Source organism: Scomber scombrus, chromosome 11, assembly GCF_963691925.1.
Source record: "Scomber scombrus chromosome 11, fScoSco1.1, whole genome shotgun sequence".
NCBI classification, from domain to species: Eukaryota; Metazoa; Chordata; class Actinopteri; order Scombriformes; family Scombridae; genus Scomber; species Scomber scombrus.
Window position 1 is genome coordinate 1,156,464 of NC_084980.1, and position 144,179 is coordinate 1,300,642.

Below are 144,179 nucleotides of genomic sequence, written 5' to 3' on the forward strand. Positions count from 1 at the left end.
AAGGTTAATATAATACACAAGCTCTAGCTATAGCACCCAGCAGTTCCCTACATCACATAATCACACCTCCCGGCCCAATGTTGATGTTCACAGTTAAATTTGTAACATCCACTTTGAACTGGTAGTAAATTTGAGGATTTGAGTCTCTGTTGTGCGCTGTAACAAAATCTGTAAGTGTATGTTTAAAGAATAAACTAATCCCCCCTCACAGCTCCTTTAAGGTGGCCTCAGGCCCGTCCTTTCAGCTGGCTCACTGTAGAGCTTTCTGAGCTCTGTGTAGGGATGAATAGGGACCACAGTGTCTGGAACTGGCCGCCACTAGCCTGCCAATCAATTTGTTTAACTCCCCAGGCGAGGGCAGTGATTGGTGGACCCTGCATACACACTCCCTTCCTGCCAACAAAGCAGCCCATATGCCCTCCCAGCAGGGGCCAGCCCTGATATGGGGGCCAATGCATTTAGAGACCCAGTTATAGGAATTTGGAGCTAATAGGATGAAAGGACTACCATCAGTGAATTGAAGCACAGAGCAAATCAAGTGGAATGCACATTCAGTGTGTCACTCATCATCCAGCCTGTACCTCCATTCCTCATTCCCCACAGTCAGCCTGCACTGCTGACAGCCACTAAACACAGAGGCATGAAGGTTAATTTCATTTCAGCATAATAACATAAATTAAACAAGTCTAATGCTATTTTTATTGTTGTTCACAAGATTGATGGCCAAGCTAGGTTTTGTCAGCGAAGCACATCAAGGACTATGTGACAAGATTTTTGAAGAATAATACATAATGTAGTGTCTTACTGGTGATTGAGTTGGTGTTGGGTGGGTGCATGGTGGTCGTGTGGCCTTTGTGAACAATTTTAAAGTCCAGTTCTCTGTAAACACATTATACCTGTTAGAGAATAACTGCTGAAAACATGTCAAAAGACTTTATGGGCAGGCTTGACAGCATGGCCCCTCCCCACTATATGAACACACATACTCATGTTGCTATTTTATACTGGATAGTTTTTACAAACTTTCATTGGAGACAGCTCTTCAGAGGCCTCCGTTTATGGGTGGAGCAACAAGTGGCTTCAGTTTCAGCGCCAGTTGTTTGGCTGGTAGGACAGGTAGAGTCAATGGATGCAGTGCTGGCAGCGGCTGACACCAGCCCCTTCTAGAGACTTTGGCTTCAGCAGCGGCTGAGCAGCTGGGAAGTCCTCAGCCAGAGGGAGAGCATTCGCTGCACAGCACTTCACCAACAAGCACGGCATGAGAGGCAATTGCTCTGAAGGTGACGGCCACAATGAAGCTGCCAAGGACTTTTCAACAGAGAACTTAGTAACATTAAGTGCACCGAGCTCTACTGAAACATTTAACATAATGATAATTGGTGATTGATTGCTTGTTAACAAGTCATTTAATATTAAGATTAAATTAAGCTGTTTCTTTACTGAAAACAAGTACAAATGTACCTACAAAATATGTGCCGAATTAAACAGAGGCTCCTAGTTTTACTTGATTTTTTCATCCATATTGTTTGCCTTACACCTACAAACAAGGTCTATTTCAAATAGATTATTTTACAAATATTTATTGTTGCTTTACATGGACTTTAATTACCACATCAATTATCATAATAAAAGCCTAACAGTGAGTATTTTAATTATTATCTCTTGAGTTAAGTACAACACCAATTCACAGAGTGTTCCTTTAATTTACAACATTTCCAACAACTTAAAATGCAAACATGTAAATGAAATGGTTTTTCAGATCAGTAATAGATTTATGTTGTGCAAAAGGTTAAGAGCTGTGTTTAAAAAGGTTATGTGAATATATAAACTGGTCTAAATTTATTACAACTTGAGTTTAATTTTTTGTAGTTTGGAACCTCATTCATATTATTAAGAGAAAATGAAGGCAACCATTAAAGTAATTACTGCTATATAGTTGTAAACAGCTGTTCAATAAGGTATTATTATTAACATCTCAGGTGAGCTCACCTTCAGTTGAACTCAAAATTAAATTTGGAGTAAATTTGGATTAAGTGTTGGTTTGTTTCCAACCTTTTCTGATCATCTGACTGCTGGTGTTTCCTGACCTTTCACAATGAATTCATCTCAGCTATCATTTTTTAAATTATTCTTATTATTATCAATAGAGATGATGAACAAAACCACAATAATGAGACCCAGGTTGTAATAAACTGGAATGATTCCTAAAATGTGAAAACAAAAAATGTGCATGTGATGTTGTCCTGTGTACTACTGGACTAAATATTGTCCATATACTGCATACGTACAGTTAGGGTGAAACCTATTTTTCATGTTGTTGGTTGGTTTTGTAAATCCAGTAGATTCTATAGTATCAATATTTAATCTTTATATTTCATCCATTTAATTTGGATTAGAGTTCATGACACCCACAGCATTTCCAATTTCTAATTATGCCCCAGAGGGACATATTTCAAAGCTTCTAATTGGTTTTTAGAAGCTTTTTTTGGTCATATTTTTTGGATTAGTAAAATCAGGCCAATTACAATCTAACCTCCCAAACATATGAAACCTAATGGATCTGGGAGGATTTGTGGGGCAGATTTATCATCCAAAACCATCGCTTTTACATCTGTGGGCCATTAATGCCTGTGGCTCTCCCCTTAATCACAAAGCTGATTGTTTTCACACCCAACAAAACTATTTGGAAATAGTTGTTAATCTCCTTCCCCAGAGGAGTCTGTTTTGGTCAGACATAATCTGCAGAGTCTGATTGAGCTGCATAATCCCTGGATGAGGAAATGTCCAGCCCCCTGCACCCGGCCCCTCCAGCCTCTATTGGGTATCTCTGTTGGTGGCTGGAGATGTGACCCCTCCCTGTCTCCTGTGGCGTAGCTTCTCTACTGTATGAGTCTGCCCTGGGGGCTAAAACAATATGCTCCATTTTTTTTAATTAATCAAAATCTAAATCTGTTCCTCTGCGAGCAGATCTCCACAGTCTGACTGATGATCTGTAATGTGTGTTATGTGTGTTGAATAAATTGAAGGGTTTTCTCTGTTGATTGGTTATCTTCTTTCTTCTTCTCTTCTTTCTCTATTTTCATCTATACTTTCCTCTCGACTCTTTTCCCTACCTTGTTGCCGCTCTCCTTAGTCTTTGTTTCCTTCCACTTCTTTCCACGGTCAGCCCGTTTATCCCTTCCTCTTTTGCTTCCATCCTCCCTTTTTTTTTCCTCCTTCCTTCCATTCCACACTCACTTTCTTTCATCCTTCCTTCCTTCCTCCTTTCCTCCCTCCTTCCCTTCTTCCTTCTCCCCCCTCCCATTCTGACCCCCCTTGCACTCCCACCTCCTTCTTTCCTTCTCTCTGGCCTTTCCTTGTTCTTTGCATCAGGAGCTGATTCAGGGTCAGTGTTTTAAGTCCCGCCATCAGTTCTAGCAGTGAGCAGACTAAATACATAACTGACCCCAGAGAGGCGTCTGGAGCCTTACTGTGACAATGTGCAGCCGTTGAGATGCAGTGACGTGGAAGTGACTGACAGCTGGGCCGGTCGAGGAATGAATGGAGGATCAATGACACATATCAACAGACAACTCCTAGCTGTGGGAAGGGGGGTGGGGGGGTATTTTGGGGGTTGGTGTTGGTGAAAAGACAACAGTAGTGTTGTTATTAAGATGAATCTGTGAAATTGATATGTGTTGATTTACATGTAATATGGTTGTTTCATGTTGATAATAAATAAAATGCTTTAATAAAATAGCAGATAACAAAGAAAAAGGTTGATTTACAATATTTTTTTCTAGATATTAGCAGTATTAAAAATATTATAAATGTATAATTAATGTCTGGATTTAGTTAATTAATTAAAAGACCTGTCTATCAATGTGAGGCTGACAGCCTGTGTTTTTCCTGTTTTAAATTCTGGTGTGGTACTCTGTGTTAGAAACATGGATTGTCATTTAGGCAAAGCAAAGCAAAAATTATCATCTTTATGCTTCATGTTTCTTATCCGAGGCATACTAACATGAAGTTCCACAACTCCCTCTCCATTGACTGTGGTCCTTTTATACTAAGTAAACACTATTAACACATAGGCAAATTATCCCTTTATTGACTTGTGAGCTTCACACATGGGCATTCTGTGTCAGTCTCCTATTTATTTCTGTTCATTGAGCATTTTCTGTTCTTTGAGCACCCTCTGCTGGCAACATTCAGCTTCTGCTTTTTTTGTGTGTCTCAAACTACCAAAGATCTGACCCTATGAGAACATTTCATACAGCTCCCTTAATTAAGACTATCAGTCTTAGAGAGGTGCACAGCTGATTATTTTTTCATGAACTTTAATGTGACTGATAGTGTGCCTACTTAACCAGTAAGGAGACAGCAGATGTTCACTATTACAGTCCAGCCAGTATGAACAGGGAAAATAATTACAGACAGGAAACTGTTTCAGTGTTCATATGGACACCTAACTGCTGTTTTAAGACCTGAAAAACTGTGAACCCATCCTTTGATCTATGAAACATGCAGGACAGTATGTGGACAAAAAGACACTCAGTGATATAGCTAAAATTTGCTAGTGCCCCCCACGTACCCATAAAATAGTGCAAAGAGTTAAATGTCTGTTTTTGTCATTGTGCGTGTATGAGTGTGTTGTATGTGTGTTTTATTGCATGAATATGGTTGTGTTTGTTGTTGTTTTTGTGGTTGAAGGGCCAAGTTGTCAGGGTTAATATATGTTCAGACCACACTGGCTCAGAAACAATAGACCATCTGTGAATAAGAACAATGGTAATGCCACCACAGTTTAGACCGAGAGAGAGAGAGAGAGAGAGAGAGAGAGAGAGAGAGAGAGAGAGAGAGAGAGAGAGAGAGAGAGAGAGAGAGAGAGAGAGAGAGAGAGAGAGAGAGAGAGAGAGAGAGAGACAGAGAGGGAGAGAGAGAGAGAGAGAGAGAGAGAGAGACAGAGAGAGAGAGAGAGAGAGAGAGACAGAGAGAGAGAGAGAGAGAGAGAGAGAGAGAGAGAGAGAGAGAGAGAGAGAGAGAGAGAGAGAGAGAGAGCCTACTGCTTCCAGAACCAATTTACCTCTACAACAAAACCAGTTAAGACAAATTATTTATTACTTGTCAAAAAAATGAATAAGTTAAGCTGGCCCTTTGCTACAATTACAATTTAGTTTAGTGTAGTACAGTTTTTTCAATCAAATGTGTTTAGTTGTATCTTGAACACTTTATCATGAAGCATTACATAATTAAATGAGAGAATAGCATCCTTTTCAGTCAGTAATTGGAACTCTTCAACTTTTGGACTGAGGACTACAAGATAGATAGATAGATAGATAGATAGATAGATAGATAGATAGATAGATAGATAGATAGATAGATAGATAGATAGATAGATAGATAGATAGATAGATAGATAGATAGATAGATAGATAGATAGATAGATAGATAGATAGATAGATAGATAGATTCACATTAGTGTTTCAATTACACTCTGTATGTCTCCCTCTAGTGACCATAAGTACAACTGCACTGACCACTGGGACACTGACATTAAAATAATGCATGCCTAATAAAATGCCTTAAAAATATATATTTTGACATGAAAAAAGCAACAAAATTACTTGTAGCTGAAGATAAGCATAGCAAGCTTCATTGCATATATTATGTTTTATGAACATGGAAGATATATATACATAACGTGTTCGCCTGGAGCAGAGTATGGTGACATATAGAGACTATATGGAGGACTTTTACACGTGAGATCACTGTCTGTGTCCAATAAGCTTTTAATCATAACTGCAGTAATTACCTAACTTCTGCAAAGATCCCCTGTACAAATTATTTGATCCCAAACTTCTAACCTGTGTATTATAATAACATCATATAAAGCATCATAGATTTATTGTGTGGGATGTCTTTCAGTAAGGCCAATAGATACAAAACATATATGTTTCAGGTCTACTTGGGGATTTAGTTTCCTTTTTCACAATCTGACATTTGTGAAGTAACAAAGGGAAACAATATACAGAATGTGTCCAAATATAGATAATACATTCTATAAAATCATTACAGCTGTTTCTATTTTTGTATGTAAATCATCATGGAAAGCTGGAGAACACAGAACAAAGCTACCTGCTGAGGTGAAGAGGAATATCCTGAGATGTCTGTCAAAACACTGCATCCACACACACACACACACACACACACACACACACACACACACACACACACACACACACACACACACACACACACACACACACACACACACACACACACACACACACACACACACACACACACACACACACACAGTTTACAACACAGACTGTTCAGCTGTTCATTAACTGAGCAGTGAGAGACCAGTTCATCATTATAATAAATATAAATAAAAGTAAAGCCAAAAAATATATTATTTTATTTTTTCTGTAAATTATAATACTCAATATGATGGTAATGGAGAAGTTAATTAATGACATTAGTTAGTTATTTAGTTAGTTAGTTTCTAGCTGGCTGATAACATCATCTGTGGTAAATGTTGTTTAGTTGCATCCACACAAAGCCTCTCTGGACATCATCCAGAAATACATGACACAGTGACATGTTAAACTGAGGGAGAGGGGGAGCTGTATTTTGGACCAAATGGTGTGCCATATTGATGTCTGTTTAGACATTCTGTCCCAGGGCTGAAGGCTTTTATACAAATGAGAGTAATTGAATTAATCAGTGGTGAGGGATTTATTATGTGGCTGACATTCTGAGGGTTTTAAGGCGGACATATGGTTGGTTATCAGCACAGCTGGAGAACACAATGATGAGCATCATATAAGAATTATAAATACCCCAGTTTAATATACTGTAGAAATATTTTCTATAAAGTGTTTGCCAAAGACATGATATGATTTTAATTAGTGAAGTTTATACATAACTTAAATAAATAGAGAAAAGATAGATTAAGTCTGACATTCTATATGTTTTAGCCAGGCAGAATGTGTAAGTAATCATGCGCTTGGATTTGAAGTTTCACATTCCTGGTTGGGACAGCTGGCCAAGGCCTGCGAGAATCTGGCTTGTTTTTAGGATTGTTAGCACTGGGAGCTAACTCAGCAACAGTCTAGAGCAGTGGTCTCCAACCCTGCTCCTGGAGAGCTACTGCCCTGCATGTTTTAGGTATCTCCTCACTCTAACTCGTTATCAAGCAGCTGAGGCTCGTCAAAGGGCTTGATAACGAGTTGATTATTAGAATCAGGTGTGTTAGAGTGAGGTGATACCTAAAACATGCAGGGCAGTAGCTCTCCAGGAGCAGGGTTGGAGACCACTGGTCTAGAGTCTAGTGTCTCCCTGTTGTCTACATACAGCTTAAACCATACCAACACTGGGATCTAAATTGGAGCCCCTGTATGTAAGTGCTTGGGACCTCTCTGGCAGCAGATGTTAAAATCCATACTACAGCTGGTCGTTTATCTCTTAAACTTTTAGACACTTTTAACCTTGTACTGGTCTCCTTTTTATTTCTTCTCCCTCCTCCTCTTCCACCAAAGAGGAGTTTTTCGATTGATTGCCCCCTGCAAGGCAGACCTGGACTTTCATACATTTCTATACCATCACTGCATCATTCAGCAGGCTATATATGCAAAGGTTATGGGATGATCATGTCCTGACACCTGTTCTTTAAATGATCAACTCCATTAAAACATAAGCCAAAAAACCCAGGAGCTTGAAAGTGTTCCTGTGATCTCCCACACAAAGCAGGGGTCAAATACTACAGGTCTTTCTTTCCTTGCTGAATGGAATCAAGACTTTCATGTAATCAATGGAGGGGGATACTACTCTGTTGTCTGATGCTGGGTGTTTGAGGGCAGACTGAGTGACTTTGACACTTTGACCGATTACTTGATAGAGGTAGACACAGGTGAGATTACGGGGCAGGTGGCTGAACTTTTCAGTGTTTATTATGTGGAAATAAAGAATGTTATACACCTTCAAACTAACCTCCAGCTTAATTTCAACAACATTTCTGGAACCTGTTAGACCCAAAAATAAGAAAAAAGAAAAAAACAACCTTCACCAAGCAGCCCTGCAAATGTGTGTGTGATATTTGGCTCTAAAAACCTTTGAGAAGCAGCTTTTTCTGACATGAAAGTCATGAAATCTAAACACAGAACAACACAGGACAGATGAACATTTATACAACTCTATTAGACTGAATCTACGCCAATACAGTCCCAGCTTGACACTCAACCTCTGTTGTTGCGCCATTCATGTCATTAACCATGGAACGACTAAATGCATAGACCACATACAGATGATGTATTAAATATATTTATTTGTCTTTACGGAAATTCATAGTGCACCATTAGGCAATCATCAGATAAATACACATACAAAACAAACATCCACTACCCTACACTGGACATCCATAACCCCACAGTAAACATATATATAATATATATAACACTGCTACCAACACCAACAAACATCTGTTAAGGTGCTCCTCATAAAGTGCACTATCTCCGCACACAGATGTTCAATTATTAATTTCAGTGTTTATTCATCAGTAAAATACTGATCGGAACAAATGATCTGTTGAGCCCTGTTGGTTCGGAGGGATGGTACCCTTTACTGCCTGCCTGATAGTAACAGCTCGTATGCACTAAACAAGGGATGGAACTCCTTTTTAATAATTGCCTCATAGATCATCATCATGCAGTTTTCTTACTGGACTTCTTATCTTATTTAGTTTGTTTATGTTATTCACAGGCAATGAAAAAAAGCAGGCAATAGAACACAAGATTAAAATGCTCTCCACAAAGGATTATTAGAAGAGGACCAATATGTGTCTTTCCACCTTAAACTGTCTAAACACATAAAAAATAGACACTGCAACCCTGTCTTATAAATAGCATCCGTATTTGAATTCCATGACAGTTTAACGTCTATTATTGATCCCAGATATTTGTACACATCCACCTCCTCAATACTCTCCCCACCAGTCCTAAAGTCCAAAATGATTTCTTTAATTTTCATAGTGTTTAAATGTAGAAAGCTGGACATACACCAGCCAACACACTGATCTACCCAAGCTCGATAGCTGCTTTCATCATCATCATGAATCAAACCCATGATTGCCATTTCATCTGCAAATTTAACATGATCTTAATTAGTAACATGATCAGATTTGTTGCTTCTACATTCATTTGTATAGAGAGTAAATCAAACTGGGGTAAATGACAAGGTTTTTATTTGTGTAGTGTGACACAGTGACACTTGGGCAAATTAAATGAGGATAACAAAAAATAACTAGCAGCTAAAACCATGTTTTGTTTTCTGGGGCTTGAATGTGATAATAATTTAGGAGGTACATTGTCTGATCCTGACATGTTGAAATTGAGAAATACAATTGTCATGCTACTGATGTGACTTTAAGAGATTTTTGGTTCAACATATGGATATTGTGTATAAGGGTCAATGACGTATAAGGATTTGGAACAACTCAATTGTAGAATAATAAAAACCAGCATATCTAATGCAGTAGTTCAAACATTCAGAATGTTGTGTACCTGAAGATCCATATTATACATTTGAAATTAAGTGATTTTAGTGGGTTTTTCAAGATTAATTGGCACTGGCCTTTAAAAAGAGTCATGTGGTGCGACCACGATTCATCTTGAAATAAATTAATTTACTTAACACGCTTCACATCTTTTTTTACAAGTTTTCAGTAATATAAAGTGTTTGGAAACAAAGTATTTGCATTTTTTTTTAAATCTTTGTAAATGATGGTCTTTTATTTATATAAGATATTTCAAGATGAATCATGGTCGCACCAAATGACTTTTTTTTCAGGCCAGTGCCAATTAATCTTGAAAAACCCACTAAAATCACTTTCAAATTGTAATATGAATTGTCAGGTACACAACATTCTGAATGTTTGAACTACTGCATTAGATATGCTTGTTTTTATTATTTAAAATTGAGTTGTTGAAAATCCTTATACGTCATTGACCCATAAATGTGGTTATTTATAACATACACAAACAAGTGTATTCAGCTGGTTTGGTTGGAAAATCAGTTTGACTGTTTTGAATGTGTGAATAAATGTATATAGTAATGTAAGACATGAATAGTCCTCAGTCACTTAGATTTTCTCAAATTAACCCTTAAGAGGGAAAGAAACTGGAGACCCCTGCTTTAGGTGGTAGTCTGCACCTACACCTACAATGCTGGTGAAAACAATTCAAAAACACCCTGAATTCATACACCAGGACTAAAGTGCACAGTATGCAGGCTAAACAGGACAGCTGCAATTTTACTGACAAGGTTCAAAATTCAGTTGGAGCACATGAAAACTACTGGAATTAAGTGCAAGTTAAACTTTTTCTGTGATGTAGTTTAAAATCTTAAATTAACTTTATTCACAAACTGACCTCTCTTCTTAACCAGCAACTCAATAATATCTCAGAATCACAGATTCACCCCATTACTGATCGTGGTCACGCTCATGTGTCATTAATATGAAATGGAAACAGCTCATAACCCATCAACAGGGGGCGCTTTAACACAGCTCTACTCATTTGACAGTATTCAACAGTGACTCTCATCAACATCAACAGTTCTCCTCTGGGAGACAGGTGAGTCACTTCACAAGGAAAGAAAAGAGAAGCAACAATAAGCCAATTTGGAACAGAAAATGAAAACATAGAGGACATTTTAGTAAACCATATGAGGAATTACTGAAATAGATAAGTAAATGAGTTTAACTCTTCTTCACTTCATCTTTTATCACTGGTCCTGGCCTGTTGACAGTGCTTTGTCCTTTGTCTTGTCACAACTGTCTACTACTTTCTTGGCCTTTAATGACCCCAGCCTTTTCCCTCCCCTCTCACCCTGATAATCACACTGAGTTGCCACTTTGTTTCACTATTCAAATGGTGAAGAAATCTAAGATGTGGGCGGTGATTTAGAGGTCAGGAACAAAACCAGTAGAGAACCTGGTTCCTGTTTACATACTAACTGCAGTGTGACAGGAAGTGTTGATCTGTCTTGTTGTTGTACCTTCTTTGTTTCCTAGTCTTAATATGAAACTTACAGTTAGAAGTTAGAAATCATAGTTTAAAAGGGTTTCTTTTTTTTTATTATTGCTGTTCGACAATGATTTTGAGGCTGACAATGACAACTGAATGACAATGTTTAACAACTGTTCTTCTGCTTAACCAGAATTATTCTGTTGACACTGATTTATTGCAGCAATGAGCATTAAAATGTTGCCAGTAAATATTAAAAAGTGTTAATATAATTAATACAAACATAAAGAAAGCTGTAAACAAGTTTCAAAAACAGTACCAGTGAATGAACACTGGAGTTCATAGTGCATCACCTGTGGAATACACCAAACAGATCAAACAGACAGAAGTAGATGTGAAGTAAACAGGATATGCGTCAATGTCATAAAAACGTTGCTTCTCTGTAAAGGTGACAAATCAAATCAATGATTGCTGTTTGAGGTTTGAGGGAATGTGAGATTTTTTTTTTTTTAAACAAATCCTCCTCAGTGTTATTAATACTTTCTTTGGACATCTAAAAATAATAAACTTGTTTTGCAGTTAATAACATAACCCTTTATAAGGCACTCAATGAAACACAACATTTCAACCCTAAAGAGTTATTGTAGGATATTGCATTACTTTTTTCATTTTTATGTTGCAAATCAAGGACAATGAAGTTACCATATATGGTTCCTCAACAGTCTATATATAAAACATCCACATGGTTCTACAACCTCACAGAGGGGCATGGGGAAGCTATTTGGATGTTTACAGAAGTTACAGAATAGAGTTATTCGCCCGATAAAGGGTTATGGTGCACAAAAAATTTAAGATGGTGATGACTTAATAATTTTGACATATTAATCACATTTCTCAAAAGTGGAGTTTTTGATAAACTTCGGTTCTAGCCAATCAGAATTGACTTTCTCTACCTGGTGGACTAACAGCCACCTGTTGCCTGACAAGAGGTGTCCAATTCCTCAGCAAACACACCCATTCAAGTACCATTGATTTAACTGCAGGGTGTAACCATGTATGTACCATTATTGTTGCTGATAATGAAACAGATGCATGCCAGCAGCCTAACCCTGATTTAAAAATATATATATATATATATATGACCTTTAGCTGACATGTCTGAGGGCTCATCAAAACTAAACCAATTACATGAGGCCCACCTTTTACAGGATGTGTTTGAAAGGTGCTAAACACAGAATAGAATTTCATCACCACTAGTCCACTGTCAGTAACCACAGGAGAGAGGAAGTCCCGCTCACATTATGCTGGTTGTGCACATACAGTCTCAGTGGTATTACACACAGCTGAACACAAACACAGTGAACTTTAATTATAGTCTAACTTTATATGACACATTTTACTTGGCTGGAGCTCTGCTTTATTTTAAGCAGTCTCTACAGAGATACTGTTCAGTCACTGTCTCTCAGAGCTGGCATATCAGTCCTACTTACTACTAGTTGATTTTGATTAGGGAAGTAAAGCTGATACAGACATGATACAGTGAAGACTGAAATAAAAAAAGAATTCTTGGCTCTCCCAAAACATAGAGACTTCCTCTCTCCTGGTGACTGAACCAAACCAGACATAAAGTGAGGGTAATGCATTTTAAGTGGTCTTGTTTTGGAGACGGGCAACCTTCCACAGTTGCATCTCCTTTATGTCACTTGAATTTCATCTATTAAATGACAAAAATCAATTCTCACAAAATGAATGATCTGCTCTAATCAGTTTGAGTGACAGGAGAAATGATCAGAGGGGCAGAGTTCACGCCGCCATGATTAATACCGGGACTGAAGAATGGACAGAGTTGATGAGTGAAGGAGCAGTCAGTGAAGGAGTAGAGATGAACTGCAGCGTCTACATCATAAAAGGAGACCAAACCCTCCTCGTAACTCACATAAACCCCCATCCTCTGAGGCCTCGAGCTCAGGCTGAGTTTGACAGGAGGGCTGGTGAGAGCTAGGTAGTCGTTCCCATTCCTCAAACACACAGCCCAGTAGCCATTGGCTGGGCTCAGTGGGATTATTCCCTTCCTGCTGACTGACTCTTTGACCACTCCGAGAGTCCAGTCAGTTTTACCTGTAACCTGAACTTCGTAGTAAAACCGTCCTGAAGTGAAACTCTGCTGTGCTAAGACACTGACATAAAGAGAAAACCTCTCTGAGTTGTCTGACAGGTCCTTCCTCGTGTCGCCACACCACACTTGTTTCCCATCATTAGACAGCATGAGCCAGGGGTTAGCTGTGTCGGGTTCCAGAATCACATCCACTGCGTAATGCTGGACCCTCTTCAGCCTGGCCTCATGCAGCAGCCGCCTCTTCTCTGTGCTGAAAGTGTCCTCTAGCTGAGTCACAGCTTCCACCACAGTCCCCTCAAATGATGGTGGACGCCAGCTGAGCTCTGTCCAGGTCTTGCATGGTGGAGCTGTAGTTAGGGAAGTGAAGCTCTGGAGGAGGTGAAGGTGGTCTTGAGTGCATGAGAGCTGCTGCACCTCAGAAGTTCTCTTAACCAGTGCAGAGATTTCTTGTTCCAGTTCTTTAATGAAGCCGTTGGCTTGTTCCTCGCTTCTTTTTTGCCTGTCTTCGATCATCTCTATGAGTTCATTTAGGCCTCGCTCTGCGTTCTGCATTATGATTGTGTAGATCTGAACTCCATGTGCGATCTCGCTCTCTGCATCGTCCTTACTATGCATTTTTAAGCGTTCCAACTGCTGGATCTTCAGTCGCCTCTCCTGGATCATGTGCTGGATTTCAGCCTCTGCCTGCTGCAGCTCAGCCTTTTTTGCTTCATATTTGTCTTTCAAAGAAACAAAGTTGTGTGTCACATGGTCTGAAACAGTGCAGTGCGAGCACACACATGTCTGATCAGTGTTGCAGAAAAGCTCCAGAGGTTTTTTGTGCTTGGTGCACACTCTGCCCTCCATGTTCTCCATGGGATTAATCAGCTCATGTATTTTCAGGCTGTCAGCTGACAGGTGAGGATCCAGGTGAATCCCACAGTAGGAGGCCAAACATGTCAAGCAGGACTTTAGTGCCTTCAGTTTGGTTCCAGTGCAGACATCACAGGAGACTTCTCCTGGTTTGGCGATTTGTATCTCAGAGTCAATGCTGCTTTTCTTTCCGACCGACTGTTTGAACTCAGCCGCCATCTCTGATATAAAAGTGTTAACAGGCAGCTCAGGTCGTGCTTTAAAACTCTTTTTACACATGGGACACTGATACTTAACACTGTTAATGTTCCAGTGCTGAGTGATGCAGTTTTTACAGAAGTTGTGCCCACATGGTATAGTGACAGGAGCAGTGAACACATCCAGACAGATGCAACAGAGGAACTGCTCTTCAGACAGCATACAGCTTGTGGCTGACATGTTGGCCCACTGAGAACAAAAGTGAAAGCAAAAGTCAAACATACCTACATATTAAATATAAATGATTATGAAATTATATGTACATTGGATTACTGGTAAACTAGGTAGAATAATTGGATTTTTTACGACACTTCATTTGGAAATGTTATATGTATTAGTACATTTATATGTTAATAGTGGTTATTTAAAATGCAGTAAATGTATAGTAACTGTACCTGTATAGGTTGAACAGAGGTGAAAGGAGAACAGTCTGATGATCCTGATGAAGTTTTATTAATCCTCAGACAGAAACCCAGAGAGACCTGTGTCTGCTGCAGCCTGGTAGCTCTGAGGTACTCTGACTCATAACAACGGAAATGTTTTCTCCACCTCCAGTCATGCTCCGCCTCCCTTGTCATCCAAACTAGGTTTTTGTCTGTTTTCCTGCTTTGTGTTTGTTTTGCATGGTACATTACACTGTAAGGCAGGCCCTACACTGACTGGAATGCAGTGTGTAGATTGGGTGACACATAAGCCAAAACTCTCCATACAATCAATACAATCATATGATGACATCTAAAAAGACACACAACCTTCTTTCTTTATAACTTGACTAACTGTTATTCAGTGCTTATGAGGAAAAGGTGTTGCTTTTAAATGTACTTCATGAAATCCAATATGAGATTGAAAGAGAAACTAAGTTCTTTGTTTATGTGATAAAAGAAAGTGAAACTTAGTCCATACCAGAGCAGATGGTGCTGATAATGACGCTGGAAAGTACCTGAAAGGCCAATATGGAGGTAATAAATTGAAAGGCTAAATGACATGACATTAAACTCATGACCAGAAGAGACTGAAAATCATTCCCACAAATAAGTTAACAAATGAAAATGTTTTGTCTTTGTATCAAATTGCCATAAAACTCCAGATATCTGTTGTTCCACTTGACTCTTAATTCTGCACTCATTTAAGTTACATGTTAACTGAAATTAGTCCACATTGTCCTACAAAATATGTGCTGAATCAAACAGTGGCTCCTGTTTTATGTTTTTATCATCCAAACAGGGCCCATTTTAAATTGTATATTTTTTTAAGGGGGTTTGGCATGAGTGTTGTTGAGTTCAAAGGCTCAGACTGATGAGTTGGGGGTGCTGTTTCAGTTCCTACAGTGGGATCGCCCCCACAGTTTCACAACTCAGATTAGTGCTTGTTTTTTCCACAATTCTAAAACCTAATTTTCTAAACAGGGTGATGGTGGCAGGATGATGATAACACATTTTTCCGTTAACATTAAACATATCTATGTATGTTTAATGTATAATTTATGTATGCACTTCATGCCCAAGACAAATTTCCCCGACGGGACATTGAAGTATATCTTATCTTATCTTAGAGAGAGAGAGAGAGAGAGAGAGAGAGAGAGAGAGAGAGAGAGAGAGAGAGAGAGAGAGAGAGAGAGAGAGAGAGAGAGAGAGAGAGAGAGAGAGAGAGAGAGAGAGAGAGTAATAAAATGTAATCGTGCAATAACTTCATGCCGGTTAGCTTTCATAAATAAATAACCATCCAACACTCAACAGATCATTTACTTTGGAAATAGGCGCTCTTAGGTTCACTTTACTTATCTACATTTCTGTTTCATTCACTCACTCCATCAGATTAATGCAGCAGTTCATACAAAAGACAACAGGACAAAATTGAGTTGGTTCTTTGGTGTTGGCATTTCAGTGTGTTTGGGTTTGTGAGTTCAAATCAGATCATGAGAGTTTCCAGTGAAATTCAGCTCATTTCGGTGTATTAATATGAGTATATGTAGTGATATAGCTTTGTTAATAGGGGTTTCATATACCCGGGAATAATAGACATTTTTAAATCTTGTATGTTAAGCATATGTTGTTTTGACCACAAACGAAGCTCTACTAAATCAGTGAGGAACACATTTCATTTCCTGTAAATTCTTCAAAAATAAAAGCCTCTTGTTAATCAGTCATTAAAAGCTTTTAATTTGAAGCAGTAAAGAAGGGATATGTTGGGTTTGTGTCGATGGTAACTCTACATGTAAAGCTGGTCAAACAGAACAGAGTAGGTTCATCGATTCGGGAGGGAGGCTTTGAAAAGACAAGAGCTCAAATGGACTGTAAAGAGACACCGCTATTAGCTACTCTAATGGAGTCCAAACACAGACATTTAGAACTGGAAATGAGCATAATAGGTCCTCTTTAAATGTTCATTCACTGGTATAATGAGGCTGTGATAAGCAGCACACCATCAGTGTGACTTTATGTCACACTGCCAGTTTAGCACACTGCTGTGCAGGACTTTCACATGTAAATGAACATTGTTTACATGTAAGCTCTTGCCAAACGAGTTCACACAATGATGATTAAACCAGTGCTAATCAGTGGAATATAAATCTTTCTGTAGGTCACATAAGGAGATTTTAAATCTTAAGTCTGTGGCAACTTTCCCATACTGGCTAGATGTCAGGTGCCGTGCCAAGGTAGTTACCCCTGCCAGAATGTGTATCCCCTGGCCTCGGAGCGTGCACGTATTCAGCGAGGTGGAGTTGCATTACTATGCTTCAATTTCGTCTAAGACATGAAAAATAACAAGATGTGGGTTAATGCATCATTATGAAGGAATTATAGTGCCATAAATCCAAAGGAGAGCAGACCACAATTTGAACTTGTAAAAGGTGTAATTCAAAACTCGTGAAAGTGCATCTCACTCACAGTTTGCAATTGTAACTTCTGATCTACAAAACTGAAAAAAAAAACATTTGCGAGCGTAATTCACAGCTTGTGAAAGCGCATCTCAGGATTTGCACGTGTAACTTCTGATCTGCAAACTTGCACCCAATGATTTGCATTTGAACCTTCCCATTTGCGAGCTCAGTTGCGTCATCCTTCTCACGTGATTTTTGGCATGATTCTCGCAGATACCCGTCTGCGAGAATTAAGTTAACTGTCGCTAGAAATGTAAGCGGGGTTAAAAGTCGACTGTGATTGGTCGCTGGTTGTTTAAAATTGAAAGGAGACAATAGAGATTTCCCGCTGTTCCTGGAGGGAGAGCAGCTGACGCGGTATCATGCGGAGCAGATTATGACCAGTGGGACCAAATTATGAGGAGTTTCTTTCATGAAGCAATTTCAGTCATACTGACGGTGAAATTCATAGCCTTCATTCTGTGTAAAAATGTTTTTATAGAATTCATCATTCTCAAGTGTGGCCAGTCATGTCGGACATGGCCACATTTTCATTGCTGTTATTGTTCAACAATTGTGAACCAGGGATGTTATGTGATGGGATATGTCAACCTGCTTCTGTTTTCAACAAAAAATAAATAAGACTAAACGTCTGACTTTCATCAGTAGCTCTTTATTTGTAAAAGCACATTAAATTAGACTTAAATGCAAACTTCTCAATTAAAATGTGTGTGTATATGAATATGTATATGTATATAAATCATTAAAAGGGTTCATCGTTCTACTCCTCTCTTATCTCTCTTACCAAAAAGGCAGTAAACAAGGGTATTTAATATAGGCTTTATTTAGCTACACATATATACTATGAACTGTGCTTATCTTTGACCTGTTAAAATCTATTATTGCTTGTTTTTTTTCCAGCCTGTCCACCATATAATTCATCTCCCAGACAAATAGTCATTACTATACATTCAATAGTGCACTTGTACTAAAATTCTAGTCAACTAAAGTCAGTAATCATAAATCTGCAGCAGATTATATATATATATATATATATATATATATATACAGTAATATAAGTATAAAGGTAATATGAATATAAGTATAAAGATTAAAAATAGGGTATATAAATGTAACCAAAAACCCTAATATATAGTAAACTCTTACAATATTCTCTCTATATAACTGAATATTTAAATATGTAATGGTGCATGCCGGGAAAAATAAAAACGTCGTGATTGACAGGTTGATTGGTTCACAGGTTCAGGAGGGCGCCTCATGCCCCTCCTGATGCCCATATAAGTAGAATCCGTGTTTTTTAATTTTCCCAGCATGCACCGGAAATTTTCAAGATGGCGCTGCCCAGAACCGAAACACACACCATTCCAGTCTTAAACTCAAAAGTTATTCACTGACAACATATTTATGCCTCTGTAAGATGATATGGAGGCACTTTGTTACTAACAGGTACAGTTTTGGGTAATAATCTTAAAATGTCTTTTTCAGCTCTTGAAAAGGGAGACAGTAATGTTCCTGCTACACCTGACGATATCAACTAATACAGGAAGAACATTGCTGTGACTCCTCCTTGACACTGGTAAATAATATACCATCATATTTAGGTAATCCAAAGATTTGGCCTTAAATTTCCTGTAAAGAAAATGACAGTTATCATTATTACTCTAAAGTTAATTAAATAGTATGACAGTGTGAATGCATGATGAGAGAATAATCAGGTGTGCTCTTTTTCTCTTCTTTCTTTTTTAAAAACAGATTACCTGAGAGACACATGCCACTTCTATGGAGAAGAAGAGCATGAGTCAGACTGGAATTGGGTAACTAAATCACTTAAACTGCAATTAAGAAATATTAAATGAAATAAGTTGTTATTCAGAATTGTATTGTAGAGTTGTGTTAAATTCCTCTGTTTAACCAATGACTTTATTTTTATTTTAGCTCCACTTGAAATACTGTATATTTAAAAAAATAACATGAACAACACATCAATTACAATGTGCAGTTTCCTACTGAAATGTTATATTATTATTACATTATTATTACTGTATGTGTGATAGGTTGATTTTATAAAAAGTGTTGTGTTTGTTTGTATCAAATTCATAAGGCAGTGAAATAGTCATTAAAAACAGAAATAAAATCAGTCGCCAGAAAAAGTTAAAAGATAATTCATTTATAAATAGATAAGCTATAAATGTAAATATACTTTTCATATTTCATAAAGGGTTAAATACTCAAGTTATGTGAAAGAGGTTACAATGGTTAAAAACAAGGTTAAACAGTTGAATATACAAGATGAGTTGATCTGTGATCGACCTGTTGAACTCTTAATCAAGGTTGATTAGTTTTGCCTGCCGAGGTCAGTAGGGGGAGCTCTTGGCCACTCTGCTTCACTCCTGATGAAGCTGCCAGAGAGGAAGCCTTGTGTCTGTGTAGTTTGTTGATCTTTCCCCTTTTTCAGGGTGTAACATATGGATATTTTATTTTGATGTATCTTTTTACATATATTTCATTTTCCTTTCATGGTTTGAGCATTTTTCTATAAAACACATACAAAAAAGAAATTACAATCTAAAGTAATCTGCATCCCCCTGTAACTTCAGTTTGGAGAGAGGAATTGTTATTAAAGATGTTCTGAAATGCATACAGAACATAACACATGATTGTGCAGCAGAATTTGTAGATTTTGGAAGGGGGTACGATTTTTTGCACGAGATAAATAATCTGAAATATTCTGTATCCCACTGTAGCTTCAACTGGGAGAGGAGAAATGTGTCCAAATTCACAAATGTTACTAGAGATTCTGAAAAGCATACAACACAAAACAGGTGATGGTGGATCGACATTTGTACATTTTGGAGGAGGGTAATATTTTTGACAGGAGAAAATAATCTGTATCCCCATATAACTTCAGTTTGGAGAGGGGAAACGTCTTTTTCAACATAGTTAAGAGTGATCTGAATCAAAAAATGTCCACCGTGGTCTGACCAATGGATTCGTGTTATGAAAGGCATATGCAGTAGGCTGCATGTTTATCATGATGATTGTTATCTTCATTCTTTAACAAGGCGAAAATTCAATATTGCTGACAATGACAGATGGAGCTAATTGAGGCGAGCAATATTAAAATCATTACAGTGATCTTGATTGTACAGCACCTACTGAACGTGCATTTGTATAAACAAATTCCTCACAATAGGTTGAATAACACAATTACAAAAGTTGAGAAGGTATAAGTAGTACAATGTAAAACTGTCAATGGCAGAGAGAAGATACTGTATGACATAATAAGCACATTTTGATCAAATTGCATTTGTTATGTGGTTAACATGCCTAGAAGATACATGTAATGTACCTTTGTAATGTCTTACAGCCTATATTTAAAAAAATAATAATAATCTAATGTATAATCTTTTCAGGGGTGTCATTTGAATATTTTGGAGCAACTTCCACTGCACCAGGACCATATACCTCATCAGCTGACATGAAAGCTGCTGAGGGAACATGGTCAGAGACTTCAGGGACAACTCCTCCCTCCTCTGATGTGACTGCAGCTCCAGAGGTCATAACAGAGGTACCACAGCCTTCTACATCATCCACTGATGTTCTGTTTGTCACAACCACTCCATCCATTTGACACATTGTTTTGAAATGTGTTGTTAATTAATTTGTCCATTTCTAGTGTGTGTGTGTGTGTGTGTGTGTGTGTGTGTGTGTGTGTGTGTGTGTGTGTGTGTGTGTGTGTGTGTGTGTGTGTGTGTGTGTGTGTGTGTGTGTGTGTGTGTGTGTGTGTGTTCATTCAGTTATGAGCTTTGTGTGTGATTTGGTGCTGGGAGTGTTTTGGGGTAATCTTGTTTAGGGCCGGCCCTGTTCCTCAGTATGATGAATGCCCTATGGCCTCCCACCAGCTGGAGGTTGACACCCACCTTTACTCGTCCTCAGCAGTGGCCTCCTCTTCTTACCCCTGTTCTCCACTGAATCATTCTGCTCATCTGTTCACACTCTTTCCTCCTTGTCTTCATTTGGCGGTGGACTGTTAATGTTATCACTGAAGCTAGGTATGCTAACACCAGTAGTATTATTATTATTATTTGAGGCTTTAGGTGAAGCGAATTTTTCTGTCTTTAACTTCGATAAGTATTCTTCAAATGCTGCTCCGTTGTCTTCTGTCACATCTCATTATGTCAGTTAGTCAAAGCTGAGTCTCTTGTGCATGAGTGCACATGTGACTGTGACTGTGTGTGATATATTTAGGATTCCCTAAATACATGAGGTAATGTCATGTAGAACATATCAGCTGATCCACTTAATAATTGGATGATGTCATCCTAAGGAACATGTGTTGTTTTATTGATAGTGCTGCTGTCTGGCAGTGTAATTGCCCATCTTGGATGCTGTGTGTTTACCTCACTGTTCTACCACACCATCATGCTTCATCCAAATCCCTTTAAACTGACCCCCCCCCCTCCTCTCTCTCTCTTTCTCTCTCTTTCCATGTCCTGAGGTTACATACTGACTTTTCCATTGTCACACATTGTCTCTCTGCCATGGTCTTGCATACAGTGAGGAGGTAGCATTACTAAAAATAACACACACTATTCCAACCATTTAACATACAGCTTTGTATAAGCACTGACTGCTGGCCAAACAAGTGACTACTCATGTCCAGTGTGCTACTTTATTATATTCATTTTTGTTTCTAATCAAATTGCTTTGATTAACAAATAGTGATTCACTTTGCATGTACATTTGTGACCACTAGCCTCTGCTTCAAATCACTGCAAGCACGATGGAGAAATGTGTGAGTGTGTATCAGTCCCGCCTCCACATGCTCTGTATGAATGTTTGTGTGCTCAGCTGTGTTCTGCCCAGCAGACAGCCCTCTTTAGTATTTGACATATTAGCAAAATAATTAAAAACAGAACACATTAAGACTCACATTGATTGCACAGACAGAGGATGTCCTCATCAGACAGACTACTTTGGAAAACAGTGGTGGCATCAACTGAAATGAAAGCAAGTAAATCAGATCAAGACAAAAATAGAAATACTGGTACTATCCTGAATAAAAGTTGAACCGACTACAGAGCCAAATGAAGTCTAGTTGTAGGTGAGATAAAGTGCAGTTATGCAAGTCTCTTTATTACATAAGAGATTTAACCTTTGAATGAGTACATTAATAAAAGAGTGTGCAGTATGCTCTGTTTTAGCTTGGAGCATCCTTTAAGCAGATCAGACTCCTTATGAAGTCTGTGATCAAGGGAGTTAACAAGCAGTCGAGCCGTTTATTATCATAACATTTAAAATGACTGTATGTAATGAAGAGAAATGAAGTGTAATGAGAATTTTGACACAAATTATTGCTTTGATAGTTAACATGGGATCCAACAGCAGCGCAGACAGCTGTTTCCAGTGGGAAAAAAACCCCCTTATAAACCCACTGTACAATTGCCCAGTTAGCTTGTCAACTGAGTGGAGCATTTGTGGCTCTGGGGGTAGAGAGGGTCATCCACCAGCTCTCCCAGTCTGCATGTCAAAGGGTCTCCAAATTTGAACCGCCAAATTGCTCCTGAAGGCTGTGCCATCAGTGTGTGAATGGGTGAATGTGGCATGTAGTGTAACGCTATATAAATGCAGTCCATTTACCATTCAACAGCTAAATATATTTTTGTCAGGAGATGGTGGAGACCAAACCACAGCAAAAAGGACAGTAAGAGTGTGGACCCCAAATTAATGCTATTGTTGCTCTGTGTCTGCAGGACAGTCTGTTACAATCCCTGCATTGGTTAGTCTGCCTCTGTCCTCAGCCCAACACTATTCTTTATTCTTGCTGTTCTCTATCTGTCCACCAGATGTCCCCGGACTTTCCCTTTTGTTTTCACACCTACCCACTTGTTGCCAATTTGTCTGCACCTGCTGCCCATTCCCTCATCCGATGCCACACTCAAACCACTGACCATGCGATTATAAGGTATGCAGCATGAAATTATTATTAATTATGTGGTATCATTAGTTAGTCATTGGTTACTCCAACACTGCTGCCCAAGCATCAGAGAAAAGCTTTGCACTACTTTCAGGATGTCTGAACAACATTTGAACTATAGATGTGTGCCATTACTGATATCTTCATCTTCTATAGGCTGTATATAACCACTGCCCAAAGTTAAAGGACTGGTTCACTATTTTCCAAGTCTGTCTTAAAACAAACTGTCTTTTTGTTACTATACTTCCACCACAGCTCAACAGGGAAACACTAAGAAGGAATTTGATGGTAAAAAGACTGTAAATGTGTCAGATATCACTTGATATGACTAACTCACACTGATGAAGCTCAATAGAAGCTGATCATCTTTTAAATGACTGTGTGGACACACAGGATTTAGTCCTCCATCACTTCCATTGAAAGCACATTTGAAGAAGTTCTTTTAATAGTCAGCATGAACATTTCCTCCAGCTGTGAAGCCTGCTGAAGTCTCATATAAGCTTCACATCTACTAGCACATTTGGAGAAGATATTTTAATAGTCATGAACAGGAGGAACTATTACAGTGAGGAAAACATCTTTTAGTGTTCATATGAACATCTGACAGTTATAAGACAGACTTGAAAAATTAAAGGCTATTCATTTTCAGCCTGCAACCTAAATAATATGTGCATGTGACTATATAAAGAGAGAGAGAAAGAGAGAGCGTGCAGTAGAAAGATGGCAGTGACGATGGGTTTCCCATTGATAGCATGTGATTGAACGGGGTCAGTAAACCGTGACTGGAGCAGAGTTACCAGGGACAGAATTCAGATGATTTTCCACAACATGCTGAATATGACCTGACTCTGTGTATGTGAGGAGGGGGTGGTTAGTGATTCCCATCATTGGAAAAGGCAAGAGAGTTAGATAAGATACAACCTCATTTTTTTCTATCTCCACCCTACGCTAGAATAGTACAAAATGGTCGGTCTAAACCACAGTGTTCATTTTTGTAGACTGTCAGATCTAGAAAGTTGACTTTTTCTTTGGGTTTTTCCACTGTGAAACTGTGTATGTATTGTAAGATAGAATCAATGTAATCCACAAAATCCTTCAACTCATCAGTGGTTTTGGTGTAACAAATAGAATATCATCCATGTATCTTTTCCATAATGATATCTTGGAGAGGGATATGCTGTGAGCTGAATTATGAATGACATTACTACACACATGCTTACACCTCCCATGCTTACACCTTGCCTCTGCACATAATGAGCTGCATATTGGAAGCCATTTCAATCAGGAGAGACCAGAGATGAAGTAAAATATGTTTATTATGCAGATGATATTAATGATTAGGTATTGTCATAGTCTTTGGTGCTTGGACTCTGCAGGGAGAATTTTTGAATCGAAGGACGTAAGTCCTGAGCATCAGCATGATAGATCCCCCCATGGAGTCCAGACACTGGTGGTGGTGGCTGATGACTTCCATCAATCAATCTCAGGCCAAATCACAACGAGTCATCTTAATGCTTAAACTGATCGGACTGATGAAGTTGAAGTGTTGCATTGAGGAACCTGAAGACTGGGTGGTGATGGGGAGGTGGTGGGTTGTGCAAAACAGCATCAAGAGAGCACCTGAGCAGAGAGGGAGAACATTTAAATAGACAGCTGCAATATGATAGGCTGACAATGAAGGTGTGTCACCGTGCTATTGGTTAGACTTGACCAGGTGATGTGAACAGCTGATGTGTTAATTGATGCTCCAGAAATAACAGCAAGGAAAATAAGAGCTTTGACAGAGATCAGTATGAGCTGTAAGAAGGATCAGGATGACTAAAGAATGAGAAATAAAACTATGACGTGAACATACAAATAGGTGGTCTTCCTGTCTGAACTTCATTTCTACACTGTAAAAAAAATTACCGTTAAATAACAGTAAAGTACTGGCAGCTACAAACGCCAGCAATTGACTGTTATTTTTACAGTATCCCTACTGTAATCTAAAACAACAGTTAATTACTGTAAAACATATTACAGTACTGTACTGTATAGAATATAAGCTTTACAGTATAATACTGTTAGCTGTTTGCTGTTATTTTACAGTTGCTACTGTAATATCCTTAAACAGTTTATTACTGTAATATTTATTAAAACTGGTCCTGTACCGTAATGTGACCTTTACGGTATAACACTGTTAGAAGCTAATGATTCTAAAATGTTACATTTCAAAATAAAACCCCTGAAAATAGCTTTACAGAAATGGCTCATACAATAGATGGCTTTACAACACTAGGCATTTATTGAAACTAGTGGTAAACACATTAAATAACTGTTAAACTTAATGTAATTAAATACAGTCCATTAAAACACCATTCCTCATCCTGAATAGGTTCTCATTCTGCATGCCCTAGCACATGTAACCAAGAGATAACTGTATAATATTCCATTTTTACACTGCATCAAACACATTCAGTAGCTAAAAAAAATCAAGTAATACATTTCTTGTAAAATACTTCGTATAAGAACAATTAATCATGTCAAACAGGTTCTCAACAAACTGTATACAACCTGCTTACCAAACTCAATGTAACCTGCCTTCAGTATCCAGCTTTCATTAGTTATTGAACGCAAATGAAAGAAAAAACCTGGAAGTGCATAACTGAAATACACTGAAGTGAACAGAACTCAATTCTGAGACTTATTACCTTAAAATGACAACATGAACATCTGGTTACAGTGTGGGCTATTCCTTTGTAAAAGTGAGGTCCTGTGTGGAGATGTGTAGTGGGCTAAACAACGCCCCACTCTAAGTCCATGAGTTTTTTAGACGGGTGGCAACTTCATAGTTGCCGTCTTTTTTTTGACCGGCTTCTCCATTGTCTTGTACATCAGCTTTGTTGAAGTTGAACAGTACAGCGAGCCCTGTGATGAAGCTTGGTTGGATGTCTTCGCAGATGACATGACTTTCAATGCTGATCATCTAGCGTCCGAGTGTGGCTTTATCACTAGCAACTGATGCAGACAAAAATGATAATTAATGTCACAAAACAGTATCAAGTATGGTCATCAGGACCCTATCCAGGTATTTTAAGGTATCAACACACTTGATGAAATGACACTCAAAGACTATATCTTCCTTTTTTTTACTCTATTACATGAAGTATCATTTATTTCCACAAAAAAAACATTGATGAAAGAACTACAGCTACAAGAGACCACAACAAAACAGAGTAAGGGCTAGCGCATTTTGTGGCAGCGGCAGGTAGTCTCGGCACTTCCGGTGGCAACTCCAGCTGCCGGATGAGCTGCCGCAGACTGGCAGCTGCCAGGGAAACTGACGATATTGCCAGTCAGCTGCCAGCCCTGCCTCTGTTTTTACTAACTACCACGGCATGGTAGGTTTGTAGCCTATGTGTTTATAAACGTATGTGTAAAATATGTGTTTTGTCAGCGGTCAATATATATTAATAAATCTGTATATATATTAAACAAAGCTAGCGCCAGTACTGACGGTATTTCGGCAGCTGCCAGGGCAACTGCCACTGTTTTACCATATTAAAGCTATGCCCTTTAGGTTTTTTAATTTCCAATTCTTTTTCAGACCCTGATTAGTAGAACACGAGGAGGTCTAGGGCCACAACCCGCTACACCATCTAGATCTAGAAGTACATTAAGTGCAGAATGACAGGGTGTGATAGGCTTTAGTTTAGACCTTAAAGCTGTTATGAATAGTATCCTATTTACAGTTTGGAGTTTACAGCAGACACGCCTAAAGAAATTGGTCATCAACAGTGTAGTCTTACTCTCCAATTCCATACAGACCATTTCCAGTTAAATATACTGTCACAAGGTAGACTGTTTCCCTGTGACAGGATTTCATTGGCATATTCTAAGGAATCTCAGTTCAACAGCCAGGTTAGCTACTAATAGCATTACCAGTTGATAAAAACACATTTTGCTGTATTTTGCTCATACAAACATTGTAGCAACATGTCCACAGATAGAAGTTGGGCAGTGCTGTGTGTACAACTGATTTAATGACACACAAATAAGACACAAGTGTTAATAAACAGAAGATGACTACAACTTTCACACTGTTAATGCACGGAGCTACCAAATTGAATTTTGAGGTCTGGGCTGGTGGGCTATGTCTTTGACTTTCCAAGTTGGAGATCTGACTTAAGGGGACGTCGAAATTTCTGACTGGAAACACAGAAATTCAGACTTCAAGTACAACTGGAACGCACCAATAAAAGCATTCAGCTCAAAGCACCGCTCGCTGCAAGCTCAGCAACTGTATTGTCAACTTACTGATAGCTTGTTGAGTGTACTGCAGAGCTTTCAAAATTGAAAAATGTCAGAAAACAAAATGAGACTAGTAGAACACATCTTGATCCTTGCTGTTTGCAGCATTCTGTAAACCCCACAGCTGTCTTGTTGGTCAGCATTGCTGTAATCTGAAGAAAGAACCAGTCCTGTATCTACAATAACATGGTGTGTGTTGCTACTGTAGTTGGCCGTGTAATTAAGAGATATAGGCTCATACTGTACATTGATCTGATGAACTCTGTAGTTGAACTGTGGTCAGTTGGGTTTAGCAAGCCAATGTTGAAATCCACCTCAGACAAAACACAGTTTTTGTTGGAACAATGTTTTATTATATGGGAACAAAAGCCTTAAAGCATGTGGTTTAAAGGCCAGTTTGTTCAGCTCCTGCAGGCTCTCCTCACTTCAACATGTTACTGTGTAAAGTAGAACAGCTCAGGTTGTGTAGGGGTTTGATGTTTTGTTAAATTAGGAATTAGATCAGTGATTTGTATTTTTCTTTCTTTCTGTTTGAATAAGTAACTTTAGGTTGATGACCTATCCTAACCTGTCATCTGGGAGCCAATCAAAAGTGGTGTGTTCATGTTACATCACTTGCAGCATTGGCAGTTTGGCATAGTGGTTGTGCATTTGTCAGTGAGAGATCATTTCAGCAGTGTTGGGGAGTACACGTCATTTAATTACAAAATAAATGTAACTGTAATCTGTTACACTTACTGAGAAAAAAGTTGTCATTAAATTACATCTAAAGTCACACCTTTAAGATTTTGCTCAGGAGAGGTTTTCCTCATGTTTTAATATTTAACATGTTACTGAATACATATATTGCTGTTTTTAATTCTTTGAAATCAATATATTTTTTATATTTAGTAAATAAATCATGACGTGGGATTATTTGTAGCACACATGAACTTAAATGGTGTCACACTACCAATTAATCTCATGCCAGACTTTTGACTTTTTTCATCAAATAACTTTATTTTATATTCCAAAATCTACATGAACTAATGAATACATTTTCAAATGAAAGATAAATCTTCTTTATAAGAAATGATCTCTCTTATAAATCATGTCAGTATCCATGAAAACAGCTGAACTTAGATTTTGGTGTTTAATGGGAACATTTACCCTAACAGCTGGATTAGAACATTGGTTAGAACATTAGAAAAGTCATCAAAAAGTCATCAAATGTAATAAGTTACATTACTTTGATGAAGTCATTGAAATAGTTACATTACGTATTACATTTTAAATAGAGTAACTAGTAATCTGTAACCTGTTACATTTCCAAAGTAACCTTCACAACCCTGAATTTCAGTGGGATCATATTCATGTTTCAGTTTACTCATATCAGTTCAAAATGTCCCCAAACAAGAGATGATTCCATTTTTGAAAGAAAAAGTTCCACCAGATCATCAATACTTCACCTCTGTAAACTGTCACTTCAACCACTTCAACCCAGGTTCAGGTTTCACAGTCTTTTTATGATCATGGAAATGATATAAGCCTGTACATGCAAATGCAGCAGCCATGGCTCCATGTATTTGGATAGACATTTCAATCAAATATAACATCACTAGAATATTCTGCATGGCTGTTCCTACTGTGGGTGCTCCAAGCTCGTCATGTGATCAACAGGGATCATTCCACCAGATACATACTGTAGCTTGTTCAGACAATAGAAGAATCAGGACAATCCACATGTAAACAAGTAGAACACTGTAATTATAGATGTCAATACAAAAATTAAACTGCACATTTTGTGAACTTGGGTCATAGAGTTCCGAACTGAAGAAGGAATAACACCAAGTTTGTTTACTGGAAACTAGAATATTAAATAAGTTATTGCACTGTGAGAAGAATAAACAGAGGACTGAAATGAAGTAGAAAAAGTGTCAGGCTAAAAGCAGCAGAGTTGACAGTTTGTAGTGTAGGCTGGTGTGAATATTGAGACATCAAGATGGATTTAGCACGGTGTAAACTGACAACAGCAGATCCAACACGTGAATAGCAACACCGCCAGGCAAGGAGAGAGGTGGCAGGGAGGGATTAAAAGGGAAAAGATAAAACTGAAAGAGAGAGAGAGAGAGAGAGAGAGAGAGAGAGAGAGAGAGAGAGAGAGAGAGAGAGAGAGAGAGAGAGAGAGAGAGAGAGAGAGAGAGAGAGGAGAGAGAGAGAGAGAGAGAGAGAGAGAGAGAGAGAGAGAGAGAGAGAGAGAGAGAGAGAGAGAGAGAGAGAGAGAGAGAGAGAGAGAGAGAGAGAGAGAGAGAGAGAGAGAGAGAGAAGAGAGAGAGAAGGGAGACAGAGAGCGCTCCCAGAGGAGTTTCGGGCTCACAGAGAGAACACACTCTGACACAGAGGACAGCGAGAGAAGAGAGGAAAGAAGACTGATACTGTGAACTTGCTTCAAACTCTAGTTTTGCATACTGGCTTAAACACCGAGACGGTCCAGTGTCAGAGACAGCAGGGTCTGGAAGGACACGAAGAAGAACAACGAAGAAGGAAAAGAAGACAGCATCCTGTAACATGAGGGTAGATTAACAGAAGAAGGTAGAGGACCAGGAGACGAGACAGCCTGAGGAACATCCACACACAGAGAAGGAAGGACACAGAAGGAGAGGACAAACCTAATGACATAAACTCTTTATGTTCCAAAGAGAAAGAAAACAGTTGAATGAGGGAACCTGACAGACTCAGTATAAGTTCATCTTTAACTTCCTTCACCTGTGCATGAGAGGAGCAAGGAAGTGACATAAGAGGAGGAGACAAGAAAGACGGGTGGGAAAGAGACACGCAGAGAAGCAGAGAAAGAAGAAATTAAACATAAAAGGAAAAGAACTCAGTCCTATACAGAGGGATTGGGAAAGGAGGGACGCAGTCTAACCCTGGAGTATCTAACCAGTGCTCTGCTCACTCCAGCGGGGAAGATGTCCAAATCCTCACCCCGTCTTGGTCGACCTGGATCAGCAGGGTCCAAGAGCCCTAGCTTGAGGAAGGAGCCGCAGGGTAACCGTTCATGCATGCTGCGCATCGGAGAGAGGCTGATGAGGGCGGGCAGTGAGGGAAACCTGATCCAGAGACCTATACCAGCCCAGAGCCAGAGCCAGAGCCAGAGCCAGGCTTCCTCTGCTGGGTTAGGACAAGGACCAAATGGGAAAAGCCACCCTGTAGCCCTGGAGGACAAAGCCACTGGGCGTACAGGGAACAACTCCAGCAAAGGTAAACCGGAAGGTAAGATTCTACAAAGTAGTGTAACATGACGTGACATAATGTAACATATTATACAGCAAGAAGACCATAGGGAAAGACATGTCTGGTTCTCCCTTAGCTTTACAGCATCTCTGTCTATAACGATGAGTTGTCAGAGTTGTCTCGCTCCCATAGAAAGAGTTTGTTACAGTATCTAAATCACTCCCAGTTCCACAGAAGAGGAATGTTGTACTGAGATCAGAATGTTCTAGTGTCAGTGAGTATCTTACTGTAGTTGTATCAGGAAGGTTTGGACATGAACAAAACACTGAAGGTCAAATGCTGTTTTCAGCCAGCAGAAGGATGCTACAGTGTGACACATTTCTTAACTCAAAGTGTCTCAGCTCAGTGTGGATATTATTCATCGCATTAACCGCTAGAAAAATTGTACAAATGCACATGAAATTGCATCAGTAAAAAAGTGATTAGCTGTATACAGCAGAATGCCGTCATCAGCTCCATGAAACAGCAACATCTTACATGTTCATGACAAGCTGCTGGTGTGTGGATTTGAATATTTGTTCAAATTTGAATCATGATTTGAACTATTAATGCTGTATTCATGCAGTGTCAGCAGAATCAGAAAAGCCTCCAGTTATTCAAACGTGTGAATGTTGCGCTCATCACCAGCTCCATAATCACACAAGATAAATGGTCTCAATTATATATTTTTTATGATGTTTGTACATATTTGTAGAGGTTTGTTAACAAGTTAAATCAGATTCACATGAATAGTGTGAGGCTCCGCTACAATCAGCTGAATGGACTGTATTAGTGTCAATATGTGATTTTATTTAGATGTCAGTGATGGTGGGCTTTGCAGTCATTTTGCACACATCTATTGACACATAGAATGTAGTCCTGTGAGAAATCTGACTTGTAATTACATTCAGGAAGTTGACATTAACTCTGCTGCTCATTATTAGGGTCTGAATTATGACTTGAACCCTTCAGACATGTACTCGTACTGTGTGATGTAATGCTTGGTTTTGGTTTATTTTGTTAGACCCACAGTCTTTATTTCAAGCATGCCACATTTAACATACAAATACACACATTAGGAACACAGATATGATGTGATATCCACCTATAATGTATTTTACCATGTTAATAATTGCTTGTTCCAAATTGCAGTTAGAACAGGAGAAAGGGAGTTCATGTGTGTCCTTGCTGCTTAAAGTCTTGCATCAAGACTGGATTAGCTGCTGTCATGCAGAGTTCATGCATGAACTGTGAACCATCATAGTGTCAGTGTGTCACTTCTGCACTTCAGCACACTCTTTATTGTACTCTGATTAAATGTTTTTTTCCAGAAGCATTATCATATTATACATACAATACATGCATATAGAGACTGAATGACTTATCAACAAGCTAATACAATTAATTAAAAATAATATCCTAATTAAAATGTATATATTATCAGATTGTGTAAATTCTTGGATATGGAAATTGGTCAAATCCAGGAATCTAGGAAACATGTGTGATGCCTTCCAAACACAAAAATGACTGATATTTAACTATATCAAATCAAATATCACCAATTTCTGTTCATCAGTAATAGCTCAGTGTAAAGAATTTGGTAAAGTAAAGGCACGAACAATATAGTTTATATGATCATGGTCACATGTTCTGTGGTGAAAGGAAAGGAAACGGTTAGATACAGTAGGATTTACCTCACTGTTGTTCAGGGGGAATAATCCTGCTCTCCTTGATGCAGTCAGCTAATGTAGCTTCTTTCAGACACGTGCTTCCATGAGTCAAAGAGCCTAAAGTGTGTGTGTGTGTGTGTGTGTGGGTGTGTGAAAGAGAGCGAGTGAGTGTGTCTACAAACAGACTATAAATATACACTTTATAATAAGGCAACATGACTAAGTCATATGTTAATGCATTCATACATATACAACTGAGTGATTTAACTCATGCTTGAATGAATACATGACATGTCCTGAGGGTCAAAGCCAATAATGAGTAAGTGAATATATTAGGTGACAGTGACCTCAAATAAGGTGATGTATGTAAATACAGTGATCACGACATAATAAAAGTGTAAGAAGGCATTCATTAAATCTGATCTGAGCACAGCTGATAAGTACAAGTATGGCTGGGAGTGCTTAAAAATATATATCACGAAGATCAAGATCAAACTTTAAGATTTTAAAACATAAAATGGGGATGGATGATACTGACATTTTTGTTTATTGCCAAATTCTGAAATTCTAAAAAATGTCCTATCCAACAGCGCCATATATTTCTATCAGTGTTTATTTCAGCAGCAGGTGGATCCTAATCATTTCCTTGCATGATGATTCACATTCACAAGTAAATTGTAACTGTAATGTGTGAACAAAATACTTCAAATATTCTGAATCGTGAATTTTTGTAGTTATGATAATTATTCAAATAAGCTGTTTTTGACTCGTCATAGGAGCAAAAGAACAAGAGCAACTAATCAAATCAGTTCTATTTTGTGTCCCTGTGAGCCAGGCAAGCCACCAAATTCATTGCTGAGATCTGCTGATGCATTATTGCATTAGCTGTGTCTACACCTAAGCAAGACAAGGAACAGGAGCAGGCAGATAATCACAGAGTTTGGCACCAAACTTGTAGTTTAACTCTGATATTATATATATATAACTAAGCTTTGACCTGCGGCAAAGTCAGTAGGATTCATTATGTGGCAATTTGTTAAAGTTGTTGAAATATTTCAGTCTGGACTACAGTAATAGACTTATGGACAATGTTGCCAAGAGTAAGACATTAAAGTCATCATTCTAAACTGTCTGTTATAAAGGTCTATTAGATTTTCTGAGCTGCCTCCTGGTTCACTTCACTTACCAAAGTTATGCCTGCACCCAGTTTAATGTGTATATGGAGAAAAACAGCTATTTCTAGTGCATTTACTTTAGTTTTCTCTTCCAAATAAAAAATATCGATAAGGTTGTAGATGATTAATTTCCAGTGACATAAAAACGCTGCAGTTTCACATTACCCCTACTACACCAACCCCCTACCCACTGACATTTCAGCTGCCTGAGGATGGAGATCAGTGCTATGAGCTGCAACCAATTGGCATCACAGCGCATTTCAGTGATGAAGACTAAAAAAGTTCTCTTGTCAAGTCAAAAAGTATATCTGCTCCAGTCAGCTTACTCCTTTGTTCTGGGAAAGAGACCTCATTATTTTCATCCAGTGCAGGCCAGTGTTTGTCAGCAAGATGGAGAGAGATTAAGTGGCCCAGAAAGTGTCACAGATCTGAAACGTCATACTTTAATTCCAACTTTTGGCATCCAAAAGATACAGTGATGTTCCTCAGTTTGTGTGTTCCAAATTAGTTTTTGACATTTAGGAGGACATGACACTTATTTCTATTCACTCTGTGAGACTTGAGACCTTAAAACAAGTTTGTATGATGTATGATTCGCGTTATTAGCACTTGAAAAACTTACATGGTTAGAAGATCTGTAAAGCACTTAGAACGTCACCACAGTGTCGTGTAAATAAATCAATCAATCAATCTTTATTTGTATAGCACTAAATCACAACAAAGTCATCTCAAGGCACTTTACACATAGAGCAGGTTCTAAACCGAACTCTTCAGGTTTTAATTTTAAAGAGACCCAACATTCCCACATGAGCAGCAGTTAGTGACAATGGCAAGAAAAAACTCCCTTTTAACAGGAAGAAACCTCAGGCAGAACCAGGCTCAAAGTGGGAGAACATCTGCCTCGACCGGTTGGGGTAGAGAGGAGAGAGAGGAAGAATAGGAGAGAGAGAGAAGCACATTGAAAATCAACACTGAAGCTAGAAGGTCCGGGACTGGAATCTGTCATCCAGACGTCTACAGGCCCAGATTACCTGTGAGACGAGAAAGCACAGACAACTCTGGGGAAGAAGTGTAGGTTACTGAATGCATTAATAGTACATGAATGTTAATGGATATAGATGGATGGATAGAGAGAGAGAGGAGGAGAGAGGAGCTCAGTGCATCATGGGAGTGGGAGTCCCCCGGCAGTCTAAGCCTATAGCAGCATAAACTAGGAGCTGGTCCAGGACAAGCCTGGCCGGCCCTATACAAAATGGCTGATATTATTGCAATAACTTTAGGCCATATCACGATACACTATATATATATATATATATATATATCAATATTTCACAATCTCATTTAAACTACTGTAAACTACTAAAATACTAAACTACTAAATAAACTACAGTACTGCTATAATAAAATACTGTTATAATAGAGTTAAATAAAGTATTAATAGAGTTAAAGTTAAATAAAGTAGTTATAAAAGTGTGAAATAGTTTTATAATGAAATTAATCAAAGCATAACCATTTGGTCATTTTCTACATGGCATGTAGAACAAGCCGTGATACGTCAAGTACATTCATTATATTACCACCCCTAGCTTTGACCTAAAACCAAGTTTGAAAAAACTTGAACAGCAACAACCCCTCCTCCCTCCTATGTCCCACCCCGCACTCCCTTCCCCTCCGAGAACGCCCACTATATAAATAAATATATATATATATATAGTTTTCTTTTTCCCCATGGGAGCGGGTGGAGGTGGAAGCCGTGGCCCGCTTTTGTCAGTCATTGTCAGTCACTACTGGCTGTTTACGGCTATCTCCGTGGATCATGGATGTATTATAATGCCGTGGATCCACAACAGACTCTCTTCCGGGTGGGGGTGCGCACGATTACGTAATGCGGAAGGGGAAAACAGGCAGGTCGCTCGGCCAATCATATCATTCGGACCGAATGATATGATTGGCCAGAGTTTTCACAGAATATTATGAGAATGGAATAATGATTAGTTTCTATACCTGGTGGATCTCTCTTTACATTTAAGAGTTCCATTACCTTAATAATAGCATTTTAACCTAAACAAAACAATGTGTAAAAATGTAACAAAGGTAAAGGTAGCTTTAAGTGGTGTCTGACATGCCGATTGGACCAGTCCGGATCTGATAGTAATTAATGCTTTGCATTTCTTTTCCAACTCATACAGCTGTTACACATAGCTGCTCTTCTCAGAATGAATCCTGAGCTCCATCCTTCAGTAAGCTAAAAGTGTGTTTCCTCTGGAGAGTGTCTTCTGTCCCGTCAACTTTATATTTACAGTTTTCTGTTTTGTTGCCTAAATGTCCCTCTATATATCTATATATTTCCATATACTGATCTCAGCTTCTCAACTCAGTAAATTCAATTGATAATACTATCATCACACACAGGACATTCATTTCAGTGTTGTCATCATGTTTTGGGACACACAGGGCAGATTCCTGCAGACACCCTCTGCACCCTTACTTCCTGTGGCTATGCCCTCTGGCCTGGTGTAGGACCAAGCCTGATATCCTGAGACACACCACACAGTATGTGATATCAAATATTTGGCTAAGTTGAAACAAAATGATTGAAACACATCTGGTGGTTTTTAACTGTATACCGAGCCAATGTGACTGTGTGAACAGATTTTTGTCATCACAACATGACTAATAAAAGTACACTCTGGCAGAGCAGTGAGTATAAAGTATTCAGTCACATTTGCCCTGGTCAGTGGTTGCAGCTTTTTCTGTCCTGTCATACATTCCTGAGCGGGGAGTTGGAGTCCAGCAGTATTGTCCTGTCTAGTCCCTGAGGATTACAGCTTGCTGCTGATTAGTTACATCCCCTCTCGTATCATCACATTCCCCCTTTTGACTATAAAGTGAAGCTAATCTCTCCAAGCTCGCCACTTCAAAAGCTGGAGGGAAGAGCAGAGAGAGAGAGAGAGAGAGGGGGAGAGAAAAGGGAAAACGTGTGATGGCCAATAAACATGTGATTTTACAAACTTGGCATGCACAGATGAGTGGGCTTAGTGGAGAGAAAAAGAAGGAGCAACACAGCCCTAAAGCCACATCATTTTAAAATAAACACTGTCATGAAACATTCTGACATCTTTTCAAAATGAACATCATAAAAGTGTTTAATTGAACTGAACAGTCAGCTAAGCAGGATCTTTGTTATGAAAATGGAGCCATGTGGTCAAATTCCAACATTTGAGATGCGGTCAGTTTCTTTCCCTGATGTTTGGAAAGATGCTCCAGTCACTCCAAATAGATTCAACTGAGGAATGTGATAACTCTGATAAATGACTCCAATGTTAGTGGTAATTCTTAAGTCAGTTTTGGCATTGAAGTACTGTTACAGGTTTTTGATATTTTAATTGTTCAGCTGGTCAGATCGTCATGACCGCCACTTTTTAGCCAGGCCTACCTTGCACATGAGGTTTCCAACCAGCAAGGTTTTGCTGATGACTTTAATGTTTTTAGGCAGTCTTACTCTTGGCAACATTGTCCATAAGTCTACTACTGTAGTCCAGACTGAAATATTTCAACAACTATTTAACAGATTGCCACATAATGAATCCTACTAACTTTGCAGCAGGTAACAGTTTTATTTATACAGATATTTTTACAGTAACAATGTATGAGCTGACAGTATGTAGTGTGTTGGATGTGGCTCGTAGTGATGAACCTACAGAGAATTATCTGTGACTCTGCAGCTCTCTTCAGCTTTATGGAGCAAATTTCAGCCCAACCGAACATCTGAACATTATCATCAACTCGCCCACCTCATGTACACCAAAGCTTAGAGCAGCACTCAGCAGACTGCAGCTCCTGAGGACAAAATGCCCTGCAGCAGTGGATTAGCAGAAAGGACTGAAACAGCTCAGAGGCAAGAGGAAGCGCTGTGCACGGAAGCAGAAGATGGGTAAGCAGGTCGGACTGTTAGCCAAGCTAAAAGCTAACGCTAACAGTCCACCCATCACATCGCTCTTTCTGGTCAGCACTCGCTCACTGGATAACAAAATGGATGTGATCAGACTGAGACTGAGCATTCACTGGAAAATGAGGAACTGTTTTTCTCCTGATTGAAACTTGGCTTAAACAGTAATATGACAGATTCGGCGTTTCAACTCAACGTGTTGTTACTCTTCCATGCAGATCAATCAGCTGTTGAGGAAATCTCGAGGAGGGAGACTGTGCATATCATTATCTTTAATTATAAATAATTAGCTCTTAGATTTGTGACATAGGAAATCATGCCTGACTGAATCTGTGTTTTTGAGAACTGTATTAGTACACTGCAGTTCCAAAGCAGAAATGCTCAGTCATGGCTGGACTACTTATTTTGTTGCTTATATATCTTGCAGCATATGAACAACACTACATAGACATGTGACAAGGCTGAACACTTGATTTTCATTTGAGGGGGGTCTTTAGTCAAACAACTAATCCTCCAAATTACACAACCAAATATGCAGTTTGACTCCAGAATGACACATAGACACTTTTTTAAATATTCTGGCACCCCTATTGGCTGTAAGATTGACCTTTTACTACTACTACTACTCTCTGTATACCATCAAAAGAAATGGGTCTCCATATTCACTACGCTGGGTTTTGTAATGGATTTGATCAAACATAAGCATATCCTTCATTTATGCTCATAAAAACAGAGGAGTTGGCAGGTATGTGTGTACAGTGGTAGAGCTAAAGCTAAATCAGTCACTGCTGAGATGAGTCCTGCTCACCAGTTGCTCTGCTGCTGTGTTGCAGTCACACTGATCATTTGGACACATTTTACAGAACATATTTGTTTGTTTCCAGTTGGCTGTCACAGGTGTTAGTCAGACTTGCATATCATCAACAGGATATTCAGAGCATCACACATACAGTGGGGTTTCCACTGTTAACTCAAAGCACTGGTAGTTTTCAGCCCACTGGAACAGTTCACTGCTCTCTGTAGACTGAGAGCTACTCAAACAAGAATCAAGTAAAGGCACAGTAAAATACACTTTGATACACTTCTTCTTTATTGTGCTTTTATACTCACATATTTCATCATGGTGACTGGGGTTAAAGAAAATAAAATGTCCACTTAAAAGCAGAATTTAGTTTTGTCTTTTAATGTGTCTGTATTTACATCACATCAATGAATACAACACTGAACACTTTACTTAGAGGTTTGATCTACAGTCAGTGATTCCAAGAACAACTGCAGGCTACAGTACTGTGTGTGTGTGTGTGTGTGTGTGTGTGTGTGTGTGTGTGTGTGTGTGTGTGTGTGTGTGTGTGTGTGTGTGTGTGTGTGTGTGTGTGTGTGTGTGTGTGTGTGTGTGTGTGTGTGTGTGTGTGTGTGTGTGTTTAACAAGCAGAAATGATATATTCCCATGGCTGTCCTGTCTCTGTCCAGCTGTCCCTGCCAGGCTATGTGTTCTTGTCAAGACACACACACACACACACACACACACACACACAAGCCGAGCAGCACAGTCACAGTCACCAGGCAGTAACAGCATTTTCACAGTGAACACCAGCAGTAACACTTAGAGAGTCTCACACACACATCAACCTGAACCTTCCTTTCTCATTTTCACACACACACACACACACACACACACACACACACACACACACACACACACACACACACACACACACACACACACACACACACACACACACACACAACCTGACAGAAATGTCTCCTGCTCTGCTTCTAATATCTCCATGACAACGACCTGTGCCCTGGGTCACAATATAGTTTTCTAAGCTGTGGATGTTTCAGTTAATATTGTGCTATATACGCATACACAGAGGGGGAACTATTAAAGCTATTGTTAATGTTTCCTGATCATATTTTAGTCTAAAGTATATATATTATAGGTATTGTTTAATTTAAGTTTAACTTACATTGTGTCATAGTCAGCACTCTGCTGCTCTCTCTCTTCTCTAACATAAAGACTGTTTTCATTCACAGTACTTCATTCCAGTCTCTTCAGCTTTGTACCTGGCCTTTATGTTTTGTCCTAGACAGGAAGTTGTCACTTAATTTGTCAGCATTTTGTTTTACTGAGGATGGCAAGCATGTAGGGACATTCTTTTTATTTTTTTATTTTTTTAGATGCAACAATTGCAGGCAAATCATGCATTTTTCCATCTTGATAGCTTATCTGAACAACCCCCTCAATATTAAATGTTACTATCTTTATTCAGATTGTGAAAATATTTGTTCCATGATGGAGACATTCAGGTATATTTAGATTTTAGGGAGCGTTTGCTTGATTGATGTCTTGGTGTCTAGATGTCTCCAACTTAGTTGTGATTCTTGCTGTGTGTGTTTTCATGTCACAGTGTTGTGTTGAGTCATGTATATTTTCTCCTCTCTCTAGCTTCCTGTTCTTATTCCCTTAATAACCAGGTTACAATATGACTTTGTTGCTGCTCCTCTGAGTTAGTGATTCATTCTGACAGCAACAGTGCATTTTCATCTTAGACGTCTTTCCATCCGTCCATCCCTCGCTCCTATTTCCAACCCTGCAGAATATTCTTTTATCATTATTTTGTATTCCATTCTAAATCAGCCGTGCTGCGCCTCACTGAGCACTGAGAGCCCTGGGAAACAGCTGCTTGTTCTGCAAACATCTCTAAAGTATATTTCTGATCATTGGGGCTACATGTGGAGCTGCATGTCTCTGCAGATAAGACTCATGACACGGTTTCCAGTGCTTATTTCTGATCATGCTCACAGTGTTGCTGTTTCTGTTTGTTGTGAGTACAGACCAACAAAGGAGAAAAGTCCTTTGATTTTAAATCATATAAGGTTAAAACTACAACCTAATGAAAAAATGTGGTTAGGACTCCCCAAGCCTGTTTTTATTATTGTAATATGACTCATTTACAACAGATATAGAACAAATACATTTAGTAAGAAACGTAAATCCTGTCAAATGATGTTTTCTAGTAATGTAATGAGGTAATATTAATGAACATATCTGGCATGTTGCATAATTATACTGAATGCAAAAGCAAAATGTTCCCATAAAAATAAAAATGTTGCCAAAATATCAGATCTTACACACACTATCTGCTAGTAGTGTGTACATCATTATTCAACCTTTTTATGTCATGTTTTAGGGACTAGCAGTACATGGTTAACTGTTAGAGAAGGTTGGTGTGTCTGCCTGTCCATAAACCTAAACCTCTCTCTCTCTCTCTGTGTATATATATATATATATATATATATATATACACACTATATATATATATAGTGTATATGAATATATATATATATATATATATATAGTGTATATGAATATATATATATATATATATATATAGTGCATATGAATATATATATATATATAGTGTATATGAATATATATATATATATATATATATATATATAGTGTATATGAATATATATATATATATATATATATATATATATAGTGTATATGAATATTGGTAAATGAATATTATCTATACTACTAATTACAAAATTACAGCTTTTAACCTGAGTACAATCTTTCCACAAAGGCTTTGGTTAAAAGGTTAAAAGCTGTAATTTGTATTAAAGATAATATTCATTATCTTTAATACAAATTAACTAATTTTCCTAAAATAAGTGAAAATGTTGCCATCATTGCATCATTAAGTGTGCTGATAGAATGAATGTTAAAGGGACATAATAGAAGTTAGTGTGAGGAATGTCTGCCATTGCGCTTCAAAAAATAAGAAACATATTTTTCACACGCAACATATAATTCCAAACATTAATGCTCTTTGCACTTTTATGCACATGGAGAACATCATTAACTATGTTGCTTCAACATTCACCAGAGTGACATGTCCTACTTTCTTCTTTCAAGTTCATTTGTGTCCCATTGTCCTTTCATGGCTCAGTCATGGCATTATGAACTTATCACAGAAAACACATTTTCATAATAGCAAGCTAACATGCCAGACTTAATCCACATTCCAGTTAGACAGATGTAAAAGCAGAAACAACGTAGTGTGCTTTTCTGAAGGCACTCAGTGTGATCATCTGAACACAAAAGCATTCAGCCACAAAATGTCAGCTGACCAATGAACACTATTAATATGAGATATACACATGTTCAAGCAAAGACAATCTTTCATTTTCATAGTTCTATAATAATTCTTTTGGACAAAGCGGTAGAATAAGGTGACATGAATTTCAGTCTTCACTTGTTTTTATATGTGTGTTTGTGTATTTGAATGCTAGACTCACTTGGATTGCTATGTGTACATCTAGAAACCCCCATTGTTGGCTTAAATAAGGCCCTTTGTTTCAGCTATTCCCATAATGTTCATCGTGAGTGCTGCATACAGACTTCCAACCCATCCACGTGATGCACAGCTACACTCCCACCACCAGGCAAGGTGCAACAGGATCATATTTTAGCATGCTAATGTTTCAGTTCCACATGAATAGCCTGAATGTCTGATCATATTCAAAAGTTCCTTCATCACCATGAAAACACACAGTACTGTAGTTTATTTTGACATAGTCTCACATATACAAAAAAAACCTCACTAGAGCACCAAATGTGGATAAATCCACTACTGAAAATAGTCCCCAACAAATACACCATTTGCCTTACGTTTCTTTAAAAAAGTGAGCAGCTGTTTCAAGAAATAAAAAAAAAAAGATGTATGTCTTTAGTCTGAACCAATGGGCTTCTGGCTGAGTGCCACAATCAGAAAGTATTGTGAGATGGACTAACGCATTGCCTTTGTTTGTTGAGAATATGAATAATGTGGAATAATGCCAGACCATGCATTAAAGAAGAAACTAGTGAAGGAGCTGAGAGATCATTTGGTATCCACTGTGAATCATCAGTTTACAATACTGCATGCTACCACCTTGTTTGGTTCAATATGCAGATGTTGCACTGCTAAGTAACTGGCTCAGTATTATTACCTGTACCTCTAGATGCAAACATTTGGCTAATTGACTGACTGGCTAGCTAACTGGCTATCCATGTTGTGAGTCAAATATTCACACAGTGCTGCCCAGCGTAGTGAAGAGCTGAAATTTACCTCCAGGCCTCTGCTGAACTAGATCAATCAGATCTGCTTTGTCAACGAGGGAGGAAATAGGGAGAGGGAGAGAGAGGGACAAGAAGGAGATAGAGCATGAGAGAAAGGAGAAATAGAGAGAGAAAGCAGAGAGAGAGGTGAGAGACTGCAAGGGAAAGGAGAGAGGAGAGAGAGAAAGGAAAGAGCATGAGAAAAAGAGAGAGAGATAGAGATAGAGAGAGAGGAAAGAGAGAATTTATAATTGATAAAAGTTCCTTATTAAAAAAATATATGTTTTTAATGACTTCATTGGCAACAGATTATTTTTTAACAAAGCAACACGGAAAAAAATACACACCAAGCAAAGAAAACCAACACCATCTCCAAACATACAAAAATGAAAAACTAACTGTTCTCCTGGATAGAGCACAAAACCTGACCCCTGACCCCAGATATTATTTTTCCTGGTTTATCAGATCACCAAATTACAAAGTCCAGATAAAGGTAGTTAAAACATTAAGTGACCTTTTTCTAACGTTCTAACGGTGAGAACAGATGTGTTAGCCTGTCCCATGCTAGGATCCAGCTGAGATTTTTAGCTATACTGCCATGCACTATTTCCACTGGAGGTCCCCTCTGACCAGTCTGCTATACTATAGAGCTATATGCTCTCAGGGCAGCATTTGATACTGTTGATCATGGCCTGTTACTATTCTGCCTCCGTTATGAGATGAGCATCAGCTCAGTTCAGCCTTGGCGTTGTTTTGTTTGTATTTGTCCCACAGAACTCATTGTGTATTATGCTATAATAACATCTAGTGTACATCAAGGCTCCATCAGTCCTCTTATTTTCTGTATACATGTACATGTAACCACTAGATAATATTATTTCCAGTTATGGGGTTTATTTTAATTTCTATGCTGATAATGCAGTTATACCTTCAGTGTCTCTGAGCTTCATACTTGCTTGTCTGAAATTAAAAACTGTATGTCTTAAACAGATAAAACTGTAATGCTTTTTGTTGGCCCAGCCAAAAAGAAACATGTATCTAAAAGCTGTATCTTGATGGCTATGTTATTTCTCAGAGCTAAATCCATTCATCATATAAATCATAACCCATCTTTGTCACTTCAATCTCACAGCAGGTCTACTGTCAAGATAACATGTCACCATCTCTGTAATATAGTCAGAAACTGCTCATACATCTCACTAGCTGATTGACCCATGCATTCATGTCTTCCCAGATTTATTTTTGTGATTCCTTTTTTAACAGCCTATCACTATTATCTGTTAATAGACTGCAACTTGTTCAGAACACTTTTGAAAAAAATCCTTATTACAACCAGAAAGTTTGATCACATCACTCCAGTTATCCTCCTTCCACCCTGCTGGCTGCCCATACACACTAGATCTGATTTTAAAGTACTCACCCTGACCTATAAAAGCAAAACATATTCTCATCCTCCATTCGTCTGATATTAGGTCTTCCCGGGATTTATAAAGACACAACAGGGGTCAAATATCCTGGTTAAATGTTGAATAATATAGCGTTTATATTTTTAAAGTAATATAAATTATTCTTGGATTACTGGATTTTAATCAACAGATTAAATTTCGTGCTATTTTAAGAACTGCCGTCAGACTTGGTTGCACAGGTGCACTGATCACTCGTGTTACTGCATGTATTTAAACGTGTATGATATCATACAAAAAGTAGTGCACAACTTTTTTGCACGTATTGTACCATATACACCATCATGCCTTCCATGTTCTTCTGGTCCGTCGTACTTATCTACTCCAATAATTTAAATAAATAAATAAATGTTTCCTTTCTGTCCCAGTCTGGTGTCAAAGTCTTTGTTCCCTTTCACTACTGTTTCCTCTTGTTAGAATACCAATCAAATACCAACAGAATCAAATGTTCCAGCCTGTAATTACCACTTACATCTCATTCTACAACTCAAAGTTACATAGTTTCCCTTTAATATTAAGAGTAATACCCAAGATCACAACTAACTCTAACTCGCATCTTAATGTGAATGCACATTCTTAAGCACAAGAAGTAATTGATCAGTTAGATTCTAAGCATAGATGATATCATAACCATGTTACAAGTGGAACAGACAACGACGGAGGCAGATTAAATGCTACTCTATGTTTTCTGTTACATCAGGGAGAAAGTGACTGAATAGAAGAGATATATCATTCTTATGCCCCTTTAACCACAGTATTACATAGACATCACAAGTTCCATTATAAAGAACTTTGCCATATCAACGTGCAGACAAGATCTTTTGTTTGACCTTTGCAGAACAGTACTGAATGTGACATCGTGGTCATGAGAAGTCTGCACTGAGTGTATGAAATGATGCAGAGAGAATCAAACGGGCCGGAGGGAATGTATTTGATTTGAAAGGTCACCGCTGCCCACAAGTGTATGTAGTAGAATGCGTATCCTGTGTGTGTTAGAACTTGCTGTTTCTGCATGAAAAACTCTACTGCATAACTTAGTTTAAGAAAAGGCTCTGATACATGGTTTAGTTACAATCATCTATAGAGGGCTTTCAACAGGTATAAACAAGCCAGACTGAGACTTGCCTGAGGAGATTTAGCTCATCACACAAAGTGTTGTCAGAAAATGAATTGACTCTTGCTGATATCACTTGAAATGAAATCCAGCACCGTCACAAAAGATGTGGGAGTGGTTGTATTCAGACAGACGTACAAACATAACCCCGTCATTCGTTTCAGTGGTATGACTGTGTTGGGTCAGAGTACAGTCATCAGGTAAATAAATGGACCCTGTCTCAAGCTTTTTCATAATGTAACATCATCACAATACAGAGTGATGGTCAATCAAATACAAGCATGTGCACATTCCTGTAGAATACTTATGAACTAGTATGAAGGTAGTAGACGGCTTTTCACCAGGATTTTACTTCATTTGTATTTAGTATAGCTTGAAATCTTTTATCTTAACATTCGAAGTATATTCATGGAGCCCCAAAATGTACTCATTGTCTTTGTTAAGATACTCAAAAACTTCAACTCATTAATAGGACTACAACTCAACATTCACATTCTGAAGGTTTTTGTTTGTTTTCATTTTATCTTACATTGAGTTCTTCAAGGAATTACATCCACAATTAAACACCCAAACAAAAATGCACACATGGACTACAGTGAGAGTTGAATTAAATAGAATGATTTAAATGACAGCTGAGCCGAATTTAACAGCTAGTAGTCAACCTGAAATTTTCCTCTTGTGACATTTTCAGGGTTTCTGTTCTGGATAGAAGATTCGATTTTCCACTGATTCATTATGTTTTTCACTACTCAGGCTACAAGTCATCAATTTGAAGCCGTGCAAACATTGCATAAACAATACTGTTCCTAGTACAGGGAGATTAATAGATAAAAAGGCCACTTAACAAAGATAAGCAGAGAATGCTGTGTTACATATGATGTACGTAGATGAGCAGGATGAGGCTGCTTACAGATGAAGCATGTGTATGTCACAGTAACCTCTATGTGGAAACACATCTATGCAATGTTTCACTGTGACAGAGCATGACATCGAACACAACAAGCTGTCAGGAATCTTTCTTCCTCCTGCATATAGTCACAGCCTCAAATTACACAGTCCCGCCTTGTGGTGCCAGCAGGGGTTGATGGGAAATTTTTGAACATAGCTGTAAAGCTTCAGTTTAATCCACTCCACTTCAGTGATGAAATGAACATGCACATGTAGGCTATAAGGGAAGTTAAAGAGGGATTTTATCCCTTCAGACATGACACGAGGAAGAGGAGTAACATTTTCAGGATTATTATGTAGGACTGCTCACATTCCCTCCATCTCCCTTCAGCAGCTTGTCTTGGATGTTCAGTATGGATGTCTGTGGCTCCATGTCATCTCTGTGGAGCAGTTTTGAAAGGCTTAGGGAAACATCTCTGATATGCATCTGATGTATGTAAACCTAACCTGATAACACAGAGATACAAACATACAGGTTGTTAGGTTTTTCTGAGCTAGGTTTTCTATTAGTCAGATTTTTGTGGATGTTTAATGAAACGCTCAACTTTGATATCATATATGCATTTTTACTATTTCAAGCCAAATTTTCAGAGGCTTTAAATGAAGGGTTTAAGTCTCAGTTACTGTGTTACGTTGGGATGCACTTAATAGATTACGTTTATGTTGTGGTCTGCGTGTCACAGATTTTGGGAGGCTTTGGGAATGTTTAACACAGAAAACAGCTGTGTTAAAAAAGAATGAATCCCAACATCTGTAAAATGAAAAAAAAAGTGTCTGTGTTAACTTAAGCACAAACAGTTACTGGATGATGCTTATAAAGTATTAGTGCAGGACCCAAAAATAAATTACAGACGTTTACAAAAAAATCCTGCATAAATCCCTGTTAGCATCAAACACTTCCAACTTTATTATGTGTCCATACTTACATACTAAACCAAAATCAATGTCATCACAAGGTGCGAATCATGTCTTTGGGTATGATCCCTCACTGGCTTCCCGCCTGCAAATATTTCACATAATTGTGTTCAATGGCTAGGCAGGTACCACTGCACCATCCAAGTAAATGTCTGTTTGCCCCCACAAATTTGATCTTAACAGTTTGTAGTGAAAAAATAAAATAAAATAAAGCCTCCTAGCCTACCTATAAATGAGCAAATCTGAAAGCAATGATAATCCATGGCTATTACCTTACAGTATGACTAAATGTGAGGGCTGCTTTTTTCTTTTTTTAAATTATATTTAATTGTATTTAGATTTTTATGACTTTGGTGTTGATGTACAGCTAATGAAGGGGTTCATAATTGTATGAACCTATGCTTTGATTCAGAGACAAAGGACATCAGGTCATGTTCAGCTTCATGTCAGAGAAACAGCATCCTAACTCAGCTGTGACTGTGTGCTGCAGGATTATTACAGTGTTTGCTTGTGTTTTCTGAATGTGCTGTTTCCTCTTGTTACAGTACCCGAAGCTCTGTCCATACTGCCCTCAACCACAACCTGTGGTCCTCATACCACTTTCAATGCTCTTTAACCTAACCCCAAAATAAAAGCATCTACTTGGTGGAGCTTATTGAAAGCCTTGTGCAGCTTGTCAGGAAGCTCTGCAGGCTGTATACACTCCTCGTTGCACCACTCTTTTCCACTGTGTATGTGTGAGAACAAATAATGAATCATATATCAAATTATGATGACCCAAGCTCAACAAACATGTACACACACAAAATTCGGTTGAGTAAAACATAGGCATGGCCAGCTGGTCTTCATACATGAACCATTGTGACCCGTCTATAGTAATTCTCAACCTGTTTCTTCTCCTGTCACACACATTTACACACATATCTGTGTTCCAAATACTGTTCTGTATAGGACTGAGTGTGTGTGTGTGTGTGTGTGTGTGTGTGTGTGTGTGTGTGTGTGTGTGTGTGTGTGTGTGTGTGTGTGTGTGTGTGTGTGTGTGTGTGTGTGTGTTGAGATGTGACCCTGCAGATATTCATTGTTCTGATATTGAAAAAGAGCAACATTAAAAATGTAAGTGTGATTCTAATAGAAGTAACAGTAATCCCTTAAAGGTTATGCGTGGGTAATCTTGTTATTGAACATGTCTAATATTATTGTAACTGATGATAGCCGGTCTGATTGTTATGATGGTCATATAGATGTGATGGCTTAACTTTCCATCACGCCACCATGCTCCATGAAATAAAACCTTCCAGTTATGTTAAAAAGTAATTTTCCAACCAACCTGTCACAAAGTGTCCTCATTACAGACAGCAGAGCTCCAGGACAGCTCTAAATGTCAGGCACAAAGCTGTGTGTGTGTTAGCGTGAGACAGGAGCTCATGCATATCTGTACGCTGAAAGAAATCCTTCAAATATGATACTCCTGAAATAGTGAGAAACTCTTTGTAATGGAACCTTTTCGCATTATGTTAAAGACGTATCCTAATTGGATGGTTTTAGCTGTAAATGTAACACAAGAATGCAAAGAACGCTCCCCGTATTGTGATCGTAACAGGCCCTATGCTTTAACCCTCCTGTTGTCCTCGAGTCAAGGAAGGAAGGGAGGAAAAAGGAAGGAAAGGAGGAAGGAAGGAAGGGAGGGAGGACGAAGGAAGGAAAGGAGGGAGGGAGGGAGGAAGGAAGGGAGGACGAAGGAAGGAAAGGAGGAAGAAGGAAAGGAAAGGAGAGAGGAAGGAAGGAAGAAAGAAGGAAAGAAGGAAGGAAGGAAGGAAGAAGGAAGGAAAGGAGGGAGGAAGGGAGGAAGAAAGAAGGAAAGGAGGATGGAAGGAAGGAAGGAAGGAAGGAAGGAAGGACGAAGGAAGGACGAAGGAAGGAAAGGAGGGAGGAAGGGAGGAAGGGAGGACGAAGGAAGGAAAGGAGGGAGGAAGGGAGGAAGAAGGAGAGGAAGGAAGGAAAGAAGGAAGAAAGGATGGAAGGAAGGAAAGAAGGAAGGAAGGTAGGAGGGAGGGAGAAAGGAAAAGAGGAAGGAAGGAAGGAAGGAAGGAAGGAAGGAAGGAAGGAAGGAAGGAAAGAGGAAAGAAGGAAAGGAGGAAGGCCAAAAGGAAGGAAGAAAGTGGGTGGAGGAAGGAAAGAAGGAAGGGAGGATAGAGAGAGGAAGTAAAGAAAGAGAGAAGGAAGTAAGGAACAGTCAAAACAAACGGGGTCAATTTGACCTGGGAGGACGACACAAAGGTTAAAGACTCCTCCAGTGATTTCATATTGCTGCTTCATTAAATGAGGGAGCTTCTTAGAGACAGATTACAAAAGATTTTAAAAATTGAGAGGTGGAGATATATTGACTTTTTGTTCCTAGTATCAGTCAAGCTCCAAATATACTGGGGCTAAACTTCTTTTCTTATAAAAAGGAATGAAAAGGTTTAAATGGTTGACGATGTATTTCCAGCCGTTCAACCAATCAATTAATCAGAGAATCATTGTAACTCTAATCAGTACATGCAACTAAACAGAGTTTACAACACACTACAATGTGTTTATAAGCAAATATGGACATGTAAAGTTCTTATGAACGTACAGTATTTGTCCACATTTACAGCTTCTCTCATGACAGCATGTTTTACACCTGTGTTTGACTTTAATGTCATTTATTGTCTCATACAGCACTTACAGGATGAGTGGTTGCCAAATACATTAATAAACACTTACATCTACTCTACATTATAATGTGTTAGAAACCATTTATTAACCGTTTGTATACTACAACTTGATAGTTTAACATAGGCTTCATGTTATAAATCCTACAAGTCTCCAATCCTGAAAAAAATGCTCCTTTAATCTGTGGCAAAAAGTGTTTTATGGAACTACCCTAAAAGCTTTTTAGCCAGCCATATCACAGAAAAGATATGTTATCATATCAAATCATTCACTAATACTAGTTGAACACATTCAAAAGCATAAGATTGTAAACCTACATTTTCTCCCACTGTATATACTTTGCACATGGAGCCTCCGGTAAATAGTTTTTGCCCATGGAACAGACTGATAGTGGTATTTCTAGTCCACAGCTTCACAGCTGCAGCTGAAAAGAGATTAGCAAAAGAGAAAAGAGAAGCTCACCAAATAATCCAACCTCTAAACAACCAACAATGTACACACTGTAAACCAACATGAAACAGTCAAGCCGCATAGCTCCACTTTCCCCATTCCACTACCTGGCTTATTTCTATGTAGCAGTAGTTGTCTGTATTTTTTGTTCACAAGTGAAATCATAGTCAGTGAGGCTTGGATGGAAGGTCACTTATGAAACATTTCTTCACCTACAGTATGTGTGACCTCATGTGTGAATTCAGTGTGTCACTTTTTACAGTGTATGTGTGTATACGTATGCATGTCAGAGCCTGCAGCTCTCACAATGTAAAATGCCACACAGCTGTGTGGACGGCATCAGTCACAGCAGACAGAGCACTGAGCTGTAGTTAGGACTGATCCAGTGGCATTTACACTGTGCTAATTATTTTGTCCAACCACATAGTGCCATCAGCCATTTATGTAGTTGATGGGACATAGAAGTGTGTAGTGTAAGTGCTGTGTGTGACTGAGGGAGGGTGAACTAGGTGCACTAAGGATCCAAGTACACACTAGCTAATCTTGCGTAACCTTAATCCTACTGACTGGGGTACCTGACGAGCCCAGAGATACCTGTCATATCTCACATGACTTTTATTCCATCATTCCAATCTTTCCATGACAATCAAATTGTTCCTAATGACTTCATATCATTGTTTTGTGTTTCTATTTTATAGTGCTTTTTAAAATATTTTCATTTTACACTTTATTCAAATGTACCTGTTACCGTCCTAAAATTTAAAAAATAATCTATTTTTCTTCAGATGACATGAGTTAACGAATAATGTTTTGAGAAGAACTTAGTTGCATCTTACAGTCCGGTTATTTTACAGGATCCCCAGGGACCCCATTCATGAAATGGAAGGCAGAGCAAGGAACTAAAGAAGTCTGTCTCACCTTTGCATGTGGCTGTGTAGCCATAGTGTGTCTGTCATGGGGTTTGTTGTTGGTCCTCAGGCTTATTGGTCAATTTCATGTTTTTTTCCCCCTTATCTTCATTCAACAGTGCGGTTTTTCAATTTGAGAGCATGAGTTTCATGTTTAAATTTGTAGTTCTTTCCCTAACAATGCTGCCCTCACACTCAAATAGCAGCTGCTTGACCACAGATTTGCTCTGCATCTGCTCAAACTGTTTGCTTGTACTTAGATATATTGTTGCTTGCACAGATTTCCTGCTCCAGCTTCAGCCATTCTCCTTGCCTTCTCCAGGCTGCTTCTGTGCACATATCATCCCTGCAGCGTGTTCAGGGCCTGCCCCACGGTATCATACCAGTTGGACATGCCCGGAATACCGCTAAAGGGGTAGTTATCACAATAACAACTAAGTGTTTGAAGACATTTGTTTGGCCTCGTACAAGTTCTGACTGTCAGGCAACTCAGGAAGGGGAGCGGGGCTTAACCCAGGCTCTTTTCAGCAGGGGTGGAGAACAGCTGACCCTGACTAGCAGTGGAAGGAACACTTTGAGGGTTTCTGTAACCCAACCAACACAACATCCATCGAGGACGCAGAGTTGGGCAACTTGGGGGAAGCCTCACTCATATCCCTGGCACAGATCTCTGAGGTAGTCATAAAGCTCATCAGTGGCAAGGTGCTAGGTGTGGATGAGATTTTTCCCTGAGACACAGGGTGCTTGAAAGGAGGCTTTGTCTGATTGCTGAATCTCAAATTCATTAGGAACAATGCAGATTCTGTCCTGACTGTAGAACAGTGACCAGCTCTTCATCCTTGCAGAGATACTTGAGGGGTCATGGTAGTTTGCACATCTAGTCTACATGTACTTTGTGGACTTGGAGAAGGTTTACAACCGTTCCCCTCCCTGCTGGAATATGGGGTAATGGGCCTGTCGCTGCAAGCCATTCGGTCCTTATGTAGCCGCAGTGAGAGCTGTGTTTGCGTTCTCCGCTGTAAGACAGACTCATTCTCAGTGTGTGTTGGGCTCTGACAGGGTTGTCCCTTGATACCGATTCTGTTTGTGATTTTCATGAACAGAATCTCAAGGGGGAGGAGAGTGTCCAGGTTGAGAACCTCAGGATTGCTTCTCTGCTTTTTGCAGATGATGTGGTTCTGTTGGCATCAATACACTGTGATCCCTAATATGCAGTGGGATGGTTTGAAGCTGAATGTGAAGCGGCCAGGATGAGATTCATCACCTCCAAATCTGAGGCCATGGTGCTCTACTGTAAAAAGGTGGACTGCACCTTCTGGGTTAGGGGGAGAGTTGCTGCCCCAAGTGATGAAATTCTAGTATCTCAGGGTCTGGTTCATGAATGAGGGTAAGATAGAGCATGAACTTGACAGGTCGCTCGACGTAGCATCAGCATTAATGTGGGTGTTGCACCGGACCATTGAGGGGAAGAAAAACACAGAGTTGATATGCCAAAGATAACAATTCTTAATGAACTAGTTCAAAACATTTCAATTTGCATCTGGCTCTACATGAAAATACACACAGATATTTGTTTTAATTGAATAACCATGAGTAAATAGTGGAAATTCAATCATTGATTATTTAAATTATCCCCCCAAAATTTAATGTAAATCTCCAGTTTTCAAATATAAATAAATAATGTCTGAAGCTGGAAATATGATTATCAATTGTAGAATTAATGTGACACTGACATCCACAACATCCATATGACTGAAGTCCTGTGTTAAATCATTAAGACCGTGCAAGTTACAGGCAGACTGCCTGGCGTTTGCTGGCAGTATCTGGAGGAGGACCTGGGTGCAGTGGAGGACAGTGCAGCGCTGCTGTCTCTTAGAGTCTTTGTTGAGGTGGAGTAGTCCTCCCTCAGAGATTCTATCAGGGCTGATGCATATGCTGGAGGAGATACAAATATTTAGATCACATTCAGTGACATAATATTTAATACATGTACTGACCTAAATAATAAATTAGATTAAATGGCCTCCACTGCTTCAGGTCCTCCACTCCCTCCCTTCCTCCCTGGAGCTGTTTCTGAACAGAAACGAACATGTTAGACATAAAAAATAGCCAACTGAACTATAAATATCAGGATACAATTTTTACAAACATGCCAGGAATTAAAGAGATGTTTTTGCCTTCTGGACATAACACTGTTTAAAAAAGATGTGGGATGTCACAGGAACTGAAGGTGTCCACATGATGTACAGTGAGGACTGGACGATATGGACAAAATCAAATATCACAATATTTTAGACCAAATACCTCGATATCGATATTGCCACAATATCATAGAGATGGCTGTTGGTGCTTTCACTAAATATTTACACTATGACATTTTTGATAAATAATCATCAGTAATGTGGATATAATGACAAAGGGGTACAAAACAGAACAGCTAGAACAGTCCGGTAAGTTCAGAAAATCACATATTTAACTGTAACGCAGCTTTAAAACCAGGAAAAGACGACTCTGATGACATATCGCGATATTACGATATCTAGTCTCATATCACGATATTGATATAATATCAATATATTGCCCAGCCCTATGTAGAGACATCATAAGATGCTGCTGAGCATTTATTAGATGTTTCCTGACACCTCTACCTGCTCCTGAAGATGGTGTCACACTAACACAGAAAGCTTGAAACTGCAAATCCGTCTGTTCTTCTTGAGAGTAACTCTGCAGCTAATGCTAGATATTAGATACTGTCATTTAGTTACATTTAGTTCATTTATTTTAATATTGTTGCACTTTGAACGACACAGTGCTCTGATTTAATGATACACTGTAAAACACAAGTAGCACTATCTGTCAATTTAGATGAGAAACATTTTACCAGTGAAGTGAAGTGAAGTCTGCCAGCAGTACAAGTTCATTCTTGTGCTGCAGAATTTTTATTTGGAACTCATTAAATCTTTTGGCTTGCAGCTGTGCTTTCTGAGGATTTCTGTATATATATTTGTAACTGCTTCCTGTCTTGTTTCTCACTTTAAATAGGATCAAATAGAATCGCTTCATGAGAGCAGTATTAAACAGGTTTCACATATTTAGCCTACATAAATCCTTGTAATTCTCTGCTCACACTGCTCTGCTCTCCAGCTGTGTAGACGGTGAAGCTGAATCGACGGTAGATGTAATTTTATTTTCAGCCTTCCTGAATCTGTTGTTCTCATCATCTGCAAAGCTGCATATTGTTCCTCTATTATTACAGCATCTACCCACACACTGATGGACTTCAGCGACATAGAAACTGCACAGTGGCTGATCCACACAAATATTCTAATGAACACATACACGTGTAGCAGTATGTTTATATAAGATTTTACATTTCATCAAATTTATATTATTATTATTATTATTATTATTATAGTAGTATTATTATCCAGCTGAGTCATGCTTTGTTTTTTAGTCAGTACATCTGTTCACTATACAGATTGTATTGTCGTGTTCTGATATACTATCTCATTATATTGTAGCACAAACCCATGAAACTTATGATACACATCTATATGCTTTATACAAATCAATATATGGGTCAATGACGTATAAGGATTTATTTAAAAATAATAAATATGGGAATATCTATTGCAGTAATTCAAACATTAAGAAAGGCTGAGTACACATAAATACATATGAAAATAGTAAATTAGGTGTTTTATGTGTTTTCCCATCTCGATGAATTAGAACTGACCTTAAAAAAGTCATGTGGTGCGACCATGATCTATCTTAAAATAAATGAATTTAAGTGTTTCGAAACAAATTATTTGCATGTCTTTTAAGTTATTGTAAATAATAATCTCATATTTATGTTCTATTATGTCACAGTTGCCTTCTTAAATGTATGTAAGACTTATTTTTCCTCTAAATTGCTTAAAAATGATTGAAAAAAATTAAAAATACAATTCAGTTAAGCATACTGTATCAGTGATTAATATTAAAAGTGATATTTTACTCTGAATTTAATACAGTTATTGGTATTATTGGTCGCACCACATGATATTTTGTCACTTTAAATAACAGAAAAATTACTAATAACTTGTGATTTTTGAAAAGTTAAAGTGATTTCATATAAAGGAAAGGTACTACATATATATGGTATTTTTTTAATCAATTTAAACCTTTTTCTAACTGAAAAAAATGCAGTTAGACTGAAAATGTCATAGTCACGTCATTGACCCATATATGAATATCTCTTATTATAAATACCAATGAATACATATTTGGGTTTAGGTAAAGCAGTATTTTTATTTTAATTACATTACATTACAACACATATTACATTATTCTTTCCAAGAAACCTTCAAGACACTATAAAGATAATATTATGAAATGACAGACCTGTAAAAGAAAGCATTACCAATGAAACATGAAAAACTGAAGAAGCTGACACATGACATGAAAAGGTAAATGATAAGAAATTGGTCATATAAACCAGCTCCTGTAACTGAGAAGTTTTCTAATAAAGGTTTATTTTACAATTATTTGCTAAACACACAATTAATAAATGATCAAATGTGAAAGTGTGATTATTTGTATCATGAAATCCCACAGGTGACTTTACACCATGGATAGCTCTCCAAAACCCCACACATATTTTTTACATAAATTCTGTAAAATAATAAAATACAATTGTATTATGTTAAAGTAGCAATAAATATGATTATCATCTCATCTTATATTTTATATTCTGTGTCATTTATATATTTGTAGCCAACCCACCACATTTTGTGTTTGGAGGAACTGGATTTATGACTTCAATATTTCAAAAACCCTAGCTGTCCTGAAGTTTTACTAACATAACCTCAGACTCTTGCTTATAGGGTGAATCTTATTCCCATAGTAGAACTGAGTGAGCAGAAGACACACAGTAAAATGTCTTTACATCATGTATAAACATATTTGGTTGTGTCAAAGTGAAAAAGGAGCACACACTAACAGTTACAACCTGTGACAATTGTGAACAGTTAGTAACTGTAAATTTCACTCTGTCATATATATTTTTCTGCTTTCTCTACCCCTGTATTTGTCCTGTCCTCTGTTTTCATCTCTTCCATCTTTTCTCTGCACCCTCATTCCTCTGCCATGCCCAGACCCAGGAAACTCCCCATCCAGAGGCTCTTCTTCTTCTTCCTCTTCTGCTGTGGACAGCAGCACTGAGCGTCTGCTGCAGAAGAAACAACACACTAACAACAGCCTGCTCTGCAACCCAGACTTTGCGTCCTATGGTTCAGCTCCACGTTCTCCCAGCACCTTACCCCGGAGCTACGCTGCCAGCAGCAGGAGGGACGAGCTGGACAGCCTGATAATGCAGCACTCTGAGGTGGAGCGGAAGAAGGAGGTGTTCCTGGACCACCTGAGACAGAAGTACCCTCACCATGCTGCAATTATCATGGGACAGCAAGAACGCATCCGGGAACAGGTGAGATCTCAAGCTGTGGTTGTACCATATACTGAACATAAAGACAGACATAGTGAGATCTGAGATATGTCATCAACCATTGGTTTCACTGAAGCTGGTTTGAAGCCCAGAGTTGTAACTTATGGTCAGTGGCATCTTTTCTGTTTGGAGCCAAGACTTTCCAAATAAGGAGTGTTTCACACATCCTTCTACTTCAGACTGAAGCGAGCCCTAGTAGTTTTTCACAGAGCAATTGGACTAACATTAGCTACTTTAGCTAAATGTTGCTAACAGGGCAGGTATCATAGTCAACTTGAAACTGGAAATATTACAACAATAGTCCAACTCAGTGTGAGTTCTGGAGGCAAGACAAGCCTATTTTCTATATCTATATCTATTTCTATATATATATCTATATCTATTTATATTTCTATATCTATATCTATTTCTATATCTATATTTATTTCTATATATATATCTATATCTATTTCTATATCTATATCTATATCTATATCTATTTCTATATCTATGACATTTCTGGACATCACAAAACCAGGTGTCTGCTCACAAAAAAATGCTCATACAAACTCAAACCCCAGAAAGAAACACTTATCAGAAATGATTTTGTGAACAGAAGCTTGTTGATTTTGGCTGCTGTTCTTTAACTGACTGTCAAGTTTAGGAAGACAATCTAGAGCCTGCATTGATTCAAATCAATCTCACAAAAAACAATGAGTTGTGCTGCTCAGTGCTGTCACATCTAACATGCTACCTGCCCCCCCCACCATGAAAAACCCTTTACAAAACTGGCCCATCATTGAACCTACTTGCTGACCCCTGGCTTATATACTGCAGACAGTAAACATGGCATTCAGTGTTTTCAGGGCAGTGAACTATTAATGCTAATTTAAAGCTAATGGCTAACACTCATATAAACACCATATCATTTATTGATAAAAGCCCCCTAACTTTTTTTTTCAGTAACCAGTAAGAATCAGACCTACAACTCCATCTGTACATTTGATCTTTTCTGACATACTTTAGATAAATCAGCAAGACCTTTCTTATGTTCAGTTCCCTGCACAGTTCCCTTTGTAAATACATAACATAAGAGGATCATTTATGTCAGGTATAACCCGTTAACCATTATTTAGACATCAAATTAAAGTGACATGAAAGTTACACTGGCACTGGGTGGAGGAGAAGAAATTGTTTTCTCTAAAGGAATAACCTTTTAGTAAGTGTTGTGTCTCATGCATGTCTGTGCATGATAATGGATGCTTTCACATGAAGGCGTAGGCTGGGTTTTAACTTTTGAATGGACACTTTTTTGTTGGATGGCCAAAATATTTGTGTATGATCACTTGTTCTCTATCACTCTTTTCTCTTTCACAGGCACGTGTTTATACACACACACACACACACACACACACACACACACACACACACACACACACACACACACACACACACACATACAAACATAAAGAGCATGACTGGATGTAACTGCTGACTTGCCTGGACGTGTATCATGACTTTTTCCTCTGATTTTTACATATTAGATTATTGATAGACTACTTACAGTATCTATGCTGTATCTATGCTGCTCTGTTATTGGCTGCTGTAAGCTTTTTAAACCTCACCTGACACTCTCAGCATCTTTCAGTTTGTGGGACACAACTGGAGTTTCATGACAGAGCCACAGTGATGCTCAAATCTATCTTTAAATCATTTCAAAAACTTGTATTTTTTCATTCAGCTCCTGAACTCCTCAGGCTGCTGCTGACAGGATTTTGGTTTGCCTGACAATCACAAACAATTCAATTGGACACGCTATGGCTAATCTAGGTTATAAATAATTCCTGTGTTAATAACACATATGCAATAACTAATACAATAATAACTGCTCTTGATCCACTCATGAAAAAGTAGAGATATTTCTTCCACTAATTTTAGAAATGAATAATTCGATTGATTACTGAACATTCTTATAACTAAGCTCAACTGTTAATGATAAGTTGGTTCTTCTTTAAAAAGGAGCAGATTTTTTCATTTGCTTTTGGGAGGAATTTTTTACCGACAGTAAAAAAGCTGTTTCATTGTGATTGTTGCATGTCTGAGCAGCAACACCTAATGCCTGAAAATAAATAACATATCAAATGATCTTTGTTTTTTTCCAGTGAAATTGTTTTCAATTGTGTGACTTTTGGAACATTAAACTCTAAATGCATCAGATTCTTCACCTCACCTACTTTACTGCTGCTGTGCTGACGCTAGTTAATAATGTCTCATAACCTGCTCTTTAACTTTTATCATAACTTCTTCTTCTTTTAATCTGCAGAGACCTTACAGTTAACATTATGTGGAGTTAAAGGGTCTAGATTGTTTGAGATCAGTAGGGACAATCCTGCAACACCTTTCCCTATCATAAACAAATCTTCACCTATTTAATTGTGTGTGTGTGTGTGTGTGTGTGTGTGTGTGTGTGTGTGTGTGTGTGTGTGTGTGTGTGTGTGTGTGTGTGTGTGTGTATGTGTGTGAGAGAGAGAGAGAAAGTTTATTTTGTAGGGATGGAGGTGTCCACTGCAGAGAGGGAGGGGGGGGGGACTCACTAAAATGAGTGACTGACTTTAATAAGTGTGTTGTGTCGTAAAGTTGAACTGCTCTGCTGGTCGGACTGGTAAAGCCAGCATTATTTGCTGAGGTGGAGTTTTGTTGTAATAGTGCACTAGCACAAGAAAGAGAGGTGGGGTTTGTCAACGCACCTGAGTTTGACAGACAGAGGCATACTGTATACTGAGTGAGCAGCCCGAAAGGGACGAAGTTTAAAGTCGTAAAGCTGGGATTTCATTCCGATCTAAAACTCAGGTTTGTTGGATTTTGAACGGACATCTGCACAGCGTCACCCTGCCTGCAGGTAAGCTCCTTCAACTCAGTACTCATTTTTGCAGCGACCAACATGCAGTCTATAGCTGCTTCAAATAAAACAAAGATACATTTAGTCACTCTAACCACCTAAGTTTGAACTTTTATGAATCTTTTGACACTTTTATGAAGCGAGCCTCTTTAGTGAAGCCTTACTGTGTGTTTGCATAGCCGGACTAACGAGCTGCTCCATCCACACATGCCCTGTCTGTCTCTGTCTCTGCTCTGTGGAGCCATGCTGCGACAAACTCCTTTAACATCTCTCCATGTCTGTAGCGGTACTCATATTTATACACAACAAAAACAAGAAAGAGCAAACAAGAAATGACATAAAACAACAACCTTTGAGTCCACTCTTCCGTTCGGCGTTGCTCTGATATACCAAATACTGTTATTTAAAAAAAAAAAAAAAAAAAAGCACTTTTAGTATTGTTTTCTGTAAGATCGCCACCAGTCTTTAATCAGCAGTTATAGCCTACACCTCCTCTAGTGTGTGATAGATAATGTGGTGTAAGCGATGGCATGAGAAGTATTGGCTTTACGTTGGTGTCTGCCTGAGGGACACGTATGTTATATAATAGATCATATACAGTCTCCTCCTTATATCCAGTGGCGGTGGTGCACCGTGTGTGTGTTCGCAGATGAAAGTAGCCTATGGCAAGATTCCCTCCTGTAGTTATCTATAATGTGACAGGGCGATTACGATCTGTGATAGCAGAGCAGTCAAACTAGAAGTGGCTCCTGACCCAATATAGCCTACAGTATTTTACCTTTTTTTTTTTTTTTTTTTTTTTAATTTAACGATACATCTTGAAAAGGTTTATTTAATTTTAGAAATGAAATATCTTTAATTTAGATTATGGCTAGGCCCACTGAGATATTTTGAATTTGAGTTTAGGTGTGTGGATGATGTGGCCCAAATGTACACTGAAATAACTGTCAAATAAAACATGATCTCAGTAAAGATATTCTCTGTAATACTAAAATGACACAAAAAGCTTGTTGTAAGCAAACGTTCAAACATCAAGTTTTATGCCAATTTCAAGATTGAACATTTTTTAGTATAGACAATAAGTGCTGATATGGACTTATCACCCAGCCCTATAGTCTAATTTGACAGAGATTTCTGAGACTCTTTAGATAAACACAATCCAGCTGTTTAAAGAGCAAAGGTAACTTATTGAATATATTACATGCATATTCTAATGCATTCGGATATCTTGGCCAGTGTAATTAAATGTAAATAAAGATGCCTTGGACCAGCCATCATGAGCTCTGCTTCTCTGTGCCAACAATTAAAAGGTTCACATTAAAAGCCATACACCATGTTGAGTGACAGTAGACTGTACCACAGGTAGTCACAGGTATCCCTGCCTCGCTTTCACACTGGTAGATTGCAGTGTTTCTTACAGCCTCTACAAGTTAAAAAGTTAACTTGTCTTCCAGCATTGTACTGAAGGGTGTTTTCCAAGTTAAAGGGCTATTTCATATATTTTACAGTCAGTTTACTTATCCTGGTTACTTTGACTCAGCCTGTGTCATTAGTTTTGTCATCAGCCAATGATTAACCTTATCTTGATGATGTCATAGTGACCATAGTGATATGACTTAAGTAACATTTGTAGAAGTTATCTTTAAAAATGTTACAGTATATAATATTATCCACTTTCAACTTTAAAAATATTTTTGTAATAGCAGTGACCAGGTCCGATTCTAGGATCAGACCTTTAGGATGGCTCAGCTCCTTATTTTGAATTTGACATATAGTGGCCTGCAAATGTTTAAAAAAAAAAATACAATGATCATTTATTTATTTTTACAGGCGCTGAGATCAAATTTAGGGTTTCTTGAGTACCCTTAATTGCACATACTGTTGCACCAACATTATCAGTCTAGGAAATCTCTCAACAGCTACTGCCACCACTGAAATGTATATACTCAAAGCAGGGAGTGTCACTTATACAGTTGAACGCTTGTAATCAGAGTCATGCATGTCCTGAACGTTATCAAGGCAGCTGCAGTGCTGATTGATCAATCATTTTATTGACATCCCAAGTATGTGAAAAAAAACATTTAAAAAATCACTGTATCATAGCAGATGTGTTAAACTCTTTAATATGGATATCAGCTTCAAAAATACAGTACTAGTCAGGCTGTAACTGAATGGATTTATGCTGTGGCCTGTAGTTTAGTTTAGTTTTAAAACTTGGTGTAGAGTTGCATGTCAAAAAAGAACTATGCTTCATCAATAATATCGGCAATAAAAATTCCAGTTTAAAAAATATATAATTATTTAACTAGTAAGGAAAGCATTCAGGCTCCAGGGTTTCATTCTCTCTTTAGGATGTGGTATAGCATTTTTGAAATGTGCCTATGTACAAATGAATTGGATATTGTTCTTTTTAGAATCATTATTATTAATTATTAAAAATGCTGTGATAAAAGAAAAAAATAGAAACTTCATCTATTTAAACAACCTTAGTGGCCACTTGAGTAGAGATTTCTATGTTTAAGAGGTACACTTGAATGCACTTGGATGTCTGACACTTTTTTCTTTTGAAAGAAATGTAGATTTCCCAGTTTGCAAGGTGCACCTGAATGCACCTTGTTTCTACAGTCTATTCTATTGTCCATGACTTACAGACGCATAATGAGCCTTCAAGTGTTTTTAAGTGGAGATAACATGACCACACCTTTCAAGAGTAGATGGCGTGACGTGACTGTTGGGTAAAAGCTCAGAGAGAGAGCTCAGAGGAGGGTGTTTGTGTGCAGAGGGGAAAGGACGAGTCGCTGCAAGTGTGTCCACGTTTGTTTGGAAGAGAGAGAGTGTGAGCGCAGGCTGCACATCTCATTTTTATTCAGTTAATCAACCCACAAGGGGTACAAACAGCATGTACCTCAGTTTTGGAGTCACAGTGTAGTACATTATCAGTAAAGATGAATAAAAAAAAGAAAAATGTAAACATCCAACAATGACTCATTGGTCAAAGCCATTACTGAAACATTTTAAGTTTCTGCAGTTGAAACTATTACGGATACATCAATTGTCAATCAGAACTGTTGTTAAGACATGATGTCCCACCACGTCAGAAAGGAAATGTTACTAATGCAGGTACAGTAATACACCATCATCCATGCCTACTTTTTAAAGTCATTTTTAATAACTGTAATTAAATTGAATTGTACATGTGCCTACAAGTTCCTAATGTTAAGTTAGTCTTTTACATCTGGCATATTTACCCACCTGGCTTACATTTGTTGAATACAGTTGGGAGGAAGTAACAGGATGTAGATGGTTGCACTGAGGCTTTTGAGAGGATTACATGCCATTTTGGTGAGCATTCATTTATAAATGCTCCTTTTCCTGCTTTGTTGCCATTGGTTTGTATTACAGTGAAAGCCCAACTCTTAACTCACCACTTACTTGTTGATTGTAAGTGACACTTCTATATTTAATTCCCTACCAACTCATTGTTTCATTGAATAACTTGCCACTGAAGTAATGTTTTTTTAGAGTAGTTATTACTGAGTGTGTGGCCTTCACTATAGTGTGTACAGCTGGATGGTGATCTGCTAATGTTAGATCCTTAGCAGCAGCTTTTCTTCGGTAAGTCTTATAAAATTGAGATAGATTGGAGATCTGGCTTGAAGTTTGTTTTTAATGAGTTATTTGACAATATAAAAAAGGGGAGTAACATTATGATTGACAGCTGTGGCAGCCACATCTCTGTCAGGGAGCAGGATGGCTGAGGGGGCGTGTCCTGCAGGCCATCAACTCTACTGCGCATACTCAGGCTCCAAATGATGTTATACAGGCAAGAACTGTAACTGTAACTGTGTGTAAGTGGACATGTTGGAGCACAGCATTTTAAACTGGTGCACCAGGTTTGGTTTTTATATTGTTTTCCTCTGCAGTCTGCCAGTTGCACCTATGGTCATTTTTGAATGACTGATTTACTAAAGGTGCATGTGTAAAAATGTGTGCAAACTTGACATCACCCATTAAAAAATGTGCAAGCTGATCTACTAACGCAGAGCACTGAGGTTTGCGTCTTTCAACTGTGCAAGATAATCACCACTGTGTAACACTGAAACAGAATTATACTAATATTTCTCACACAGATTCAGCACAATAACAAGTATGATGTTTATTCTGAGCAACAAAACCCTCTGCTGTATGTTCTTGGACATGTTCAGTTTGAAGAGAAGACTGATCACACCAACTGACACATTCTACTACAGCTGAGCAGTGACTCATGTTTTGTGGCTCCAGCTCAGGCCCACGTGACACTGCTAAAAACCATCATCAGTCCTCTCTTCAGGTTGCAGCATGGGGGAGAACTAATCTGACTTGTCAACTTCCCCTCAGGTCTGTAATTAGCAATCTTTGAAACCTTACGTCGTGTATTTGAGGTGGGGACACTTCAAACATTCAACAGAAACATTAAACAGGGTTTTACAGGAATGCACAATGTGTGTTTCTTGTTCTTGGATTACAGTGCTTCAGGCTCCACAGTTATTTCCCCATGTGTCATCAGCCTGTAGTTTGCTGCTTCTAATGTGAAATAATCAGACTGATTCCTGTTTAAATGGTCAGAGTGAGGACATTTCATTAAATCACCTCCACTAGGATACAAGTCCCCCCACCTGTCAGCATTTATGTATTTGGTCATTTTTATGGATGTATATGAGTTTGTGTGTATGGTGTAAACGAATGGGTGAAGACTTAAACTGTTGCTTGCCTTGAAGACATTAATTAATTAATTAATTCATTCATTCATTCATTCATTCATTCATCGGCTGTATCCCAGCTCCATTATTGAGTGTGCTGTTGATATACACTATTGTCCATTTGTGCACATGCATTGATTTCTGGTACCAACTTAAGAGCAGTATATTGTGATAGTCTGTAGTATGTACTGAATACAGTACTGATATTATTATGAAATGGGGACACAGCTTATGCTCATAGCAGGAAGGTTCCCATCCCTCTGGGTTTGCGAGTGAGTTGAGAGGTGAGTGAAGGAGTTCACATATCGTGGGGTCTTGTTCATGAGTGAGGATAAGATGGAGATTGAGCTCGACAGGCAGATCAGTGCAGCGGCAGTAATAATGTGGGTGTTGTACTGGACCGTTGGGGTGAAGAAGGAGTTGAACCAGAAGGCAAAGCTTGGTCTACATCCCAATACTCATCTATGGTCACAGGCTTTAGGTAATGACTGAAAGAATGAGATTGTGTATTCAGGTAGCTGAAATTACTTTCCTCCATGGTGTGTCTGGGCTCAGCCTTACAGATAAAATGAGCAGCTTAGATATATCTGATGACAGCCTGAAATAGAGCTGCTACTCCTTTGTGTTGAAAGGATCCAGCCGATGTAGTTTGTGTATCTGGTTAGGATCCTCCTGGATGCCTCCCTTTGAATGTGTGCTGGGCACATCCGACTGGTAGGAGACACCGAGGCAGACCCAGAATGTGCTGAAGGGATTACATTACATATCTCTTCAAGCATGGGGATGTCTTGAGGTCTTCCAGGAAGAGCCAGAGTTTTTTCAGGGGGAAAGGATGTCCTTACTCAGTCTGATGCCACCACAACTCAGAAATGGATGGATGCATGGATAGAGAAAGGTTGGGATTTGGTAAATTACCTTGAGTGAGTGTGTATCCAGGATGGATGGATGGATGGATGGATGGATGGATGGATGATGGTGTTTGGTCATTCATGCACTTGGTTGACCTGCATCTTTCCGCCTGTCTGAACGCTTTGGTTTAGACATCAAATCAACAACTGCTGAACCGATTGCTAATTAAAAGGTTCAATTCATCTAAATTGCATTCCACTATCCATGCACATCTCTGTCTAAGGAATTTAGTTTGTGTTACTCAGCATTGATAAATGACAATACTAAACTAAAAGTGAAGACACAAAGTCCTTTTTAGTCTTATTGTTGCAGAAGGTTTATGAAATAGTGTTGTTTCAGTTGTATAATGACATTGAGCACATGCTCATTTATGCTCCCTGGAGAATGAACATTTCCTCTACCTCCATCATCAGGGCTTATACTCAACTTTTTTTTTTTACACACAATTTGAAAACAAATGCTGCATTACCATGAAATGTGCTGTGGATCAATGGTCTCCACTGAGGTTAGTTATCCTGTGGACTGTGTGTCACCTCGACATTAACATTTTTCAGTTGCATATATTGTACATAAATGCATTCACATTTTCAGAGGCGATTTGATGATTGATATATTCTGAGGTATCAGGTATATTTGTGGAATATTTCTGTGGAATAGGACTTGTAATATGTAGTGTCATTAAATATTGGTACAAAACATATTTAACCTATTCAACATATTTGATGCACATTTATCTGTATGTTCAGTGTTAAAGAAGCTTGTTCAGATGGAGCTTTTATTGGACTAGAGAAATAGTTATTTTAGTTTTGAATTGAACTGATGCTTTTTATGGAGCCTTGATTATATTGAGCTCTGAGTCTTGATGCTTGTCTATTTAGTTTTTGCAGAGATTTCCACATGATCTGACATGTTGTGTTTACTAAAGGCTGGCTGCTTAGATAAAGGCTCTATTCATGTTCATTGTGTGAAATTTGATCCGATTCCAAATCCTTAACTTGAATTTCTCCTCTGAATTTTGCACTGTACATCACCAATGTGCTAGTGAGGATGTTGTGTTCACTATTGTGACTTTGAGAGCAAGGTAACCTCCTGAAAAAGGTATGCTTAGTTTTAAAAAACAGTACTAATTTCTCTAAAAAGCAAAGGTTTTAGACCAAAGGTTTGTGAGTACTTGTGATTACATGATTCCAGTTGTTAGACATATCCAAACAGTCAAGACAGTCTCATCCTATGTAAGATGAATTCAGTTGAATAGTGTTGTCCTGCTGAATTGAACAGTTTCAACCTTTAATTGCGTGACATTGCATGTGTCTCTGGTTCCATAGATGTGAGCAGTTAGGACTTGACTTTGGAGAGTAAATGAGGAAGAACTTGAAATGCGGAAAACATTTTTTGGTACTGAATGTGTACATAACAACAACTATCGCAAACTGTCAAACACCAAAAGCTGTATTTGAAAGACTGGTCAGATTCATTATCGCTTTATTAAGGAAAAGTTTGTGTACATCTCTTTTTTAAACAGGATAACATTTATAAACTCTATTATTATTCTATTATTATTTTAATCACTGAAAAAATAGTTTTGTAGGTAAAAAAGTGACAGCAGAAGACTTTTTCTAGGCATAGGACTCCACAGCCTGATACAAGGATATAGAGGAGATGTTTTCAGCTCAGTAGTTACTAACATAAGCCAACAGACTAATATGTTTGTCATTTTGTCAATTTCTCATGTACTGTAATACAGTAACTGTGAAACAGTTAGCACCAGTGTTAATTGGCAAAATACACTGATTCACTAAACTTTGACTTTCACTTGTGTTTCATTGGAAAAGAAAAAAATATTCAGCTAGCAGCTTCTCATTATGAACCAGTATTTGGATCAAGTGCCTAATGAAAAATGTGCTAAAGTCAGTAACTTATATGTTATATCAGTGTGCCAGATACTAAATCAACATTTCATAAGTTGTACTGCTGTGTAAATAGAACTGGATCAAATTCAGCATGGGCAGATTCCCAAAGTTAAAGCACCAGGAAAACGTGATGGTATACCCACATGCCCACATATCCATTTTACAGACAATTTATAATATATCATGAATCTGCCATTAAACTGTCAGTCATTAACATTTAGATAAAGTCTCTCTATATTTCACTCTTTGCCTGTTCTCTGTATCCAGTGTCACCCCTGATCTTTTCAAAATCAGCTCGGTCTCATGTCATCATCATCATCATCATCATCATCGTTATCATCATCATCGTCAAGTAACAGTCAGTGTTGAACTGTGTCTGACCTCCACACTGCATCTGTGTAGGTTTAGAGCAGTGGTGGCTGGTGGAGAGGACAGGAGGAAACCAAGCCTCTAGTTGGCTACTTATCTCATTCTTATGTTAAATGAAACAATAACCCTAATGCATATCTGGAATTATTAAATACAAAGAATCCAGTCTTCCAGAGCAAGAGAGAAGTCAAGGCTGGCTGTCTTCTTTTTATCTTTTAAGGTCAGAAGAAGTCTAGCCAGTTATATATCACCATAAATCAAGCTTTGACAGTTTGATAGTGATTGAAAAAGCATTGGGAAATCATTTATTTACATTAAACTCACCTTTTCTTTGGATCTGTAAGATCACCAGACCAGTGCTTGTTCATTTGACCAGTAAGAGGAATGTCAACCATTACTAATACATGTCTTTCATTTCAATTTTTTGGCATTATTAAGTATTTATTTTAGTCTGGTTTATTTGCAGGATTGCCCTCCAAACTAAGTTGTGAAGAGTTGTTATATTTGTGGCTTGTAAACGTTTGTAGGCTTTGTTGTAAATGGGTTAAATTCATGATTACAATTCATAAATCCCTTGTTTGTGATTGAGATACACTACCGGTCAAAAGTTTTAGAACAACCCAATTTTTCCAGTTTTTTTTGTTGAAAATCAAGCAGTTCAAGTTCAATGAATAGCTTGAAATAGTACAAAGGTAAGTGGTGAACTGCCAGAGGTTACAAAAAAGGTAAGGTTACCCAAAACTAAAAAATAATGTCCATTTCAGAATTATACTAAATGGCCTTTTTCAGGGAACAAGAAATGGGTTAACAACTTAAAGCCGTTCTGCAGCAATGGAGGTTGATCAAACCTTGAAAGTTGGTGCTACCAATTCCTACAGATGTCCCAACTCTTCTTGATTACTTACAACCCCCTCTGTCTGCATAAAAGTAGTGTTGGAACACACTGTGGTATCATACCCTTGTGAGCATTATTTGAACAGTATTGTACTGCAGAAAGTAGTGTGTTGCTATAAAAATGGCAAGAAAAAGGCAATTAACAATAGAAGAGAGACAGACCATCATAACACTTAAAAATGTTCCTACAGAGAAATTGAAAAGAAAGTCAAGGTGTCAGTGAGCACAGTTTCCTTCCCCATCAAAAAGCGCTCAGAAACTGGAGGAAACTCTGAAAGGAAGAGGTCTGGCAGACCCAAAGTCACAACAAAATCAGAAGACAAGTTTCTGAAAGTCAACAGCTTGCCTGATAGGCAGCTTCAAGCACAGCTTAATAGTGGTCGTAGTAAGCAAGTCTCAGTTTCAACTGTGAAGAGAAGACTTCCAGTTGCAGGTTTGACAGGTGGAGTTGCAGCTAGAAAGCCATTGCTAAGAGTCAGAATAAGAAGAAGAAGCTTGCCTGGGCCATGAAACACCACCAATGGACTACTGAAGACTGGAAGAAGCTGTTATGGACTGATGAATCAAATTTTTAAATATTCTGTTCATCACGCAGGAGTTTTTTACGCCGTTGAGTAGAAAGGATGGTTCCTCAGTGTGTGACGTCAACTGTCAAACATGGAGGAGGAAGCGTCATGGTCTGGGGCTGTTTTGCTGGATCCAGGGTCGGTGACTTGTACAGAGTGAGAGGCACCCTGAACCAAAACGGCTACCACAGCATTCTGCAGCGATGCCATGCAGTACCCTCTGGTATGCGCCTAGTTGGTCAGGGATTCATCCTACAGCAAGATAATGACCCAAAACATACATCCACTCTATACCAGAATTACCTCAGGAAAAAAGAACAAGATGGTAAACTTGAAAACATGGAGTGGCCAGCACAGTCTCCAGACTTAAACCCCATCAAGCGGGTTTGGGATCAACTGAAAAGAAGAGTGAATGCAAAGCAACCTACAAGTGCCACACATTTATGGGAACTCCTGCAGAATATTTGATTTCCATTGTAGAAAGAATACCACGAGTGTGTTCAGCTGTTATATCTGCCAAAGGTGGCTACTTTGATGAGTCAAAAGTTTAGAATACATTTTGGTTTATAAATTGATTCTGTGATTTCTTTTTTAACCTCAATTGTTTATTTGTTCTATGCTTTCATTTCAGAGTACAATGAGGCATTAAACTGCATCATTTAAAAAAAAAAACTGGAAAAAGTGGGGTGTTCTAAAACTTTTGACCGGTAGTGTAGTTTCAATGAATTGTAATATAATTAGATTGGCACTTCCAACAGACCCTGGTAATGTTAGTCCCCGAACTCAAATTCCAGATTCCTGCGTTCAGTCATGCTGTCACTGTCACACAATGAGAATGTGAACACACCATTGAAGCTCAGGACAACAAAACATATATGTTGTGCTTCTCCTTCTTCCTCTGCACCCCTCTCAGCTGATGGCACTCCACTGTAGGTGACCCCGAAGTTTGCGCACCACCAAGACCAGCTCATATTCCAAAATATGGCCTGTCAATGACATTTTTGCTCATCAGTGATCACAACTCGTGCAGTGAGGGAGAGACAGACAGACAGACGCATGAGGGTGTATCCGGGTGTGTAGCAGACTAATGTGGGTGTGTGTGCCTGTTAGCCACAGGGCATTACTCAGCCGAGTGTGGCAGAGAGCAGCTCGACAATGGCTTACCTTGTCATTACATAGCAGTGACTCAGTGTTTCTGTGTGTTAATATGTGCATGCATACGAGTGTGTCTGTGTACGTGTATATTTGTGTATGTGCATGTATTTGTGCACACGTCAGGTTGCGAACATCAGCTCAGCGGCCATGCATCAGTGAGAGCGTGTGCATACAGGACCATGTCACACTGCAGGGCTGCCAAGAGGAAATCCAAATCAGACCACTCACCTCAGATTACATCACTGATTTACGCACACACACACACACTAGCACACGCATACACTGTTTGTACCTCTATACTTGTGAGGACCCTCACTGACGCTAACCGTCACCATTACAACTACATGTCAAACCATCCATCATTTCTATCAGTTCTGATGATACTGTAGTGACTTAACAGCTGGGATATGGGGACATGGTGACATCATTACAGTGAAGTCCAACAACATAAGAAAATCAAATGGTCAGTTTATTTGGAAGTCAAACTGAAATGTTGCTAACAGGAAACTGCACACAGCTGCAGTGAGGCCATAGTGAAGCAGGAAGTGGGTCTGTGAACTCTGACAGATGTTTACAGCAGTTCACCTTTATTTTCTCCTCTCTTTGACTTTATGTGTTATTATCACTCACTGAAGTGATGAACAAAACGCCAAAAATAACCCACGTTTTTCTTCTTTCTTTCTGGATTGTCAATGAGGGAGGAGTAAATGTAATGCAGAGTGTTAGGTTGAGAAAACACAGTCATACTGCAAAAAAATGTGAACCGGACTCGACCTTTGCGGCAACACTACATGACATCATCAGGAAAGGTGATGCATTAGCCAATCACATACATGTAGACCACAGTTCTGGTGGATTAATAAAGGAATAATACTTGGCTGTTACAGAGATACTAAGAACGGCAGGTGCTGTGGATGTTACCTACATGCCACTGCTCTGACTTATACACAGGAACAAAAACAAGATTCAGTGTTCCTTTAATGCTGTGTCTACACAGAAAGTGATCAGCCATGTTTTTCAGTAACAGATATGCTTTTATTTTAAATAATCTGGCTGTGTACACGGGCTGCATATGGCTCACATTTCACTTGCCTTGTATGCTGGAGTGTATTTTCTCACTTCAAGTCTGTTCTCCCAGTGACTGTGTGTTGGTCTCATACCACCATCCAGAAACTCTTAGAATCACAGTGTAATTCAGTCTGTTTTCTTTTTGATAATGTCCAGGTGAGGAGCCCCCGGCCCTCTGAAAGCCCCCCCTGTGCAGGTGTGCTGGGCTTGGCAGAGCAACAGGACCCTCTGGCTGCAGAGACCATGTCTGAAGGAGAGGTGCTGCCCCCCGCAGTCCCCTTTACAAGGGGCTGTAGAGCACGAGCAAGCCTACCCGTAGGCCGCTCGAGTGGTCAGACAAGAGAGAGGTCACTTGGTAGGTAGACACACACACACACACACACACACACACACACACACACACACACACACACACACACACACACACACACTGGAGTTGGGATAGTTGCAAAAGTCTTAAAACAACATCTGTAAAACCTCCAGTAGCTTCGATTGGTCAAATGAAGAACAATACAGAACCAAAAGTCCTGCTGATGTTACAGTGTCTAATTAGGGAACCTTCAGCAGTTATTAATATGAATGAACTCAACAATGTGTCATCAAATCAGACCTGAACTGTCAGAATGGTACAAAACCCAGATGTAAAGCAAAGCAGTCCATTTCTTCAAAGGTAGTAGAGAGGACGCTGACAGATGAGAACAAATACATTCCATCACAGGTGATGTCACACTCTCAGGTGTTATTACAGGGTGACCTGAGGCAGCTGTGACACACTTCTTAATTACTAACCTGTACAAACTGCCAAGCCAATACTTAAAAACACCTAAAACAAACGTTGTTAAACCTCTCAGTAAGTTGGCAGCCATGATGATGAAATTATGGATTTTTATAGATTTTCATTATATTTTTGCTAGTTTAGTTTTTTTTCCCCTCTTGATTTCATCATCATATTTAACCCTTACATACAGTTCATATTCTGACTCTTAGTCTCTAATCAGTCATTAATAAATGTTTGATCAATCCTTAATAAAGCTTTCAGAGTGTATTCTTTTTATTTATGGAAAAGAGACATTCATAATCACTATTTTATGGACCAGGAGAACATTTATTGTATATATTATGATGAATACAGCATGTTTGATTGCTGATATTTGAATGTTTTTAATAAATAAAGGTCAAAGTTGTACATTTACATTCATAAAAATGTGCACTGGCTGCACAAAAAAAAAAATATATATATATTTCCATTTTTGTATATTGTGGCTCACATTTAGGGAGAGATCCAGCTAAAAGAAATGCAAAATTGGGTCAAATTTGACCTTGAACAGTATGTAAGATTAATTCAGGTTAAACATTATCATTCATTTTTGTCCTGTAGACACTATGGACTATCTGTATATGACTCATATGAGAAGTGTTTCTTAAATGAAGTGTGAAAAAAACAATGAAACATGTATAAAATTCATCATTTCATCACCATGGCTACCAATTTACTGAGTGGATTAACAACTTTTGTTTTGGGTGTTTTTATTTATTGGCTCACCAACTTGTACAGTTCAGTAATTATAAGCTTCTTGAAGCTCACTTTAAATGCTGAGTTTACTGGTGTTGTACTGTTCAAACTTCATTTTCTACAAGCTTTAGTAAGCACTTGTTGTGAGCAGTCGACTGGGTCTGTTTCTTCTTCTTTGTCACACTTAATTACACCATTTCTCGGCTGCTTTTTGTTATTGCTTCACTTGTGCAACACCTTGTAACTGTGTTGAGGAAGTTGCTATATAAGTACAAAATATTGTTATTGTTGCTGTTAGTATTATTTACCCTTCCTAAAGTAGAAGTGTTTTTACACAGTAAATAACTGGCTGTAAGTAAGATGAGGTTGAGCATGGGCAATGGAAGCTGGAAGCTGGAAGCTGGAGCTCCTTCACAGTTAAAGCCTTACAAATGGTTTGCTTACTTTATGTTTGCCTTAACAAACAGTTATGCCAATGTTAAACAGATAGATACAGTCATATTCAAACTATCTATCCCTGAGCCAGTGGTGTGCACGAGGAAGCTCACACTTGACAGCACAGAGATTCATTTAAATACCAACAACCATCCCATAGTGAAGTTTGGAAATGTTCAGGATCCATACAGAGTACCAGGGGCAGTCCAACCTCACTCTATCAGACCTGTGGATGGCACTGAGATGCCTGTGTTAAAGATAACAGTACTGTAATAGTTAAGTATATGTGCTGTAATTGTGACTTTACGCAGTCTAACAATGACCCAGGGGTTAGACACATGTCTTCTAGTCTAAAAATGTCTTTACTCAGACGGTCCATTCCGACAGCTCTGACATCAATCCTTCCCTCACTGTGTGTCGGGTCCAGGTGTGCTGTACCTGCAGTATGGAGAGGAGACAAAGCAGGTCCGGATGCCTGGAGAGATGGACAGTCACGATGCTCTGCTGGCTCTGTTTGTCACCGCCTTCCCCCAGCAGCTCACCATGAAGATGCTGCAGTCTCCCAACATGGCCATCTACATCAAAGACACCAGCCGCAACGTCTACTACGACCTGGAGGACATCAGGTGAGGGACTCGTGATGTAGTAAATTCATTTCTGATTACTGTAAGAACAGAAACATAGTCAACATATTACCTGTTGGATTGTTTCCTTTATATCATTTACCCCTTCATGTCAGAACATACATTAAGTATATTCAGTTGGTTTGGTTGACAGCTTTCAGTTGCTGTCAGTTGCAGTTGGGATTAACAATGTCTTTAAAAGGTGTTGAGTTTAGTTTATTTCATGTATTGGCCTTTTGGATACTTTCAGATTGTAAGATATTTCCAGGAACAAATGTAATGTCATGGTGTTTCAGGCTAGTTTTGTGTAAGATTGTTACAGTGTCTTTCTACACAAGTCTATTACAGTTTTCTTAAATATTAAAAATGTATTAAAATGATCTCCCATCTATTATCAGATGGCTTCTCTCTTATATAGTACATGAGATGATTAAGTCCTTGTTTACACACATTACAAAGAACAAATTCTGCTTCAAAAATGCTGACAAACATGAAGCTGTCATCATCTCTGTGTTCTGTTTCCTTGTAGAAACATCACATCACACTCCTGTCTGAAGGTTTATCATAAAGATCCGGCACACGCTTTTAACCACCACTCCAGACCTGCCAACACAGAGGGAAGGGTGAGTCAGCAAACTGCTTCTTTCTTCCTCCATCCACCACTTTTCATTGTGTCCTATAGTGTTGATAGTGTGACTATATATAAAACAACCTCATACCAACTCCTGTCTGTTTCTTTATTATGATCCCATCCCATCAGCACCAGCATAAGCAGTGGCTATTCTTCCTGGGGTCCACCTCCCATACACTCATACACACTCATACACACTCATACAGTACACACTCATACACACTCATACAGTACACACTCATACACACTCATACAGTACACACTCATACACACTCATATACACTGTAGCCACATAAACACTTGAATTAACAATCAAGTACATACAGAAGAAAACTAAATTGTCACCCTTTCAACAGACATTAAGCCAAACACAAAATTATAAATCAATAACAATTCCCCAAGAATTTTATGGCAAACATATTATTTTCCTCTTCATACCAATACATATTTTCAGGTAATGTAAATCCTTGTCTAGATGACCTTCTTAAATGATGTATTTATCCACACTGCTCTTTCACACATTAAATTATAAGAACAGGGTGTTAAATACATTTCTGATTCTCTGCTAAGGGGAATTTTTACTTTCACTCAGGTTTTACACCATTTATTTTAAATTCAAAATTGACACAGCAGTAGCCTTGCAATGGTGAAGTGATAAAAAATAAAATAAAATATACAATAAACAATCTCTAAAATAATCTGTTATTATATAAATCTACATTATACATAAATTCCTTATGCTATATACAAGTGTGTAATGTTCCTGGGATTAAACAGGCACAGAAAGGACAGCCTTAGTCTATAGTGGTAGTGAGAGGTACAGGGAGGTTTGGTGTTGTACAGTCTGATGGCTGATGGTATGAAAGTGCTTTGAGGCACGTGACTGTATGTGCACCTGAGCTCCCTCAGCTCCATATATATTGTGTCATCAGGACATTTCTGACTGACGAATCACAGGTGGATCTGTGACTCAGACTGTCATGCATGTATATTACATTAGTTATTTAAGAGTACTGTAAAGCACAAAGTGACACTTTATTTTGATCTCTTTCATTAAAGCACTGGACCAAATCATGAAACAGTAATGACAATGTGGCAGATTGTTTTTCAGACATGACTGAATAATTTATTAGACTTTAAGGAATGATGAGTGTTTCTAACTTGTAGGAATGCAAAACATCAAGCCATATACACACAGGTACAGATTAGGTTGTCAAACACATCTGTCTGACTACTTCCATACATCACTATATGTCTGTGTTGTAATTACCACCTGTTACCAGTATACTAATGCTAGAGCATGATGGATAATATTGGTGTATATGTATATGTAGGCAACACTATAACACACACACACACACACACACACACACACACACACACACACACACACACACACACACACACACACACACACACACACACACACACACACACACGCTGATCCTGGTCAATCCCAACTAACCCCTCTGAAGCAGCATCAGCTCTTACACACATGATGTGTTTTGAGGTTATCACTTACTTAAGAATTCACTGAAAAGTCTGTCTGAAAGTGAGTCTGAATGTTTCCTCCACACTTCATGGGTAACTGTGTATTCTGCTTGCTGGAATGTCTCTCAGGTTTGATGGCCAGTTTAACATATAAAGACTGTTCCTCTCCTGTTCTCTGGGACTCTCTGAGAATGCCAAGAGGGATTTAATCCTGCAGCTCTGTATTCTTTGCTGTCCCTTGTCTGCACAGGTCTGCAAAATACAGATAAGTGCAGAAAAAACATATATACTATATAAATGTGGAAAAGACAGTGTTTTCCTTTCACATATAGTGCATATCCTATATGTGAAACAGGTCAGAGAGAGTGGATTTACAGTGTGTGGAAAGCTTATATTTCACTCCTCTATTTAGTCAGAGTAAAAATAGCAATAAGATAGTAACCATCAAGAGTGAGGTTATTTATACGGGTATGGCAGATGCCCCTGCACATGTGCAACATGTTTGGTTCATAGAGCTTACTACATTACTGTGTTAGTTTTACTCTTTGGAGCTGTTACAATAAGCACTGTGTTCAGATACAAAGGAACATGTCACTCAGTGCAGCAGTCTGACTCACTGATGTTTTTAATAGCTTTTGGATAACAGTGGAGATCTGTGGCACACAGGAATAAGATATATTAGACTATAGATTCACTCACAATACTTGTTTATCTATCATTTTATTGTTGGTTGACCCATGAGATTTGTGGACAAGAAAAATGTAGAAAATCACCATCCTTATCCCTTAATGTACCATCACCCAGAGACTAACATTCACAGGCTGCAGCACCAACACCAGTATGAACTCTTCTGATTCTCAATCAATTCAAATCAAATCTTGAGATTCCAAAAGTCAAAAGACAAGTGTGTCAATTTAACAAACAGGATGCAGTGTTTTGTTATATCGCCAAAAAATGTCCAGGAGATAAAGAGAGTAACACATATAAAAAATAAGCCCAGGAAAAAGAAAGAAAGAAAGAAAGAAAGAAAGAAAGAAAGAAAGAAAGAAAGAAAGAAAAGATTAAACCAAACCTATTAAACCTGATACACAATCATTGGAGTGTGATTAACCACACAGACAACCCATGGACCTCCAGCCTTTAACTCTTATCTTTACATCCATACAGACTACCAGCCAATCATCTGACTGCTCATTTAAGTCCAGCCAGCTACTTAGTATAAATATACTTTACTATACTAATTTATGATTGTAATAGAATAGCTTTGATTAAAAAGTTGTGTTCACTAACTTTATACATTGACGACCACTAGCCTCCGCTTCAAAATAATGTGAGCATGATGAAAAATAAGTTGAGTTGATTCAGTAAATTCACATGATTGTGTTTTGTCATCTTACAATTATTTTTGCATCGATTTTATCTCAGAAATCTATCAAGTTTAAATTAAAACCAATGCATAGGCTAGATAAAACATGGAATTAAAACACTGAATAAGAGTGCATTTATGTTTCTAGTAAAACAATACATTAACCATCACTTTGGCATGTCTTGATAAGATGTCAATAAATAAACACATACAGATAAATATATAAATCCTTGTGGAAAGCCCTGCATATAGACATGAGACTGGCATCGACATCAACCTCCTCACTCTACTCACTCATTGAAAGAAAACAAATAAGCATAATATCCCAACATGTTGAACTGTAATGTTTGGGGTGGCTGTGGCTCAGGAGGTAGAGCGGTCGTCCTCCAATTGGAAGATTGGCGGATCGATTCCCGGCTCCTCCAGTCTACATGTTGATGTGTCCTTGCAAGACACTTAACCCCAAATTGCTCCTGTTGCTGTGCCAACGGTGTATGAATGTGTGTAAATGGTTAGCTGATGTGCAGGTTGGCACCCTGTGTGGTAGCTCCTGCCATCAGTGTATGAATGTGTGTGAATGAGTGAATGAGATGTAGTGTAAAGCGCTTTGAGTGGTCGTAAAGACTATAAAGGTGCTATATAAGTACAGTCCATTTACCATTTCTGGACACAGAGCAGATGAGGTAATCCTCCCAATTGACATGAAAACAATTGACTTGAAGTGACCACATTGGAATGTAGGAGCTTTACAACTGACATGCAACAATATGCAGACTATGTTTGAGAATGGGAGAAAATAGAATATGACAGGAGCAAAGACAAATGGCTTGAATACATATCAACCAATGAAAGCTAATAAAATAAAGTCTGCATAGCCATCACAGTGCTACTGTCTCTTAAGTTTCATGCTTGTTTACTGCCTGCAAATACTAAATGAATCTTCAATAGAATGATTACATGTTCTACAGACATTCTATCACAGAGGAGTTCCCTGAGTGCACTGCTGTGGCTCTGTGCCACAGATGACCCTGTGCTCAGTGGGCGGCTGTCTGGGTGTATGTAGGAGTGATATGAGGAAAGACAGGTTCAACAAGGCCACAGTAAACACGCTGTACCCCATAAATGATGCACTTGCCTCTGGGCCAATCAGCAACAAATACGTTACCTTGTTTTGACGCATAATTATAGCATCCCCCTGAGCCAATCAGAGTCGTGTTGGGAAACATCAGTTCCAGCAATCCTAACTAAACCCACTCATTGTTGTTTGAGGCTTTCTGTGTTACAGACTCACAGTAACTGTCTCATTGACGGCCAGTCTGTGCAAAATGAGTGTGATGAACAAACTATATTCTAATCATGTACACGTAAGAGTGCTTGTTACACGTGACTCTTTCACACTGATTATTGACACATTTTTTTGTAAATAATGTTCTAAGGTTTGTGCATGTTTATGTCTGCGTTACATGCTTTACACACCGTTTGATGATACATGATTGCTACAAAATTGTCATGCACTCTATCAGAGTGAAATCTCCACCGGTTGCTCAGTGCACCAGTTGTGATTGAAAAAAATGGAGGAAGGAATGAATGTGGTGACACTGGGGAGGACAATAGTTTTCTCCTCACAGTGCTGCCTCTGTTGCCCTATGGCAACAATTACTTTATCTCAATTTCACTAAAAGGCAGTTATATAAAACCATACTGTATAGTAGTGAATAGTGAGGTCTTTTACTTTGATAGGACAAATAATTGATCACACAACACTAGCAGCTCTTTGCATTTCCTTTCTCCATTGACATGAACACTGAGAAAGTCCTGATTTGAGGGTGCCCAAAGTTGACTAATTGTTCAATATTTAGGCAAAATACCTTAAAAAATGTTTTTATTTAAATTATTCTTAATTTTGGTCATTAAAACCAGTTTAGATGTGATGTGACGTTTTTTGTAAAATGGTGAAATGAATGTGTTGCCATATGGAAAATATATGCGAATATGGAAGTGATCTGTGTGCAGTCGGTGTATTGGATTATTGCTATCATATACTGGCCAGCCCTCCAATATGATATCACCCCCACTTTAAAGTGTAATACCTTGAAAAAATAACATTGTTGTTGTTTGTCTTATGTTTAGGCCAATCAGGTAACAGATGAGCTTGAAGGCTGTAACACTGCACAGAGGTGTATAATACTCTGAGAGAGGAAACACACACACGTTATCATGTGTTTACACAGACATGAAGTAAACTGCAGAATTACACCATCCACATTACAAAGTAATCTGTCAACAGTGTGTGCTCGCAGATATCTGATTACCCAATGATCTGATCGTCTGATTGGCCAATGCAGCGGTCTCACTGTGTTTCTTTCTGCTGTGCAGATGTTGGTCATAAAACAGATGAATGAACAGTAAAGTTCTGAAGGTTGCTCTGTAACAAAACATGTTTACACTGATGAACCCTGGCCTTTTATTATACACAGTTATCATGTTTTGTGGTAATTAGAGGATGTGTGTTCTGGATACACAGAAGTCATGTGAAGTGATATCTGCCCAGAGTTTGACAAAGTCCATGCTTCATGTTCGCAGGCCTGTACTGATAACATGACATATTTACACATTTCTCAATTACATACTATCACTGTGGCGCCAATTATTATTATTAATTATCATTGGAGCTTTTTGACAGTGAGGAGGTCTGTTTGTGTTTAACTCTGGCACTAAAATGAAGATGCTGCTCTGCTCCCACTCGTCTCACAGATAAGATGCTGATATAAACTGCCTCCTGCATGTTCCTTCACTGTCCACTGCCTTCTGTTTATCTCTGCTGCTCACATACACATGAACAGTAGGTTATGACCCACTGACAGTCTAATGAGTGTCCTGGAATGTTGTGTTCATTCTTCCATGTTACTTTCCACATGCAGATAGTGTACACGCTCAGTGGCTGACAGTGTGCATTCCTGCACATATCGTCATTTCTGTAGAAATCCAAAAGATTTGTTCCAGGTTTCTCTACAGTCCTGTTATCAAATCTAAACAAACATACTTCATCAACATACTTTTGTAGTAGAAAGTGACAAAAACTTGAGATTATCCTAAAATTGCATCATATTTGCAACAGTACACTACTCACACATTTTAAACAATACATCAGCATCTTATTTAGATACACAAATAAAGGCCTTGGAAACTGTGTGGTGTGATCAGTGTTTGCCTCTACTGTATCTTCTGTTAGAGCTGCTTCTGTTGTTATAGAACTATATGGAGGTTACAGAGAGTTTGCTGCTGTAAAGCTTGTAAAGCTAAAGAGAACGACAGACAGAGCTGAGTCAGATTTGGGAGCAGATCTAGTTGTTGTGGGGATTCTGTGTCATCTCAATTTGTGCTGTAACAATGATTCGATTGACAGTCTGCTCTCCTTGTTACACTGCAGGCTTTACTTTCATATTGTATTTTCACACTCGTGGTGGTTTATGTGCTATGACATGCCCTTTGAAATAAACAAATGATTTTTTTTATGTCACAAACTCAAACTCATACAAGCTGCTGTGCACCTCTGATCTGCACAACTACAGCAGGATGGACCCTGTTCATGTTGAGGTTAGTCACAAACTGCAGAGTATCTTTGTAGGTGTTAGAACCTATAACAGAGATGTGTGTGTTCTGTAGTTGATCAGGAGCTGGACAAACTGACACAGACACAACTCAAAACTATCAGATACACAGTTTACAAAACAACCTGTAGTACTGGTTCTGGGCTGTTCTCTGTGTGGAACCTCAATAATGAATATCTATACTTAATGATGTCATTTCAGTCGATATTTATTTAGAAACAGAAGTTTATTAAGAGTTTTAAATTCAAACAAATTGAGTTTATTAGGATCCCCATTATGTGTTATTATTAAATGATTAACTCTGTATTCAACATAGTAAGATGTTTTGTTGGAACTATACTTAAATAGAGGAAGCACATTTGGACTGGTAGTGATAACAGATGTAAGTGTGGTTGGATGTGAAGTAGAAAACTGCTGTCTGATAAAAACCTGATCATATTTAGGGTTGGAGCTCAATAGCATTTTATTAAAATGTATCTACTCATTGAATGTGAATGCTTTCAATTTTTTTTTAAAATACGTTAAAAAGAATAAATAAATAAAAAACACTAAAAAAGCTGCTAATAGTAGAAATAAACTAAACTGAGATTCACTCCAGGTCTGTGATCATTGTTGTTAGATGAATGGAGAAATGCTGCAGCCAGTGTGTGTGTTGCACTTTATAATTCCAGTCACACACACAAAGCTGTATGTTGTATTTGTAATGTGCTGTGGTGTCTTCTTCACTATCAGGTGGAATAAAGCCAGAGTCACATGATCCTGTGTTGAATGACATGTTTATGTGTCAGGATAACTTTCCATATGCTCTGGGTTTCCGTGTTCCTTCATCTGTTGCACAATCAAATATTTTGACCTAATTACGCATAAAACTAAGATATAACCGTGCATACAGGTTGTATTAATGAAGAAAAGATTTTTACCATGACATGAAGTACTACATAAAACAGCCAGCATCTGTAACACTGAATTTAACTAGAAATGCCTGCAAGGTTTAGCTTTTCACTGACTTCTAAATCACTACACTCAAATATCTTTTTCATTTAAATCAGTGATAATAAAATGATATATCATTTGGATTGTATATCAGAGGTTTTGTGAGGGCTTCAGAGCATGCATGTCTTTTCCCTGAAGCTTCAAGTGAATGTGGCAGAGAGAGTGCCAAACACAATTCGAGTCAATCATTCTGAGGCGTTGAGTCACATTTGTGTTGTGATGATGGAGTGTGTGTTGATGTGATAAATGGAGAGAAGTGAAAGGAAAAGCAACACGACAGACTGACAGACAGTCAGAATGTAGTAGCAAATTAACAGTCCAATACTTCGTTATTTAAAAGATGTCAAAGTCCAAAAAGATTCAAACAGAAAAATCACCAAGAGTCGTCCAGCTGAATGCAGTTAGAGTTTATTCGTCGACAGTCTATGTAGAAATGATAAATGTTTCCTTTCATACTGATCATTTCGCTGACCGTCGTGGGAGAGAGGGAAATCCCCTTTGCCCTTGTACATTTTCAACCAATCAGATTCCTTCCAAAACAACTTTTCTTGGCATCGATCACATAATGCTCATTTCATTCAAAACTCCAGTCACAGGTGCTTGGAGTTTTATACAGGGGTTACTTCAGTTCAGTGTCTTCTATACAAGGGTTACCTCAGTTCATTGACTGATGCCCACTTACTTATTCACTATAGGCCATCTCAATTATAATTCTGTTTTGTGACTTTTGTTGCTGCATTCTCATTTTAAAAGATAATAATAATAAAAGTGTAATACATTTAATCACATATAATTCAGGGTATATTCATCAAATCATCAAATGTGCTTATTCACTCAGTAAGTGCAGAATCACATACACCTCTTCTTTTATCATAATGCCCTCAGTTTTGAGATATTATATTTATTGATGAAGAAATGTTGAAAGAAAAAAAAAAATAATTTAACAGTCAAAGGTAACATGGTATTTTTTACTCAAGTTAAATAAACACACAACATATCTATACAGGAAGGTGTGGATTTTGTGATATAGACGGACAGATGGACCGATAGATAGATAGATAGATAGATAAATAGATAGATAGATAGATAGATAGATAGATAGATAGATAGATAGATAGATAGATAGATAGATAGATAGATAGATAGATAGATAGATAGATAGATAGATAGGTAGGTAGGTAGGTAGGTAGGTAGATAGGTAGATAGATAGATAGACAGACCCTACATACACATCTACTGTCTGTTTCACATTAATGAATTTGGGAAAATAGGTGGTGGTACTGTTACACTCAGTAGTCCAGTAGAGATTGAATGATTATAAATCCAGCTCCTTGAGGACAAAGATTGGCCGATAGTGAGACCACCCACACTCTATTGATTGAAATGCCTCAAAAGTTCAGTTCTGTTAAGTGGCGACTGATAAAAAAATACTCTAGAAAAGAAAGGGAGTCTCTAACTGACAGTGGCTGGATTTATGAGAGGTTGTTTTAAAGTGTCACAAATGAACTCTTGTTGTATATAAAGATGAAGGATGTACAGTATGTGTGTGACTACATGGTCTACTAAAGCAGCAGTTCAGAGCGGTGAGGTTTAGCAGCAGCATCAGTGTTCAGAGTGACAGTGGCTGGTCCAGGAGCAGACCGGCAGTCAGAACCTGGAACCACTGAACTGAACTGTGGTGTTTTCACACACAAACAGCAGATGAATCAGTCTGCTGTATGGAGCAGTGTGTGTGTGGTTCTAATGTGTTACTGCTGTGGAGGGCAGTGTGAAGTGTCTCAGACTCCAAGTAGATGCAGTGCATGCACAGCGTGTACACACACACACACACACACACACACACACACACACACACACACACACACATTCATGCCTACTCAGGATTTTTCTTTAAAAGCACGTTTTCCTGCAGTGGGTTATTTTAGAGTCTCACAGGATTCAGCTTTTGTTATCGTCTGTTTTTCTTTTTCTCATGCTCACCTGGCAGATGTCACATTAGATTTTTCCAAATACTGTAGCTTTGTCCTTTTTTCTATACAACTGGTTGAGATGTTATAAGGCAAGTATTTGAGGCTGTTAATCCTTTGGGAGGATGAACAATAAGTACATGGAAAGTATATTCCTGGCTCTTATTTTTTATTTGTAATGTTCACATAAACTGTTGTCACATACTTTCACTAGGTTAACAAGAGAGCCTGAACCAGACAGGACATTTACACACTGTTAAACCACATCAGAACTAAACACTTGTCAAGCTGAAGGGAGCTGGTGATGATGCACTGTGGCTTCATCACTATGAGTGGCACTGTCACATGACACACAGCCATTTATATAAAATATTGATTAATGTAGTTTTAAAATGGAAACTTAACTGCAAATTAACACCAACACAAGTACAATAAATATATCACGGTTCAGTTCAAAAATAAGACTCAAATATATCAAAATGAAGCCTATACAAAGTTATCAAAAACATTTAATAGGCTTCTATACAAACTATAATTATACAGTACTGTGCAAAAGTCAGGCCCTCACCATCATACAAACAGAAAATACAGTAACTATATGCACAAAGTGTAACATTAATTATTAATTATTATTATTAATTAAAGTTCCATTCCATTTAGGTTTAAGAGAGCCAGGTTATTGTTATTACTCAAGTGTAATGGAAGGTCTGCATACTTACACACTTTAGCCTAAAGATTCTATTCTATTAAAGAGACTGAGAAATAATGATATATGATCATTATAGCATTGCTAAAACAACTAATCTAATGGTGGCCTAAGACTTTTGCACAGTACTGTATATCTGTGGACTATAAGCAAAGTGATGAGGGACTTTGAGTGTGTGAGCTGAAAAAGATGATGTGGAAATGTCCCATTTTTAACTGAACTTGACAGATTTTCCTGCTATTAACAGATAATGGGGGCCGAAGACACACAGTCCTCTCTGACACATCTTAGGCCACCATTAGATTTGTTGTTTTAGCAATGCTATAATGACCATATATCATTATTTATCTGTCTCTTCATTAAAATACAACCAAAAAATACAGGAAATGTGTATGTTTATTAAAAAACAGAAAAGAAACCAGTTTCTAGGCTAAAGTGTGTAAATATTCAGACCTCCCCTTACACTAATAGCAGGAACCTGGCTCTTTAAACCTAAATGGAATAGAGACTCAATTAATAATAATATTTAATAATTAATGTTAACTTTTGTGTACATAGTTCCTGTATTTTCTGTTTGCATGATGGTGGTGGCCTAAGACTTTTGTATATATAACTGTACTACTGTTAAAACATTAAATTCAGTGTAGTGTCAGCATTGAATGAATCATCAACTACTCATTAATCTTTATTTTCTCTTCCTGTGTACATAATTGAACCTATGATGAAACTTTTTTTTTTCAGCCATTATTTATGCCAGCAGATTAAACTGGAATCAAAAACATCTTTTTAAAACTATCTTTGGCATTTTATATACCACAATGTCTTCAACATGTATACTGTCAATATACTGTAGTGTATCTGTGATGAGCTCAAATCTGTATTGGTGGGACTTTAAAATGTAGTTTGATTTCAAATGAAAGCTATATATATTTCTATTGTAATGAAAGTAATTTCTATATATAGTGGCTGTCCTGCTTTAACAACTGCTGATTTGTGTTCTCAGTCTCTGGTGCAGCAACATCTTTTTTTTGTTTTATCAGCTTTTATTATAGCTCTTTTAAATTGTGTTTCAGAGCACTCTTTTTCTTTTTTTTTTGTGCCAGATATCCAAAGAGGTGTTGTATGGTAACCACAGTCCAGTCCACAGCCTGTCATCATCCAGCCGTAGCACCCTGCACAGCCTGCAGGGCTCCATGTCTCCACCCATGGTACGCTCCATGCCCTCCTCTCCCTCCAGGATGGCCTATGGTGGGGGGAGCACACGAGGGGCAGCAGCGATGGTGGATCCAGGCAGCGCCACGTTGCCGAGGGAACGGCTGTCGGGGGCGGGGCGGTCCAGCTCCCTCTGTACTAGCAGCAGTGCCATTCTGGAGAGGAGAGACGTCAAGCCTGGTAAGATACCTGCAGGGTCACATCTCAACACACACACGCACGCACACACGCACGCACGCACACACACACACACGCACACACACATTGAATTAATTCAACACAAGTCATTTATCATTTAAAGAATTGAAATAATTCCAGCTGTCATAGTAAATGCTGCTCTATTTATGCAACAAATGGCCAAACATCTGTTACATATCTAGTGGACTGAAGTCAGAGGAAACTATGGAAACTACAGAGGAAACTTACTGTATATGCATGTGGAGCATATCTACAGTGTGTACAGTATTTGGTGAGGACTGAATCAAATGCAAATGGAGGTGATTCACAGAGGTGATTTTGTTGGCTCTCACTCAAGATTGCTTTTAGTTTTGCTGCTCCAACACACTTTAAAGACCCACATTATATTACTCCTGGGGCTTTTTAGTAACAATCTTAGTGTTTTAAATGTACTTGTTTTGACTGAGTGGGTGAGTCTATTTTACTCTATTTTAGTCCTTTAACTATTGGTTACCTGCATGGATCACTACCAAGTACACATCTATAAAACTCACACCTCAACACAACAGCAACAATTATTGAGCAAACTGTGACACATTTGCATAGTTGTCACACAAAAAAGCCTTCAGTGATAACAGCCTTCAAATGTCCTGCATACTTTTCTCACTCAAACACAAACAAGCAACAAAACTTACTTTATACATGTTTACATACTCACTTCCAAACTCTGCATTTTATATTCAAACACTAATATGTCTTCATATGGATCTTAACCACACTGAAATACATCTATATTCAATCAAAAAACAAGACGTGCTGTCAGAAATAAAGCCCACTGAAAGCTTTCCTGTTGTAGAATACTCTGTAGTACTTTCTATAGAGAGCTACACATCTGACCATATTTACACAATATACACATTTCTACACTATCAACCATTAAAAATACACTATACACTAAGACAGACTGCCATAAAAAGGTCGTCAGGTTGACAGAAGAAGAAAGATAAAGAACCAAAGTGATGTCACAGAAGCACAGTGAAATTAAATAATAAGGCTTTATCTGTGTTCTTATTCTTATGTGACTCTCTCTCTGTGTGTGTGTGTGTGGTCAGATGAGGATGTTGTCACCAGTAAGAGCATGGCCCTGGTGGTACGGGGTGAAGGAGGACCACATTACCCAGACTCCTACTGCTCCTCCGTCCAGGATGGAGCAGGAGGTCGCCTCAGCATCACCTCCTCCCAGTGCAGCGCTCCCCCCTCTCTATCTGCTGACATGGTGGATGCTGGAGTCGCAGGGCTTCCTGGAGGACTGCAGCAGTACCGGGCTTCCATTAAACCCCTGATGGGCTACGGGGAGAGCATGGAGCACCAGACTCGCTCCCTCCACAGGTACGCTGACTGATTTAAAATCCAAACACACATATATAAATGTACAGTGACACTGAAATGGAGATGGAAGCCAGTCCAGCTGAGGTTAGTCTTAAATTCTCAGAGTTCTCCATACAGGTGATGAACCTGTATCAGCCTGTTACCATAGCAACTGCAGTATATTACTGTAATGCGCTATTACACTACATGTCACATTCACCCATTCACTCACATTCATACACTGATGACAGGAGCTACCACACAGGGTGCCAACCTGCTCATCAGGAGGAAACCAACATTCACACACATTCATACACCAATTCAGTAATTTGTGGTTAAGTATCTTGCCCAAGGACACACTGATCTTCTGATTGGTAGACGACCTGCTCTACCTCCTGAGCCACAGCTGCCCTAATATTGCTGTTATATTTTTTTCAAACATGGGCAATGTGGATCAAATCAATATCATGATATCAGTAAGAGCAATGACCAAAAACACTGTAGTTTTGTTTTGTATCAATGTGTTTTTGATATACTGCATTTCCTATGACTGCTTTAATCCTTTTATCTATTTGTTAAACTAGCAACATATAACATTTCTCCACATAAAACATTCCTCTTCAACCAATATTCATGTTCAGTAGCAGAAAACATTTTGCTAATAGTGTTTTTCCATGTGGAGACCCACCATAATGACAAACTGTGTATGAACTCATCCGTTCTTCCGTCTGTTTTTCTACCAGACAGAAAAGCAGGAAATATGGTGACAGCCAGCTTCCTCCTTTGGGAACCAAAACCCCACCCCCCTCCCCTCACAGAGTGAATGAAGTCAGGATGATTGACAGACAGATCATTGGAGGGGTGGGTCTAGTGTCTCCAGAGAGGATGTCCCCGATTCGTCGGTCCCTGCGGCGGGACAGTGATGGGGCCACAGTGGAAATGGTAAACAGAAGCAGAGGAAGCGGCTCATCGTCCTCTACCTCATCTGTGTTTCTGGACAGCCCTCTGGGACAAGCTGAAAGACTTTTTCAGGGTCACATGACTCCGAGCAACGCCCAAAAGTGAGTTAAGAGACAAAGTCATCACCTTACTTTTTTAGGTGTTTCTAAATGCAGAAAAAGGTGCACTGATTCCCCCAGTGATTATAACAGCAGTCTTACTGGTTACACATTGCTTTGGTCATTGATTGGTTGGTTTGTTGTCATGGATCATAGCAGCAGTCACATGGTAAGACTCTGGTCCTCAATTTCTGACACTGTCACAATTTAGAAGCAGGTTGTCTTCACTCCAAACATCTAACAGTGTGATATATGAGGACTGTTTTGGACTGATGATCAGATATATTTATTGCATTTCTTTAACTAAGCCCAGCATTATGCAGTGCATTTTCACACAATGATACACATAGGAAACATCAACCATGATCTGAGCTCCAAGCTATGCCAAACATTTTGCCAAAAGCAGGATGCAGTGGCTGTTACCCCACTATTGTATTATAATGCATGCATGCTGGGAAGCTATTGTGATGCTCATACTCTGTATATATATATATGTTGCAGTGACAGAATGAAAGCCATGGAAGAGCAGATAGCCAGTCTAGCAGGGCTTGTGCACCATGCTCTGTCTGTTGGACCAGATCCTCCAGGAGTTAAAGACCCTGTCAGGTCTGTAACATCTTCCTTTCTCCTCTAAAGCAGCTGCAGCAGTTTAGTCTGTCAGTCCTGCTGGTTATAAAAGTATTCCATTCATCACTAGATTTCTGATCATTTGATACAAGGCAGCACAGCTGGAATGAGTTGGGAAAGCAGTATGTTGAGTATACAGTACCATTCAAAAGGTTGGACATACTTTCCCATTCACATCAATGAGAAGGTCTGTCCAAACTTTTGACTGGTACTGTATATGAGCATCAGATTGTGAATTTGATTCCTTTTTTATTCTTCTTTCTTATGCTCATTTCAGACAGTATTACATTTAGAACAGAGTTGTTGTACTGCAGCTTGTGTTAAGACAGCTTTAAACACTGATGCACTGGAGACTTGGCATATTTTATTAAAGGTCTCCTCCAGAAGTGCTTTGAGTAATCATTTGTGTGTGTTTTGGTTTTTTTCAACCCTTTACCTGACATTTCCGTCTTTGTCTCTTATTAAAATCCATCATCTATGAATGGGGGAGTTTAAATGTAAAATAACTAATAATAATAATAATAATAACCTGTTGATAGAATGTTGATATTCCTGAAGCTGTAATAACAAAAGCATCATTATGGTGTCAGTACTGAAACTCAAGTATCATCAAGTCAACACACTAGACTTGTTCATTACTGTATGAAGAATGGACACCTGCTACTTTATACAATAATTAAAGAATGATTCCATGATTGCTGCTTTGGTTTAAACTTTTTTTTTTTCTTGCAGAATAATTTTTCTTGCATCTGGTTTTGGGTTCGCGACATGTTGATGATTTACATGATATGTTTTCTATATTTACATTAAGCTAACCTTGAATTAATGCCGTGAGCATTTCAGTGGGTCCAAGTGTTAGTGAGAGACTGTATGAGCTGAACTGGACCTTAAACACCATTAGTACTGATGAAGAGGTGATAAGAGACACTCCAGCTGTGAATCTGGATGAGTCATTTCCTGTTTGCAGAATACCACTCAAATGTTACACTAGTACTGAACATATGTGGATGTAGAAGCTATCAGGATCTGTTTTTGTTTGGTCATGCATTCCCTCAGAGTTAGGGTCATAACATGGACATTGACAAAAATACATGTTTAATGTATCAGTATGTGCAACCTGACTACTAAACAATCCCAAAAAGCCGTTCTTGTCTGAGTGTACACAATAGTAGGAGTTAAAAGCGTTGTATGCACATTCATATCTATGTAATAATCCTGCATGTCTGTATTTACTCTGTCTAGACAGGACGTACTAAGTGTATTTACTAACTACCTGTATGTTTACAGTGAGAATGGAGGGCGGAAACTTAGCAGAAGCAGACCTGGTGAGTTTTTTATTTTTATTTTTTTTACATAAAGTATAGAGTAAAGTATATTAGCCAATAGGACATGGACATGGAGTGCTTTGCTCTTCACCAGCTGAGATGCTAGTTCAGCATAGTAATACTGAATTATTTAGATTTTTTTTGTTTATTCTAAAAACACACTATAAATATAATATTTCTGATTTTTATTTCATTTTATTTGTATCACTTATTACAAGAATACTGTTGTGTCAATGTTGAATTTCTCCCTAGGTGGATCAATAAAGTTTACCCTTACCTTACCTTATACATAGTTTTTTTTGTTTTGTTTAAAGGACAAGGCTGACAATTTCCAATATTTTTCTTATTATTAACAAAACCTCATGTACAGACCCAAACCAACGTTGAACTCATCCTGCTGACAAGTATTGTGTGTGTATCCGAAGCCTGATACAATATATCTTCTTCCTCTGAGCCATAGATCTCCACTGTTGTCCAAAAACTATTAAAAACATGTCAAAGACCCACAGTGCACTGGGTGACCGGTTCCTTCACTACACAGAAAACATCTTATAATACTCATAATACACTAATGATAGTGATTGTGTTCTCAGTGTCAGGAGAGTAGTTCTTTGTGAGGCACATGCCATTGAGCATGTGTGGGAACATAGTCACTAAGTTGTTGTGCTACATATCACAACCTCTTGTACTGAAGTTCTTTACAGTGTACAGTGCAGCACAAAGTGGTTATATGTAGCAGTGATGTAGCCCATTGATGTCTTTTTAAAGTCTGTGTAAAGTCAATTCATTGATTTACTTCTAAACATATTATACATGTTGGAAAATGGTTACAGAAAACATGTGAAAAGGCTGATAACTATGCAGTACTGAATTGTGGAGATAGAGCCTTAAACTCTTTCTCAGCCTCTCATTTTTCCTGATTTTCTGAGCCTGCAAAAAAAGGCTCCCCCCGTGACGTAGTGGCCCCTACTATATAAGTCAAACTTATTTATTTATAAATATAAGACCGAGAGTCCGCTCTCCTCAGTGGTTAACCTGCCTAGTGGCTAGTTATTGTTAATATCTAACACTACTACTACTACAGTCTACAGTTAGCCAGTTAGCTGAGCTAGCCGCCGAGCTAGCAGCTGAGTTAGCAGCAGATAGCTCTCAGACGTAGCGTCCATGTTTCTGGTAGAGGTGGTGACTTTGATTGACAGGTGACACTTGGTAGGGGGCGGGGTTTCAGCGGACTCGGCGGGCACTCCCACAGCGTTTGTGAGCAGAGACAGAGGCTGATTTTTACACAACTTTGAAGCTTAATTTCATATTTTTGGCGATTTTATTAATCATTAAAATTTGGCAGGGTGGTTAACAACACACTTTTCTGTGGTATGTCAAACTCAGAACACATATTTATTCTTACTTTACACAGACTTTATTAGTTTTGGACAACAGAGGTCTTTGGCACAGAGGAAAGAGATCTATCAGAGTTTGGATACGCACACAATACTTGTTAGTAGATCAGTTCATTTGGCTTCAAATATGTGATTTGTAGACAAAATGTAGAAAATCACCAGCCTTATCTTTTAAAGAGGATTTTTTTCATGTACAAATGATTATGAATGTTACCTTTCTTTGACCTTTAGGCATTCTGTCCGAGGCCCAGGACCTGATTGACAGCTCTTGCGATGCCCCTCTGGCTCTGGAGGCCCCTCCCTCTGACGGTGGGCTGCAGCAGAGCTTGGTGTTAGCTAAGAGAAACGTGTCTGAGCTGAGACTGCAACTCAACCAACTGAGACAGTTACAGGTAAGTCACCTGTCAGCTGACTGTTGGCTCAGGTGTTTATTATATCAAGACTATTTTTCTTGTTTGAACAGGATCATTTTCAAATGATCTATATTAACAAGGTATGTTCACATTAGAATGACATCTTTCACATTATTGCTACATAGATAGATAGATAGATAGATAGATAGATAGATAGATAGATAGATAGATAGATAGATAGATAGATAGATAGATAGATAGATAGATAGATAGATAGATAGATAGATAGATAGATAGATAGATAGATAGATAGATAGATAGATAGATAGATAGATATATAGTATGCACACCAAATATCCTGTAGTTGTTGAAATCCCAACCAACACTGACTTCCTGCTTCACCACAAGCTAAGAAAAAAAGGATTACTGTTGTACCCTAATTTCTGAGACACTTGTGTTCCAGCTGTCAAACCAGGAGGCCGTGAGTTCAATGCTCCGTATGGCAGGTCAGGAGCTGGTGGTGTTAATGTGTGACCGGTTGGCTCAGTCTGAGGAGGCAGCGTACAGGCGGAGAGCTGAGATGGAGGAGGAGAGGATCCTCTACCTGGCTACAGAGGAGAGAATCCTCATGCAGCTCAGGTAACACAGTTTCTACTACTGACAATGTACTTCCTTTCAAAGTAAGACTGTGACTTCTAAAATGTAATTTCATAAGCAATCAGACACACCTTTGCGCAGTTTACTGCAGCAGCCTTACTCGGTATGGTATGACTGGTTCACAATGGCTAAAATGAGCTAATGTTATCAAACTTTACATAGATATTATTGTGTAACTGACTCTACAGAGTCAGTCTGCTGACTTGGTGACCACAGCTGTTCAGGATTGTAGAAATACTTAGTATTAGGTTGAGGGGAAGGCTCCCGGAAATGGGTTTCAGTCAGTGCAATACCCTCTGAAGTGATGGAAATACTAAATACCAATGGCAGATTATTTCCAAATCTGATTTCTAGCATAATTGAAAATAAGTGAGAGTTTGCAAAATCCTCCGTTTCCCAGAAACACAGAGTTATTTGTTTTTGTTAACACTATTTGAGTAGATCCAACATCAGGTTCCTTTTGGACATGGTCTCTTTTTAAACATGGTTACGAGCATTTTCTCCACAAGTCTGTTTTGTACTGGGTCACATATCATAGTACAAAGTATCATCCCAGCTGTGAGAATGCATTAGAAACCATCTGTTCCATGTAAATGTAGGATGCCACATGTGCTTGGAGTCAGAGCACGGATTGGACTTTCCACTAGTGTGTGATTGTGATTGTGTATTTTTGGAAGTGGTGATTTAGTCTTTTCAACATTACACATTTGCGCTGACATCATGTCTCTAATAAATAGACTGCAGCTCAAGTCAAAGCAAGAGGCAGCACGTCTTCTGGCCGCCAGAAAATGTGAAGAAAACATATTGTTGAGAACAGAGTCATGGGAACAGGCAGTGATTGGCTCTGTATGATGTGGGTCATTCTCATGTCAGCAAAATATTACAGGGTGAGCTTTTTTAATATGTTTCAAAGCAATTTTGTCCTGTGTCATACAAAAAAATCCCAATGTTTTAGTTCATATAAGATTATTGCAGCTGCTTTAAAATAACATGAACAACATAACTGTTCCCGCGTTCCCACGATGGGGACATTTACAGTAGGGGAGAACGGGGTTGGTTGTCACATTCATCACATTTCGGTCCCTAGAGGGCGCTGTTAAAAAGTTTAGGTACTGAAAGTTTCAGAATTTAGGTGAGATGTTTCTTCAGAGATCATTTCTGGAGTAAACCACTTGACATTGAGGTGAGAAGACGTTGAAAATGTAAATATCCAATTCTTCAGTGTTTCTCTTCTGGGGATTTTACACAATGAGTTTATAATAAAACAATTATTATAATTAAAAAGTATGAAGAGAGAGTGATAGTTAGATAGGCTTTTTTCTTAGCTACGCTAACATATGTGGTTGTTAGCTTAGCTGGTAGCAAAAAATCCAATTTGGGGATGTTTGTCACTTTCTCTTTGGGGTTGGTTGTCACATGTTGGCATATATACATATATAGTGTGATATATCTAGTTCCTTCTTTCTTTTAAGATAGCAGAATGAACAAGAACTTTGTCAGGAAGACAAAAAAGAGCCAGACTCCTCCTGATGTAAAGCTCAGAGCAGTCAGAGAGGTGGAAATAGATATTATTCTTATATAAGGACAAAAAATGCACTTATAGGAATGATTTTTCCTGTTTGTGTTCTCTTGGTGCAGGAGATGTGTTAGGTTGTTGTATTTCAATAAAACTAAACATTTTAAATTATTTTTTAACACAGTCTACATTTTTTTTTTACAACCAACCCCATAGTGTTTGATACAAACCCCACAATGGGACGGTTGTCACAAGTGCACAAGATATATTTGATGGCTCATATCTCTTGAACAAAAGCAGCTGAAGGAGAGTAAGACCACTCTGTTCCTACCTGATACTTTAGGCTTCCCTTACAAATTCAAAGGGAATCTATTCAGTATATGGTTTGTGAGGAATTCAAAGTAAAGTAAAAAAAAGTGTGACTGCCAACCCTGTTCTCCCCTACAGCAGCAGCAAACTGGACAGTAAAAATCATGTTGATTAAAAAGAATAAAGTATAGTACAAAAGCAAAAAAAAACAATAGTAGTAAAAAAATATAGTAAATAATAGTACAATTATGAAATTATAAAGTAAATAAGTAATACTGATGTTGAGTGTTAATATAATATAATAGTTTAGATTGTTATTGCACAGGTTTAAAGTGAGAATATATACATTTATAAATATATATATATATATATATATATATATATATATATATATATATATATATATATATATATATATATATTGCACAGTTGAACTGAAAGTTGAAGTAGACCTAGAATACTAATATTACACAGCAGTGTGAAATATCAGTTTTATTTCAGTTGCCCATAGGAGAGAGAGAAAATAAAGGTGAATAAATAAACATAAACATTAATGTTAATCATTTTATAGGTCTAATAACATTTGTAACAAATGGGTGCACAAACTGCAATCACTTGCAACCTTTGTACCATATCTGCTTTGCAGCACTCTCCACTGTGTACTTATTAATTATAGTTGAATGTAATTGGTTAAAGACAAGCAGCTGATGCTGTGAGAAAACCTACTGAGGACATAAAACCGAGCACTTAAATATATGTGTGACACTGTCAATGTCTAAATTAGCCATCAGAATGGCTGTAGGAGCTCGCAAATTAATGGAATTTTTTCCTTCATGCTGAAGCATTGAAGTGAAGTTGACTTTAATTTGCTGACTGTATGATCTACAGTGTGCACTCTGCTCATTACATGCCCTCACATTATTCTGCAAAGAATCCCGTGTTTAAATGTGTCCTCCCTGCACGAGTCTAATGACACTAATGATACTGTATGTACGGAGATAGTAATAGGCTTCATGTGTGCACAGAGAGTTCATTCACACTGACACTGTGGAGGAAGAAAACACGTCTGTAAGCCTTTCATCATTAACCAGCTTCAGCTATCGAACAACTTGAACTTCTGATGCAAAGTTTGAACACAAATGGATGATACAGTATAAGTAGAGGGTGTGAAGTCATTTATTTGCATCATTTCACAAGATTCATGATGATAAAAATGTTTCATTTCTTTAAATTTCAACCCACATCATACAGAAGTATAAAGTATGACGGAGTATTAGGTCCACATGAGGAAAAACTTTTAAACTCGACATGACGACTTTAAAGTCAGAACTCGAAATGTCGAAAAATAAAGTTGAAATATGATGCCGACTCTAATCTCAGCGTGTCGACATTTAAGTCGACATGTCGAGCTTATGACATGTCATGCCAGCTTTATTGTCAAAATTTCGACTTCAATCTTTAATCTTTATTCTCGATATGTCTCTGTAACCATCGATATCCTTGCATCTGCCCGGTTCCAGCAATTTCAGTTTGCAATAATGCAGCCACCTCCTCCAAATTTGTTTGGTTTATCCTTCTGAAAAGAGACAGTTTTCTGCACAACCTTTTTAGCGCTCTCTCCTAGTTTTGTCGAGAATAAAGTCGACATATCGAGAATAAAGTCGAAATTTCGACAATAAAGTTGGCATGTCGAGTTTAATCTCGTTGCGGAACTTCTTTTTTTTCCCTCATGTGGCCCTAATACTACGTCATAATAAAGAAATACCAAGTAGCAGATTGAGCTGTGGAGCCTTTCTTTAAATGATCAACATTTCTTAGAAACAGTAAAAACATGTTTTCATCGTATGAAAGATTATTTTAATAGACATGACATGTCCACAGTAATGCAGGACAGTAAAGTAGAACAGACATTTGAAACCAAGGATGTATATAGAGAATACAATGAGCAGTGAATGAATGTCAGGTTAATACATCATCGTTGGGAAACATGATTCATGTTGTGGAAAAGTGTCTTCCTCCTCTGATGGCAGGACATGTGGCTGCTTGCTGTTGGCTCAGTGACAGTTGGAAGTCAGTAAACTCCCACATGAGTTTGTGATGGAAGACTCTGGCAGTAGAGCAATAAAACAGTGCTGCTGTCCTACTGTCATTTGAATAACACGTGTTATCAGCAAACCTTACTCCAATAACTGACTCTGCAGACTCAACACTCTGATGAAAATCTCCCCTGTCTCTCAGTTTCTCTGATGTGCATTATACATTATATCAGCAGTAATGATGTATTATTGTTAACTTTCATTGAATGTAATTCAAGTCTCAATTGTTGCTCTGGTTGAATAATTATGACTTTTTTTTCCAAAATGCACAGTAAGTGCAGATGAATTTGATCCTATTTAATAATAATGATTCTACATAGAAACAATTACTTCATTATTATTATTTCAACTGTTTCATTATGCAAATACATTTAATAATAGAAACAAACACAAAATTCATTATTTTATTAAAAACATCTGAAAGGTGTCCTCTTTTATGTCACTACATACTGTACTACTCTGTACTGTTACACAACTGTTGGACATATTTACAACCAGTTTGAAAAGCTCATAACTCAAACATTCTTCTCTGTTTGAAAGGGTAAAGCGGGAACTAGTAGTTAAAATAACACACACACACACACACACACACACACACACACACACACACACACACACACACACAGGCAGAGAGTTTGTGTCATAAATTCATAGACATTGTCAAACTGGTTTGTTTGGTTAAATCAACAGACAGGAGGATTCCATGTCAAAACACAACAGTCATTTTAATACACATTATTGTAAAGACTCATTGGTATACAGCTACTCTTCATTCATATCATTATAATGATTTGTATTATTGTGTGTAAACCTTTATCTTATTTTGTGGATCACCAACAGAACTGAATGTTTACTATCAGCTACCATCTGGCTGAATGTGTAAGGTTGACTTTCCACTACTTCATTTTTGTTCATCTCTCTCTACTCTCAGTGAGCTAGAGGACTATGTGAACTGTTTGCAAAGAAGCTCTTCCTCCTGTCCCAGCCAGCTGTCAATCAGTCTGAGAGACGTGGAGGAGGGAGCCGTCAACTTGAGGAGGGTCGGAGAAGCTCTTGCCATCCTCAAAGGTCAGTGGGAAAAAAATGTACTATGGGATTATATACAGTATTATAATATTACAAACAATCCACAAATGTACTAACAAATAGTATCAAACTATTGGCCGATTAAAGAATATATCTATATGAACTGGACTATACTGGACAGTGTTACAGTTGCTCACATTCTACAATAGATTTAAACATTGAGAAATTATAAGAAAAATAGATTTTTTTTAAAAATATGTGCATCATACTATAATATATAACAACCATGTAAATAATAATGCTGAGAAATGGGATCTATAGATGTGTTCAAATGTAAGAATAGTATAGATAAGAAATTGAAATTTGATGAAACGAAAGAGCAAAGGGAAACGATAAGGTGATAAGTTCAGCCCTGAATCTGCTGCCTGCATATTTGTCAGATAAAGGAGGGATAAAATAGATATTGATCCTTGTGTTTATGTGTTCATTTAGGGTTACTGTTTATCCTACAAATAAAAAGGTAGGTGCTAGTAGTGACGGAAGTGTAACAGTTGCTTTTGTCCAACAAAAAACCTTCAAAGTTTAGGAATCCAAGGAAGAACAAAATAGTTTTGGCCTCAATCTGAAGTCTGTCAATCAGAGTTTCCTATAATAAATAAACACCCGTCTGTGCTCTATTAAAACCAGGATTAGCACACATCATCACAAGCTTCACACTAGCAGAAACAAATAGTGAATTATATCCACACTGTGACTGTGTGTGTGTGTGTGTGTGTGTGTGTGTGTGTGTGTGTGTGTGTGTGTGTGTGTGTGTGTGTGTGTGTGTGTGTATGTGTGTGTGTGTGTGTGTGTGTGTGTGTGTGTGTGTGTCCAGTGTGTGTGTCCAGTGTGTTCAGTGACCACAAACATGGTGGGTTAGAAATGATTAGTGTTTCCCTGTTGAGCTGTGGTGGAAGTATAGTAACAAAAAGACTTTGCTACTAAAAACACTGTAACGTTGAAACATAGAAGATGAAGATTTGACTCATTTGGACGCTGAAGCTTCATATTAGCTTCAGATCAACTTTTTAATCCATGTTTACACAGAAGGAAGACTGTGGATTTAGTCCTCCATCACTTCCATTGTAAGTGTATTATGAAGGGATCTTCTAATGGTCAGTATGAACAGGAGGAATGATTACAGGAAAAATTGTGAACCCATCCTTTAATAATGGGCAACGGCTATTTGCACCCCTGGTTATGATATTGCACCAGGGGTGCAATATCAAGGCTATTTGCACAGACTATTTGCACCCCTGGTGCAAATATCAATGAATGCTATATGCACCCATGTACAATTAGAAGTGGATGTGTGTTGGAACTCTGGTATATATAGCAAAGTGTTCTATTTGCACCCGTCTTGGTGCAAATATCAATGTATGCTATTTGCACCCCAGTATAATTAGGAGTGCATTAGGTACCCTGCGGGACTGAGTGTCGGAGGGGGGCGTCTAGAGATATGCAGAAGACTCCCGTATTCCACCGGGACAGCGGGATAAATATATGTCGCTGTTCTCTTCTGTATATCATATAATAATTTGTGTCCGGTGAGATCTATCACTTCTTGCCGTGAAAAAATGTCAGGTGTGGCGTGTGAGCGTGAGAGCAGCTTGAAATGCATGTGTCTCACGGCCTGAGAGATGAAGCCTTTCTAAATTCGCCCTTTTCTGCTGGCGTGGAAGATGAATGTCCGCCATGTTTTCACGTTGTTATACGTCTAGGGTGCAAATAGACACTCCGTTAATAATGTCTCATCACTTTTTAAAAAAAAGGAGGCAACATTTCACATCTCTCTCAACCCTAACTGGTCAAGGCAGATGGTCGCCCACTCATAGTCCAGCTCTGTCTGAGGTTTCTTCTCGTTAAAAGTTTGTTCTCTCCACTGTCACCATGTGCTGCTCATGTGGGAATGTTGGGTCTCTTTAAAATGAAAGAGTACGGTTTAGACCTGCTCTGTGTGTAAAGTTCCTTGAGGGGATTTGGCGCTTTATAAATAAAGATTGATTGATTAATTGATTAACTGCATTTTATATTAGATTTAAAATGCAAGTATAAACATCCAATATACTGCATTAAACTCTTTTTTTACTTATGCAGTTACACTGCAGCCAAGACAACATCTCCTGAATGCTGCTTGTCAACACACCTTTCAGCACGCAGGTCTTCAGGAGGGTTACCATGGAAATAAATCTCTATAATGAGCTGTTATAGTTCAAACATGTTTGGGAACCACTGCAAAGTACTGTTTCTGGTTTAAACCTGCATTACACCTCAGTATGTTGTTCATGCTGGAGATGAACACTACATGGCATTATACAAAACAGGCAGCCATAAGATATGTAATCTATACTTTGTCAGCTTTATATACATCATGATATTATGTGTCTATCATGATGTAGTGTTACATTTATCACAACAGTGATTCATGTATGAATAAGTATTCTTTATACTATCAGTACAAGACATGAAAGAATGCTTAGTTATTTTTTATGCTTGGTGTTAAGTTTATCTAGATGTTACTACCTAATTAAATCTGGACTTATGGATGCACTTCAGTCTGATTGGTTGGTTGAACATCTGGCTTGTTGCCATTAGTTGATAAAGCTGTTATTAGTGTAACACACAGAGCTGAGAGGCTCACTCTTCAAACTTTATTAATATTAAGTTTGTCACATGCCCAAATTGCATTTTTACAAGACATCACACAGAGACATCCACCTGTCCTGTTCAGGGTGCAGGACCGCTGCTTTATTGTTGAATATGTGATAATGTGTAGAATTACAGTGTGTAGTTTAACAGTGTGAAGCTCATTTTTAAATGACTCTACTGTCTGGTTGTCTGCCAGGTGAGTTTCCAGAGCTGCAGGTGAAGATGCGTACGATACTGAGGTTGGAGGTGGAGGCGGTGCGTTTCTTGAAGGAGGAGCCTCATAAGATGGACTCCATGTTGAAGAGGGTCAAAGCTCTGACTGAAGCCCTCAGCTCTCTGCGCAGGTATGGACTCACTTCTGTGCACTGTGCACGAGTGCTAAACAAAGAATCCTGATATAAAGCCATCTTTGTGATCAACAGGTATGTGTCAGAGTCAACACCTCCAGCCAGATCAGCACAAGTAGATCCTCCAAAAGTCCTGGAGACAGTCCAGGACCCCCTGAAGTCCCATAGCCCACATAGCTCCCCTAAACCCCAGCCTCGATCATCTGTCAGACCCCCTCAGTCCACTCCATCCTCCTCCTCTGAGGTGGACCTGACCGGCTCAGCCTCCCCAATCATGGCCCACAGAAAGAAGACTACAGCAGCCAGCGTGGTCCAGCCCACCCACCACCACCCCAGCCCCCCACTAACCCCCACTCACGGACGAGACTCACCAACTGTGGCCAAGGTACTGCTGAGGAAACACTCCAAATGACAACATGTAACAGAACAACAGTTAGTGTTTGCAGTGTGAGGTGTTTCAGGTGTGTGTGTGTTGTGACTGTGACATGTGCTTTTTGTACAGGTGAGTCCTTGCAGCAGAGAGGGCAGCCCCGCCCTGCAGAAGAGACCTGGTCCTCTGCAGACTGATGGACTCTCAAGTGAAAGCAGCCTGTCTGCACCAGCATCAACACAGGAGAGCCTCACTGACAACACCAGCGTTACACACACACATACTGAGGTCAGTGTTAATTACATCTGCTAACACATATCAAGTGTTAAATGTCTTTAGAGATGTCCCATCACTTTTAGTTGTGATTTATTGATAGCTTTAGAAGAATGCTCAGTGTGTTTGCCACAGAAATCATACTGACATTAGTTTGTGATTGTCACACACAAAAGACCCAGATTATTATCAAGTAGATCAAGGGTGTCAAACATATGCCCCATGGGCCAGAACCGGCACGCAAAGGGGTCTAATCTGGCCCACTGGATAAATTCTCAAAGTATAAAAATAATTTTTCTACTGACCCAGAGGTTTTTTTTTGCACCCTGACCAGAATACAATTCTCTGAAAAAAACAATAAATATATATTTATTTAAAAGAATGTTTTAAATATTAATTAAATCATTAATATATTGAACATCCATCACCAACTTCTGTGCAAAATAATCTGAAAAAACTGAGACATAATATTGTTGAAATGTCTCATTTTTCTTTAGACATCCCAGGCTGTTCATCTGTTTTGTAAATAGATGGTTTATTATAGTAGTATTTTATTATGTATTAATATTGTATCTTATTTGTAGGTTATTATGCAATGGTTTTACTGGTAAATTGGGCTGTATGTGTCCCTTGAACTAACCTCTGAAGTAGATGATTGGTTTAACTGATTTTGCCAACTGAATGTTGCTTGTGGTGATAGAAAGTGAAAAGAACCACATTCTATAGTACATTTAAAAAATAATCAAACATCAAAATATTGGATCTTTTCTGTCTTCATAAAGTATTCAACAGTAATATCAATAGCACCACCTTGTGGACAGTTGTAGGTCAGTTTACATTTGCCTCTGAACTCATATAGATACAACTACCAGTTCAGGCTGCACTCGTTTCTAATTGATTTATCTCTTAAACAACTTTGATTACTTCTCATCAGTATGGGTAGTAGTGTTTGGTTGTGTCAAAATAAAGAACAATGTGTGTGTTTGTGGTAATTGTTGGATTACTCAGCACGTGGAATTTGTTGACAGATGAAAGTATAGAATATCAAATAAAAATAGAGAGTATCCGCTTTATGTTTTTATAATAAGCAGGTTTAATCTGTGATGTTTAGCTTATAAACAGTTTTATTGTGAAGCAGTTCCTAACTTCCTGATGACTGAAGCAGCACTTACTTTCACTGTTACACCATATTTAACCCAGTTTTGAAGCAGACTTGTAATCAATAATTACACTGTGACTTACTGGATCAATGGTTCTTCACAAGTTTCACTTTCCAAAACTTGTTTTAAGACTTTATTTTGATAGCTGCCTGTCGACGCTCCAGGTGTCATACAGAAGAATTAGTGTGTGTGTGTGTGTCTTTCACAGACTACAGAAAGAGAAGCTCCAGAGGGCAGTCTGAGTCTAGAAACCAGCAGTATGAACCAGCCCAGCACCAGCTCAGCCCACCAGCCCACCAGCTCTGATACTAGTCAACCCTCTTCCCCCAACACCACCACAGATGTTAACCAGGTCCTCCAGGAGGCCCAGGCCAGCCTGATGAAGTCCATCCCTGATTTGGATGTGTCAGATACCAGAGAGGGTCCCTCTGATTCGGCCTCAGGACAGATGAACCCCTCTGCAGCAACGTGTGAGCAGGAGACACCTCTGGACCTCACACTGCAAGGTTGACCTGTTATCCCCTAAACTCATAGCAAACATTCACCTCCAAATCATGTCATGATTTAGCATCGCTAAATACTTTTACAGGTCAGAAAATACAGCACAGCACTGTTTACTGTGTGCGTGCTGTTGTAACGCTAGGAGACATCACAGCCATACACACAGTGGAGTAGAGTGAATTTAGGATCTCAAATATTCATTTATATTGATGAAGTCTCTTTAAATACTGTCAGCATGATGAAGACACAATGAAATTATAGGATTAGGAGAAACAATATAAATAATAATTTGTAATATGAATTATAGAGATGAAACATCTTTAGAAGTGTTTTTTCATATTGTGTGGGTTTTTAATGGTAGGATTCTTCCTAATATTGAAACCCAAACACTGTGTGTTTATTTCTAAATGAAAGCTTTGCTGCTTTTGTACTGCAGCTCCACTGGAGGATCAGGCTGCCCCGTCTGACACCCAGGAACACACAACCGCCAAGCTGAGAGATGAAGTGAAATCCACCCTATTGAAACCCCCAGACACGGGTAAGAATAAACTTTGATAAAGATATTAACACAACATTTTGATGGTAAAAAGACTGTAAATGTGTCAGATATCACTTGATATGACTAACTCACACTGATGAAGCTCAATAGAAGCTGATCATCTACTTTTAAATGACTGTGTGGACACACTGTGGATTTTGTCCTCCATCACTTCCATTGAAAACACATTTGAAGGAGAATTTTCAGTATTCATCTGGACACCAGACTGTTGTTTTAAGACACACTTGAACAATTGTGAGACCATCCTTTAATTAGTGTGACGTTTTAATATCAGTAATTTACTGAATCCATGACCGTCTGCTTTTAGCTGCAGCAGCTGAATCTGAACTTCCTGCGGCTGCTGTCGAGCCTCCTCCATCAGTTGCAACCTCTTCTGCTCCTTCAGCTTCTCCATCAGCTTCTCCATCAGCTTCTCCATCAGCTTCTCCCAGCACTGAACGGAGCAGCCGGCCTCAGGTGGAGAAACCCCGCCGCTCCAGTGTGGACAAGGAGATGAAGCAGAGTCCAGACAGGGCTGGGAAGTCTCCTCCTCCTCCTCCTCCTCCACGAAGGTCAGTTTTTTAGTGTGGATCAGCTGTTCACTGTAATACAATGTAAAACACCTAAAAACCATCACTCACTTATTGTTATTGTTATCCCAGGTTCCATGCTGTCAGTTCAGGTCTTACCACAGGAAGGTCAGGAGAGGTGATCTTCACCACCAGGAAAGAGCCTGTAGGAGCACAGGTATGTGCGTGTGTGTGTGTGTGTGTGTGTGTGTGTGTGTGTGTGTGTGTGTGTGTGTGTGTGTGTGTGTGTTTGTGTGCATGCGTGTCTGAGTGCGTACGTACATGCGTATTTGCGTTCACACATGATATATCACATATAATCATTTTTACAAACACCTTCATCTTCACCTTCGTCTTATATCTTATCTCACAGGTCATTTTCTGAAAAAGACTGGAATAGATCTGAACTTCTTTTGTTTGATGCTCCATGCCTTTTAATAAACACATTCCAACCATATGATTTCAAATACTAATAGAGCAGTGTGAGATGTTGTTTCTCACAGAAACAAAGTAGTCGAAGTAAAAGAGATCTGAGTTAGTTCAAATAAATATAAATAAAGTAAAATAAGGAAATAAAGAACAATTTTAGTAGCAGAATAATATAATAACTTTCATAGCAATAACTAAATTACCATGACTTATAGGTTTTATTTAAAATGTTTACTCATAAAAACAAACAATTAAATTTTTTTTTTAATATAAATATTAGCTTAACTTCACATGAATTTCATGGTTATAATATTCTATAGGGACAGTGAGTATTTATTTTGAAGTATGCCACTTAATCAATAAACTTAAATGCAGGTATAGATAATTAAAAATGTTTGTCTTAATATAATTGTTTTTAGAAATGACATAACATCCTCCAGCCCCAGTGTAAAGAAGTTTTACAGAATTAATACATTCACTTTACTTATCTGTGTAAGGATGCGGATGAGCAAGAGCCGCCTGTGGTTCCTCAGCCCAAACCCCCCAGACAGCCACCAGAGGTCAAACCCAAACCCCAGCTGTGTCCTCCTGCAATTCTGGCTGCTTCCACCTCCACCCCTGTTACAACCTCAGCACAGATGGAGAAGGAGGAGGAAGAAGAGGAGGAAGAAGAGGAGGACAATAAATTCATGAAAGAACTGCAGGTATGTTTGATAAGTTATTGTTTCTTTAGACTCTCTCAGAGCAATTATAGAACTCATTTTAGAGCAATTCATGAGTCATATTCACATTTGATTAGAAATACAAACAGTGACCAGTGTGATCAATATGATGCAGTTTAATTCACATTATAGGACTGAGTCAATGCTGCAGTGCTTGTATTCACAGCTCTGCATTAATAGAAGGTGTTAACCATCCATTACATCCACATACCTCCAACCCCACCACCGTCTCCGTCACCTTTACCCTTACCATGGACCCTCTGCCCCTCTCACCTAGGTGTTTCAGAAATGCACAGTGAAGGAAGTAGAGAGCAGAGCTGTGCTTGAACTCTCAGTCTCTGAGCCTCAAAGCAAAGAAATTGATCCTAAGGTAACAAACGGACGTAAAGCCCACTAACAGCACTAATCATTAACTACTCTACAACTTATCTTTTAACTCAGACATCACAACTTATCTCATCAAAGTGTTAAATCAGTCTGCTGACTTTTATTGGGATTTGATCTTACATTGCTGTGTTCTGGAGACACGTTGTTGCTTACTGTGACATAAAAGATCAAGTTTTAATCCCTGTTGCGTTAAAATGTGAATCTGTGTTAACCAACTCTAACTTAACTAAACCTTTAATCTCTTTAACTAATTCAAATACATGTTAAGCTAATTTTTCACTTTTACTGTAAATGTAAATGGAGCTGTTCTAGTGAAATTCAGCTTGATCATAAATAATCCGTCCAGTATAATTAACATGAACTAGTTGACTAAGTTATATAAAACATGCATTACTTATCTCAAACCCCACTTCTCTTCTAATTTGTGGTTTGCAGTAATATTGTTTATGCTTCTAACTCATAACAGCTGAAGATTGTGAATTCTTGATTAACATCACTGAGGCCCGTGTATTGCTGTCTGTCTCTAATAATTCATTTACTGGTTAACACTGTACGTTTTCCAAGTACAACCCTAACTAAACCTGTTCCAGAATATTCTCCACATTTAAGTGTACTATGTTTTATTACTTTAATCAAAATGCACTAATTGAGCAGTATTGTGATGACTCAACTGGCTGATGTGTGTGAGGTGTTATTGTGTTGACCGGGGTTTCTATCAGTCAGCCATCACATCCTCCTCCTCCTCCTCTCTTCAGCTTTCCTTTCTCTTTGAACTATCTGATGAAGGTGATCCTTTAAAAGGATAATTCTAGTTTATTACAACTCGTATAATTATAGTTTTGTAATAATAATATTTTACATTCTAAAGTTATTACTAAGATCTGGGAACACTTTGACATCACTCAAAATATAGACAGGTCATGATGCTTTATCCAATGCTAACGCTCACTCACAAGAAAACTGTGTGCACACAGGACAAACGTAATGTGCACAGGGACACTACTTTATCCGCCCACACAGTTCCCTAATTTATATTTCCCAAAGACAAACCCCTGAGGGCCTGGGACCCAGGGGCTGCTGGTTCAGCCTTGTGAATGTAAGTATGGTAGGTCAGACTTGAGCCAGGATGACCAACCAGTGATGCATGTTCATGCCCAGTCTGACTTCAGAGTCATAAACTAAAACAATAGGACCCATGTTGTATTAAATCAGACTTATCCTTTACTGAAATACAATCACACCTATATCTGATGGTATACATTTGAATGAATATGAGATACAGTATGTATCATGAGAGCATCTTGAGGATGCCCACATTAACAAGACAACATGTTTAAGCCTTAACCTCTGTGGGGTGCTTTTGTTTTTAGTTCTTGTTGACTTGTTCTTGTAGAATGCATCCTGTTTAGGTCTGGTTCTACTGACAGAATCAGAGGTGAAACTCATGTGGTACTTCACTCCTCTAACCTGCAAGCCTCTCTTCTTCTTGGGAAACTTAGTAACCATAGGTTGTGAGTGGAACTCCTCTGTCACTGCCCGGCCTCTTTCTTCCTGCAGCGTCTCTTGTACTGTCTTTGCAGGATCTCCATACTGTACATTCTCTATGTCTATATACTCTTCTGGATGAATAAAGCCCCTTTCTGTTCTCCACCCTGCTTTGGCTGCTCAAGTCTTTCATTTACTTTTGAGTGGGAGGGATTACACTCTGACTTGTTTCAGCCTCAAACTGACACAAGCACACCCACAGCTCACATACATACCTCCATAGTAACGCAAGTTCAGAATAATGCATGACAACAAACACACTCACTTACACATAGACAGTGACATGTTCTCTGTTCATCGGTATACACTGTTCCACCAATCAGATTCAGCTCTGGACAGACAATCCATTGTTCAGCTCAGACATCAGCAGCAGCAGGGCTCCACCACCCAGTCAAGAGGTAAGCCTTGAATTTCTCTCATCTACTAAAAGTAACAGGCTGTGCTGTAGGGATTTGTCTCCCTCCTGTTTGCCAGTAGAACTCATGTGTAATTAATTAAAACACCATTTCAGCTCATTACAGAAAGAAGAAAGTAATATACCATTGAGCATGGCCGCAATAAAAACCTGTAAACTCTTGGCCCCCATGGTGAATTATGTCTACATAGACTGAGTCTTCTCAGTGAAACTTTCAAATCTATATTTATTCATGCAGATACTGCAGTCACTAGTCAGCACCTGCGAATAATTTAAACGTGTGTGTGTGTGTGTGTGTGTGTGTGTGTGTGTGTGTGTGTGTGTGTGTGTGTGTGTGTGTGTGTGTGTGTGTGTGTGTGTGTGTGTGTGTGTGTGTGTGCCGGTTTGAGACTGATCACCAATTGCATAAACCTCTGATAAAAATCTAGTTTTGCTAGTTACTTTTTGCTAGTGTATTTTAAAGGACAGGTTCACAGGAGCCCAAATGAACATTGAAACTTTGTTTTTCTTGCTGTAATCATTCCTCTTGTTCATACTGACCATTAGAAGATCCCTTCATAATACACTTACAATGTAAGTGATGGAGGACTAAATCCACAGTCTTCCTTCTGTGTAAACATGGATTAAAAGGTTGATCTGAAGCTGTGGCTCAGGAGGTAGAGCGGTCGTCCTCCAATTGGAAGATTGGCGGTTCGATTCCCAGCTCCTCCAGTCTACATGTCGATGTGTCCTTGGGCAAGACACTTAACCCCTAGTTGCTCCCGTTGCTGTGCCAACGGTGTATGAATGCGAGTGAATGGTTAGATTCCTCCTGATGTGCAGGTTGGCACCCTGCGTGGTAGCTGCCTGCCATCAGTGTATGAATGTGTTTGAATGCGGTGAATGAGTTGTAGTGTAAAGCGCTTTGAGTGGTCGAAAAGACTAGAAAGGCGCTATATAAGTACAGTCCATTTACCATTCATCTTCTATGTTTCAACGTTACAGTGTTTTTAGTACCAAAGTCTTTTTGTTACTATACTTCCACCACAGCTCAACAGAGAAACACTAAGAGGGAATTTGATGGTAAAAAGACTGTAAATGTGTCAGATATCACTTGATATGACTAACTCACACTGATGAAGCTCAATAGAAGCTGATCATCTACTTTTAAATGGCCGTGTGGACACACTGTGGATTTAGTCCTCCATCACTTCCATTGAAAGTTCTTTTAATAGTCAGTATGAACAGGAGGTATGATTACAGAGAAGAACACCTCTTTCACTGAACACCTGACTAATGTTATAAGAAACACTTAATAAGTTGTGATCCTGTCTTTTATGATTTACTGTAATCTGATTTTGTTACAAGAGGAGGCATGAGTGTCATGGGTATAGTTATGTGATTTATGCTAGTAGTGTACTGTAGTGTAATGGGTTAATACTGGAATACATGAACATGGAATATAAAAGTTTATTTCTTAATTCCCTTATTATTAAGATTTTGGTCTTACCTTTTCTAATTTTAGGTGACTGCAGAGCCATCAAATGATGACAATTTGTCAGGTGAAAATAAGCGATTGAAAGGACATGCTGAAGGACCTTCAGCATCACGGGTGGCCAATAAGAATCTTCCTGAGTTTCTAACATCTGACAGGTCAGCCCCCCAGCCAGGAACCACTGATGGCTGCTTTGATAAACATATGACAGCCATTGGACTGGACAAAAGTGGTGACATTGGGGAGGTTGGTGTGGCTCCTGAGCAGAAGAAAGATTTTGAGGAGAAGTTGGTTAAACAAGAGTCCATGTTAGACTGTGTACCACTGGCACAGATGGAGGTACCCCCACCTGCGTCCTCACAAGTTGTTCACACTGATGATGGTGTAAGATATGTCCAGATGAAAGAGGAGATGCCTAAACTAACCACAAATCAAGCAGAGAAGATGAAGTTACTTACAAATGACAATATCCTTAACACTGTGTGTTCTAATCAGAAAAACATTGAACAAGAACAAGTTTATTCCCCAACCACAGCAAAGAAGAAGGTCAGGTTTACAACACTTGTCACTCTTCAAAAAGAAAACGTTGAAACAACTGACATTGCACGATCTAACCAGACAAAAGAAAAGATTGTCAAACAGGTATCAGCTGACAAGAAGTCAAATTTAAAGGTAGCTGTAACTTTACAAAAAGAAAAAACCCTGGAGGATTTCACCCTGGAGTCATCACCAGAGTCCCGGCAGGATCAGTCCATGAGGTCAGTTCAGGGTTGTGAATCTTCTCCTGTTTTAAAACCTAACTCCGTCTCACCTAACTTGACTTACAGCCACAGCAACAAGCAGCAGATTCAGGAGGCAACAGTACAGGTATCCAGAGGCCAAGCACAGAACACAGAAGGAGAAGGAGGTAGCCTGAGTCCAGATCTTTATGATGATGAGGGCCCACCCCCTCCACCACCAACCAGTAAAATTATCCTTCACATCTCAAAGTCCAGAGTCAGGACCCAGTCCAAAGAGGAGGGCCTAGCCAAATTGAATGGCTCGGACATACAGGAAGTAGATGGGGAAAGTACTGGTGAGTCGACTTATCTGGCACATGAGAACCAAGGTTTCGAGGATAATGATGACTTTGACAAAAAGCCTATCATTTTTATCTTTAATGAGCCAATGGACATTCAGTCAGCTTATAAGCGTCTGTCTACGATCTTTGAATATGAGGAGGAACTTGATGAACATTTTTCTCCAGAGAATTTTGCAGATGAAGAGGAGGCAAAACAGGGAGAAGAACAGGATGGGAGAAAAATTTGCATCATTGAATCAAATTCGGGCTTCGGCCTTAAAGACATTACAGGAAATGGTCAGAGTTCTCTACATCTGCAGCATCATCACAGACCTTCAGCAGACAATGGTTCAATTCCTGACAACAAAGATCAGGGTAAACCAGATTTAAGCAAAAAGACAGAGACCAAAAAGAAATTCAAATTCAAGTTGCCCAAAAATAAACTGGCTGCAATTAGCCAGGCCATTCGAACAGGGGTGACCAAATCAGGAAAGAAGACTCTTGAGGTTGTTGTCTATGAGGAAGAGGAATCATCGGACAGCAGGCCAGCAAAAGATACCAAGAAGCAGATGAAGGAATCCAAGAGATTTGAGATCAACAGTGCTAAACTAACAGACTTAGATAAAGCCAAAGCCTGTGACAGAGACATGCAGGTATCCTCTCCCATTGATACCAGGCACTCCAAGACACATAGACGGGTAGAGAAGCTCTGCAAGAACACATATGACACCATTGACAGTCTAGAAGAATCCATCAAACAGTTAGAAATCAGTGTGGACAGTATCACTGCCCCTTCTTCACCCTCCTCCACTGCATTTTCACCTCCTCGGTCCCCTGATTCTTCCTTTGACTCCAATGACAGAGCTCAGCTTAAAGGCAAGGTCAAACGAGAAAGGGAGAGAAGCCCATCAAAGAGGCCAGCCCCCCATGGGGTGCCCCCCAAGGGCACAAATCCACCACAGAGTAAGAGGGCCAAACCACAGCCTCCACACAACACTGTGAAAACCTCCACCAAGAGACAGGTCTGATGTTCCTCTCCCTGCATAGCTGGCTTGCTTCAGTGGTGCTTGGCTGGTGCTGGGCTTACTCTGACTGTCTGACAGCACACATGTGTTGTGTCCTTCCTTCCTTCCTTCCTTCCTTCCTTCCTTCCTTCCTTCCTTCCTTCCTTCCTTCCTTCCTTCCTTCCTCCCTTCCTTCCTTCCTTCCTTCCTTCCTTCTTTCCTCATGTTGTGTCTTCAAGCAAACTGAGATGAATTTTTTCCATTACTCTGTATATGTCACTGTAGCCCAAGGGCATAATTTGAATCACTTTTTCACCTGTTAGATCCCACTATTCATACTGTACAGGACAGAAATGTACTTTATTCTCCTTGCGTAACTGTGGTTAAAGAACAAACTTGGAATCTTTGATTTGCCTTCTTGATGTTCTTTTGCTGATTGACTAAAGCTTTTCATTGCTTTTTAATGTTGGTATTTCTAACACAAATACTATATCTGCTCTGTGTTTTTCAGTTATATAGTTCCACACATACATCCTAACTGGCCTGCAGTAACAAACTGTTCTATTTTCCTCTCTTTTTCCTGAATGTTCTTTCCAGACATCCAGCAGCAACTCCAGCTCTTCTGCTCAGCGATCCCACACCAAGTCTTACCACTCGTCCTCCACTGGCTCTCCAGAGAAGACACCAAAGGGCCAGCAGCAGGCTACCCAGAAGAAGCCCAGCCAGGTAAATTTACCCTGTGGTGACCTGAGGTTAGAATCTCTGGATTAGTACAGACAGAATAGAAAATATTACTGCATCATGCTCCAACAAATGATGAAATGTGACTTTTGTTGTATAGTATCGGTACATTCAGCAAGTTAGTAGATACTTAATATGGTTTACCCTCTGTATCCTTAGAAATAATACATAAAACATGAAAGTAGCTTCATGGTGTAGCTACAGTTAGTTCTGTAAGATAAGTCTTTTTTGGGCAAAAAAGAGAACCAATATTTCAAAGTCACCTGTAAGTGTTGAAATTGAGAATTTAAAGAGGTTGTAGTGCAACTCTCCTGTATTATTCATTTTAACAAAGTACGTCAGCTTGTAGCAATCAGCTTGGATGTGAGTGAACTAAATATCATCAGTAGAACAACTCTTGAACAATAGAGCAGTCTTTCAAAAGAGTGACAAAGTGTTTGTAAGAGATGTTTTTAAATGTGCTGATGTCATTTGTGTGGTGTTACTCGGTGTCATTTTGTTTAAGGTGTGGGTCTTCCTATTCTGTTTGTGGCTGTGTTCAGTTTCCTCTGCACCCTAACACCCTTCCTTCCAGATACACTTTCTGATATTCTTATAGCACCCATTAGTTCCCCCCCATGTGCTCAAGTTTCCTGTTAACGTTTTGTGACCCTCAGAGCTCACAGTAAAGGCTCTAAATCAGGGAGTGTATCTGAAACTTCCATGTTCACTGCATACAGCCATTCTTCATCTGACAGTGAGTTGTGGAAATATGGGTGGGTGTCAATTACGCTCAAGAACTCTTCAACATAAGAAGCCAAAATGTTATAAAGCAAATATGAACAATTCAGTTGAAACATCAGTCATTGATTACCCTCATATTTATGTCATGAAAGAGTTTGTCATCCTATAAGTACTGCATGCATTTTGTGTTAAATGAAATCAATATGTTAACATGATTACACATAATTCCACATTATGTCTTTTAATATTTTCTAAAACTAGTAGTCTGTTCTAAAACTAGCAATTACTTTCTATAGTAAACTGATCCTGATTAATTAAAGGAAAATAGCGTTGAATCTTGGTAGTCATGTGTGTTACTACTGTGTCTTTGGCCAGCTTAGTTAGTATAAATTAACATTCATTGAAAACGTTGTCAGGTATATGAACGTGATTTTAGACACACCCTTCAATGGCAGACTCAGGGTGAGGTCCAGACGACATGAGATGATACACCTTGTGTACTGTGTGTACAGGTTAGTGTGGAAGGCTTTGTGATTTAAGACCAATAATCAGTGGCGTGCACAGACTTTTTGAAGGGCAGGGGCGAAAAGAAAAAAAAGGGCACATGCAGCGCATTCTCGCCACTGAAGAGTGCACTTTAGCGCACGTTTTTGCCACCCAAGAGGGCAGTTTAGTGTGTTTTGCCAACCAGGAGAGCACCTTAGCACACGTTTTGGCTCCCAAGAGGGCACTTTAGCGCACGTTTTTGCCACCCAAGGGGGCAGTTTAGTGTGTTTTGCCAACCAGGAGAGCACCTTAGTGCACGTTTTGGCTCCCAAGTGGGCACTTTAGCGCGCGTTTTTCAACAAATGGGCCACGACCGCCCCCCCCTGCCCCCCCCCCTTGTGCACACCACTGCCAATAATTGTAGCCTATCATAAATGCTTTTCCCAGACTTGATGAGGACAATGACAATAATAGTAACAAAGTTAATGTGCATGAGCCCATTTTTTCAGGGTCAACTAGTCGGTGGGTATAACCGATAACTAACCGAATATTTCTTTCAATATTAATAACAAACAACAAGCTTTGCCTGCACAAACTTGTATTAATTTAAATGATAATCAGCCTTCACACACTTTCCAGGAGCTGTTCCAAATGTTGAAGTTTTTTGTGATTAGCATCAGGTCCGTCTCCCTCAGTAACCGTCACAGCAGATGGATGCTGACTTCACGAGTCAGCAGTTTTTCCATGTTGGACGTTTTTGTGTCTTCGTCTGCATTATGTTCCCTCCAGTCAGCTAGCTAGCAGGTTAACTCACTACCAAGTCAAAGTAGCTGAGGGCAGGAATAAAAAATCACTCCATGTCAGGTTCTACTTCAAAATAAGGTGGAGGTGGTTTACAAAGACTTAGACATCCCCCTAGTGGCTGAAACTGAAAATTGCTCTGCAGTAATTGTTAATGAAGCCTTCATAGTAGACTACACAGTTCAACTCTTCGTTAAAGTTTTTCAAAGAACTTTAGATGATGCAAATGACTATTCGATTATTCAGATTTAGTGACACATCCGTAGTAAAAAAGTAGTCGGTAAAAAAAGCATTACAGTAATCAAGTCAGCTTGAAATGAATTGATGAATTATTTATGAATGGTTGTACTTTGGCTATGTTTTTGTGACTTTTCAGATTATTGTACAGCATTTCTCTTATTAGTAAGATTTCTGCTTTCTGAAATGATTGCTCCATTTATTTATGAACAGAAGACAGGTAGTAAAGGAGTTTATGGCTGCAGCTGCAGCATCATTTAGTGCAGTGGAGATGTACAGTTGTGTGTCATCTGCGTAAACATGGAAACATACATTGTGCTCTCTGATGACGTCACCAAGTGTTAGCATGTGTAGGAAGAATAATAATGGACCAAGACAGCTTCCCTGTGGAACCCCAAAACAGTTGTTTGATGTCGTTTGCTACTTTGATACAGTTCAGCTGGCCAAAGTCACAGGAGTAACAAGCATGAGTTCTTAGACTGAGTGCTATTGATCCTTCATGTGGGCTGTGTTGGCGTTGACTTGCACTATTGGTGGTGTGTGTTTGCAGGCTGACAGCAGAGGCACTAGAGCAGCCGGGGATAGTAACCATTCAGACGTTGCTTTGCGTGCTTCTAAGATCCCAGGCTTGTGCCATAGCTCTGGAAAACACCCGTCTTCCTCTCTGTCCACTCCTCACTGCTCAGACGCCGCTGATAACCTCCAGAACCTCTCCTGCTCCTCTTCCTCCTCCTCCTCTGCTTCTTCACCTTCAGCTTCTTCCTCCTCCTCCTCTGGGAAACACTGTCTTCTGTCTCCTCCTTCAAACGTCTCCTCCCATTTATCTTCTCCGTCCTCCGCTCGGCGCTCTCGGCAGGCTTTCTTGTGTCCGCTCTCCTCTTCCTCCCTGGTTAAAACCTCCTCAGTTTCTACATCCAGCTCCTCGCCTCGCTCCATACCTTTATCTTCCTCTCCATTTTCCTCCTCCCCCCCTCCTCACAAGTCTTTTATCCCATCTCTGAATTTGAGTCGTCTCCTCCCCTCGTCTAGCCATGTCTCGTCGCCACTCCACGCTAGTGTCAGCCCCGCCCCCCATGGAGCTCGCACCGGCAGCAGCAAATGCCAGCATCACTTGGCCCTCACGTCCACCTCCGCCTCCGCCTCCACCTCCCAACATAGCTACTACTCTTCATCCTCCTGCTCTTCATCCTCACCCTCTTCTTCGTCCCTGTCTCCCACCTCCTCCTCTTCCTCCCCTCCCTCTCCATCCTCCTCCCTCCTCCCCACCATGGTGAGCCATGGGGCGAGGAATGTCCGAGCATCTGCATCCAACCCTGGTTCTCCGGCCCGCAGCAAGAAGCGCACTGGAAGCCAAGCTGGCAGAGTCCTGCGTGCAGCAACGGCCTCAAAGGACACGGCGTGATGGTTTGATTTCCTGACCTACACTTTAAAAAAACATGTTAGTGTCAGTGTGGACCACAGCAATATGGTGTGATGTTTACTTTTTGACATTCTTGGATGAGTTGTGGACATAGATAAGTTTTTGTAATTTTGTATTACTGATTCTCTCCAAGGAATCAGCTATGTGATGATTTTCAACCTTCTGCTGAGGAGATATTGTGGATACCATGTTCGATTATAAGATGCTCAAGAAACGTAGCTTATCACAGCTTTATCGTAGCCAACAGGTAGTAACACACTGCAGTACAGAAATAGCACAAATATGTTTGATAACATTTAGAAACAGCGTCTCCATTACATAGTTAGTCCTTCAGCCAGTACAGGTGTAACAGTACAATAAATACAGTGTTTGGTATATACCTCAGTTTTTGGGGTCATGCTTTGGTACATTTTCAAAATAGTATGGAAAACATTTATTGCATATATGTAAATGCATTTATTAACACTGTCTCACTGGTCAGGATTCAGGAGCAGTGAGCCAGGACTCTAGTGGTACATGTATCATATGGAAGGCAGTGGATAAACTGCTACAGTCTTCATCTCTCTTTGTTCAGTGTCAGTAACCATTGACACTTTCAAACAGTAGACCTATAGGACATCCATTCTTGTTAGCCTTCCGATTAACCCAAACACTCACTAAATCTAACCTGACACGCCAGATGGGTTGTTACATGGAACCATCTGAGACGTTGCCCCTAGCATCTGTTTGGAAAAGCACAGGAGCTTTCAGAAAATACTCGGCAGGTAATTGGGTGAAGCGTTTGTTTATCACCATCTATCACTGTCTGACCTTGTGAGGAAGCTGAATTTGCAAGATGACATGAGAATCCTCATAAGATGCCGATTGGTTCAAACCACCAGTGGTTCAGACCAGTCAGCCAGTCACAAGTACATAAGTTGAAGCCTGACAAGATGGATTCTTGCATGATCTTGTGAATCCAGCTGCTTCACAAGGTAACACTATATGAGTTGTCTGGGTAGAGCAAAAATGTACGTACCACAACTGTAAAGATATACACTTAATGAGAGTGAATGCAGTTCTTTGGTTGACCAAGTGAAGAAACCTGTGCACCGCACTTCCTGTATCAAACAGTTTGAGGCAAATGCACATACCGTTACACCAGTACTAGAGCACACCGACATGTAAACTGTAAAACACACTCACCGAGCACTTTATTAGGAACACCTATGCAGTCTAGTGCAATCCAATACCACAGTCCTGCCAAAAATTCAACTTGACAGAGCTTATTCATTTTTCATTTCCCCCCCCCCCCCATTAACATATTTAAGGAGGGGCAAAATATTAGGAACACTTAGTACAATGTGTTGTACAATGTACACTAAAAACACCCACTGCAGTAGAATCATCACCTTTCTGACAGCGTTAACACAAACTGAAAATGTATAAGCCTCATAAACGTAGAACTTTTGGTAGAAATGAGATTTCACTAATAAAGTGTTGTGTGAGTCTATATGTTTTTGTCAAAACCAGTGTGTAGAACACACGTACTGTACATCTTTCTTGTCCAGGAGTCAAAAAATATTGTACTTACTCTGAGTCTCAAAAACTTGCAACACTGTAAAATACATGTGAGTGTATGAAATGATGCTCCTGAACCTGAACAACCAGTCTAGGCTTGAATATTCTACTGGTTGAATAAGCACATTAGTTATAGTAAATTGTATATTGTACAGATTTTTTAAACTCTGATATTGATATTGAGAGTGAATTAACACAAGAAGTCTAAAGCACTCCAAAATCTGTATACTGTGTAATATGAAGTCCTGTTGACATGATGCTCATCAGCACATATTTGCACAAGTAAGATCAAATGAGTGCATTGTCAGCTTTCCAGTGCTAAATCTCACTTTATTTATGTTTTATGGTAACAAAGCTGAGTTATTCAGTTTTTCAGTGGGTCCACTTTCCCACCGACCGGCTTGTTTTGCTTCTTCTTCAACATTTTCCAAGAATGCCTTTCCACGTCCCCTCCTGTAATCAGGTGTGAACCTGTGGCTTTTTTCAGGGTGAATCAGTCTCTTAGAGGTCTTAGAAGACACCTTTTAGATGTGCTTTCTTTTATATATATATATATATATTGATGTGGATGATTCCAGAATATCTGCACATGGACTGCTTTTTGACAATCAGACACGTTTGCTTCAGTATACTGTTATAGTTTCTGATAAAGAGTAATAAGAATATCAATATAGAATAAACGGGTGAACTTTTTTTCCTTCAGATTAGTTTGACATGGTTTCAGGTTTGATTGCCACACACTCCATCAGTCCTGTGATATGCAGTACAGCTGACTTTGGATGATAGGTGTGTGATACAGTATGTGTGCTTTCATTTAACACTGTTGAATATATTTGTATGACAAAATAAGAGCTCTCCAAGAGGTTATGATGATTAATATGCAGAGTTTACCCAAAGACAATCCTATACAGACTATAATGTTTAAAGATTCATTCTGTAAAGGTCTGTCAGTTCTTATGTAGATGAAGTATAATATAGAAGTATTAGACATATGTGGCTTCTTTTAGCGTAGCTGTTGGTTATTGTGCTCATACACAACCATTTCCATTTGTAGTGACTTGTTTGAAGTGTTTCTTGCCAAAAACAAAGAGCTTGGTGTATGAAGCCAAGATTATTACAGACACCTTCTGCCCAGCAGGGTTAAAGGAACACTCCACCAGTTTGGGAAATCAACATGGTTTATTTTTTTCTGTCAGATGAGAAGAGATGTCTTTAGCCTAGCTTAGCACAAAGACTAGAAAACAATGAGAAACTGCTAGCTTTGCTCACTCGCAGGTTATAAACTAAATCTCCTACTATTGTGTGTAATGACTGACTGCCATCAGAGAGGTGAGAAGATACTGGTCAGCTGCACGACCTGCATCTGCTGTGGAGATGCACACTTCTAAATGTTTCTTCGTATTTTTTGCAAAACCAGGCACACTTAGCGATGCTTTTATTTCGTCAGACACAGTTCTACATGGAAAGAGAAAAACAGTTTCAAACATACAGCAGAATGTTTTGTGAGCTGCTCTTTAGTGTCAATCATTTTTCTTCTTCCAAGGTTCATGGAGAAGAACCCCAGCAACACTTAATACTATTAAGATTTACCAACGTTATTATAAGAACAACATTCATCAGCATACAACACTGTTGAATGAAGGCCACAATCTAGTATTTAGGCTATTTACTAATTAATCTAACATATCTTATTTGTCTCTTGTCTATGTCTGCTCATAGCAACTTCAGCATGATTCATGTATTTTATGGCTGTGCTTAATGTATATATTGAACATATGTGTTGGATTTCTTATTTATTAAAAGCTAGCACTTTTTTTTTTTTTTACTGAAATAAGCATTGACCACCTCCCCCAAAAGGTTATGGCACAACTAGAAAACAGTTTCACCAAATGATATTCATACAATAACAATGTAATGAACACAGACAGAGCAATTTAAACATGAGGAGATTACAGTGGTGAGCAGAGGAGTGAGGTTTTATTTAGAAATAAAAATTTAAAAAAATGACGATTTCTTACATACCAAAAACATGTTGAAAATGAAGATGAAAGAACATGTGCATAAGACAGTTTCTGAGTTCTGTCATTCTTATTTTCCACTAAGGACAAAAATCAATGCACACAGATTAAGAAGGAAAACAAAGGTTACAATCTTCTCATCTGACTCAGAAGATATACTCAAAAAAAAAAAAGTTTCCCAAAATGTCAGACTGTTCTTTTCCAGATGTGAGGCAGTACTTTGCAATATGAGCTTAAAAACACCAAAGTGTTTGGTTTTACATTGTGATTCAGACACACTGTGTGGACCTTTTACTGTGTTCTATGTCAAAATAACTTTTTGAATCATTATTATTCAAACCTGGTGCCACAGTTTGCCACCTTCACTTGTATGCAAATACTTCCTTTCTGTTTTTTGCTTGTTTTGCTACCTTACCAAAATCTGAACCTCGCATGCCTTTAACAGTTTCTCTGTCAGTTTGAAACTTGTTAAGTTTACACGACTGTAAATAACTGTGTTTTCTGATTTTGTATAGACTTCAGATTCCTGTGAGGTTGCAGAACTAATAAAGGGCTTCCAGAGTGTTGAAAAATCAGTGGCTCCTGCTGTCATGGTTTATGTCACACTGCCAGTTTGTGCCAGCAGAGGGCAGTATACACACACCAAAGTCCTGATGACCCAGAAAAGCTTTTCACACCACTGCTCTGATTAATCTTTCACTTTAACATTCAAACCCTAAATTACTCCTCATCACTGGACTGAATGTAAATATAGAGCATTGTTAAAAAATAATAATAGTAAGGATCATATTTGTACTTTTCTATTAGAACAGTGACAGGAGGACAACAACTAATACAATCAAACATTAACAAGATAAACTGGATCATACACTAGCCTACAGATGATGATTAGCCTGATTTACTTTATAATATGGAAGTTCATTAGAAGTGAATGGCAGCTTTAAAGCACTTCTGCATTATGAAAGTCAAACTGTGTATTAGCAGCTGATCAGTATTCAGCAGTGAGTATATGGACATATGAATGGAGTTAGTACTTTCTACAATGACTGACATATAAAGTACAATACAATGTTTTTAGAACTTCATTCAATTCAACTTTTTTTGGCAAGAAAATTCATAGCATCCATTTACAAAAATATGAATGAATAATGTCATCTATACACAATGTTGGGGGCATTAACACTGTAGAGAACAGTGGTTTTCAACTGAATATGCAAATTACTGTCAACTCTATGAAAACTGCATACAATTACGAGCCATATTAAACAAGCAAAAGCAGCTCAGACATCACATTAATAACACATTAAAGATGCAAGAGGGGACAAGTAGACAGGTGTATAAAATGGTATATAATATTAAACACAAAATATCAGAGATATAGATGAACATCAAGGCCAAACAACACAGATCATTCTTCAAAAGAAATGAGAGAATTTGAACATTTTAAACATTTTGAGCTCTGTCACCTTTACATTGAAGGATTGTAGAAACTACAGATATGTAACATATTAACTGTATAATGTATCAAAGTTCATTTGATCTTTTAATGTAACAATTATGTTGAACGGATGATTCACATGTGCAGAACTTAATGTAACTGCATTGTGTGATTTATTTGGAATAACAAAATATTACATTTTTTAAATGATATTTCACTCAGAAACAACCAAACTGAAATGTCTTCAGAAGTTTGACACTTAAACACAATCATAAAGTCAGTGAGATTCAGTGTTTGCTGTTCTGATATCAGGCCTCTGCAGTGCTGCACCACTAACCACCACTACAACACTAACTAATTTTGTCTTTCTTTCTTGTTTATGGTTTTCTAATAGAATATTTAGTGATTAATAATATGTGCTTTTTTATTACATTGTCCACAAGTTCTACTCTGCTTATAACTGCCAATCCATTGTACTGCTATTTCCTGTTTGGAGCCAAAGGTGAAGCTGAAGTCAGTTAAATGAATTAAAAGAGTGTGTAAGTGAGATTAAAAAGATGGAGTGAATTCTGGCAGTATTTCAGAGCTGAAGGAAGAATCACTGAACATGACCAGCATCACAGTGTGTGTTTTGACAGCAGAGTAGGAGCGAGGACTTGTTGACACTGAGGCAGAGTTGACCTCAGTGTGAACATGAAACTCTCAAGTCAACTACACTTCCCATAGTACATTTCAGTAAAAACACATGTAGTCACCATCAACAACGTGTGGAGGCTATAGATGGGGGTTTAGATGGTGGATTGTGGATCAATTTGGAAACAATAGTGTAGTTTTTGCTTTTCCAGTACTTTAACTACAGCTCTGATTTGTACCTCCAGCAGTCTTCTTCTCTTCTCCATAATAACAGCAGAACGGTCTCCTGCCATCCAAACTGATGAGAGTTCTTCCTCACACACAAAGATGAAATAATGATGTAATGATGTTTTCTATGATGGGGAACATTAAGTAGACAGTAGAAACACATACTGTTCATGTGTTCTGTGTATTTATGGAATAAAGACATTCACATTCACTATTTTATGTTCCAGTAGAACATTTTATAGAATATGATGAATACAATATGTCTGAATGGTGAACTATGAATTGTGTAATAAACAGGTCACATTTGGACATTTGCATTTATAAAAATGTGTATCAGCTGCACGAAAATATAAAAATAAAAATGATGAATTTTATTTCTATTTTTGTATATTCAGGGTCACATTAGAAAGATCCATCTATGGTCATATGGTGTTTTTACAGTTTTTGCAGCTCTCAAATGTAAAAATGGGTCAAATCTGCCACTGAACAGTATGTTAGGGTTAAACAGGAATCCAGATTTCTTTTTTTTGCCCCTCATTCTATGCATAGTATCTCATCTAATATATGGAGACAGTCCTGGAAGCAGCTGTGTGCAGCTGTATATGTTAAATCACAAACTGAAGCTGTTTATTTCTGTGATGTTGGCACAGGTTGACGGATGTTAGAAATACTGAGTCTGAACCACTTATAAGCTCTTGAGCAAGGCACTCCACCTCCAGCTGCTCCAGTGCAGGTCAGTGTGTGTACTGTTAGTGTGGATCCATGAAGGTGAGCTCAGGCTTCTTCTGCTCTTCTCTTTGTCTTGGACTGCAACAATACATTTTCCTCCAAGCCTCCCTTTTTTCCAAAAGCGTAATGAGATAGCCCAGCCCTGTAATTGGCTAAATTATTAGTAATTAGTTCCATCATATGCTAATTAGCTCATATGTAAATTGCAGGGCCAGATGAATCCCAGCGCCCATCTCTGTGTAATTAGTCTGTAATTCCTCTGCATCCTGTGGAACAGGGGGAAGTTGGCAGGCCAAAAGTGTGTCTGATGCAACAGAGGGAGGGGACTGGGGAGTAATTAGAAATATCTCAAATGAAGCATTTCTACATTAATTACAACATTTTCTTTGTCCCATTCCTTTTTTTCTTCCCTTCTTCTCACAACTGGGCTGCGTCAGAGGAGGACATCACAAACCAACAAGGAACTTGACTGCTGCTTAATCAAAGATGTGGCTCCTTATTTGCATTTCTAATTGGAATTAATTAGGGTTGCCCAAATGATGTGTGTGTGTGTATGTGTGTGTGTTCACTGTGCTCTTGCTTATGTGGATTTCTTCATTTATCTGATGATGTCATTATCATCAGCACATGGGCAGCAGGAGAGTGGCTGGACGTGTAGGCATCAGCTGGTTTTTGATGTCTAATTCTAAAGTGACTTTTGTGTCTTAAGTAGTGAATTCTGGGTAAATTAAGATTATATAGACTATTTAAAAAATGGAGATCAGGCTCCAAAAACAGCACACACTCTGTTACTGTTCTTCACTTCATAGTTCTGTCAGCAGATGTGATTAATTGTTACACTGGAATAATTCATCTGAATAACATACACACACACACACACACACAAACACACACACACACACACACACACACACTCACACACAAACACACACACACACACACACACATGTTTCTGATCAGTGAACCTTTATTTGTCTGGATCTTCCAATAGACCAATAGTCTTATACTGTGGTTCCCAAACTGCCAAACTGGGGGTCGGGACCCCAAATGGCATCACAAGATAAATGTGAGAGGTCAGGAGATTAAAAAAAGAACATATGTTATTCTGTAACACATAATTGTATTTAAATGTTCTGACTTTTCTCAAATCTGAGGGGTTTTCTCCTGAGATACTGTTCTCAAAATCAAAAGCACTAAACTCATGGCTGTTTTAGACATGTTTCTATTTGAGAAACACAACTTTATTTACATCTAAATGATCTGATTAGGTTTACTCTTTTATTCTTGATATATATATTTTATCCTCATTCTGTGGGTTGTAGTTATTATTAATATTAGTTTTGCTGTTTGCAACCTTTTGGATCAAGTTGTGTAGGTGCATCATTGTGTGTCCTTTCTCCTCTCTTCTTCCTGGGTCACTTTTTGAGACTCGTGAGTCACTGAAGGGCAGAAAAATATTCCCAAACCCTGCTGGACCACAGTGTGACATATCTATGTTATCTATATCGCTGCATACATCATCACACAATGTTCTATGAGTGATTGTTACTCTTCTGTACATCATTAGGCAGCAAGGTAACAAACATATGATAATATTTCTATTTGTTAACATGTGTTCTGTGAATACTATACTATATTCATACTATTACTGAATACTGCATGCATTTCTTCATTACTGCTATTCTGGTACAATTTGGTGATTACATGATCAAATCAAATGACTCAGATCAGTATCAATGAACACTTTATTTCCTGTTGATTTATTATTAATCATAATCATTATATTTATTCATATAATGATCAATTATTGATTTGATTTGATCAATTGATTTTATGTGATTTTGTATGACTTAGACTTTGAGTGTATTTGTGTTGGTTTTTTTCTCTTTCTGAGGTTCTTTGCTGCACAGTAGTGAAGTGAAGAGTACATTTGTATCACTTTTCCTCCTGGTGTTGGTGTTGTTACTGTTCAGCTGTGTGTGGATGGTCTGACTGGTGACTGGTGTACTTATTCACCTCACTTCATGGCTGAGTTTCAGATAAAAGAATCAACACCTCTTAACATTCTCCCTACAGACAGCTGACAGACACAAGCTCTTGTCTCAATGACCTGGGAAAACAAGAATATTCCACTTATTCTCATCTAATAAAACATTAACCCTCACATACTGTTCATATTCAGACATATTCACAGTATCCCACCCTAACCCTAACCCACCACAAATTATGAATGAATATTTCATCATTCACAGATAAACGTGTGTATAATCCTTAAGGAAGCTTTCAGAGAGCAGAGATAGTTTATTCTTCAGTTTTTATGCCTTTTGTTTATGCATCATTAAAAATGTACAATCACACCTATGTTCAATGAAAATGACGAGCTCAATGAATTATATTAAATGTGAAGAATGTTTTTAAATATGATATGTATATCACTTGTTGTTTTTAAGAAGTGTTGTATGTTCTGGGTCACATCAGGAGATGTCATCAAGTATTTAGAAGGTTTTTACTGCTCTCAAATGTCAAAATGTCAATAATGTTTAGCATTATGAGCATTTTTATACCTTAATATGGCAACATATCCAGGGAGATACAACTCATAAAATCTAAAATATTAATATATATATATATGTGGAAATGTTTTACTGAAGTAACATCAAATTATTTTTCACATCTCATTTTCCACTCCTGCCTGTTTAAAGGTTAATTCATGTCCTACTTTGATACATGAACAAACCACACTTTCTTTTGGTCCATCTCAATCACACAATTATTGTAGTCATATTAGTGATCAGAAAGGAGATGGAAGGTTAGGGTTAGGGCCATGATACAGGATTTACATGAACTAAACACTCATTTACAATCATGTTCCTGAAGTCACCCCTCACTCCAGATGAGCAGTGAACGCATCGTTGGAGGCTGCTGGTGGCAGACAGGAACAGGAATATGTAGCACATGACCTTGGCTCAGGCTCTGTCTAATTCAGTCTGCTGTAGTTTTGAGGGCAGCACCGCAGGCGCCGCTGCACGTCCCGCTCCTACCCAGCTACCCCCCCCCCCCCCCCCCCCCACCCACACATGACCCCAGGCTATCTGTCTGACAGCCAGCAATTAGAACTTCACCAGTAACTACCCCAGACCCTCATTAACAGTTAATTAAATCAAATCTATCAGGAATTATCAGCTCAAACCTGGGAGGAATACCTTCAGGAAAGCTTTCAAAGCCTCAAAAGTGAGAACAAGGAGAGCCAGAGCTTTTGTTCTCAGCACTGTTTTTTCTGTTTTTCTTTTCTTGAAGCATCAGGATGAAATCAGCTGCTGACTCCCAAAACTTCTGCTCAATGATTTAGATAAAAGTGTCTTACAGGAAGTTGAAGATACTATTCATGCTGGTGGTGAGAAAAGTTTCTAACCCATGAATTTTATAAATGAGTGAAAAAAAAAAAAAAGGCAGAAGACGTGCTCTAATTAATTTACAGTTTTTATTCCAAAAAGCAGCGTGTTGGAGCTGAGGCCTTTACACATTCTATTTTAATAACAGGAAAAAGGTTAAAATTGTTCATAATTTAAACATTCATTTCACAAAAATAACATCCATTTATTTCATTCTCAAACATGTAACAAAAAGCTAAAAAATGACTCAATATCTATGCACAGGAATAAAAACATAGAAAAGTCAGTGTGGTTGGACTGTACACAGGTTGTTGTTCCTCTTCTGCTTCTTCATGTCTTATCTGCTTCACCATCAAGTGAATTTATACGTGTGACTGTCAAGGAAACTGATTTTACAGCACATAGCAGTGTTTTCCTACACATACTCTAAATCAGTTTGTAGAAGCATGACAGCTCTATAATCAAACTAATTGTCCAAACAGAGAACACTGACACTTTCCTTTCTATACACATTTTGAGGTGAAAAAAGTTCAAGAGAGGATTCATGTTCACTTTCATGAAGTGTTTACTTTAAGATGTAAGTATGAAATGACTTCATATTTTAAAATGACATCTACATTCATGTGCATCAGTATACAGACTCTCTCTATAGACTTCACTCTCTGCCTGGAAATGATCCCACATGTCATTTATGGCTGCTGCTGACAAAGCTGAAGGAAAAAGACTAAACTAATGTAAAAACTAAAAGATGTTCATATGATTATGTTCCAACCACATGTTAACATACTTCAAGTGCCTTCAGATAACTGCATAAAGATTTGGTGCTATTTAAATTAAACTGATTGATTGACTATATGATTACTTCAATGTCAAATTTGATACTTGATACTTTATATTTTCATTTACTTACTTAACAATCTTTTTTTCCGTGTGTGTATGTGTTTAAAACATTCATGTGTGTATATAAAGGATATGAATCATAGTCGAGTTTCTGAGTGAGAACTCCTGTCAGTATGAACTCAGCGTTGTGGACATCTGGAAGACAAGAGACACATCACACACCATCAGAGACATCTTTACACACACACACACACACACACACACACACACACACACACACACACACACACACACACACACACACACACACACACACACACAGCAGTACACATTCTGATAGAACACACACCAATACACACTCTGATAGAGCACACACCAATACACACTCTGATAGAACACACAGCAGTACGTACTCTGATAGAACACACACACCAATACACACTTTGATTGAACACACACCAATATACACTATGATAGAACACACAGCAGTATAGTAATGAGTTTGAGTAAAGAACACTTGGTAACACATCATAAGACTCTCTCTCTGTGTGTGTGTGTGTGTGTGTGTGTGTGTGTGTGTGTGTGTGTGTGTGTGTGTGTGTGTGTGTTGTGTGTGTGTGTGTGTGTGTGTGTGTCTTACCGATGTTTTTCAGGAAGTATTCTCTACACAGGTGAAGATCGTTGTCACAAGAAATTAAGATGATCTCTGGAAGGTTCTGTAACATCAACATGCAGTTCATACTGAGTCAATACATGAACTCAATAAATAGTCACATTCAATAATAGCACAAAGAGTTCTATTAGGAGGACATTTATTGGACTGCTCTAACCTTCCCAGCATCAGCCAGTGTTTGTCAGCTGTCTGCAGGGTTCCACACACACACTCACCTTGTTCTGTTTGTGCTCCATGATCTTTCTGTAGGAGGGCTGTTTGGCCAGCAGCTTCCCTCCAGCACTCTCCAGGATGGACTTCATGGTGCTGAGGCTGGGGCAGATCCCAGGGGTGAGGTAGAAATACTTCCCCTGCTCAGCCACCACATCACACACACACAGACACACACACACAGACACACAGACACACACACACACACACACACACACACACACACACACACACACACACACACACACACACACACACACACACACAGTGAAGGACAAGGTAGTCATATAAATACACAGCTGATTTATTGTGTGTTCTCTTTCAGCAGGAAAGGTTTGTATGTATCTGTGTGTGTGTGTGTGTGTGTGTGTGTGTGTGTGTGTGTGTGTGTGTGTGTGTGTGTGTGTGTGTGTGTGTGTGTGTGTCTAACCTTGAAGAGCGGTGCACTGTGGGCTCTCTTTAGTGACTCCTCCAGACTGAAAGCAAACAACACCTCAGCCTCTGCATCCCTCAGAATGTAGCTCTGTTCATCTGAAAGACAGGCGCACACACGTTAGTTTGAGCTACTACTGTGTGACTAACTCAGGCCAACTGAAGGAGAAGATGGAGACTCACACTTTTCAACTGCATATTTAATTCAGTTTTTACATCTCGCTCTTTTCACTACCATCAAAATTGCCCTTAAAGCTAATCTTAACTGCAACTGATCAAAAACATCATCACACAGTAAAGACACATCTCACCACTCAGGAGAAGAAGAGGAAGAAGGTTAGAAATGCTGAAAGTCAAACACACACATACCCACAAACTTCTGGGTCCTCCAGCTCTCCTCCAGCCAGTCGGGGGTGACGATATGTTTCACCACAGACATGGCGGTGAGGAACTTGACTGTGCGGGTCACCTTGCTGGCCACCAGGTGAGTGACTTTCTGACTCCCATCTGCTACCTCTCCACCTAAAGCGTGCAACCTCTGAAAGACAGGAGAGAAAGAGGAGAAGCTGAAGGAGACAACAAACTACAGAGAAGCTTCTGAGCTCGTTCATTTACTGTTTGAGGTTTAAATGTGTTGAAAGGAAACGCGTCCTGTGTCCAGGTTTAAAAAAGTCACAGTGAAACACAAGGTAGACTTTAACAACATGAATAAGACCAATGGATCCAAGTAAAGACATTACAATATATGTGTCAAATGTACTGTTCAGGGTCAAATTTGACCCATCTTTACATCTGAGAGGTGTAAAAACACCCTATACATATTTCTGCTAGGTGACTACTGTGACCCTGAATACACAAAAGTGGGAATAAAATGCATGAATGTTTTTATTTTTGTGCGGCTGATACACACCTTTGTAAAGGTAAATGTATACATTTTACAACATTCAAACATGTTGTATTCATCATATTGTATATTCTCCTGGAACATAGAATAGTGATTGTGAATGTAGTGTTTCCATAAATAAATAGAATACACTCTTCATTCAGGATTAATCAAACATTTATAATGAGTGATGGGGAATGTATGAATGTGATTATTGTAGAGACTAATTATTAGTCAGAATAAGAACAGTATGTGAGGTTACCTTTGTGTACAGCTGTACTTGTGCGGGTTCAAACCCTGTGAACATGACTCGAGGTGTGGACTCTGGAGGAAGCTTCTTACTGGGAGACTGGATCTCCTCCAGTCTGCACACACATAAAACCCATTATCATCATCATTATAGTAAATAGAATCATATTGACAGCTGTTTACCCCTGTACTCACCTGGCCTTCTTATTGGCTGGCTGGTTGGTGGAGTCAGTGAGCTTTTGCTTCTGGATCAGCTGCAGACTCTAAACAACACAACCACACACACACTGATGAGTCAGCACTAAACTCTTCTTCTTGTTGAATTCTAAGGAAGAGATGTGTGAAAGCTACTGTGTAGATAGTCACTGAAGAAATATTTAAAAAATCTGTTGAGCATGCTCAGTGAACCACACATGGAGGCTTTAGAGCTAACACCTTTGGTTTTTTAGATAGTGGATATTGTACAGGTTGAGTTGTATGTAGGTAGAATGAAACACAAAGAGCTGATCAGCTGCTTCTGAACACAGCATGTAGAAAAAACAAAACACACTGTGACATTCAGCTCATCAAACAGGCCTGTGACCAAAGACCTGAAACCTGCTTCTGAAATATTGTAAGAACCCCGGGGAATTTAAAGTCACTTCTTCTATCTGTACTTTCATACATTTTGTTGTCAGTTACGGTCACACAGCAGCTGCTCCTCTTGACTAAAGGCAGGGCTCAGCTCCTCTCTCTCTATCTCTCTCTCTCTCTATCTCTGTCTGTCACTCACTCACACACACAGAGCAGAGAGGTATAGATGTGAAAGAATTGATGCACCTACACTTGTTACTTTAATAAAACAGCAATTAAAACTCTGCCAGTAAAAAGTCAGTAAGTACTTTATAATATCAGCTGTTTACCCTGCATACACATGTGTTTATCTGCTTTGCCTGCAGCTATGTCTTCCACACACAGCTTGCTGGTTAGGCTAACAACTAATTGTTAGGAACAAGCTAAAACATGCACTGTCTGTATGTAGCTCTACTCTTTAGTTTATAATGTTTATTAAAACTAGTCAAACTGAGCTACAACAACAACACATAGGATTGACTTTATACAGTGATTACTGTTGCTGCTCCCAAAACAATACTTTCATATTTCAAGTATAAATCATTTCCAATCAATCAATTCTAATTCTTTAGTAATGAAAAGAACTGATAACCGTATTGATAAAGAAGTAGATTGATGAGGAGTATCAATAAGACTGACAGGCTGTGATGTACTTACTGCTAAAGCTTCAGCAGATACTTTGATGGGAGCTCTCCAAGCAGCTGAGGAGAAACACAGAAGCCAAGTTATGTTCAATGTATGTGTTAATATAATGTTAATATACTATTTAAATATAATGTCAAGCTGAAGGTAAATCATCCTCCCCTCATACAAACACACATCCAGTACATGTTTAACCATTACCCTACAATACTTTATGTGTCACAACAAGCTGTGTGTGTGTGTGTGTGTGTGTGTGTACATACCCAGCAGGTTCTGGACCAACTGTGGGTTAGGCACCAGTGGTTCAGGGTGAGTGTAGATGCAGTATCTGCTGTGCTGAATCTGTCTCAGTGCTTCAAAGTTACCCAGCAGTATATCACACAGCCACTGAGCATTCACACATGGGATCTTCCACTCCTTGGCCTTCTCATACTTGAGCCCGCTGGGTCTAGATGGAAACCAGCAACATGAGCACATCATCAACACTGTGTGTGGTCCTGCAAAGCCCACGAGGACTGGCTGCAGATACAGTTTGAACTGATGGTGCCACTTATAACATATAATATGTACCATGTGTATTTCATATGATGGTGCTGACTCAAACTACACAAAAGGATTAAACAGCTTCCTGCAGTACAATCCACTGTCACACTGGTCTCACTCTGGTCTAGTAGTGTGTGTGCGTGTGTGCGTGTGTGTGTGTGTGTGTGTGTGTGTGTGTGTGTGTGTAGGTCTTCTGACACTCAGAATCACAAACACATACTCACACAACACACTTCTGTCAATTATACTGAAGACTTTTTAACAAGGGTATTATATTTTAATTGTCATGATCTCATCCCCATCATTCATCAAGTTAGTGTTTGTTTCCAGGCAACTATACAGTACATTAAAGATGGGTAGTGGAATGTTAATGTGTAAATATTAGAATAACTTTAATGTCAGAGTAAACTTGGTATCATCAGTCACTGATCTTGCTTACTCTTTACAGATGAGGACGGTGTTACTGCGACACAGATATCCAGTGTATCTGGCACCAGCCAGGTAGGCCATCAACTTCAGATCATCTCTGTCAGCATCCACAAAGCCAGTCACTGATATGATCTGAGAGGAGAGAAGAGGACATGAGAAACATCCACCACACTTTTTTTTTTTTACTCTACCTGTCATGCTGGAGACTGACATGCTTACTCACTGAGAAATAGTTTCCCTATGGGGATAATAAAATTATTGATTGTATTCATAGCTTTCCATTCTCTTGAATGAGACAGTGTGTCTACATTTATGACTGGTGCTGTATGTACAGGAGTGAGTTGAGTTTGGTCATATTATGAATGCAGTGATGTAGATGTGCTGTTTTTATGAGCCTGGAAAACACAGTTAACAGATTACGGTGAAGCAGTTCACTGTCACTGGCAGAATACAGTACAGTCAGCCACTGCTGGAAGGAGTTCAATGACTCTTCTTCTTTGTTTAGATATTGTGTATTTGATGTATTTTTCATGGACCCCCCATGAGCTGTTTTCTTAGTAAAGTGTGAACTGAACTGAAACTGAATATCAGCTTTCCACATATGACAATGAAGTGTTGATGTGTTTGATCAGTACACCTCCTTCTGAAGGTAGTCCAGGCAGGAGGAGACATCTGGAGTATTAAACTCGTTAAATAAGCTGGAAAAGGACATCTGCTTGATACATGGCTGGAAATGCTGGTTATACACAGTGGCTGCTGTTAGTGGCAGCTGCACCTACATGTTGTGAGCAAGGTTTGGCTCCAGGAGGGAAGGCAAAGGGCAGATGTAGTGTCCGATGAGGAGGAACCATCCTCTTCCTCTTCAGTACAGTGTTGAGCCAGTGTGCTGTTACACAGCGTTTCCCCTCTCTGAGAGCCTGGAGGAGAAAACACCACCACCACACACACACAAACACACACACACACACACACACACACACACATCAATACACTGATACACACCACACCTTTTTAACTCACTGACTCAAACTTGGTAAAACTAAACTGAACAAAGCAAGAGAATAGACAGACACTGACCATGCTGTGTAGTTAGAAGGCTGAGGAGACTCCTCTCAAGTCAATTACATGATGTGTGATTTTTAAGAAGATACTTTAAAAAGGGCTTCCTGACCCACAGTCGTACTTACAACAGCTGTGTGTGTTCTGACAGCACACATACACACACACACACACACATCCTTACCTGTACATACATGTTGCTGACCTGACTCTCACAGAGCAGGTGTGTGCAGCGGCTGGTCAGGGCATGGTCAACAGCCCCTCCACACGCCTGGATGACCTGCAGGAGTTTACACAACAACATCATTTAACACTCTGACTCCATCTTTAATGATAAGTGTTATTCCTGCATCTTCTTTCAAATACATGTAATTATCTAATGATTCACCACTCACTACATGAACTGTTAATCATGCATCAGTTCTAAAGGGAGTCAACAATCTTGTTTGGTCTGAGGGATGTCTTACTCTCTTCCAAGTGGCCAGCAGTTGTTTATCAGCCATCTGTTCTGGGTAGTCAGCAACAGCAAACACACAGCCCAGCAGGAAGCCGTCCTGTGGAACTGAGCATTACAACAAAGACAAGTTACACAAGTCTGCACCTTTAACTGACTTTTAAATCAATGAAATGAAGGAAATTTGACTTCAAAATGCATCTTTTTCTCTCCATCAACACTCAACTACACTGTGTCCTTCAACAAATACATACTTCTGATCCTGTTTATACCTGGCATTAACACGCATCTCAGGTGATCTAATCACAACTGTACAGCAGAGACACGTTGCTGTTCACACAGGTCTCTATTATGTGTCTCAAGCTGACCACTTGTGCCTACATCACTTATGCTACAAGGTCAAACAGCCAGTTGTAAATCGGGTCAAAGAATAACCATGACAACCTTCCTGCTGACTTTTGTACTCACTCTCTTGTCCTGGCTCATGTCCAAACAGCTGGGAGATCTGTGGAGGCTGCTGGAGCTGAGGCGGCAGCGTGGTCTGCTGCTGCTGGAGGTGCTGCTGCTGCATGACCTGCTGGTTCTGATGCTGCAGAACCTGCTGCTGCTGCTGCTGGCTCTGCAGGTGCTGCTGCTGCTGCATCTGCTGCATGTGTTGCTGCTGCTGCTGTAGGAATTGTTGGTGCTGTTGCTGCTGCTGCTGCTGCTGCAAATGCTGTTGATGTAACTGCTGCTGATTTTGTTGCTGCTGCTGCTGCTGCTGCTGCTGTAACATCTGCATGCGCTGCTGCTGCTGCTGGAACTGCTGCAGCTGTTGCTGTAGTGCTTGTTGCTGCTGCAGCTGCTGCAGGCCGGGCCGCAGGAGCTGCTGGGGTCGCAGTTGCTGCTGGGAGAACACATGCTGCTGCTGCTGCTGTTGTTGCTGCTGCTGCTGCTGCTGCTGTTGTTGTTGTTGCTGCTGCTGCTGTGAAAACATCTGCTGTTGGTGCATTTGCTGCTGTTGTTGCAGGAATTGCTGCTGCTGCTGCTGTTGCTGCGGCAACTGTGGGAACGCTTGTTGTTGTTGTTGTGCAACCTGAGATTGTTGCTGTTGATGTTGTTGCTGCTGGTGATGTAACTGCATCATCTGATGCTGCTGCTGTTGTTGCTGCTGCAAGTGCATCATGGGATGTTGCAGTTGCTGTGGTGGTAACTGTTGGTGTTGTTGCTGGGCAGCCTGGTGTGACTGTTGCTGCTGTTGCAGTAACTGTTGCTGCTGCTCCGCCAGTTTAGACTGATTAAACATCAGAGGATTGGTACTGTTGGGGGTCTGAGTATGGCTCTGATTGGTCTGCTGCTCCAATGGCTTTGTCTGATTGGCTGTCAAATTCTGGATGATCTGTGACAGAGGACAACAAAGAACAATAAGTCAAAGGTCAAATTATGACCATGATGATCAGGCCCAGGTAAAACTGAGAGTAAATACAGAAATGCATTGTTAAATCTTTCTAATAACAGTTAGGATGTGTTACATGTGCTACGTTGGCAGGTCGATTGGTTGGCTGCATCTCAGAGTTGTTGGTGATGTTGCGCAGCGTTCTAGCAGCTGGACTCCACCCAGGGATGCCCTCTGGAACTGACACACCACCTGAAAAACAATTCACATGATGTGGTTACAGTCTGCTTAACATTATTCAACTACTCACAGTGAGATTAATGTGTCGTTCTCCTTCAGGATGTAAACATGCAGCAGAATGCTCAGGAAACCTCACAAACACAGACACATGGTTTAAATACAAATGATGGACCTAATGAAGTTACTGAGATTGGTGGGAACATTATAAAAAAGTCCAATATTGCTATAAATGAGTCCTAAGTTGAATACATGAGACACATAAGACATAAATGACTCAGAGTCACTACTTCACACTGATACATTCACTCAAAATTATTACTGATGTTTCTTTTTTCAATACACACTCCCAACAATGATGATAAGTGTTCCATGTCTCTAAGTCAGTTACAGAACAGTCCAGCTGCCCCACACTGGCCTCATATAAGAGTCTACATGAGCCTCACATTGTCAGTGTTGCTGTTCCTCACCTGCGATGTGAAAACATCACTTTTCTAAACAGCTGGAGTCTGTACACTGATTCAACTGACTCAGGAGCTTCTCCACTGATGCATCCAATCATAGGGATGACAATCAAGAACGGGCTCCAGTTCAGAACTGGTTTCAAACTGTCCAATCCAACAGAACTGATCAGCAGTAACAGATGACACCAACGCACCCTGCACCTCTGTGTTCAGAGTCATGCAGGAGGCTGTATGATGCTTTCAAATCTATTCATTCATTAACTAATGCACTTAAATTTAAGTTGCAGAGCACTGTCTGATCTAACAGTTACAGTTCATATATTAGTGCACACTGACACACGGTCCACCAATGACAGATGTGGATGATGTTTGAATCTGAGGATCAAACACAACCTGAGTCAATTCCCACATTTAGGACTACACATTGTCCCCATGTGCCTGCTTACATAAGGCAAGGTAAACTTTATTGATCCCCTAGGGAAAAACAGTCATGGTGGGGTGATAGAAAATTAAATGAAATAAAATACTAAATACAATACAACAACCACAAAGCAACCAATGAGAATACAGCATCAATGCAGAATACACAGACGGACATGGTCAGCATCATTTTGGATACAAAGTTTGTTAAACCAGTTAATGATCATATTTGACTGGATATTTTAAGAACACAACACTTCTCTACTTTCATTATTTTGTCTGTTTCCATCATAATGCTACAAATCAACAGATGCTCATCACAATCTGACACATCTCAAAACAGAGATCGTGTTGTGACACAGAGTAGTGAGATCTCTTGCTAGCATACAGTGCACAGTGCTCTTCAATAGGGCTGCAACTAACCATTATTTTGATAATTGATTAATCCGTCGATTATTTTTTCGATTAATCGGATTAAAAAAAATAATTCTTAATTTCCACCCCTTCATTCAAAAACAAAACATTATTTCAAATTGACATTGCAAAAAAGTGCTCAAACAACATGTTGCTGCTTGGACTTCCCTGAGCTGTTATAGTAATATTAAATTATAAATAATAATTTAAACAAAACAACTAAATGTTCATGTCTGATAGCTTTAACAAAATAACATACACATGTATGCTACACAAAAAGAGGTATTTTCTGTTGTTCAATGGACCTGAGCTGTTGGAACAATAAATACAAGATAAATAATAATAATGGTTTATTTTTGTAGTAACCAGTTTTACTTTTACCATCATTAGGCTTCCATACATAGCTACTAGCTGCTGCTCTCCTCATCTCCTACTGATGACTGTGAGATCTGAGCAGGTAGAAGCTGATAGTTCACTAACTATAACCAGGGAGCACACTGCAACAAGGTTAATGATCCACACAGTGACATTATATCATTGATATGATGCGCAAAAGCAATAGAAAACCGATCGTGTGTGTGTGTGTGTGTGTGTGTGTGTGTGTGTGTGTGCATGCGCACGGGCACGCGTGCTCCGTCCCGACCTCGGCAGGATGCTGCACACACTTTCTAGTTTAGTGTAGTGTAACGTTCTCCTACACCTTAGAAGATTTCGGTCAGACCGTTTTCTCCGCCTCTGCAGATACCAGCTCTGCTCAGCTGCGTCTGCAGGTGAAGTAAACTGCTCCGTGACATAGTGAGTGATGCATTAATCGTGCGACACAACAAATCGATAATGAAATTTTGCAGTTGTTGCAGCCCTGCTCTTCAGTGTATGTGGAATGTATGTAGAGAGTGACACAGCAGCCTTGTTGAACACTCACCTTGCTGTGTAGTGTGAGTGATGGCAGCAGCAGCAGCTGAGCGGGCCTCAGCTGGCATGGCTCCTCCTCCTCCAGGCACAGGAGGAACGGTGGCACACAGGTTGATGAGCCCGCTGCCTGTAGATGACGCGGGGTCTTTGGTGCCGGGGGGCCCCGTCCGCCGTCTGGCTGTGCCTGTAGCAACAGGAGGTGTTGGTGTGACCACTTCTGCTGGTGTCCAGTTCAGATTGGTGCCCTCCTTCTCTGTGGAAGAGTCGTCGTCCGAGTCGTCGAACATGCGCTCGCTGCGGCGCTCGGGCTTGCGGGGGGACGACGGTGAGACTGAGTTCAGCTTCTTGGGTCCAGGTCGTCTGCGAGGACTGGACTCCTCGCCGGATGAGCCGCCGCTGGACATGCGGGAGCGGCGCGGGCTGTAGCTTCCATCTGAATGCTCATAAGACTCTGCTTCACTCTCTTCATCTTCATCAGGCTCCACGTAGGTGAGGCGAGGGTGATAGAGCGCCTCATCCCTCCTGCTCTTGCCTTTTAAAGATGAAAGAAAAGAAGTCAGCGTTAATAACTATGACTTCACTATCCACAATGATTAGAGGTCCACTTAAACTTTAACCCAATACGACTGACGATGGTGTCTAAACGAGTTCTTAAAGATCTGATATTGACTGACTGAATATGACCTACTGAATAATTCCCTGAATAGTTCCCTTACAGCCCATGTTTACCTGGAGTAAGACAGCATAGCGGTCTAATAAGGTAAGTCTGATACTGCACAGTTGAGATTTCAACATGTTTCAGAACAGTAAGACTGTGTCTATGTTTACCTCACAAAGTAAAAGTCACTTTTCAAACGTAGCATGAGGTCACTAGCTTAGCTTTAGGACACCATGTTTTGGCTGGGATGTTCCTTCATTTGGTTGAAATGGAAACTCTTACTACAGAAGTTACCTCAGATTCACAGTGGAGCAGTGAACCAGGTCTCTCACTAATCCTGTTGAATACTAATGAAACATTAACAGCAACATTGTCATTCATCATTTCACTGTGAAGCTACAAACACAAATCAGCTGGCAGTGGAAGCTACTGCAGTGTATTATCTACTACTGTGTAATGTTTCTATGCATGTTTACTACTTTTTTAAAAAGAGACAGAAATCACATCACTACTTCCTGGGCACATGATCTGCTCTAAATGAACATTACTGAGAGCTTTACGTTCATTTGCTCTTTTAAGAGAAATGATACTGAGAGATTGATCAGGAATGGATGATTACAGCCAACATTAACTCTTTCAATGTATATACACAGGTATGTCAGTATTGTAACAAGCCTTAAAGATGTTACCCTATCCTCCACCATACAGACTGCATTATGTTATTTTGACTCTAAGTAGTTAAAGAAGTACATTTCCAGTGGTCATTTTACTGAGTGTTGACTAGTCTGATCTAATGTAACAGCAGTTGGATTCAAACAGCTCTAACATTACCTTTAACAGAGTCAGTGATCCAGTCTGGGGTGATGATCCTGATGCCTGGATGTTTGAGAGCACATTCAAACTTGGCCTAGAGAAAAGTCCACATGTAGGATTAGAAGAGTCCATAAAGGTGAGTTTACATCAGTGTACATCCATGTCTGTCCAGACTTTGAAGGAATTGAATAAAAGTTATTAAGTGTATTTTCTTGTAGATGTTCACATGCTTGATTCTGATAAAACACAAAGATGTTGCCATGACAGTAGATGATGCTTCAGATATGGATGTTGCTGCAAAGAAGCTACAAATGTCAAATAGTGGATGTTTCACAAACATCTTCAACTGGCAGCAAAGAAGATTTTTTACAATCACCAAGATTAGTGTCACTGATTCAGTCTGTGACCAAATGTGAAATATGGTCACAATCTCCTCTTCTGTTCTCCAGTTATGGTGAATCATTGAATAAGGCCCAGAGAAGGGCTCTGCAGAACACTAGAATGTCATAGTGGTGTGACCTTTGACCTTTTGGATAGAAAATGTCTTCGCTTCATCATTTTATCCTACTAGACATTTGTGTGAATCTATGAACATTCTTAAGTTATGGCCATGTTTTCACAGTGACCTTGTTCTATGATCAGTAAACTCTAATCACTTCCTCCTTGAGTCCAAGTGGACATTTGAATAAATTCCCTCACATTCATAAGAACAGGATGGATGTACTGACAACCTGAACACATAATGTCTCCAGCCATGACTGTCCCCACCACACAACTACACACACACCATCCACTTACCCCCTTTGGCTCTTTCACCACTAAGTGTGTGACTTTCTTGTTGAGGTTAAGCTGACATTCCCCTCCATAGAATGTCACATAGGCCCACAGTGCATTGAGATCATCTGGAAGCTGTGCACACACAACAATAAAACAATAATAATTAAGATGGTTTGGATGGAGTTTTTAGAACAATCCATGAAATCACTACAGAATTTATCAAGGACCATCACAGGTTTTTCCTTTAATTATGTGTCTGTAGCAAGTGATACACTTACACTGGGAAGACAAGCCGTCACCCCAAAGAATATCTGTCCTGACTCTGGAGAGAATCCAGTGACTCTGTGAGGTTGTCAGTTATGGAAACACACTGAGAACTGGTCCAACAAAACCTTAAACATTTATATTCTGACATTATAACGCAGTTCATTTTTTCCCAAAACATGTTTATCTGACACAATGTCAGTCACGTTAGAAGGATACGGTAACAGGTCTCCACATCGCACTGAGAGGATCACCCAGGACGGCTGCAAAACATCACAACAGGAAGTTAATGCTCCATATTTCCTTCTTTCTCTCACATAGTGTCATCAACTAGCTTCAAGTGATGCTTACTGTTTGACTGAGGCTTAAAGTTAATCATAGAATCACATTCAAATGATCCCACAGGCCTGCAGTGAATAAAACATTCTGTTTTTCTGCATTTAAGTTTTTAAAAAAGTCGCCAAATGAAAGCAAGCTGATTGGAAGTTATGAAGCTTGGACTGGACAAACTGACACAAAGTCTAACCTAGGTTAATAGCATGGAATAGACTAGAATAGAATAGAAGGGAATATTCTTATTGTCTTTGTACATGTACAATGAAATTGAAAGCAATCCTTATTGATGTCATAAATTGAAAAATGTGCTTAAGAAAGATAGCATAAATATAAAAAAAACTATAAATATTTAGTACCAAAACTAAAAGGAAGGTGAAACACATAATACATTCTACATGCTGCTGTCATTATTGCAATTTCCCTTAATATTACACAAGAAACAAGTCAACAAAATCAGGTTTTCAGTGTTACCTTGACAACAGGCAGGTCAAACACCTCTCGAGACTCGCCCACCTCGGGGTTGTCCCCGTCTTCTGCGATGATGTGAGTAGCCAGAGCATTGTAGGACACTTCCTTTCCTTTTCCTGCTTTCAGCAGCTGCACCACCTGAAACATCAGCAGAGTCATTGAAACACTGCTATAGAGCACGCTGACAGATCACAGTAACAGTCTGAACCCATTAGACAGGTGTTTAGAGAGGAGATTAGAGCTGGAGGTGAAAGGTGTCAAAGTAGCTCCACTCCAAACTCTGACTTCAATCCAGCATCCTACAGTTCAGTCAGAGTGTGTTTGGAGCAACGTGAGACACACACACACACAGTCCTCAGTCACAATATGAACATGAACACATAGCATTTTAAAACACAACACATTTTCACTAAAAAAGCTTAACCTGGCTCCACTTTTGCCACAAGGCATGTTGATTAGCCTTATTATTAATTACCATCAGCAGCTGTACAGCTCAGCAATATATTGAGTTAAGGTAAGGTATCTTCATTGATCCCCCTAAGGGGAAATTCAAAATTGACACAAAATAACGTAATGGTGAAGTGATAAAAAAAAATACAATTAAAATAAAATAAAATACTACAATGAATAATCTCTAAAATAATTTGTTATTATATGAATCAGCAATATAAATAAATTCCTTATACTATATACAAGTGTGCAATATTCCTGAGATTAAACAGAAAGGACAGCCTCAGTCTATAGTGGTAGTGGGAGGTACTGGGAGCTGTGGTGTTGTACAGTCTGATGGCTGATGGATATTGTGATATAAGACTAGATATGGTCTTAAATTTTGGCTGTCATAATATTCATGACATGACAAGTGTTGTCTTTTCCTTCTTTTAAAGGATACATTACAGTTAAGTGGTGTCATTTTCTGAGCCTGCCAAACTGTTCTTGTTATTGCCTTTTTGCGTAATGTGGATATATTGTCATATATCCACATTACTGATGATTATTTAACAAAAATCTCATTATGTAAATATTTTGTGAAAGCACCCAGAAAAGCTGAATTTGTTACACAGAATTTGAACAAGGCATCCACAGAAAGAAGTGTCCAGTGCCTCTGCAGACATAGAGGAAACAGGAGCAGAGAACATGCAGTGCCATTCACATCACACACCATCAGTGTTGAGATAACAATGCAAAAGACTTCACACTGCCTGTAAGAGACTGGAGTTCACCATACAGTCAAATATACTGTATGCGTGACTGTCCCTGGTTCACATCATTCCAATAATGACTGAATTCAGCAACAGGACAGAGTTTCAGGTTGGACTGAGCTCATTAGCTTCACATATTTGGTTAAATAACTACTGGACTGGATGTTGCTACTAACCAGGCTGAATAACCTATAAGACAGTCAATCACTTCATAACGAGGTTGCATTTCATCTATAGTAAAGTGAAGTGTCTTAATAGTAAACAGCCGTTTATACAACGCTTCTGACTGATAGAAACAAGTTCAATAAGAGGTGCGACTAGGGATCACTATTTGGCAGGAAGTACAGAACTGAGCCACAGGTCTCCAGCACAAACGAGCGAAACCGCAGCGACACATGCGCAGTGAAGAGTGCACAATCCAGCAAGATGTAGATAGTCACAGGTTGATGCTAAATAACAGTGAGCACAGTCCTGTACAGCCCGGTGTTTCATTACAGCACACCACAGCGCAGTGACAGTAGCACGACCATGGCTTACTAACAGCAAACACTAGCTTTATCACTAGCTTAGCAAGATAAACCGCAGGCTGTAAGCTAGCAGCTAATCAGCTGTGCAACTAGGAAACTCACAGCTAACACTGTCAGGCTGCAAAAGTGCAAAGCTCTGTGGCTTCAGTTACCTTTAATAAGAGTCAACGAGACTCGTAAACAACCATTTGACCCATAACACTGTGAGGAATAATATAAGTATCTGCTGGGTAAATCTGGCTAGAGAGCAGGCTCACTTGTTTCTCACGTAGCATATATAAGCCACTTAGCTAGCTAGTTAGCTTGTCCAACAAAAACCCCATATATATTCAATGGTGCTAGCAAGTTAGCATGCTACAAACCTAGCTACAACCAGCTAACGATCAGAGGCTCACCTTTTGATCAATGTCCCCAACCACGTAGAATTTGACATCTTTAAAAAGTTCATCGGAAACCTTGTTTTCTTCTTCAGACATGATTGTCCATTAACGTCATAGGAGTAAAAAATAATAGCAGGTCAAACTCTAAAAGAGTGAAACTCCTGGGAGCTTACAGTACACCAGACACTCTAGCGCCAAATCGCTGAGCGCGCCTTGGACTATAGCATTGTGAAATGTAGAGGGGTGTTTCAAATCTAATATTCATTGTGTATTCATTTGTTTTGTCTTCTATAACTCTCTAATACATAGTATTGTCTGACTTTGATTTTTACAAAGGGGAATATATCAAATGTTATGATATAGACAGATCTACAATAGACAGAAATGTATCTATATATTGTCAGATGGACATAAAATCCCCCTATACAATGGAGGTTCATGTTTTTATCTAAACGTGTAACCTAGATTGTCAACCAGACAGTGAGATGAGGACATGTCAGTTCTTCATGACATTCGCAATAAACAAAACTGTAAAGTACATTTTTTTAAATCCATCGTTGTATGTCAGTGTTTAATAGCGTACTTTTTTGGAAAAGGTTCATCTTTCACTTCCCTAAGTGCAGTTTCATTCAGGTTTTTGTTTGTTTGTTTTTTGTATGAAACTCTCTAAACTCTCTTTTAAGAAAAAAAGGGCGTAATTTCATTACCATAGTCTAAGTAATAGGAACAACGTTAAATTACTAAAATAATATATATTTGAACAATATTAAATATTGCCATTGTTGTGTATAATTATCATTAAATATTGGCACTATAACAATCAACATAATCATCATTATCCATTAACATATAGACTTCATTTCATAGTGTACTGTCCTTTGTATAGCAGTATTATTGACTATCCATATTGGATATTTGAGGCCAGTATTGACACTGACATGGTGATCTGTCATTTGATTGGTCTGCTGCCCCAAACCGATATATTAACTATTGGATGGCTTACCATGAAATTCTGTACAGATACTCCTCATCCTCATAGGATGAATCTGCTGATTTTGATAATCCCTCTAGTGCTGCCAACAGGGCACATTTTTCACTTATTCATTGAAACATTTTTAAATTGGCGCACAGTGTGACATGCCTGGGTCCTCTTAGTCACGTCCCATATCACTGAGATGGTCTATCAGGACAGCCATCACCATCATCACTCCCATCTCACCATAAAATCATCAATAGCAACCAAAGTCTAACGACCTCCTCACCTTTTTGACTGAAGGATGTGTAATTCTGATTTTCTAACATGTCATTTCTTTCACAATTAGTTCCTGCAGTAGTTAATTACTTCATTCATTAGGAGGTGTCAAGCCAACCGTCAAGCACATACACATATGTAGGTATGAGACACACTGCGCGGTGAATCAGATGCATCAGTGCTAAAAGAGCTTGACAAAGTGAGCTGCAACCAATTGAGACCAGTAATTGGATAAGCTTCCTGACAGCTACATTAATGATGTAGCTGATCGCCTCTTGACCTTGTAGATATGAAATGTAGACATTACTCTTTAGACACACCACCTGTCATTATGCACAGCGTTGGTCTCGGACCTTATTCCTGTCACCCTTTGCCCCCTCCCCACCCACCCTCATTCCACCCCCTCCTCTGACCAAAGTGAAACACAGCCATAGGAGCAGTGATTGGATGAGCCATTTGACAGCTACATTAATACTCAGGCTGATCACCTGATGACCCCACACACACACACACACCTGCCTGATTTAGACATCTCTCTTGTCTGACATGATGTAGCACATTGATTAAGGAGCTTTTACCCATGTGGAGTTTTCTTCTTTCACAGGTAAAGGAGTTGTGTCTTCATAAGTGGATTTGATGACTTTTACAATCTGATCACTTTATTTCTGTAAATGTGAATCAGCTGTGACTTTTTCCAGACTGATGATATACATGAACAAATCTATCAAGTTGACACTATAAATATGACACAAAATGTAAATCAATTTATTACAATAACATTTTATTACAGTAAAATGATCAATATTACAATACTCACGTGCACATATATTGAAAGACACAAAAAGGGGAATAAATCTGCAGTTCTTCAGTTCAGCTGAAACTGAGGCTTCAGCAAACTGGACAACTCAGCTCTTACATTTCAGTTATGAAGGGATCACTTCACAGCCAGAATAGAGAGAAACTACTGTATTAATATACACTTGAAATGATTTGAACCTATCCTTTAGGAGGGAAGGTAAAGCGTAGGACAGGTTGCAAGATGCAAAACTGTCCTTTTTTAAAAACATCTGCTCCATAGCACCACTAGTGGTCCAAACCTGGTATAACTGAACTGTGTATGATCAGTGTGAGAAACTGTGGGCAGTGTGTTATAGGGACATATAGTATCATAATGTTAATGAATGGATACTACATGTTCATCTGCAGTTTTCTGTAGTGCTTCCAGTAACATGTGCTGGTAAAGTGTACTGAAGTAACATCACATGACATGGTTAAGCTATGTTTGAGTAAAACATTTTTAAA

General features: G+C 38.9%; 3 protein-coding genes and 1 long non-coding RNA gene across 4 annotated transcripts; 2 read left to right on the forward strand and 2 right to left on the reverse strand.

Annotated features, from left to right (window-relative positions):
- Positions 1-12,768: 12,768 nt before the first annotated feature.
- Positions 12,769-14,415, reverse strand: LOC133990718 (E3 ubiquitin-protein ligase TRIM39-like). Its single transcript, XM_062429118.1, has one exon. The coding sequence runs from the start codon at positions 14,413-14,415 to the stop codon at positions 12,769-12,771; it is 1,647 nt and encodes a 548-aa protein (XP_062285102.1).
- Positions 14,416-30,328: 15,913 nt separating this feature from the next.
- On the forward strand, positions 30,329-110,760 carry si:ch211-207d6.2 (sickle tail protein homolog; the record flags this gene model as incomplete). The annotated part of the gene is made up of 24 exons (XM_062429119.1): positions 30,329-30,635; positions 56,173-56,501; positions 71,164-71,362; positions 73,383-73,581; positions 74,108-74,201; positions 85,447-85,735; positions 86,845-87,121; positions 87,844-88,161; positions 88,660-88,764; positions 90,073-90,110; positions 91,739-91,899; positions 92,324-92,499; positions 97,370-97,506; positions 100,349-100,496; positions 100,575-100,884; positions 101,002-101,157; positions 102,511-102,808; positions 103,240-103,341; positions 103,670-103,913; positions 104,004-104,088; positions 104,837-105,043; positions 105,339-105,431; positions 107,317-107,391; positions 108,913-110,760. Coding segments are annotated over exons 1-24 (6,192 nt in total), but the record flags the coding sequence as incomplete, so codon positions are not given.
- Positions 110,761-115,389, forward strand: LOC133990353 (uncharacterized). Its single transcript, XR_009926960.1, has 3 exons — positions 110,761-110,964; positions 111,544-111,672; positions 114,964-115,389. It is a non-coding gene; the product is annotated as an uncharacterized LOC133990353 (long non-coding RNA).
- Positions 115,390-125,401: 10,012 nt separating this feature from the next.
- Positions 125,402-141,822, reverse strand: paxip1 (PAX interacting (with transcription-activation domain) protein 1). Its single transcript, XM_062428626.1, has 23 exons — positions 141,641-141,822; positions 139,520-139,654; positions 138,932-138,975; positions 138,727-138,790; positions 138,470-138,580; positions 137,690-137,765; positions 136,211-136,732; positions 133,890-134,005; positions 132,847-133,756; positions 132,392-132,486; positions 132,109-132,204; positions 131,645-131,782; positions 130,876-130,997; positions 130,157-130,341; positions 129,909-129,952; positions 128,835-128,902; positions 128,653-128,755; positions 127,877-128,045; positions 127,506-127,606; positions 127,081-127,215; positions 126,833-126,908; positions 126,327-126,387; positions 125,402-125,720 (listed from the first exon to the last, which is right to left on the reverse strand). Exons 1-23 carry the CDS (start codon positions 141,719-141,721, stop codon positions 125,705-125,707), a joined length of 3,468 nt encoding a protein of 1,155 aa, XP_062284610.1. The 5' UTR covers positions 141,722-141,822; the 3' UTR covers positions 125,402-125,704.
- Positions 141,823-144,179: the final 2,357 nt, after the last annotated feature.

Excerpts from the sequence above, each read along its gene's own strand:
- LOC133990718 (XM_062429118.1), bottom strand. The coding sequence starts at position 14,415 with ATGTCAGCCACAAGCTGTATGCTGTCTGAAGAGCAGTTCCTCTGTTGC.
- paxip1 (XM_062428626.1), bottom strand. The coding sequence starts at position 141,721 with ATGTCTGAAGAAGAAAACAAGGTTTCCGATGAACTTTTTAAAGATGTC. Across the intron at positions 134,006-136,210 it reads CACTCACACTACACAGCAAG|GTGGTGTGTCAGTTCCAGAG; the intron begins GTGAGTGTTCAA and ends ATTGTTTTTCAG. Across the intron at positions 127,607-127,876 it reads GAGGACCCAGAAGTTTGTGG|ATGAACAGAGCTACATTCTG; the intron begins GTATGTGTGTGT and ends CCTGTCTTTCAG.